At 52.0% G+C, this 121,896-nt stretch overlaps 2 protein-coding genes, 1 long non-coding RNA gene and 1 other non-coding gene across 4 annotated transcripts; 2 read left to right on the plus strand and 2 right to left on the minus strand.

Annotated features, from left to right (window-relative positions):
- Positions 1-35,908: 35,908 nt before the first annotated feature.
- On the plus strand, positions 35,909-100,473 carry BAIAP2L1 (BAR/IMD domain containing adaptor protein 2 like 1). Its single transcript, XM_090288608.1, has 14 exons — positions 35,909-36,194; positions 52,736-52,811; positions 59,375-59,461; positions 78,863-78,924; positions 79,022-79,093; positions 79,825-79,962; positions 80,598-80,750; positions 82,889-83,056; positions 85,371-85,515; positions 87,171-87,381; positions 88,013-88,090; positions 88,808-88,994; positions 98,720-98,757; positions 99,251-100,473. The coding sequence occupies exons 1-14, from the start codon at positions 36,144-36,146 to the stop codon at positions 99,324-99,326; spliced, it is 1,542 nt and encodes a 513-aa protein (XP_090144734.1). The 5' UTR covers positions 35,909-36,143; the 3' UTR covers positions 99,327-100,473.
- On the plus strand, positions 61,534-61,696 carry LOC150001044 (U1 spliceosomal RNA). Its single transcript, XR_016513854.1, has one exon. It is a non-coding gene; the product is annotated as a U1 spliceosomal RNA (small nuclear RNA).
- Positions 100,474-101,237: 764 nt separating the features above from the next.
- On the minus strand, positions 101,238-109,013 carry BRI3 (brain protein I3). Its single transcript, XM_090288609.1, has 3 exons — positions 108,676-109,013; positions 108,052-108,154; positions 101,238-101,646 (listed from the first exon to the last, which is right to left on the minus strand). Exons 1-3 carry the CDS (start codon positions 108,815-108,817, stop codon positions 101,514-101,516), a joined length of 378 nt encoding a protein of 125 aa, XP_090144735.1. The 5' UTR covers positions 108,818-109,013; the 3' UTR covers positions 101,238-101,513.
- An 11,005-nt stretch (positions 109,014-120,018) lies between these two features.
- LOC150001046 (uncharacterized) lies at positions 120,019-120,936 on the minus strand. The gene is made up of 2 exons (XR_016513620.1): positions 120,849-120,936; positions 120,019-120,306 (listed from the first exon to the last, which is right to left on the minus strand). It is a non-coding gene; the product is annotated as an uncharacterized LOC150001046 (long non-coding RNA).
- Positions 120,937-121,896: the final 960 nt, after the last annotated feature.

The raw sequence follows: 121,896 nt of genomic DNA on the forward strand, positions 1-121,896 counted from the left end.
AATTTCTTGCTCTTCCTCTTCTCCTTCTGGCACCCCTATGGTTTGGATGTTGGCACGTTTAAAGATGTCCCAGAGGTTCCTAAGCCTCTCCTCATTTTTTTCAATTCTTGTTTCCTCATTCTTTACTGGCTGACTGTTTTTTTCTTCTTTATGTTCCCAATCATTGATTTGAAACCCAGTTTCCTTCTCTTCACCATTGGTTTTGTGTGGATTTTCCTTCGTTTCACTTAGCATAGCCTTCACTTCTTCCCTTATGCATCTGCCATACTTAAGCATATCTGTTAAGTCTGTGAGCATCTGTATCACCAGTGTTTTGAACTCTGCATCTGTTAGATTGGCTATCTCCTCATCCCTTAGTTCTCCCACTGGAAACTTGATCTGTTCCCTCTTTTGGGCCATACTTCTCTGTCTCCTCATCTTGATAGGCTCCTCTGTTTGCCTCTGTGTCTTAGGTAGAGCTGTCGCACCTGTTACATTTTAAGGGGCAGAGCCTTAGATACAGGGAAACCAGTTTCACAACTTTGTGGTGTTATGTGTCGGAGAGGGGTCTGAGAGGGAATAATGCCACTTGCTCAGCACTAGCCCCTTTTCCAGGCACTTCTTCCACTTCCATATGGGACTAGCACCTCTCTAGCTATTGTCCTGGCCATCGTTCCCAGAGTGGGTGGGTCTGCAGATGACCGTGGGGCCCTTTAAACAAGCAGACTCTGCTGAGAGACCAGCAGTTTCTGCCTCCGCCCAACCCCCACTGGTCTGCACAGTCAGAAGCAATGAGGCTTGATTTTCCCCGGCGCGGGGACCGTGAGCTGTGAGGTCTGGTGAGGAGCTGGGAGCGCTCCCCAGGTGTCCCTCCTGACTTTTATAATGTGTGACTGCACTTTCCACAGGCCTGTGGCTGCTGCCACTGCCGCTACCACTGCTCCTGCCACCACCACACCGCATCCTCTCTGCCCTGGCTCTGCCCCTCCTACCTGTCTGAGTGAGTATTTCTTCTTTATGTCTTTGTTTGCTGGACTTCCATGCAGCTCAGTTTTCTAGAACTTCTGGTTGTTTCTAGTTTTGAGGTAGTTGTTTTCCTTTTTAGTTGTGGAGGGAGACGCAGCGTGTCTGTCTAGGCCTCCATCTTGGCCAGAAGTAGAATAAGTTAGTTTTTAAACAATGATATTATGATGTTTCCACAAGGCACAGACTTCAACACCAGCCCATCTTTTAAGTTCAGTCCTGTTTGTTTATTTGTTTGTTTATTCTGGGGCCTTGGACAAGTCCCTGTGCCTGCTAGAGCCTCGGTTTTCCCATCTATAACACGGAGCGAATGACAGAGGCTGAACATGGATTTCTTCTATATGCAGTGGTAGCTGACAATTATTCAATTTTATACTCAATTAGCCCTAAAATTGCTGTCTCCCAAAAGGATATTTAAAGGGAGAAACTGGGATGCTCGTTCCTTTCATTCAAGCCTGAGCGTTGGTCGCGCGATGAACTGGACCCTTCCAGATGCATCCCTAAATGTTCTGGACATGATGCCCTTTGCTTCCCCGCCAGCCAGGACGCTGACCCGCAGCGCCCCGGAATGTGCAGCCCGTCCTCTCTCACAGCCAGGCATTCACCTTCACACTCCCTGGCTAGTGTATTATTTCCCAGAGACGAGAACTGAGCCTGTTTATCCACCTTCTGTTGTCCTCAGAGCGGCCCCACAGCAAGCGTGCCCCCCACACCTGGGAAAGGCACCCTGCACCTCGGTCATGGTCTCCCCGCAACGGCCGCTCTCTGGGTCTGGTCAGCCGACGGTTTTGACACTGTTAAGGAACTTGCCTTTTCAAATAGAGGAAACCGGGGGACTGTGGCAGGTTTCTTCTGGGTCAGTTCAGCCAGGGGTCTGGGGCCCCCCACAAGCTCCTGTCAGCGGATGGGAGTCTGGTGCCACCACCCCCCGCCAGGTCAGGCAGCTGTTCCTGGACCACGTCCAGGTGCCGAGCTTGGACTAGGTGGCTAAGCACCCCTCGCTCTGTGTCTCCCACATTCCTGAGGTGCCCGTCCAGGTCCAGGACGCCAACTCTCTGTCCAACCTCGAGGCCCCCTCCCCTCCTCCCCTTCTCATGTCCTGGCTCCAGAGACAGGCCTGCTTTCAGTCTGCCTCCCTCCCGGGGCCTCGGTTTCTGGGCCTTTAAACTGAAGCGAGAGAACATGCCAGCGCAGGGGGGTTCTGCTTTTGTTTCTAATGAGGGTCAGATCAGATAGCGCTGAGGAGAAAGCCCTTTGTAAATGACCTGGGGGTGAGCTGTCATTGTCACTGCCATTCCTCCGCTGCCAGAGGGCCACACTCCCCTCCGCCCAGCCGCAAGCCTGGAACAGCCTGCGGACTCTGTCTCCCTCCAAAGGAGCATTTACCCACGCAGGGCACGCCAGCCTCCCCCGAGGCATCTCCTGCTTCCTAAAGGGACATCCCCTGTCCCCCAAGAGTCTTGAAAATAATTTTAGTCTCTTTAATTCTGAAAACCCACAAGTGCAGAAGCAGAAGAAAGATGATGACCCGAATTACAGAACAAGGCAGAGAAGGACCATAGGTACTTTGGGGGAGCAGCGACCCCAGACTCTGCCAGCCAGGAGGAGCAAGCAAAGTGAGGGGCGGGGACTGGGGGGGTGGGGGCCCAGTGGGTGGGGGCGGGGAGGAGCTTGAGGGGACGGGGTCCACAGAAGTGGGAGGGGAAGGAAGGGGCGGGACCCACGCCCACAGATGGGGAGTAGAGGGAGGATGGAGCAGGACTGGGGCAGGGCAAGCCAGGATCGCCCTGATCCTCCCCTCCCCACCCCGTCCCCCACCCTATCTACACCCTCCAGGATGACTGAATTATGCACAAAAAGAAACAAGGGAAGGAACATGCCAGAGGGGGCAGCAGCATATTGAAGAGTTATGCAGTGAACTGTGCCCCCCCATATTTCATATGTTTAAGTCATAATTCTGCACCTTGGAACGTGATGGCACTTGGAAATAGGGTCCTTGCAGATGTAATTATTTAAGAGGAGGTCATTCACGTCGACCCTAATCCAGGCCGACCAGTGCCTTTCTGTGGGGAAAATGGGGACCCAAAGAGGAGCACACCCCGTGAAGAGACGCAGGGAGAAGACGGCCATACGAGGCGAGCGTTTTCTTGGGGACTCAGTACTGTCTGGGTCCTGCCCTCCCCTGCACGCTCAGAAATCTAATTTCCATTCACGCGGATGCTCTTTATCCAGCTGGCCCTGCACCAGACGTTGATCTTGTGGGCACCATGGGATGGCTCCATCGCTCTTGGGAGTGAACCAGCGTGAACCGAGTTCAAAGAAAGGGCTAGATAAAAACCGCGACGCCAGCGGAGTTATCTGCCCCGCGACGTACAGCCATCGGGCCTGCAAGCGGACAGGCCAGGACCCTCTCCTCAGACAGCCTCCAGGGAGAGCCACGGGGCCGCTGACTGCCCACTTTGGGTGGACAGACAAACCTTCTTGCAGGCTCACTCCACGCTCTTGTTCAGCAGGCAGGCCTTCTGGAGGATGACTGCGGGGCCCCAAATTCACCCCATTCGCCCGGAATCCAAACCAACAGTGAGGTAGACTTGGGCAGGGGCTCCGGGTCTGGGCAGCCTGAGGCCCCCTCCCCGACGCCAGTGATAAGCCCTGGCAAGACAACCGCGATGTCCCAGCCAAGACGCCTCCAGCCTGGCCCCAGCTGGGTGGCTCTGCCCACAGCTGTCACCAAGCCCTGGCTTACCAGCCCCCTTCTGTCTACATGTTCTATCTTCGAACAGGATATGATTCAACTGGCCAGATTTCACCAACTAAAATGGCAAACCCACATCAGGCTGCCTCCAGGCACCTGCCCCCCAAATCCTGGAGCAACAGGGGTTCTGGGTCTTTCCAAATCCACCAGCCGCACACCCCCTCACAGGCCCTGGATCCCACCAGAGGCAAATCCCAGGCGGGGCAGAGATGTGACTTTGCTGGGCAGCCTCGTTTCAGAGGCAGGGCTTTGGTAAAGCTCAGGAAGCCCCAGCGTTCGGCCCCCTCATCTGCTGGGGCTCCAGCGGGAAGACACGTCCCAGGTGGGGCGAGAAGCCAGGCTGCATGCGGCGAATGTGCCCACTGCATTGCCTCTAAGAAGATTCCAGAAGGAAAGGACCTGAATCCCCAGGGCTCCAGGACTTTGTGGCGATTTCCTTCCTCGTTCTCAACAGACACTGACCTTCATACCTAAGTTTACGCTGTGTTTATGTTTTCTTTTTCCCAAAGGGAACCCCTCAACTCGGCTGAGCTCGCAAACCCTGGAGCCGCTCCCGCCTGTTCCCCGGAAGTCTCATTCCTGTAGGTACTTGGGGCGCGGGGAGCGGGGGAGTGCCCCTCTAAGACAGGTGCATCCTTGCCTTCCAGACACACAGGGACACTGCCCAGGAGGCGGGTTGACAGGGGCCAGAGGAAGAACCTGGAAATTTCCAGCACACAAACCTTCAGCGCAGCAGACACTGACTTTGACCCCCACCCCGCAGTGAGGAGCGCCCACTGCCCCCTTGGACCTGCTGAAGGAGACCCCCACTGACCGGGAGACCCACTTGGCTGGCGCTGTCAAGCTTTTCTCTCATGTCATGGACGGGAGTGACTCCCCCTTTTAAATAACACATGTCTTCACGTTCCTTTCCAGGGACATTTTTAAGCCTAAAAAAAAAAAAAAAAGTTGAAAATTGCTTTAAAAGTTAAATCACGAATTTCTGTGCCTCCCCCTCAAAATCAAAATAATATATTTCTGCAAATGGCAGAAACATCAGCCGTCTTCCCTCAGTCGTCTGCCTGTCTGACTGACGCATTTGGAGGGACAGGCAATTGCGGGGCCTAATTTGGGTGTCTGCTTGTTTTCACGAGCTGCGTGCAATCGCTTTGACCTGGGTGTCGCCAGGGGGGTGAGGGTGGGGGCCTGCATTCCTCAATGGCCCCGTTGTTTCTGCTCTCCTCGCCTGTGAGGGGTTCCCCCCCACCCTGAGCCTGGTTTCCTAGCTGTTGCTTCGCACCCAGCACACCCCCTGTCAGCTGACTCCATATGGGGCTGTTTCAGGTGCCAGATCCTCCCAGCAGGATAAAGTCTGGCACATAGGGAGCGGGCAGGAGGGGCTGCAGCCGGGGCCCGTTGCCGCCGGAACTAGTGGCCAGGCTCTGGGCGGGCAGATGTGCGCCCCAGGAGCCCCCGTCCATCTCCCCATTGCAGGGTCTGCTTCCTCCTGCTCCCTGTCCCCATGCCCAGCCGCAGTCCCTGATCCTCTGCCTCCCACACGACACAATGCCTGCCCTCTCTTAGCAAGCACGGTCGCCTCTGGGAGCTGCAGCCGCGGGAGCTCATGCATGATTCATCGCAGGCCCTGGGCCTGGGAGCGAGGGCCGAAGGAGACAGGGCTGCGAGGCCCGCAGAAGCACTTCGGTTCAGAGAACAGCCATTCGCTGATGCCCATCTGTGCTGTCCGGGAAGTGCATTAAAGGAATCAGATGTGCCGCTGTTCCTAAAGCAGCTTTTGAATGTGCGAAGTGCCAGGGGAGGACAGGGAATGGCCAGAGCGGATGGGGAATGGGCAGCTCCAGCCTTGCTCCGGCTTTGTCCTTGGAGCACAAAGGGCCACGTGCCCTGTAGCGGCCCTCCTGGGAGCTGGGAGCTGGGAGCTGAGAGAGGCCTTCTCGGCAAGGGCGGGGCCTCGGCGCTCCGCTGTCACCAGGAAAGGCTCTTACAGCTCAGGGGCTGTTTCACAAGCGGGAGAGGCTCTGTCATCCTGGCCCGATGAGAACCCCCACCCCAGCCTCACCAGAGGACCAAATCCAGGCAGAGCAGCCAGAGGGCCAGACAACCTGGCTAGTCCCCACTCCGCCACCTACCACGTCAGGGCCTAGAGCAAGTAAGTCACCAAACCTGGAATGAGAAACAGTGCGCCCTCCTGACTCAAACCCTGCCAGGGGGCTTCTGATCTGTTTGTCTCTGTGCAAACCACAGACTGTGGAGGGACCTTCTGTCCTGGGGACCAGACCTCCAAAGCTGACGGCCAAGGAGCACCAGGTCGCAAAGGTGTGCAAAGACCAGGACTTGGACCGTAGCACGTGCAGTGCCCGTGATTTCCAGTGGCAAGTGACTGAAATCCCAACGCAACTAAGAGGGACCCGCTTGGTGCATATGGGTAGAGGCGGCTTCAGGCATAGCTGTATCCAGGCACAGAAACAACGCTGTCAAGACTGTGTTGTCCCCTTATTGGCTCCATTCTCAGGCAGGTCTGGTCCAAGTGGTGCCTTCACGGCCTCGCCAGGCCAGCAGAAGATGGTCGCTCTGGTCCCAGGTCCCAGCTAAAGTCTCAGGGCTACTCCCAGGAAGAGGGAGCCCATGATGAGCTCGGGGCTGAGAGGTGTCCGTGTTGCCCAGCCCAAAGGCAATGGCGGGACACATCCACGGAGGAAGCTCAGAGTCCTCAGAAAGACGCAGACAGTGTGCTAGGCGGAGAGGAACGCCAGGCACCCACTATGGCGTGGAGACGGGGACCCCAGCCTTGTCCCGTGATGTGCAGACAGACTGAGGCCCTCGTTGAGTGGGCACAGAGTTTCAAGTGTGCAAGAGGGAAAAGAATTCTGGAGGCGGGTGGGGGTGATGGTGACGGAACAGCGTGACCGTGCTTAACCCTGCTGACCTGCACACTCGAAATGTTTAAGACGGTACATTTTACGTGTGTTTGATCATAAATTTTTTATTTGGAGGGCAGGATAAAGAGGGAAGCTAGGGTCACCTCTTTCTGGGTGGCGTCACCAACGTGGCTCCTTCTCTTCCTAGGCTCTGGCGCCCACGACCCAGTCCCTGCCGCCATGGTCCCGGATGCCAACAGGGTCCATGGCCCTGCCAGGACTCCACCTTCCCGCGCGTGACTCCGGACCCTGGGCTCCAGGAAGACCGCTCGCTCCCTTGGTCTGGCCGATGCCAGGGCGCTTGCAGCTTCCTGCATGGGTGATCTCTGAGCGGCTTCATTTTACACTTCGGCTCCTCCACTCTCTAATCGCCTGGGTAACCAACAAATTCACTCTGCCTTAAATACCCTCGTGGCTTCTCTTTTCCTAATGAAGACTGTTCAGCACCTTAAAGAATGGCTCTCCTGTGCTCAGTGTAGGCAAGGGACTCCCCCGCAATCCCGGACTGGCTGGGGTGCCCTAGGGGCCACACAGAAGTTGGGGTGTTTGACTGCTGCTGGGGCAATCTGCCCCCCTTGAACCAAAATGCAGCCAGCCAGCCTCGAGTCTCTGCTTCCCCAGTAGGTGGGAGCATACCAGGCAGGCGCTCCAAGATGCAAAGGGGAAATCAAAGAGAATCTACAAGCACCCTTTGGGTGGGGCTTCTGTAAGTAGCTGCTGTACTGCATTATTTACACCTGCCTGCTGTAGACGCTCCTTGAGCCTGGGCTGGGCCCCCCACCTGGCCCCTCGTGCCCTGGGCTGGCTTTGGGGACTCCCCGGGAAGTTGGCCCGTGACCCCTCAAATCCTTCTACTTTTCCTCAAATCGGGCCCTGGTTCAATATCTACAGTTCTGAGCTCATCTGCCTCCTGCATCCAGGCCCGCACCGCCCCGTGGAGACAGCTCTTCTGCGAAGCCAGGAGAGAGAAAGGAAACGTGCTCCCCTCCCCACGGGGGCCAAGGCCCCCCTGAATCCTGATGCTCCTTATTGACAGACTCCAGCCTGCCTCCTGGACACAGACAGACAGCAGGGCGAAGCCACTGGCACACTGGCTAAACTCAGAGATGCAGAGGGCAGAGGTGGGGCGGGGGCTCCCCAAGGACCCCCGGCAGCAGCCCCCTGTGTCCAAGAGGAACGAGGCACAAAAGGGGGAGGTGATGTTCAAGGTCCCACAGCCAGCTGAGTGGTCAGGGCAGGTGCACCAGGAGCCCCAGCCTCCAGGGTCGACCGAGGGGTGAGCCTGATGTCAGGTCTGCGTTCACTGGGCCAGCCACCAGCCGCCACTGTCCGCCTTCACCGGGGGAACCCCGCCCCACCCCACCAGGAGGAGCTCCCCGGCTTCCTGCTTCTTCAGGTCAGAGCAGGAACTCCTGACTGGCCGGGCTTGAGTCACTTGCTCAGGCTGCAAGGCCTGCTGGGAAAGGAAGGTCCCGGTGTCCAGTTCTTGGTGAGAGGTAGCCCTGACTCCCTCCCAGAGACGTAGGAGTGCACAGGGCAGGACTTCAGGGGTCGGGCGGCAAAAGCAAAGGGCCTGTGTCCCCCAGCTTGGGATTCAGAGGCCGGGCTGCCCCTGACACCCACTCCCGCTCCCCATTCAGTCTGCACCCCTTCCACCCATGGCTCAGAAATCCAGGAGCACCCCCATTGCCGCTCCACATCAGGACCTTCTTGGGAAGCGCTGGCTGTCGCTGATGTGCTCCCGCAGCCCCCTCAGATGTTTAGTGGGGGCAGAGCCAGGAAACAGCCCCTCCAGGCACACCTGCTGTGGGGGCTGAGTCCTCTGGGCACCAAAGGCCGCAGGCCCTTTCTGGCCCCGACGGACCCAAACTCAGCAGGTGTCTGAACCTTGCTGGTCCCCACAGGAAGCGCAGCCCTGGCCACCCCAAGGAGGAGGCTGGGCCCCCCCCATCTGCGCTCGCCTTGGCACATGAGACAGGAACCGTTCTCCCACCCGCCTGGCTCTCCCTCCTCCATCCCTGTCATGGTGGGCAAATAACCACTGTGATTGTCAAGGCTGTGCTAGCAGGGTCTTGGGGATGGGGAGGAAGGACCGGTCCGTCCATCCTTCCTGCCTCTTGCTTGGGGGGACAACTTCCCTCCCCCAGGCCCCAGCCCTGTGACGATGCAGACCAGACTCCCCCCCAGACCTCACCAGAGTCAGACGCAGGGTGGGGAGTGGGGTGAGCAGGGCTAAATAACAAAAGTTCAACCAAGGGAACTGTAAAGATCTAACTGGCTTTATTTAACAGTTCAGGAATCAGGCAGCATCCCATCAAGCAACAGGAAGGAGCTGCGCTGAGCTGCCGTCAAGAAAAGGCTTTCCAAGGCGTAAAGGAGGTGGGAACGGTGGGGAAAGACAGAAGACGGGGAGTTTGTAAAACGGGGTCATTCCAACAAGCTGCTAAAATTGGTAACATTGTAGAGGTGGAGGCGCGAGGAGGACTCCACTCCTGTCCTCACTAACCTGGGCGCTGCCTGACTTCCCGGCCCCGCATCAGTGCCTATGTGCACCTCTAGACCTCCATGCTGTTCATCCTCTGCTCACCCACTGGAGCGCTCACATAAACGTCCCCTGACAGCCGTCCCCTGGGCCAGTGGACAGGACCAGGCCTCCTGGTGCCCATCTTCTGGACCACCTGACAGCCACCCGTCAGACGGACTGACAGCTCACCCATGATCACGCTGGACCAATCCAAAGGCTAAGAACACAGGACCAATAACTCTCAAGAGGGTACTTTTCATGATAAAAACTTGTCTTTCTGCTGGGGAACACTTCGGGGCTCTGCCTCGTTGTATTTGCTGCCAGTGTGCAAACTCCAAGACCCTTGAATGCATTCTTGTCATTTATTTTTAGCCGAAGGCTCCAGACTCCTTTTTAGTTCATTCAATAAAGGAAATTATTAGCACAGAATGAATTGTTTCAGGCAAGGCCTCCCTCCTCAGGAGCGTGAAAGCCAGCCATCGGGCAATTATCTCACTAGTGATTAAAGGTCACGTCTGCGGAAGATAGAAGCTGTAATTAGGTCAGGTATTAAGTCTTGGTTTGCTGACGTGGAACAGATCACAAGTGACTCCATTTTGGACCTGTTGTCTCTGTTTTTTTTTTAAAGCAACAGTAAAGGAGGCAGGGGCTTTGGGGGCCCACTTTGATTAGGGACAACAGTCAGGAATTTATAAATATTCTCTCCTCCCACAGAGGCAACATGGCCTCACTCCCACCCCAGCTCCACGGTGATAACTCTAACAGCGGGCCTCTTCTGGTCCCTTTGCTCTATCTACCAATGGATTGACATTTAAAAGGTGTAATGCGTTGAATAGCGTCCCCCCAAATTCATGTCCACCCAGAACCTCAGCATGCGACCTTATTTGGCATCAAGGTCTTTGCAGAGGTCATTACCAAGGTCAGATAGCGATCATACTGAACCAGGGTGAGCCCTGCAATCCACTGAGACCTGATTTTAACAAAAGGCAGAGGAAGGAGGACCGCGCCCCCTTTTTTTCTCAGGCTTCACTGCTGGTACTAGAATAGTTCACCTCACTCTGTCTTCTGTGCTCCCAGCCTTTCGGGGCCTCCAGCGTGCAGATGGCCGATGGCGGGGCTTCCCAGCCTCCACCATCGCGTGAGCCAATGTCTCGCACTAAATCTGTACCGTTCAGCACGGAGAACCCTGACTGACGAACAAACCTAACCCGGGTGTGAGAAGACATTTGGTTCTGTCTCCTCTGACGTCCAGCCGCCTGGTCGGTCACAGCAATACCTGTTGGCACAGTGATCTAAAAGTCAAGGCAATAAGGTAAATCATCTCATTTAGCGGGCGCTTCACGATGCCCTCGGATGAGCCATGAAGTGAGGCTCATCTCTTCCACTGTGACCGACGGAAGAATTGCAACTCAACCCAGTTGTGACCCGCTGGAAGCCCCGCAGCCAAGAGGTGACAGACCCCACCTCCATCCAGCCTGAGCCTTCTGACATGGAAACTGGGGTGTTTCCAGAATACCATGCTGAGACTTCCTGTAAATCCTGACCCAGAAACACCACGAGATCCTCAGTTATTCAAATAAAGGTGCAGCCGTATCTGTTCCACCCCACGTACCAAAAGGGGCTGTCGAGGGAAGGTTTTCAGCACAAATTTGCAAGTTGGAACCAAAGGGGCTTCAAAAGAACACTCACTTAATAAGAATTAGACACCCCCTGGCGACCCTCACCAGTCCCCCTGGATCTGCGGAGTAATTAGATTGCATTCCTGTTTCTAACCAGCTCTGTTTCCTGAATCTCTAAGCAGGCCCAGTGCTTTGGCATGAAGAGGATAAGCCGATGTGTCTGCCTGGTTTGATGATAAACTGAGTCCTCAGACATTTCTAAGTCCTTCTCCTCCACAATTTACCACCCCCAAAACAGACACAGTCACGGGGTTCCCTTTCCTGCCCAGGCTCCTCCTCGAACTGGCTTCTGATACTTTTTACAACATGTTTTTTTGCCTTTGAAAGGTGTCAACGCGCCTGCCTGGGGAGCCATGGTGTCCAGGCAGTAGCGAGAGTTCAAATCCCACCTCCACAACTTGGTGGGTCCCCTTGGACATGCTATTGGACTTGCCCGACTGTTTCTCTGCCCACAGACGGGGGGCAAAGGGGACTCCCTTGCTCAGGCCCACCCAGCACGGAGAGGGGGAGAGCTAGGGATGGAACAATACACACCACTCATTCCTCCTCCCCCGTTTGGAAGCTGAGCACGCAGTACGCCCAGCAAGACTGCCGGAACCCTGAGTGATGGGGGACATTTTGACCATACTCCCTGGGCTGCCACAGAGAGGCTGTGAGGAAGAGGAGGAGTTTGTCTCTGCCAGCGTGGTCTGAGCTGGGGACGGGGGCAATGGCCGCCAATGACATGGCCCGGTGGGGGCTGGCTGAGCAGAGGGTGACCTGCGGCTTCTAGGGTTGTCAGGGGCGTGGCAAGCTGCCATCCCTGGGGACGCGGCATCTGTCCCGAGGGGGACTTCTTGAGGAAAGGCGTCCTGAGTGGATTTGGAGGCACTCTGAAGAGAAACCAGACCCCGTCCTATGCCCGGCTGGGATCCGTGGCAGAACCACAGAGAATGACAAACCAGGAATGTCCTTTCGACTTGAAAATCAGCTTCGCGTGATGGTGCCCCTTTTTTCCACAAGAAAGGTCACACCTCGACACCATTGAGGTTTCAAGAGAGAGGAATCTCATGCTGAGTAGCATGGCCAGCCATGGCACAAGATCTGAAAATGTGCACCTTCTCTGTGGCAGCGGCCCCTGAGTCACGGAAAGGAAGCCCTGCCCCCCGGCCTGCGTGCCTCTCTGACAGTGCCGCCTCACACCAGCCACCTCCCAGGGACCCTGCACGTGGGATGCTGAGGGTGACGTGCTACAGTGTGCGCGGCCTGAGCTGGCACACAGGGGGTGCCAAATAAATGTTGGGTAAACAAATAGTGGCCGGGTTAGCCAATGGTCCGCTCACAGGCCGACGCTCACTGAAGCCCTGCCACGATGATCCAGGTGCGGAAGAGCTGGTTATGGAAACAGCAGACACCGAATTTGCAAACCCCTCTGTTGGCTTCACGATAATAATTCACGCTCATCTGCGTCTCATAAAATATGGAAGCAATTTTACGGGAACGTTTTGTGCTTTAGCGACTCATTTAACTATTCCCTCTAGGGGGCAGATCCTGTATTCCCCTCCAGATGTGTGGGGAGATCCATGAATAAATCTGCAACTATCGAGATGAGCTGCTCCCCCGCCCCCACCCCCGGGAGCTGAGTCCGGCAGTAAAGCTCGGACATGGGGACCAACCAAAGTCATTCTGGCCCCCACTACTGCTCACGGTCTCCGGGCCCAAAGCGCCCCGGGCCTGTCCTCCTGTTGAAATGACTTTGAAGCTGCCAGACAAGCTGGTGCCCAAGTCACTTTCCTCCAAGGACTTTCCTCTGTCAAGTTCAACCCGTCACTTAGCGGGCCTCGGGCGGTGAGCAGCGCTTCCCCCCAGCAGCCCCTAACTCAAGGACATGAGGAAGGACAGTCACAGCTGCCACCGCTGTCCCCTCAGACACCACACAAGGCCCCGTCCCTGGGCTGCGACCCCCTGGGTGAGCAGCCCCCAACCTCCTTGCACGTTTAAGAGCTGAGGAATACAGATGGGGAACGCCCTCCCGGAGCTGCCTGGCATGCCGCACGCATCTTGATTTTGTGGGTCACCAAGTTTTTTAATTAAACTTTTAATTTTGAGATCATTGTCGATTCACATGCAGTTGTATGGAATCATGTGGTGACATCCTGTGGACACTTTACTCAGTCCTCCCCTGCCTTGTTGCAGAACTCTGTCATACAATATCGAGTCTCTACTTTTAAATAATGCAGCATCCCATGTCTATTTGCTAACGCGTGAGAGGAAGTGTATTTTCACCAAACTGAGACTCCTGACTTCGCCCCTCCCACCCCATGGCCTACCTGACCCAGGGTTTCCCCTTCGGGGGCAGCCCCGACACTAGCTCTCAGCCCCAAACTCGGGATGTCTCTCTCTCTTCCCTGCCTCCTCCCAAATCCAAGCTCGGAACCAGTCCTACCCTCTCTGAGTTCACCCACTTGTCACACTCTCTACCACAATGACCCTGGCATTAGCCACTGCCGATGCTCTTCCGCAAAACCGGCTACAGAATTGGCGGGCCTGGCGGAAAATGAATGCCATTATGGTGGCAGCACCACATTCAACCCAATAGAGCTGCGGACGGCACAGGCTGCCCTTCAACCAGTGACCCCCAGGGACACACACTCAATGGGGCAGCGGAGGGCATCTCAGCTGGGACCTGGTGCAGGACCGGGGCTTCAGTGGCATGAGGTGGGGAGGATCCAGGAAGCAAGGCCTTGCTCTGGATTGGATGCTCTCAGGTGTCAGGGCGGAGGCTGTGATGGGGCCTCTGAATAATTCTTATCGAGAAGGTGAAAAGGACAGGGCGAGAGCTGGGATTGATTTTTTTTTAAAAATAGGAGTCACATTAGCCAGGATGGAGGATGTCTGGTGAATGTTGTGGTCTGGACAACAGCCAGGTTTTGTTGGGGTTCAGACGTGATTTCAGAGGGGGCTTGTTGCTGTCTGGATCCATCGCGGTCACAGGGGGGCCTTGTCTGAGGCTGGTGGTCCGTGAGATTGTGCCCAGCAGGGGAGTGCCTTTGCGTTCTCACCCCCATCTCAGGCCCAGCTGCCTGCAAGAGCTGCCTCTCCGCCTCAGGCCTGTTCTCCAGAGAGTCGCCAGCATGGTCCTGTGGAATCACAAATCAGATCGTGCCACCACCCCGTTCAAACTCCCTGTGGCCTCTGCAGAGAGTGGGACTGTGTTCTCCCCAAAAGATAGGTGCAAGTCCTAACCCCCAGTACTTGTGAGTGCTACCTTATTTGGAAATACAGTCTTGGCAATGGGATCACATTAGGGATCTCAAGGTGCTCACCCTGGTGTCCTTATAAGACCAGCAGAAGACACAGACAGACAGACACACGGAGAGAAGACCGCGCGAAGACAGACGGAGATGGGCGTGATGCAGCCACAGGCCACGGAGACCTGGGGCCTCCAGGAGCAGGACGAGGCAAGGGAAGGTCTCCCCCAGAGCCTTTGCAGGGGCAGTGGCACTGACGGTGCCATGACTTTGAACTTCTGCCCTCCAGAACTCTGAGAGAATCCTTTCTCTTTTAAGTCACCAACTGTGTGGTACTTTGTTTCCACAGCCCTACAGCCCTAGGAAACTAATGCAGCCTCTTCTGGCACTTACAAAAGAACCTGGATTCCTTCCAGGGACCTGCCGGACCCCGCGGGGCCTGGGCCTGCTCTCCATCCTCAGTCACCCACAATTTCTCCCATTGCTCCCCATGCTCCAGCCTCCCCTGCCTTTCTTTTCCTTCAACACACCGGCCCTTTGCACATCCTGTTCCTGCGACCTGGAATCCAGTCCTCTGATCTCTCCCTGACTGAGCCTTATGATCATTTAGGTCTCCATGACAGTACCCCCTTCCCTGGAAGAGCTTCCTTCATTTCCTCGGTTAAAATCACGCTCCGCTGCCCCTACCGCCCCCCCCCCAACTACTTACCCTCCATCCTGTTGCTGGCTTAATTTTCCCCGTGACACTGAAATTGTATCATTTATGTGTTCCCATGTTTATTGTTGGTCTCCACCTCCCACCCGAGGGTTCCGTGGTGTAACAAAGCAATACAAACGGAGCCACTCTGACGTGGAGCTGAGGCTGCCATCCCAGAGGTAGGCTTTGTCCACCTTAGGCCTCAAACCTTTGGAATTTTGAAACAATAAGATGCCCTTTGGGCTCAGCCTGAAGCAGCATTGTGTCCCAAACAACGGTCTGCAAAGACACAAGAAAGCAGATATGAGGACTACCAGACCGATGACGAAGGCCCAGTGGGAAATTAAAGTCACTGTTTAGACCGTTAGTTCGTGGGCCTGTTAGTTTGTGGCACCTGTAGACATGCCTTCCTCCCACTGATGCATTTGCTCCCGCTTTTCTCATACGTGCCCCGGCCTTTGCCTCCCTCTAGGGACACTATTTGCGTTTCCGCCTGAATCGACGCTGCCCGAATACCTGTTCTTTCCGCTCATAAATACATGCTTATTGCTTTGCACTTTGAGCTTTGGTTTTTAGGTTAACAATGGGGTCAGGAACATCTCTGTATTCCCAGCATCTAGAAGAGATGATTTTTATTGAACAAACACACATGCAATGTTTGCCACATGCCAGGCGCTCTGCTTGACAAACATTACCTCATTTAACCTTTGTGAATAAGCTTTTTGACTGAGGAGGAAACCAAGAGTTTAAGTAACTTTCCCAGAGTCACAGAGCTTGTAAGTGGTGGAGGTAGGATTCGAACTCCAAATGATGAGTGAACTTCCCTTGACAAGTGAGCACTAACCCCTCGAAAGTAACGTATCAGGTGGAGGGGAAAAGGGATCCAGGAAGTTTCTCCCATGTCCGCCTCTCCCTACTCAGCCGCCCCGAGGCTCTGGGCAAGTGAGGGAGAAAAGAACAGCGGCTTCTAGAACAGCTCCAAGCCCCCAGGCATAGGCTGTCTTCCCAGGGTGTTCAGCCCATTCTCCCAAGCCCTCTCTCACTCACTCACTGTCTGCCCACCTCCTGACCCCCTGAGCCCTGAACTCCAAGGGAAGGGGGCCAGGGTTAACCAGTGCCCTCCCACGGCACCCCTGGGCTCTCTCTGGACTCCTGCTCTGTGGACCTCACCTCCCGCTGAGCAAGCAGCTGCCCTGCCACCCAGGCACCCGGGCCTTGCTGGACTTGACCCATCTGCTTCCAGCCACAGCTGCTGGGACCGCAGAGGTGCGGTAGGAGTATCCTTCTCTGTGTACTGGCACTGCCTGGCAGGTTCTATACAATATCAGCATTTTGCAGCGTTGGTAAACAATCCCAGGCAGAAGAAACAAAGTGGGTGGATAGAGAAATGATTTTTTGAAGAAGGAAAGGGAGCGGTGTGAGTGAAGGATAATCTGAAACGAAAGTGTAAGTGATGCCGGGGAAGAAACGAGAGGTGGGCAAGGCCAGAAATGTGCAAGAGACGAAATCTGGGAAAAGAAAACGAGGCTTTCACACCCCGCAAGCCGCAGTCCCGGCCAGGAGGAGAAACTGGCCCTGAGGGCCCGCCACCCCCGCGGCCTCAGCAATCCTTCTGGCCTCGTGGGCAGCGCCGGGGATGATTCATCTGCCCGCGGTGATTTTTTTCTATCCACGTTAAAAAACAAATAGAGTAACTCTTTGATTCCTTTGGCAACCTCTGTTCCCTCAGCGGTTCCCCCAGCCCCTAGGATGCTGTAAACAGAGGTTACAACCGACCCCAGTTTCTTTTAACAAACGTCTGCAGGGTCTCGGTTTCCTGTTGGTAGCAAGTTAGGATGGAAGGTGAGCTCTGGGCCCCAGACACGTGCGATGTAGCTGAGGTGATGCTAACAGGGGACAATTTGAGGTAAATATCCCACCTGCTTCCATCTCCCTGGTCCACAGGGACACTTAGTTCTGGGTGTGAAGGAAGGTATTTCCCGCGTCTCATAAGCAGCGCCCTCCGCGGGCAGTCGGTACCCAGGAAGGAGAGTCTGGTTGCCCTGGGGCTGTGGCGGCGCTTGGAGAGGCCCCACGGGTGACGGCAGCGAGGCCCCCGCTGGGTCTCCCGGGCGCTGAGCAAGAACCGCGCAGCTGAGTCCACGCAACCCTGGTATCTCTGAGCAAAAGAAGATGATCGGTTTCTGTTTTCAGCCACTGTTTTGCTGTGATTTGTTACACAAAACTAGGTAATCAGAATCTCACGCGGCTGGTTCTCGTCCACAGCACGCAAAGGGCAGTGAGGTGTCATTTCCAGGTCAAGGTGGTTCTGCCCCCTGTCACACGCAGGCCCACAGCAGCCCGGCTGCAGGCGAGGCCCCGCGCCAGCCTGTGTCCCGTTACCCTCATTTCCCTCGCCCCCGTGGGTAACCGTCCTGACGCGTTTCTGCATACACGGCTCTTAAACACCTACGTTGTTGTTTCTGTGACGGTCCTTTCACGTGCACAGCGGCAACGGGCTCTGGCCTCCCAGTGATTCTTCCTGTTCCCGGGCAGCTCTGGGCTTTAAAAAGACGGGTGTGCACCCCTAGCCCGCGGCCCCTGACCAGCAGTCCTACCTCCACCTTCCGGGCCCACTGATGGGGGCGCATCCTCGGACGTGCTGTGTTACCGGCCCGGGTGGGACCGTCCCAGGAGAGCCAGCGTCTTCCGAGTGCCAGGCGCTCTGCTGCGTTAGCTCAGCGTGGCCTCTGTGGACACGGCTGCGTCCTTTTCCTCATCTGACAGTGATGGCGGTGACCGCACCAGCAGGAGGTCAGACGACACGGCTGGGAGAACCGAGAGAAGTTGGTGTGAATCAGAACTCATTCATTGCAGGAAGCCACCCCGAGGAAGACACGCATGGGCCCAAGACCAGGGGTCACCTGAAAGACCAGAGGAGCCCCCACCCACACGCTCATCCTTAGGCTGCTGGCAACTAGGAAAATTCCTCCTTAGAGAAAGCTTTGTGGCATCTGGGTCCCCAACTGAAAAGCCAGTTCTCTGCCCTCTGGTGAAAGCTTCCCATTGACAAGAATGTGCAGATCCATGTGAGAGTGTCAAGCTCGGGTAAGCCAGGAGGGGTGGGACCCAGGGCTCAGAGACCCTGACGCTGGGGAGGGACGTGCAGACAGCAGGAGGAAGCCGCGGGAGCTCACGCTGCCGGCTTCTAGTTTCTGGATGGAGTGAGAGGCGTGGGCTTCCGCGGAGCAGGGGAACCGCGGGGCCTGGAGGGGAGAAGACGCATGAAGCCGTTGCCACAGAGAGTGGGAGGGCGGGCCTCCGGGAGAGCCGCACGCTGGCTGGGCAGCAGGGCCGCCCACACACGTGACGTCCTTACCATGAATTCAGAGTGAAGGGAGTCCAGCTGAGGGTGCCGCTTTCCCGGGGGTGCTCGGCCGCCCGGGTGTGGGAAGAGAAGAGCTGGCCACTGTGTGTCATCCCTGCGGGGGTTTGCTCAGCGGGGGACGATGGCAGGAGAGAGAGGCAAGGGAGCTGATTAAATCAGGGACAGTGAGTAAGGAGGGGGGTCACCCAGGGAGGAGATGATGAGGCCAGGGAGCAAGGGGGGGGGGGTGTTTGAATCTCTGTTTTAGAAGATGGCAGGGTCCCGGGTGTGACCGCAGGAAGAGGCGTCTGGGTCGGAGTGCTAGAAATCTCACTGGAGGTGACGAGGTCAAGGTAATGAGAGACCAGGGGGTAGGACGGCCGTCCACGTGGGTCACTGAAATACGACAGGAGGATGGAGAACACAGTTGTCCAGGAGTGGAACTCTTCAGTGAGTGACCAGGCCACAGACAGCAGTCACCGAGAGGGACAACAGGGGGTGTGGCTGGGTTTTGAATGGGAAAGCAAGGGGACTGTCGTGGAGGCAGCATGACAAGCACGGGTTTTGAATGGGAAAGCAAGGGGACTGTCGTGGAGGCAGTCATGACAAGCAGCTCTGATTCTGCGGGTTGGGGTGTAAGAGAAGGAAGGGTCCCCTTGGGAGAGGGCACCAGACGAGGCAGTGAGCCAGGTAAGAAGGAGCAGAACCTGCCTTGAAGGGGACAGCGCTGGAGGGGGGCTTGCTGGCCACAGATCTAGTGGCGCCTTGAGTCCAGTCTGAGAAGGTGAGAAGGATGGGGGGTGGACTTAATCAAAGTAGAGAACACGCAAATCTAGAAAGAGGGTCCATGTGCATGAGGCTTGATCCTTGGGGTGGGGGTGGGGGTGAATGAATTACCAGGAAAGCAAAGCATGGCCCTCAAAGGGCAACACCGTAATTTCCAGCGGCCGGGTTTGGAGCGTGGGAGCTTTGGGCGACTGCTGGAGGAACAGCTCCCCCTGGTGGCGAGGCAAGTGGAAGTGCCGCAAACTCGCACCTGGAGAACAGGTGGCAGTCCAGGCCCCACGTGCCTGCAGCGAAGGGGTTGGAGCGGCCCTAACAACCATCGCCATGACAACGAAGCCCTGGTGCACAACGCATTGCCTTTCCCATTATTGTTACCTGTGGGAAGATTTCAGCCCAATAAGTTCATGGTCAGGAATAAAAACCAACAATCTCCCCACATGTCATTTCTCCCCAGTCTATCTGTACATGAACAGCTTAACACCTGTTACCCTGGAGAAAGAAGTGTACCTCCCTCCTGCGGTAGAGTGTTTAATTTAGCAAAGATTGATTTAATAAATGTGGGCATAGGGTGCCAGCATCAGAAGTTCCCTCCAACATTTCATTATAAAACTTTGTAACCTTAATTCTTTTTAATTGAAAAAATTTTGTAGTAAGTTTCCATGTGCCTGCCACCTGGATTCTCCAATTAACATTTTATTATACTCACTTTATCACATATCTGTCCAGCTCTCCCTCCCTCTATCCACCCACCAAGCCATCTGTTATTTTTATGCATTTCAAAATGACCTGTGACATCAGTGGGTTTCACCCCTAAACGCTTCAGCGCAAATATTAACTAGGGTCCACTATTTGTTTGTAGTCTTTTTTTTCTTTTGAGGTAAAGATGCATGCAATGAGATGCACAAATCTTAAATGCTCCATTCCGTAGGGTCTGACAAAGGCGCATACTTACGTAGCCCATATTCGCATCCAGACAGAACGGCACCATCACCGAAGAAAGGGCCTTCCTGGCTCTTCCCAGCCACTCCCCCCACCCCCACACCCAGGCCACCACTGCTCTGGATGTTCCCATCCTGGACTTGTTTTCACCTGTTCTAGAGCTTAAAGGAACCGGAATTATAAAGCGTGCCCCCTTTGGTGGAGCAGCACCTGACTTTGAGACGCTGTTGGCAGAGCTGCGATCTGCTCAGGCTCAGGTGTTTCTCACATCACAGGTGAGGAAACTGAGGCTCAGAGCGATCTGGCCTTAGGTCTGGAGCAGAGCTCAGGTGTCCCTGCTAAGAGCCCTTGTTTACGGCACAACAGCGAGGCTTCTGGGACAGTGGTTCTCAGCTGTTAGCATCACTGGAGTCCCCAGAGGGCTGGAGGGCTGAGGCGGGGCCTGAGAATCTGCATTTCTCACACATTCTCAGGTGATGCTAATGCTGCCGGTCCAGGGACCGTGACTGAGAACTACTGGGAGAAGCCAGGTGTAAGATTTACTGTTGGAAACCAGCCACGTCATTCTACAGCTGGCCCAGGTGGGTGAGCGTCGTAACAGGTAAGAACTGGAGGGGAAGAGAGGCAGACGGCGGCCACATGGCAGCGGGGTGTCCCCACCCCTGCCCCAAGCTGGCTCTCTGAAGACCTTTCTCAGGGTCTCTATTCAGCAATCCCTCTACAGGGCTTGGTGGGGTGTGTTGCAGCAAGTGTCCCCACTTGACCGCACATTCCTGTTAGCTGGGAGAGTCTTCCTCTCTCTGCTGAATCATTTACATAGGTGTCTCACTGATGCCAGGCCCCCCCTCCCTTCTGCCTCATTTTTCTAGGTCTTGAAAAGACCCACGAACCACTTCCAAAGGCTGAGAGACCTGTACAGAGCTACCCTGCAGACGGGACCCCTTGTGGGCACCATGGGGTATGAGAGGTGCTTCCTGGGGACCGTGCTATACCACTTTTATTGTGATACTTATGAATTGATTTTAATGTGCATTAAGAAAATAGCAAACCTATGAATTCATGTCTACTATGTATTACTTGAACTGTTTCCTCTTAAAATAAATTTAAGTTTAAAGAGGAATTGACTGGAAGAACCAATATTGACAGAAAAATGAAGCAGGTAGCAAATTAAAGGCCTGCAAGGCTGGCCGAGTGTAAGAAATGTGGCTCCCGTGGATCCCCGGAAAACGTGGGCTTCGGAGTCTCGCAGACCAGCATGTCCCGGTAAGCACACTCACATTTTCCCCCCTGCAACTTTATATTCATTGTGCTAAACATAAAAACTGTATCTATTTTGCATTTGTATTCAGTGACAATTTACGTATTATTCTCAGGATCTTATAACTTATGTCTTGAAAATATGTGAATTTACATATTCGTTGCAATTTGAAAGTGGGATTTTTATAACATTTTGGGAGTAGAATTCATTGTCCTTGAGGAACACATTTTCAATATTATAATGAAAATCAGTTGGAAGATAAGACTCTGCATACAGAGAATTACTTTAGAGACAAATTTTCAATGTCTTTTTTACTTAAAAAATGAGCTGTGTTGTTATTATAAAAGCAACTTTATTCAGTTATGTTTATTCCTTTCTTTATTTTACACTCTTTATCATTCCGCATAGACCTGAGATGACTCCAGAAAGAAGACATATGATAAAATAAAAATTAAGAAACTAAAACTAAGTATTAAAAGGAGGAAGGCAAAGGAAAGTAAAAACCCAAAGAGCGAGGCTCTGCAGACCCAAGTGGTTAATGTATTATAGTAGAGTTTCGAATTTGGTTCTGAGCTCCCTGGCAGCTCAGGGGAAAAGAGACACCATCTTTTCATGATTTTCATTTTGAGGAAAGAGGCAGCATGTCAGTTCCTCAGGGAGAGCAGAGCTTTTCCCAGGACTTAACCAAAAATGAAATCAATTACAACAGAGGGAGCATCGCATGATGTCATGGGCCATGACCTTGACGTTCCTAAAGCAGAAAGAACAGAGTCACTTCCCTGACACCACACCGGTTTCCATAATGCTCATCTGAAGTCCTCTGTGTAATGCTGCACTCAAAAGTGTCTCTCTATAACCGACCGAAGTCTTTTAAGATGTTTAATTGTTGACACCATCTTTCCACCAGTGACTCCCAAATTTATATTCTCCCAACTCCAGGCTCATACATCCAGTGCTTCCCGCTCATCCCATCTTGAGCTCTGACCTCAAAGGCCAAGGCTCCTGCTCTTCCCCTGAAAACCTCCCCCACCCTCAGTTGAGACAGTCCCATGTCTCTGTTTCGTGAGGAAAAAAGCCTTGACCCCTCCCATCCCCCATCTACTCTATCAGAAAGTTTCATTGTTCCATCTTCACACCATATCCAGGCAGGATCCAACCATCTGCCTGACCATTGCTCACCACCTCTGCTGTCCCCACCCCATGTGAGCCACCAACAGCGGTCACCTGAAATACCCAGTAGCCTCTTCACAGGCCTCCCCACATCCATCTTGTCCCCTACCCCACTCACTGCCTAGTCTCAGCCCAGGTGCCAGACTGATCCTTTGAAAACATAAATGATTTCATGATCTGGACTGAAATCCCTAAGAGGGCTCCCTCTTTCGCTCCGAGAACATGGCAAAGTCCCTACCTTGGGACAAGGCTCCCCCTGACAAGGCCCTGTAACGTCTCTGATGTCACCTGCACTTGGCTTCAGTCACATCACTCCTTTGTTGCTCCTTGAACCCAGGAGACAGGCCTCCAGGCTTTGTCCTGGCTGTTCCCTCGCCTGGGACACTCTTCCCCAGACAGCTACATGGTTTCCTTCCTTCTTGAAGACCACTTTCTCCCCCTACCTCACTCGTCCTGTCTAAAGTTCCACCTTCCTTCTCCTGTGCCACCCATCCCCTTCCAGTATCACCTGTCCTGGTCACCTTTCTCTTCTTGTGGCTCTCGTCTCCTTCTGGCAGTGTATATAGTCACATTGTATAACATACTTCTTTATTATTGTATCAGTCAGAATAGGCCAGGTTATGCTGCAGTAACAAACACCCCAAAATCTCAGTGACTATTATAAAAACGTTGGTTTTCAGTCATACTCCACGTTTCAGGAACCTAGGCTGACCGTACGGCCTCAGACGGAAATGTTTCCAGCCTCCACGTCCGCGGGCAGAGGGGAAGCTCTGGAGGGTCTCACTCCAACTCCTAAATGCTCTGGCCCAGAAGTAATGCATCACTTCTCACAATTCACTGTCCAGAATTGGCCAACAGTTCACCCAACCACAAGAAGACCAGGAAGTGAAGTCCTACCACCTGCCCGGAGGGGAGAACTGGAACTATTTAGAGAACTAATGACGCTGGACACTGATGACTACTACGATTGTGCCAGTTTTATCGTGTGTCTTCTGCGTCTAGAACACAAAAGGCAAGTATCTCTAGCACTTAGAACAGTGCCTGGCACATAGTAGGTGCTCAATAAATATCTTTTGAGTCAATGGATAGATTACATGGTTACATTCACATCTGGGACCGAAAGTTAGGAGTGAAGTCTAAACCCCAAATCAAACACATACTACAAGCAGGTAGGAAGGGGGTTCTTAATCTATTTCCGTGCTATCCTTGAGACTCATGAAATTATTTTCAAAGCTTCTCCAGGAAGGGTCCTATAGCTTTCACCAGGTTGTAAAAGCTACCTTTAAAATAGATCAAGAACTGATCCAGGAAGATGGGGATTTGGGGTATGTCAGGTATAATGCCAGCGTGCACAGCCAATGCTAATTAGGGACTAAAGGCTAGTCAGTGAGTCACTTCACCGCTCCATGCCTCAGTCTCCCCACCTTGGAACTGGCTGCCCATGGGGGTCAAATGAACAGGTGCTCTCCACACTGGCAAGTTGACTCAAAAGCTGGAATCTCCAGAGGCAGGTGTGCCAAACTCACCCGTGCAGCCAGTGCGCCACCTGGTGGGCACAGAGGGCAGTGAGAGAGGCCGGCACACACCTGGCCTGCCCTGAGCCCCAGGTGGCAGCTGTCGCTCAGGAAGGCTTCAGGGGTTCCCAGTCTATGCAGAGCAGAGAGCAGGACAGGCCTTTTGGTGGAACTCCAGGGCTGGGCTGCCTGGGACCATGGTCTCCCCTGTCCATCTACACCTCTCAGATTCTCGGACAGCAACCGGGGCTCGTTCAGAAGAGACAAGACTGTTCGGAAATTTCATGGACTTGCAAAAAGAAGAAAGACAGGACAAATGAGGGGAGGGAGGCAGCTGACTCAGCACAAAACAGAAGAAGGCCCCGAATGACTCCGCCATCAAGATATCTTCATGCCACATTTTAGAGAGATCAAAATAGTGGCAAAAAAGATCATGGTAAACAAAATTTCAAATGTTTGAATGAAGACCAGCTCAGTGGTCCTGATTTTTCCATCTGCTTCAGGCTCTGATACGGCTCACAGGGCAGGTGACAGGTCCTGTGTCTTATCCCGCTGGCCCTAGAGAGGCCCTGGAGCTGGGCCAGAGCCTGGGACCCTGCAGCGTACCATAACCAAGGATTACAGGACCCTGCAGGACCTCCAGTCTCTGTGGGGACTCTTAGTTTACGGGGGGAGAAGACTGCTTCAAGCTCTCTCCGCAGCGATGTGGCAGGAACGAAGGAGGGGCCGGCCCTGCCCTCCCAGGCCCAGCATCTTTTTTCTGAGACTTGTGGACAGGAGCAGAAAGTATGAGGGGCCTCGCTGGCAGGGCTTTAAAAAACAGCAACCTGGGGAAGACAGAGCCCAGACTCAAGTAGCAAACTAGCCCAGAGGGACAGCTAGCTGCCGCCTGGCGTCCTTTCCCTGCGGCAGCCAAGGACCCACCGCCCCCATCCCCAATTACTGTAGCAAAGTCCCTGGGACTCTCGGGTCCCTTCACAGACGCGTCATTGTGCAAAGCTAACACACACAGGCTCGGGACCTTTTTGTTCCTGGCAGAGGCCCAGCCAGGGGGTGGCGTTTATCTCCCAGGCAAACAGAGCTGCTCCATACCCATGACTGCTCATGTTTACTGATGGTATCACACCCATAGGGCTTCCTGATCCCTGTGACTCAAGCCACTGGTCAAGGTGACTCATGCCCTGACCCACCCACACCGGCTCCTGGGAGGGACCCAGTCGCTGGAGAACTAAGCTGGAGTGAAGCCCTGACCACAGCCTCCGTCCACGCCCCGTGTGCAAAGCTCACAGCACGGCTCGACCACTTCTCAAGGGATAAAAAGGGCCCCATATGGGGAAGTGTCTTGTCCAAAGACACACAGCACGTGACAGAAGGGTTTGCTTACTGTCTGGTGACACAGGCAGCAAAATCGGGCCGGGAGCAATGATGGCAAAGGGCTAAGACGGGGGAGGTGAGCATCACGGAGAGATGTGCAAAACCAGGTTGAGAAAAATCTAGCGGGTAACCGAGATCTCTGAAGTGTGGGCTCAGGTTCCAACACCACGTCCGTGGCTTCCTCCAAAGCCACCTTCTTCCAATGGTGGCCTGGGAGCCCTTGGTGGCCCGGGAACAGGGTCTTTCAGCTTGGTCGCTTAGCCCAACTATGACTGTCCCCTTGTCTACCGTCACAACTGCTAAAGGTCAGTGATTCAGGTTGGGTGGGTCACCAGAAAAATACTGAGTTAAGAAGTGTTACGGAGGGTGGAAAAGGTGAGGGAATGAAGTACAGACTGGTGGTTACAGAAGGGTCATGAGGATATAAAGGACAGCACAGGGGACAGTCACTAACATTCCAGTAACGTGCGGTCTCGGGCGGGTACTAGATTTACTGGGATGACCCCTTAGTAAGTTATATAATGTCTAATCCCTGGGGTGTACACTTGAAACTATTATCATATTGTGTGTCAACTGTAATTGAGAAATGTTTAAATGATTTAAATTTTTAAAAAGAAAGAAGTGTTATAGAGAATAAGTTGATGGTTGCCAGAAGGAAGGAGTTAGGGGGGGATGGGAAATAAATAAATATCTTATGAAAAAAAAGAATGGCTTCAGGAATGGCTAGATCCAGGTGAGTCAGAAAAAAAGAGAGAGAGTCTTGGCTGGTGTGGCTCAGTTGGCTGGGCATTTTTCTGCAAACAAAAAGGTCGTAGTTCAATTCTCAATCAGGGCACATGCCTGGGGTGCAGGTTCAGTCCCAATCAAGGTGCGTACGGAAGGCACCCAACTGATATTTCTCACATCGAGGTTTCTCTCCCTCTCTTCCTCCCACTCTCCCCCGCTCTCTAAAATCAATGGGCATGTTTTTGGGTGGGGATAGAAACATTTAATAATAAAACAGAAAAAGAGAAGGGTTAACTCTGCAAAAAGTAATGATAATGGTGGTGATGATGATGATGGTGATAACAACATGACATGCAGCTACACGGTAGTTGCACAACCTGTGAGAAGTGTGGGAATTCCATGTGGCTTAACCACCCGGGCTGGGAGCCCACAGGGGGCGGGGGTGAAAGAGCAGGCCAACCAATCCCAGCGTGAGCGGCAATCTCTGCTGACAGTGGAATGGAGATATCCAGAGATCAAAAACAGACTCAAAAGGGGAGAGGTGGGGAGCAGGCTGCAGCCTCAGAACGTGGACCCATGACCCACTAAGGCAGCCCAACCACCCTAGGGCCCCTCCTGGCCAGCAGCCCCGGGAGCGGGGTGACCACACCATCCTGCACAGCTGCTTCCCACTCCTGTGTATTCCGAGGGGGGGCCTGGCTGGGTAGCTGCATCTCACGACAGGGGAAAGCAGTCCCCTCACTGCCTTCAGGGTCACCTGGAGTACTGTCCCCCCCCCCATTCCTATCAATCAGGACGTAGAGGCCCAGGGACATGATGTGACTTGCTCCAAGTCACCCAGGAATCCTTATCGCTGAGGTAGAAATGAAGTTTACATACCTATGCCCTTCCCACTATGTCAGGCACCCTGTCCTCGTGCCCTATCTCATTCCAATGGCAGAGGAGACCCCTGTCCCCAAGTCACAAAGGGAACAGACCCTGGACCATAGGGCTACTCTGATACCCACATCAGGCTTACAACAGCCTGGAAACATCACAAGCACAAATATGTGTTCCTCCCAGCTGCTGTGTCCACACCGAGGAAGAATCACTGAGTCCTCACACCAGAGTCTGCTCAATAACCCAACGTCTAGCTCCGTCGGAAGGAGAGGAGATGCAGACGCACAAATATTTTGTCTGCTTAGCATCGAAGCTCCAGACGTTTCCCAACCCACGGAGCTCTGAGCGACATGGTGTCGTAAAAATCTCATCTCCTGTTGTGTTTGGAGGAAAGCCGCTGCCCTAGGAGGAATCTTCCAAGAATTACGAACTCAATTACAGGCCCAGAGATGGGGTCATCACTTTAGCTAATAATAGCGCGGGAATACTTCCGATTCGGTGTCCTGGGGGTATTGTCATTGCTGCTCTTCTTTTGTGGGAACAATAACTGACTCCAAAGCAAAGCGGATGATTAGTCTTTACAAGGTTTTTATTTGCCAACTTTGAAAAGTGATGCAAAAATATTTTTCTTGGAAAATCAGGGGCAAAATTATGTTCTTCAATGAAAGTCAAATAAAGTGCTTTTTACGAAGTCGCCTAAGGATATAAATTCACAGATAATAGGGGATGTTCCCCAGAAAGACCCAATTTTAATATTATACCCCCCACACACACTTTGCATAATCCTATTCTTATCTGGCAGTCCATGGGTCTTTTTGTTTTATCTTCAAAAAATGATCATCCCCCAAGTAAAGACGTTTCAATGTATTAAAATTTCAAAAAGCCCTTTCTCACCACTTGGGTTTTTCATTTGGCCACTCAGTACCTTTGTGTATGTGGGCTTAAACACAATCTCAAATCCCTCCCAGTTTAATAACAATACATGCCACTTGGGAAGGCCTTCCGCTGCAAAGGACACAAAGCTCAGTTCTCTCTGGTCATCCGGTCCCGGTCTCTCCCTCTCCACCTGCCAGTCTCAATCTGTTGGGTCCAGCCTTGTTCGCTGTTTGCAACTTGCAAGATGGTGGCTCCTTCTTGCACAGCTATCACGTCTGCTTTTCTAGGAAATGATCAGGGATTGCCTGGACTTTAACTGTTTCACTTTCTACCCTCTAAGCAGATCATTGTTTGCTTTATCTCTTTGGCAGGAAGTGTGTCTACTGTGACTTCCAACCGCAAGGGAGACCAGGAAGATCAAGTTTTCTGTTCTCCAGCCCCTGTACTAGGAAAGCGGGGTTAAGTATCTGCAATCATATGTCTGCTTGTTGCCTTACCAAGACTACAACAACTATAAACTTTCAATACCTCTATATACAGCAAATAATGAACGGAATGTCTGCTTTTCATTGGTCAGTGCACCCCACTGAAGACCATTAAAATAGTGAAGCACTTTCTGTTAGCAGGGGCGTTAGACCTTGGTCGTTGAGTTTGGCTAAGAAAGAATTCATAGTCAAGAACTCTAGGGAAAGAGAAAGTTTATTTGGAAAGTCACAGAGGTAAAAGTGAGCAGCTGGGCTTCGTGGACTCAGGAAACAAGTTACAGAGGCTAAAGGAGGGTCCTTGGAGCTTAGGAGAAAGAAAGCAAGAGATACATGCCTAAGGGAAAGGCACAGGTGTGAGAGAGAGAGAGAGAGAGAGAGAGAGAGAGAGAGAGAGAGAGCGCACACGCGTACCTGTTGGGTCCTTTGCCTTAAGGGAGGTCTCAGGGGAGGATCTCAATAGAATATTCATCAGCTTTCCAGGTGTGTTGGTTCAGGGTTGTGGTCTCTACTGATTGGTCGACGCTAGGGTAGGGGGTTGTTGGTCATTACATCTGGTCCAGACGTCACTTCCTCTGGTTTTGCTGCTTCTCTGGGCTTGGTGCTAAAACACAACTGAGGCCTAGGTCTCATCTCTAGTTTGACCAAAACTCGGTCTCTGTGGTCAGCAGACCCAAAACTTTGTCCCTAAGGCTATTCGATGTGGGTCAGAACCTCATTGTCCTGAGGGATTACTGCTTAGGGAGTGGCCGTGCAAGGGAGAAGGAGACAGAGGAGTCGGGGTGCTGAATGGGGCCATTTTAACTCAGCTCTCTGTCTCAGTTTTCCCATTCCACTTGCCAAGGAATTTTCCTGGCTTCTTACTATCCTGCCTCATTTCCACCATGAATTTGTGATTCCTGCTCCTGGGCCCAAAGTACTGCCTAACATCATAGCCAAATGCGCACTAAAGGTTTTATAGCAACTGGATACTAATGGGACGTCATAACGGCCTTAAGTGGTGAAGTCTGCCTTCGGGACTCAGCAAAGTTTCCATTGATTCTTAAGCTTTCTTGTGCTTCCTGGTCAATGTCGATATGTTGGGGACATTTTTAAAGAAACACATAAGTTACTACTCCAGGTTTTTGCTTAATTATTTATAATTGCATGCATTTGCCTAATGGAAATTTTCATTTTATGCTGAATTTCAAGATCCACGGAGCTAATACTTCCTCTTTTAGACAAACAGTCGCACTCCCTCGCCATGGATTGCCCTCTCAGATCCACGGAGATTCAGAGCCAGCGCGGAGGTGCAGCTACAGGCACAGGGAAAGGTTACAGAAGGTCTGAGCTGTTCTGGAAAGAACGCACTGGCAATGCCAGAGCCGCGTGGTGAGGTGGCACCTGCTAGGCGCGTGGACAGAAACACGGGTGTATGATAAGGTGGGGGTTTCAGGCAAAAACGTTCATCAGAGGCAGGCCTTTGCGCTCCCTGAAAGAGGGAAGTGGTGAAAGTCAAAATCGTCCTAGTAGACAAAACCTGTTCCCTCCTAGTCCACGCGTAGCACCCCCTGCTGTTCACTTTGGGGAACTGCGTGACTGTCCCGCGGCGCTCTGCCCTGGCTGCGAAGCGAGAACAGAGGGAATCGGGAAGGGAACGAGAGCTGTTTATCTGGCTGGATACGTTTCCGTAAGAGCACTTCAGAGTGTCTTTTCCCAGTCCTCCCTCTCAAAAAAAAACAAACCTCAAATGAAGGTAAAAGTGTTCCAGAACTCGCTGAGCTTGGGGACCAAGGAAAACTACTGGGTGCGCTCTGCATGGATTTAAGTCTGATGAAGAGGAAATGTGTAGACGTGGTCGATGTTTGAAATTTGCTAAATAAAGAAAATAAATCTGCTGAGGCGAAGCAAGTCTGGAACTTTCTCTGCTGAGGTTTTCCCATGGAAAAATCAAGACGGGGCCAGTGAGGACTGGCCAGATCTGGCCAGATCCTCTCCTCCAAGTGGACTGTTTCCCCCATGAAGACAACAGCCCAGTGTGTCTCTCTCCCTTCCTGCCCTTGGAAAAGTAAAGAATGTCCAGGTTATCTTGGCCTCTGGCAGACAGCCTCTCTTCACAGAGGCCAGCCTGCACCTAGAGATAAAAAGATACTTAAGAATCAATGCTATGAATAGAAGTTTTAAAAAATTTTTTTCAGACAATTTTAGAACTAAAAAGTAACTTGAAGACCAACGACCCCTGTTCAGAGGTGAAAAAATTGAGACCAAGAAGTGAAAAATGCCTCGCCCGGACCTACATACGGAGAGAGGCCAACGGGAACATGAAGCTGGCCCTTATCACTCCATACGCAGTCTCGAATGGAAACTACAAAGGCCCTTTCAGGCTTCTGGTAGACTGAAGACCCGGAATGCCTCCAATTACCAACACTTAAAGTTATGGGTAAAATGTAACAAAACTATTTTAACACATAGCTGAGTTTGCAAGAAAAAAGCAAACAGCTCCGGTCCCAAAAACACCAAGAGAAGAAAACCAAGCCCTGGAACAGACGCTATGGCAGCCTTGGGGGTGTGGATGGGAGGACTGGAGCTGGGAATGGGCCAGAATGGTCAAGTGTTTCAAATGTTCTGTGTTTCACCTGTGTAAGGACTTGAGCTCTGTGCAAGATGGGGGCAGACGCTAAGGCCCATTCATGCGGGTGGGGCCCTCGGAAGATCGCAAGCCAGTAAGAGGGGCCTGAGCGGAAGGACAGAGGAGTTTGACTTAACTGAGGTCTTTGGTAGAAGAAAATAATGTCCTAAGAGAAATTAACCCACTGGGCCTGTGTCACGCAGCAGGTGCAGAGTCTGAATTTTACACCCTCCCGTGGAATGCCTACCAGGAACAAATGCAAAACTTTTTCTGGAGAAATACTTCAGAACCCAGGCCCAGGGTTCTTACAGACAGAATGGATCGCCACTGAAGATGACTTCGTGATTAAAAAAAAAAATGAAAGGATGTGATTCACCATGGTAGAGAATCAGCAGGCACAACTGTGGCTGAAATGCACAGTAAACAACCACATAAAATAAAACAAACAGAAACCACACAGAGAGGTCTGGTAGAGACTACAGAAGAATATTGTAAATTATTAAAGAGAGGAAGGAATAGAAACCATAAGGAAATAACACTCTGAAAAAAAAAAACAACAACTAAAGCCCTATAACAAGAGATTGGATTAGGGATTTTAAAGCTTTTCTTAATGCAAAGTTCAAACCTAAATGGCTACACTGGTGACTTCTACCAAACATTTAAAGAAAAATAAATATCAATTCTTCATAAACTCTTCCCAAAAATAGAGAATGAGGGAACACTTCCCAAGCCCTTCTATAGAGCCAGTAAGTATTATCCTCATATCGAAACCAAAGACATCACAAGAGAACAACAGACTAATATCCCCTATGAATGTAGACACAAGTGTCATCAACAAAATATTAGCAAACTGAATCCAGCAATAATATGAAGGATTATACACTATGACTAAGTGGATTTTAATCCAGAAATGCAAGGTTGATTCAACATACAAAAAACAGTCATTGTAATATACCAAAAGAACAGACTAGAGGACAAAAACCACATGACCACCTCAATAGATACAGAAAAAGCATCTGAAAAAATCCAACACCATTTCATGAGAACAATAAACTAAGAATTGAAGGGAATTACCTCAGTCTGGTAGCTATTAGAACTAATAAACAAGTTTAGCAATATTGAAGGTTACAGGATCAATATACACAAATCAATTCTATATCCATGCACTCACAATGAACAGTCTGAAAATGAAAATAAGAAAACAATTCCATTTACAATAGCATAAAAGAATACTTAGGAATAAATTGGACAAAAGAAGTGTAAAGGCCATACTCTAAAAACTACAAAACATTGTTTGAAAACGTGTAAGAAAACCTAAAGAAACGGAAGGACATTGGTGTTCATGGGTCAGAAGACTTTTGATAAGGATTTTATTGAATCTGAGTGGTGAAGGGAGGCCTCCCTGGGGCTGTGCTCGGCTGAAGTCTAAACGCTGCGGGGCCAGGGGGATGGCGTTCTAGGAAGAAGCAGCAGCTGAGTGAAAAACTGTGCAGCAGAAGTGAAGCGGGCAAGCCAGAGAAGTCAATGCTCTCTGGGTTGGAAGAAAGTTCCAGAAAAGTAAATGAGTTTTCAATTCACATTTGCTTTTTCAGAATAAAAAACGCTCCTTCCTGACTGATAGGTTAGCTGTGTCTAGAAATCATAAATCTCTTTCACATCCCCTCTCTTGGTATTTTATATGGGAATTTGGCCGAAACTGCTGTTATCAGCAGGACCTCTTTTGCCACAGAACAGAATTCTCAGGGGCATCCCAGAGCACCCACCGAGACAGAGAGCCCTTCAGCAGGCCCCATGGTTAAGTTCAAAAGAAGACATCAACCTCAAAATCAGAGCCTGTTTGGAGCATGGCTTGCAGAATCTTAGTGACATTAATTATCACCAGCAATTGCGTCTTACAGCTTTGGTTACCCTAAAGAGGATTTCTGGTTATTTAAACTCAAGCAGGAGCTACCAGAGTGTGGTACTGATTTCCAGTAGCTCTTCTTCAGGCCTGTGTTCTGGGCAGTTGGCTGCCGGGCTTTCTCAGCAGGTGGAGAATGCTGGCTGTTTGTTTGTTTTCCCCTGGTCCACGCAGCTTAGGCCCGGCGGAGAAAGTGCAGAAAGAGTGAGACGTCCCCACGCGGATCTAGAGAACTGTTAAAGCCAGGGCTGCTCCTCACCTTCTCCAAGTCATTCCTTTCTGTTGATTCACTTCTGTTTGCTCTGAGCCTCGTGAAGTCTCAGCACGACCAAGACCTTCGGTTTTCATGTTTACACGAAACTCACAATCATACTGAAGAACCTGATACAAATGGCCTTTTGAGAGCACGCCCACCTTTTGACACCTATAGTATGTTTGACTGTACCTCTCCTACAGCGGTCATTGTCTTGCTCCTGAAATTCTACCTCCTACATGTGTATTAAAGGCTTAGGTCAAGCCCAGGTCAGTCTGCATTCCTGCAGATAATCAATACTCACTTGCTCTTTGTTCAGCCAACACCTACCAGGCACCCATGTGCCAAGCATTGAGCTGGCTTGCGCTGAATGGCACTATTCTTAGCATCGGTTCCAACCAAGAACTGAACTGACCATTCTTGAAGACGTCTAAAGGAGCAGAACGGTCCCAACCAGGAAATTACTTCTGTAAAGGAGAGTTTCACATGGCTGACTATCTGTTTGAAGGTTTGCATACCGTGATGAACCTGGTCCTTAGATCAAATTCCGACTTCGGCAATGAAATCAATCAGGCCATCTGAGACACTTACTGGTTTTATGGTGGTTTGTTAATCTGTCTCTTCTGGGTCTAAATCACACTGCTGAGCGGTAGGGTGTTAAAGGTTAAGCCTCTGCTCTCTTTCCAGCTCCTCAGCTGACTGCCTTGCAGCTGAGGTCAAATGACCCGGTTCATCAGAAGGCACAGAGGGAAGGTCTACAAGGTGATCTTCAAAGTCAACTCAGTGATTTTCAAGTTCAAAGGAAAACTAACATACATTCTTGAGGAGTCTAATATGTACCAGTGGTCATTACGAGGCCATGAGCACATCTCAGTTCGGCAAAGGAAACCCAATGGGCAAATCTAGGGAGCCCAAAGCTAGAAACCTTTTCAAAAAGGAGGCAGCTGCTTTCAATGCCTAAAACCCAGAATTGCTGTGTGATTTCCCCCAACAGCCCAAAACACGTACCCTTTTAGTTCCTAAGCATGATTGTTTTATAGGCTGCAAATCCCATAACATTGTCCCAGCGTCCCAGCGTCTGCTTCTGGTCTAAGTCCAGCAGGAACTCATACACTTGAGAGTTCCCACCTGGGCCACACAGTGCTGTCTTTGTGAGCATTTCCCGGTGAACTTTATCACAAGAGAAGTTGAGAAGCCTCCTATCTTAAGAGTCCATAAAAGATGCAATTGCACCCAGAAGTTTAAAAAAAAAAATCAGACTATCACCTCCCGCCCAGCTTGTTGGGTGAATGTCTCAGATGCTAAGTGGCGGTTCCCGCTGGGAGAAGCCTGTTCTGGATGCTCAGAATCTAGGCTGGGCTGGGACTGCGCTGGGGGTGCGGCTGGGGGAGGGGCTGGGGCTGGGGGTGGAGATGCGGATGGGGTGGGGGTGGGTCTGGGGCTGGGGGTGGAGATGCGGATGGGGTGGGGGTGGGTCCGGGGGAGGGGCTGGGGCTGGGGGTGGAGATGCGGATGGGGTGGGGGTGGGTCTGGGGCTGGGGGTGGAGATGCGGATGGGGTGGGGGTGGGTCCGGGGGAGGGGCTGGGGCTGGGGGTGGAGATGCGGATGGGGTGGGGGTGGGGCTGGGGCTGGGGTCGGGGTGGGGGTGGGTCTGGGGGAGGGGCTGGGGCTGGGGGTGGAGATGCGGATGGGGTGGGGATGGGGCTGGGGTTGGGGGTGGAGATGTGGATGGGGTGGGGGTGGGGCTGGGGGAGGGGCTGGGGCTGGGGGTGGAGATGCGGATGGGGTGGGGCTGGGGCTGGGGTCGGGGTGGGGGTGGGTCTGGGGGAGGGGCTGGGGCTGGGGGTAGAGATGCGGATGGGGTGGGGGTGGGGCTGGGGGAGGGGCTGGGGCTGGGGGTGGAGATGCGGATGGGGTGGGGGTGGGGCTGGGGCTGGAGTGGGGGTGGGGGTGGGTCTGGGGGAGGGGCTGGGGCTGGGGGTAGAGATGCGGATGGGGTGGGGGTGGGGCTGGGGGAGGGGCATAGGGTGGGGCTGGAGTGAGGACGGAACAGGAAGTGTCAGGAGTCTGGACCTGCTCAGGCTCCGGGCTCCGAAAGAAAGGTGCCTCCACACTTCAGCTCAGCACGGATCTCTCAGTCTTGTGAACAGCATGGTGAAATTGCATCGAGTTACATGTCGTTCTCCATGTAAAGTGTAAACACGTAACCAGACCTTGGCATTTATTAACTTTTGATCTATGAGGAATTTCCCCAAACTGCAAGTGGCAGGCCCCCTTTCTTCATCTATGAAGCCCCTGCCATGGGGTCCCTCAGGTCTTTGGGGTCAGCAAGAGGGGTGCGCGGGAAGGTGTGAAGCGGGGAAATCAAATTAACTGGAGGACGTGGACCCTCTCCCCGCGCTCCGCAAAAGGCAGGGCTCGGGGTAGCGGGAGGAGGGGGCGCCTGCGGAGAGCGCGGGTCTCGGGGCCTCGGAGACGAGTTCCGTGCGGGACACGAAAGGGCTCCAGGAACAGATACCTGGCCGCCCGCGGTGCAGGTCCCGTCCAAGCAGAAGAGAAACCCGAGCTACCGACGCCTCGCGGGGACCCTGCGTCAGCGGGAGTTCCCCGCCGGAAGCAGAGGGGCACAGGGCGGCCGCCCAGCCCGGGGCGCCACAGGTGGGCACACCCCGCCCACTCGGCCCTGCTCGCCTTCGCCCCGCCTACCCGGGCCTCTGTGACCCGCCCACCAGGCCCGGCCCGCCTCCTCCCCGCCCCCGGCCGCTAGGCCACGCCCACCGCTGCCCGCCTCGGGTGGGGACGCCCCGCCCACCAGGCCCGGCCCGCCTCCTTCCCGCCCCCGGCCCCTAGGCCACGCCCACCGCTGCCCGCCTCAGGTGGGGAGGCCCCGCCCGCCTGGGCCGCGCTCCCCCGTGGCCGCCCCGCCCACTCGCCCCGCCCGCCCCGCCGCCTCAGGTGGGGCAACCCCGCCCGGCCCGCTCGTCCAGCTGGCGTCAGGCCGCGTCTCCTCAGCTCCTCGCGGCGTTCCGCGGCGGAGGCGGCGACACTGCAAGTTTTGACATTTCGGCGGCGGAGACGCGCGCCGGCACTTGCGGGCCCGCGGCTGTGGCGGCGGCCGACGCTCGAGGGCCCCTCGGTCGCGCCCCGGCGCTCCCCCCGCCCCGGGTCGGGCGGCCACGAGGCCCGGCCGCGTCCTCCCGCGCTGGCCCGTCCGGCGGCTGCAGCCATGTCGAAGGGGCCGGAGGAGGTGAACCGGCTCACCGAGAGCACCTACCGGGTACGCGGGCCCGGGGCGGGGGCGAGGGTGGCGGCGCGCGCCGCGGCCCGGGACTCGGGGCTCGGGCCGGGCAGGCGGGGGGGCCCGGCCGGCCGAGGGTCCGGCTTCTGCACCTCGGGGCGAGGAGGGGACTTTCCGCGGGAAGAGCCGCCCCTCCCCCTCCGCGCGCTGCGGGCGCAGGAGACGCCCGCGGAGCTCCTTCGTCTCCAGACCGACGGGCGCGGGGCACTTGGAGAGGCGGGGGGCGCTCTCCGCCGTTCCGGGGCCGCGTCCCGCTCCCAGCGGCCCCGGGGCGCCGCGGCGGCGCCGGAGCCCCCGAGGCCGGAGCCAGGCTCGTCCCCGCGAAGGGCGGGCAGCGCGGGGCCGGGCCGGGAGCGAGTCGCGGGCGCGCCAGGTGAGCCGCGCGGCGGGGCCCGGGACGCGGCGGTGGCGGGGCGCTCGGGGCGGCGCCACGCCCGGCCTCCGACCCTCCCCCTCGCGCGGCTCGGGGTTCCGCTCGGCCTCCCCGGAGCCCGGCCGCGCCCGGGGTGCTCGGGACGCGGACGGGCCGTCTCTCAACCCGCGGTCTTTCCGCGGCGCCTTTTCCAGGAACGGACTTGCGCTCGGGGCCGGGCCTTGTCCGCGAACGCGCGTGGGGCACGGCTCGTGCTAATCGGCCGCTGGGAGCGGGACCCGGGGCGGCGCGAGTTTCCCGAAGTCCCGTGGAGTCGGTTTTTGGGCCCACGGGGCGGTCGTTTTTAGACGTCGTGTTTGGTTTTTTTTTTTTTTTTTTTTTTTTTGGCCGTGGATTTTCGCCCCTAGACCGGCGAGGGCTGCGTGACCCCCCGCCGTCGGAGGGCTTTCCGGCGCCCGTCGGAGGAGAACGTTAAAGCGGCCCGACGCTCCTTCTCGTCTGCTCTCCTCCCTCCGAGTCCACGCGCGCTGCCACGTGTGGCCGTGACGTGCGGCCGCCCCTTAGTCACGTGTGTCCTTCCTGGGGGGCGTTTGGAGGCCCCAGGACGGTGACCCGACGCTGAGGCTTTGCGTTAGTCCGCGGACTGCTGGTGTTTCCACGCTGCCGAAGGCGGCCGTGGGTCGGGACGCGCGGGGTCGGTTCCAGGCGCGCCCGCGAAGCCTTCCCGCTCGCGGACCTGGGGAGCGGGGCTGCTCCGACGGCCGTCCCTCGGGGACAGGCGGGCGGGGCCCGAGGAGCGCGGGCCCGGGTCACGGCCCAGGGGCGGCAGGGCCCGCGAGAATCGGCCACGGCACCGGGGCCAGGCAGTCAGGTGCTCGGAGTCCCCTGGCTTTGCCGTCCCGCCGCTGGTTCCTGATTGTCGCCCACGGCGGCGGCGGCTCCGTGAGGGGCCGGGGACCTCGTGGTCGTGGTTCCGGGTCCTCGCAGCCCGCAGGCAGGGCAGTAACTCCCGTGGTTTGAGAGGCGGTGGCCGCGCGCTGCTTGCCGTGCCCCGTGTTTTAAACGCCCGGAAAGCTCCCGGGGTTGTCGCTGGACTGTCATCAGCGGTTCCTCGTCCTGCTTCCGGGTCGGGGTGTTCTGCTGCGACGGGAGTAAGCAGGACAGTTGCTGCCTCCGCCGTGGGTGCGTGCTGTGGGCACGGGCCGGCCCGTGGGGCGTCCGGGGTCCACCCGGAGCCTGCGGTTCCTGCCGCTCCCGCTCCCCGGGCCTCCGCCCAGCCGCCGGGGCCCAAAGCCCTGCGGCCTAGCGTGGCGAAAGCGCCGCGGGGCGTCCAGTGAGTAGCCGGTTCTTTTAGGGGACCCCCTTCCTGCTACCAACGGTCCGCAGTGTTTCTCTGATGCGACCGGAGCAGAGCCACCTGCCAGTGGGGTTTTATGACTCGCCTGCGTGGGGGTGAGGTTGTTTTATTAATACTCAGGTTTCTCCCACTTTGAAATAAAGGACTGAGTTCGTTAGAGAAAATGGGGATTTTAAAGGAGCGTGATCCTCTGTGTGCGGGATCAGACCTCTCTAAGTATGCACACATTTGCAGCTCTCTAAATATACACGCTTAGACAAATGATGGCTGGGGATCCGTGCTGAGTCCCGCGAGGGTGTGCGTTTCACGGCCTCACAAACAAATGGCAGGATAACGAGCTCCGGAATGTCGAGTAATGTTACTGTTGACTAATTAAGAATTGGACCCAAGGTCCCTCCCCTTCCCCACACGTCAGTCCATAGTATGCCCATAATTTGCAGCTGGCTTGTGACTTTGCATGGTTTTCTGATGAGCATACACTTTGGTGGTACGAGGAAGAAGTAAAGTTTTAAAAGAAACAGCCCTTAATTAAGAGTTACCACAACCTTCCTGGAAGTTAGAACTGTCCCAGTCTTGGGAAGCTGGGGAGGAGTAGGCATGACGTCATGCAGGGGAGTCACACTGGCATTGGTCTTGCTAAAGCAGCAGTGAAGGGGGAAATGACACGGAAATGAGAAGGGAAAGGGGTCACACAGTCCTCAGAGAGGCCTGCTCGAACAACTCTTGAAAACTGCCGACAGCACCGTCCATCTTGCAGTCCTACCTGCCTGCCTTAAGGTATAATGTATTTATTTGGCATACGTATCTCTCTCCCCGTGCCAATGAGAATGTGCGCTCCCGAAGGAAAGGAGCTTTGTTCTGTTGCATCTGAGCACTTAGAACGGATCCTGGCACATAGTAGGTGTGCGTGTGAGTTGAATAAACGGGCATTCCGTAAACACCTGACTTACGCCAGTGTCCCGCCCGTAACACTTCCATAGAGCGTTTGTTTCGTTCTAAATATACATCAGCGCTCAAGGTGGATGTGGATTTTGTTTCTTTACCATTAGGATATAAAGTTCCAAAGCCTCTGGGTGACCAACGCACCCATGCCATTTACTACACCAGCCTCCAGCCCTCCCATTTTTGTGTAGTAGTTTAGTGTTTAGTGACTAACAAATGCCCAAACCAAATACCTTTTAAAAATTTGGTGATCTGAGATGTCAGCACCATTTTCTGTCATTCTGGTAATTTGTCATCATTGGCATGTTTTGAACCATTTTTTTTTTTTTAAATAAGAAAATGAAGTTCTTTTGTTTCACTGTGTAAAGCAAGCAGTCTAGGCATGTATTCTAGGTTTTTTTTTGTTTGTTTAATGGCTTTTTATTTTCTCCACCTGGGATTAATTGGGGATGTGTAAGTGAAAGTCCCTGTCTGGTTGGTTTCCAGTGTGGACTCTGGTACACAGGTCTAGCTTTTGAAGCTTTAAACTGCCTTTTATGTTTATTGCTGTAGTTTTACACAACGTTTGATATCTTCATCTGTTCCCATCACCCCACTTTCTTCAGGTATGCTAAAGATAAAGTGGGATTTGCAGAAGCCCAGACAACTTGCTCTCGGCTCCATGGTGACTAAAGAAAGGGGACAGTAAGGGTCATGTGCCAGACAGTGGCAGAAGGGTTGCCAAGTATCGATATTAAACTGAACAGCCCAGTATCATAGCTTTTTGTCTGGGGAAAATGAAAATACAAACCCAAACAAGAGATGTCTTTTTCTGTCATGACATTTTTTCTTGATTAGAAAGAGGTTGTAGAACTATGATAACATGATTGCTTGGCAGACAGAGCAGCAACCTGTATTCTGAGCCTGGGAGACTGGGACCACTTGGACAGGTGACACTATTCACAAGTTTCAGGTTGCTTTCAAGTTTACATTTGTGACATTATTCCAGTATTGGGCATTAATTCTTGCCTTGCACTTCTGCTGTAAGGAGCCACAGACCGACTCGCAAGGGAACCCTAATGTGCGTGGAATTGCAGCGGATTGGATTTTAGTTTCCTTGACATTCCACACAGCTATTTCTTCTGCAGTTCCCAAGTACATGGGGTTCTAAAAGCAGCAGACATTTAGTTTAACTTTTGCTGGCATGTGCAAATATATTTTTAATTTATTTCTAAAACTTTTTATTGAGCTATAATATACACACAGAAAGGTGTGCTTATGTGTGTGTAGCTCACTAAATTGTCACAAACTGAACACACCAGTGTAACCAGCACCCAGATCAAGAAGCAGACTATGACCCCAAAGTCCCTCAATACCCTGTTCCAGTTGCCACACCCCCTCCCAGATAGCTGCCCTCCTGACTTCTAACAGCACTAAAACTCAGTGGGCCAATTTCATCTGCCTTCTTTCACTCGATGTGTGTTTTAGATTCATGCATGTTACTGGAGTAATGGCAGTTTATTCTTTTTGCTGTACGGTGCTCCACTGTCTGGTTGTATCATGCGTTACCTCGTCTCTGAGAGGCATTCAGATCGTCTTCAGACTACTCCAGGGTATGAATAGTGCTGCTGTGAACATTCTAGTACATGGCTGATGAGCATAGGCACTCCTTTCTCTTGGGTATATGCTGAGGTGTGGATTTGCTGGGTTGTAAGGTATTTGAATAATTAGCTCTGGTGGAAACTGCCAGGCAGTTTTGAAAAGTGATTGCACCAATTTACATTCCCACTAGCACTGGATCGGAGTTCCTGTAGCTCTACATCCTCAACAGAAGTTGACATTTTCCTTCCTTTTTATTTTGGCCACTCTGATGGTTAGAAGCAAATAAAATTTTTAATTAAAAACAAAGCAAAACTGTTTGCCCCAGGGTTCGTGGCTGGACATCTGTGCCCTCGGCAAGAGCCTCCTGTCCATAGGCATTACCCAGTGTCGGAAGGCGGAGCCAGGACGGGGAAAGTGGGTCTGAGAGAGGCCTTACAGTTGTGGTGTTCGGTAGAATAATACAAAAATTTAACTTTCCAACGGTCATTCATATTATTATGTGTTTGTTTTGGTTTTAATCTCAGTTTTTTTAAACTACATTTTCCAAAATTTCTATGAATATTTTTACTGCAAGTAAAAGTCACCTGAAAACCTACAACCCAGAGGTGACAGTATTAACCCTTGTTGTTCCGCTTCCCAGTACTTCGCAGTACATCTTTCCAGGTCAGTCAGTATTCTGTGCCTTGTTTTGGTGACTGCACGGAACGCCATTCTTTATCTTAATTGATTGATCCAGTCCTCTGTCGTTAGACATAAGATCGTGGCCAGTACTTTGCTGTTAAAGCCCTGCAGTGAGCATCATTGCAGGTAAGGCTTTGCACAGATCCGTGGTGTCTTCCTTAAGCAAAACCCCCAGGAGGGAATGTGTGTCAGAGGGTAGGTACATCCTACAGCATATTTGCTACACATTGTAAAAGTCCCTCCAGAAAACATGCCCCAAATTATGCTATAATCTGGTTGTGTGTGAATGCACCTTTCCGGAACCCCAACCAATGGAATAGGTCTTTTCAACCCACTTCTTTTTCTATAACCCATAGAGGACATTTTTTTTTAACAGTAGTAAAACATGCATACTTATAATATATAGCAGCTTATGGACATTGGCCAGGAAAACACCCAAGGTTTCATGTCTACCAGTATTGGGTATAATTTCCTCCATAAACTTGGTGCTTGTGGGTGCATACGGAGTGATTACAGCTCTGTGACCTTTCAGGCCTATGTACTTTTGTGATTGTCCTCAGCCTTGGTATTATACTTCTATTTATGTTTTCCAAACCTTGAGTGTCTTTCTCATTTATCACTGTTTTAGGGACTGTGTTCTGGTTGTAACAGCTGCCTTAAATCTTTATGGATAGAGCTGAGACTTGTGTAAGTGAGATAAAATGTCACCAGCTTCTCTCATTCAAAACAAAATGAAAAATATTACCAGACCGTATTTCCCAACCCAGGGAACAAACTCGATGAGCACCCCATTGAGACCTAACCCGCAGTCTGCAGCCTTCTGTAGAGTTTTACCTGTGCTTTAAAGAGGACAGCAGGCAGCAAAGATGTCCTCGGTTTGTTGCTTTTATTTATGTGGCACTTGAGAGGTTTAAAGGTCCCTAAACAATAGCAATTCCTTCACTAAAAATATCAAAGGACAGTGGTGGTTAACTCTTCATAGGACTGAAGGGAACGTTACTTCTCACCTGCAGTCCCCCTTCCGGAGTGTTCACAGTTGCTTTTGTGAGTGGATGACTTTCATAAATGTTTAAGTAAGCTATTAAACAAAAACAAATATAAAACCCAGAAATTGATATCTCTTTCATTTTAATGGATAAAACATTTTAAAAACTAAAATGTGCTATTTTCTTTCTTTGTTTTGAAAATTAGCATTTCAAAGATAAACCTAATTTAAAATCTTACCATTTTCTCTCACTTTTTACTTGTGGGAGTACATGTTTAACATTTACTCACCTGAGACTATGAATGGAACAGAAAAAGAATTCTAAACTGAGAACACCCTAATTCCAGTTCTTACAATTACCTTTTAAAGGGCTTATTCCTGCTCTTACAAGCAGATACGTCCTTGAAAGATGCAAAAGTGGTAATAACCACAAGAAAAGGTACAACGTAGTAATAACAGCCTGTCAAAAGTAAGGAAGGATTGAAGTTCAGGTGGTTAGAACACGTAACCTAGAATAAACATGAAAAGGATTGGGGTGAGGGGTCAGAACAGATCTCAGCGATGAGTCAACTGCCAGGCCCCTAGGTGCTGCCCCTCGTTCCCCTGCTGCACTGAGTTAGAAGGGCAGCCCCTGCTTGTAGGGGCAGGGGAGGGGCGTGCATGAGGTGACTCTGGTCACTGTCATGTGTCTGTCAGTACAGATGCCTGGAACCTAAGCTGACAGACCAGTTCAGTTCTGGTCACAGAAACTCAAGTGGCAAAAGAAAACTAGGAAAATCACAATCATTTCTATACTTGAGTGCTGTGATTTTTTTTTTTAAATAAAACTTCAATGGTTTTAATAGACTAAATGGTATATTTTATCACAGCATGGGCTTCATCATATACTTGGGCAGCTTAGGTGCCAGACACAGCTGTGTCTGACTGCGCTGTAGGTTGCAGTGTGAAGGCCACTTTGAACATGCACAGCGTTGTCCTTATTTGACACTCAGTTCAGTGGTGCCCTTTGAGAAAACATCTTCTTCATCTAACCAGTGCGTCCTTTCTGTGTGCACTTGATACGTCGTATTCCTTCATTTGACTTCGGGCTTCAGCTTTCTCGTCCATAGGAAGGTAACAGGACCCATCTTCTGTGGTCACGGGGAAGACTAAACAGGATAACACCGGAAGCACCTAGACTGGTGTGCCGGCCGTTGTCAGCAGCGGCGTGTGTCTGCTGGGCTGGAGCCACCGCCGGAGCATTGCTTTGTCTCTGTTTACTGCTCGTCCCTAGTGCCTTATGCCCAGCTGCAGCGGAGCAGATACTAGGTAAAGGGACGGCGCTCAGCAGTTACGGGCACAGATTTTTCTCTCTGTCAAGGCAGGAGCGCTGAGGATCACTATTAGTCGTGCATCACTTAACCACAGGGTTAAGTGAGGAAGGCATCACCTGTCCGGTAACAGTGAGGCAGTTCTGTCGTCGTGCGGACATCCACGTCACAGGCCCCGCAGCCTACCGCTCACCTAGGTTATAGGGCACAGCCCGTTGCTCCTGGGCTACAAACCTGTGCGGCCTGTGACTGCTGAATACTGTAGGCATTTGTAACACAGTGGTAAGCGTGTTTGTATCGAAATATAGAAAAAGGTAACGTAAAAAATGTGATATAAAACATAAAAAAGGATACACCTATACAGGGCACTTACCGTGAATGGAGCTTGCAGGGCTGAGGATTATTCTGGGCGAGCTGGTGAGGTGTGTGAAGGCCATTCCGTCCACTACTGTAGACTGCACCTTACGCTGAGGCTACGCTAAATTTGTGTTTAAGATAGGTTTTCTCTTTTTTTTTAAAGATTTTATTTATTTATTTTTAGAGAGGGGAAGAGAGAGAGAACATCGATTGGTTGCCTCTCACATGCCCCCAACTGGGGACCTGGCCCACAACCCAGGTACATACCCTGACTGGGAATCAAACCAATGACCTTTGGGTTTGTGGAACGATGCCCAACCCACCAGTCAGGGCAAAAATAGTCTTTTTTTCCTTCAATAATAAATTAACGTTAGCTTAATGTAACTGTTTTACTTTACAAACTTTTAAAACTTTTTGACTTAATGACACTTGGCTTAAAACACAAATACACTGTACAGCTGTAGAAAAATAATTTTCCTTTCTATGTTCTATAAGCCTTATTTCTATCTAAAAAAATGTTTTTAAGCTTTTTAAAACTTATTAAAAACTAAGATACAACCTGGCCTGTGAACCAGGGGTTGGCTGGATCGATTCCCCATCGGGGCCCATGACTGGGTTCTGGGCCAGGCCTTGCGAGAGGCAACCAGTCGATGTTTCTCTCGCACTTTAGTGTTTCGCCCCCTCCCTCCCTCCTTCCCTCCCCCTCTCTCTAGAAATAAAAAAATAAATAAAATCTTTTTAAAAATACCAAGACACACACGTTAGCCTAGGCCTGCAAAGGGTCAGGGTCATCAGTGTCACTGTCTCCCTCCTCCACATCTTGTCCTGCAGGAAGGGCTTCAGGGCAGTAACGGGCGTGGGGCTGTCATCTGCTCTGGGAACCCTCCCGAAGGGCCTGCCTGAGGCTCTTCTGGAGGAGATGGTGTCACTCTTTGCAGAAATGTGTCTGTGGTGGTCGGTTTGTTTCTTTCTCATCGTGGATTTGCTTATAAGCAGGTAATCAGTGCACATTCCTATTAATGAAAACCTGTTCGCATTGAGGTCCGTGTTTGAGACTTTAAGGAGTTGTGGCCTATAAAAGCTTCCGCTAAACTCGTCACTGGGAAACCTCTTGGGGGTTCTTTTTCTTCTGCAGGTTCTGGGATAGTGTACAGAAGGCACATGGGAGCTCTGTCAGAATGTTCCAAGGTGGACGGGTCTCAGAGGCGTAATGCTAAATTTTAAAAGTTGGAAAAGTGAAATGTATTATATGATACCATTTATTTTATTAGCTGCAGAAAGCAAAAATACGTAAATCACGACTGACAGCATGTGTATATAAAATACTTTTTAGGGAGGTAGAAAGTTAACAGCGGTCTTAACTAGCAGTCCCCTCTGGGGAGACAGAAGGGGAGATGGACTTCGACGAGGTGGTTAAAGCATCGTGTGGTTTTTTTAATGCAGTTCTGTGATGTTTTAATTCCTTTTCGGCAAAGGAAATCAGTGTGACAGTGTTAACCATTTTCAATTCTTGTGAGATCGTTGTGGAATCTCTTTTCTTTTCTTAAAGGAAATACTTGTTTGCCTGGGCTGCATTGGTCCGTCATGTTGTGATGTTATTAGATCAATTACACCCATCAAAAAATGAGGAGCAAGATTACAAGAAAGCTTCTAAAAAGAAAAATTGTAGACACACATGACTTCTCACACTAAAGTGGTGGCTCATCATAAAAGCACTTTCATCTCCTTCATTGCACAACTCACTTCCAGGAACGGGTAGTGAGGCCCGAGGGCGAGAGCAGAGGTCAGCGGGCAGGTGGCCCGCCCTGGCGCCACACCTTGCTGCCTGGGGGCACCTCCGCAAGGCTTTTAAATTTAACCTTTCAAAGATCTGTTGTCTCATCTGTACAATGGGGATAGTAATAATGTCGTTAGGATCTAATGAGACAACCCATGTGAAATACTAGGCACAGAGCCTGAAACAGCAGCATTCCATAAACGTCCGAAGGTAAGGCAGATGGGAAAAGGACTAAAATGTTCTCGCCCGAATAAAGCAGGTAACAGCACTTTCAATTTCCTTTGCACCGCACACTTCTCTCGAGGCTCTTGGATTCCTGGGCTCCCTCATCCTGACGTGGCACTTTGAGCAGGAGGGCCAGCATCACTTGTTTGCATGTGACAGAGCGGAAGTGAGGTAACTGAGACGTCTGTGGACCTAGGAATGCCCAGCCATTTGAAGAGTTGACAATATTTTAAAGCTTTTGTCTTGCAATGTTAATTACTACCACTGATTTGGTGTGCAGTAAGTACCAAGTGCTTGGAAGAGCACATAGTAAATATTAATTACTATTTTGTTGAATTTTCATACCCCTCCCATTTTCTAAAGGAGGAGACAGGCTCAATGGCGTGGTGGTATAATTTGCCCAAGGACTCGAGACCCAAGGTCTTTTGTTTTTTGTTTTTCATTTATTTAAAAATCACACTTTATTGATTATGCTATTACAGTTATCCCAATTTTTTCCCCTTTGCCCCCCTCCACCCAGTACCCCCAACTCCCTTAAACAGTCCCCACACCTTTGTTCATGTCCATGGGTCACACGTATAAGTTCTCTGGCTCCTCCATTTCCTATACTCTGCTTTGCATCCCTGTGGCTGTTGTGTGAGTACCAATTTGTACCTCTTAACCCCCTTCCCTCTGCACCCATTTCCCCCCAACCCCCACTCCATCTATTTCTTAAGTAAGTCCCTTTAACATTTCATATACTAATGGCTTGGTGCTGATGAACTCCTTTAGTTTTTTCTTGTCTGGGAAGCCCTTTATCTGCCCTTCGATTATAAATGATAGCTTTGCTGGGTACAGCATCTTGGCTGTAGGTCCCTGCTTTTCATGACTGAATATTTTTTGCCAGTCCCTTCTTGCCTGCAAAGTTTCTTTTGAGAAATCAGTTGATAGTCTTATGGGAACTCCTTTGAGGATAACTCTCTTTTCAGTTGAGAAAAATAAAGCACTCAAATACCAAATAATTTGTCCTTGGTCTTGGGGAGGGAAGTGGAGACTGGAAAAAAAACAAAAGGAGAAACCAACTCTTAGAAATTTAAAGTCAGCTCAGTTTAACTAGCTAGTCATAATTGTATTAATTTATGTTCATAGTCTATAGTTCCAGTTTAGTAAAGGTAATAACTTTTCAAAACCGAAAGAAAAATCTTAATGGAGAGGAAGTTAAGCCATTATAAGATTGTATAATTCATTTTCAAATTATGATCTGTAACTCCATAGGAGCAGAGGAAATACGTGAGATAAATGAAGCAGCTAGGAATCTGGTAAAAAGTGCCTGTGTGTTCCGAGTGGCCTGTTCCCCAGCTTTTATGTGGCATAGCTGGGTGCAGACTCCCCAGGGCTGGGGAGCGCGTGCAGACGCATCAGCCCCTTTTCACAGGGGACTCGGCACAGTTCGGACAGTGGTGTTGCCAGTCATTTTATTTCAGCCTGGACTCTCCATATTCTTCTCTGAACGGACATGAAACTCATTCTGGTTGAAACTAGTTTGGCAAATTATCCTCCTTGTCAGGCAGTAACTGGTGGAATACATACTCGTCGTCGTCGGCAGCCGTCCGTCTCGAGAGACGATGGTGTAGCTTCTTAAGAGTCTATCTGCACTGCCGAGAATGGCTGTGCAGTCCGACTCGGGAGTGACACGGTATCTGTCTCCTCCCGTGTTGAATCGACATCTTGCGATGACGCTGGAGTGTCCTCTCCAGTGGAGCTGAAGCTACAGAGCCTGGGCAGGGTGATATGGAGGGTCTGCTGTTGCCCATGCAGCAGACCCCCCCTCTCTTCGCAGCTGAAGGGTCCAAGGGAAAGACGGAGTCAATACAGCTTGGCTTCAGGTGCGCTGCAGGAGTTGCCGGTGTTGACCACAACGTCAAACCGCCTTAGGGACTCCGGCTCCGGATTTTCTGTCGGGGTTTACTCCCTTAGCCTTTCCCCTGAAGAGGTATGCCGCAAGGCAGCGGAGGTTTTTTGGAGTCAGAGTTTTCCTTCTCTGACTGTAACAACAGGAATACATACTAAGCTTTTGTTATTGATTATAATAAAATAGTGCTTCTTGGCCTGTTAATACCTTTTATAACTTATTCTGTGTTTATACTTAGTATCTTAAATGCAGGTCTTAAGCCTTGACACAGCATGACCTTTGACCCAACTGCTGTCCTTCCCCCAAAATATGGAACCCATCCAATTTACAGGGACTCCCACTGCTACTATAAAGTTTTATAGGTTGTGGAACTCAAAGACAGCACTGCTTTTTTCTTCCTGGGTTTAAAAATACATGTACTTCAGTTAAAATAACTAAATTAATGGCCAAGAGCCAGTATAGAAGTGGATTTTCCACTGTTCAAAGAGGCCAGAATTTACAGGGGAAAAATTTCTGTAGCTAAGCTAAATAATAAAGAATTTAAGTATATGTTAAACTTTCAAGCTTAAGAACTCTTGTATTTTCTGTGAAGCTGATTGTCCTCTCAAGCCTTAAACCCTTTTTTATCCAGTAGAACTCTCTCAGTTTCCTTACCATCCAGACTCAGCCTCGTAAGATTATTATAAGAATTTTAAATGATATTTTAAACTTAGCTTTATCTTTTTATTAGAACTTATATTCTTACCATCCAGACCTGGCCTCATAAGATCAGAATTTTAAGTGAGATATTTGAATAATAGTTTTATCTTTTTATTAGACACTAACCATTTTCTGCCAAAGTCAATAGATTTTTAAAATTATTGAAATCTCATACTTTGCTGATGGGCATGTAAAGTGGTACAGCTACTCTCGAAAATAGTTTGGTGGTTTCTTACAAAGTTAAGCACACACCTGCCATATAATGCAGCAGTTGAACTTCCAAGTGTTTATCTTACTGATGGGAACACTTATATTTACACAAAAACCTATATGTGAATGTCCATATGTGCTGTATTCGAAATTGTCAAAAACTGGACACCAGCCCAAATGTTTAGTGGGTAAATGGATAAACAAATCATGATACTTCCATACTATTAATACACTAGCAAAAGAAAAGGAATAAACTGATACATTCAACAAAATGGATGATACTTAATGGCTCTGTGCTCGGTGAAAAAGCCTATCTCAGCTCATATGATTCCATTTATATAACATTTTCACAGTGACAATATCAGTGGTTGCCAGGGGTTAGGACTGGTGGGGAGGGTGTGGCTGGAAAGGGGTAGCGTGAGAGAGATCTTCGTGTTACTGGGACAGTTCTGTGTTATCATTGTGATGGTTATACAAATCTGTGCATGTGATAAAATTTCATAGAAATACACACCCCTTCAGAAAGAATGATACAATAACTGGTAAATCCAAATAAGGTCTGCAGTTTAGGTAGTGTGTTCCAGAGTCAGATTCCTGGTTTTGATAACATGCTGTGGTTATGTAAGTCATCCTTGGGAAAAGCATACATGAAAACTGTACAATTTTTATATCTTCTTGTGAATCTTAAGCTATTCCAAAATGAAAAGCTTAAAAACAAAGCAAGGAAATTGAGGAAAGAAATAGGAGCAGCAGCTGTGGCTACAGGGCCCGTGTGCAGGAACTGGGGCTCCCCGTCTTGCACAGGCCGGGGAGGGAGTCAGCGCTGTGTTTGGGCTTTGGGGCCACTCGTTTTGAATGAGGCTTAAGCAGCTGACTGGCTCCAGGAATTCAGGATGAGTGTCAGTTAAACATGGCAGATGGGCCTTGTGTGTTTTTCTACTCTTTTTTTTTTTTTTTTTTCTGAGAATATGTTAAAGTGGTGGCAAAAGAACTTTTTTAAAAAAATCCTTGAAATCCGTAGTGTAGAGATCTGAACATAGTAAAACCTGTTGACAAAAGGCCTAAAGAAACTTGGATGATAGAAAATGGACCTCTTTTCTTAAGAGAAGCTGAAGAACTGCAGAGAGGATGCTGATGAGAACGAGCCTTTCACTCCAACACCCTGCAGGCTGAGGGGCGGGCTCCTCAGAAGGTGGGGACAGAGGGACACACAGGACGCTAACAGGAGTTCTGCCAAGTGGCGAACGGCCAGTTCCCTTGCCTGCTCCAGCCACCTAACAGCAGTGCCCTCCGCCTGGCAGCCTGGGGACTTAACCTCAGAACACAGTCACTGGGAAACACCAGCCGGGGGCCGGGAGGATGAAACTCAGCTGAAAACGGGAATTCAGTAAAAATCAGCTCAGTGAGCTGTGGGTTCCCAACCCCCTCCCTGACTGGGAAGGCCTGCCTCCTGCTGTGTGCCCCTCCACCACCCAATGACAGGGAATTAGAAACATCTCTGGAATGACCCAGTGGCCTCTGGCTACTGTTCCATGTCCAGTTTGTCTACAGTTGACCTGCTGTAAGTCACTTCACGTGAAGTCCACTGGTCTACAGCCTGCCTGCATTCATAGGCATGCCCACAGGCTTCCGGCCAGCATTTCAGGGTTCACTCTTAAACATGAGCTGATCAAGGATCACTGGACAGTTGAGGAAACCCTTCAACACAGAAGACAGATGGATACCCAACAATGAGGAAAAATAATCAGGAGATAATGTGAGGAACTGGAAGAAAATACCCCCAAATTAAAGCTTATTCAAATAAGAAACTATATTGTATCCCTAAAACAATAGGATGCTTTTAAAAAGGAATAATTAAAAACTTGACATAACCCAAATTGAAAATATATCAAGTTCTGTTTTAAAAAAAAAAAATAGTAGTAGAATTGGAATAAAAAGCTGAGGATATCTGTGAGAGATATAGAACAAATAGTGAAAATCAGAGAAAAAAGGAAAAACTCTTGGAGAATAACTCCAGGTTGTATAAAGTCTTCATTAGAGTTCCATAGAGCACGAAGAGACAAGAAACAAAATGGGAACATTTTTCAGACCAAATGACATAATTTTCTCTATAGATTAGATAGGCTCTTTTGAGTGTTTAGTAAAATAAATTTTAAAAGTAGCTGCACTGAGACAGACCATTATGTAGTTTCAGAACACAGGGATAAAGAGAAGGCTTCCAGAAATAAACTGCCTCACAAACCCCCCCCCCAAAAAAAAAGTCATAAAGAAGAAGAAACGATGATAGCAAACCCGGATATTAAAGATAGAGCAGTATCTTAAAATTTTTAAGGGAAAATCGCTTTCCATCTGTAATACTCTAGCTGGCAAAATACCAATCAAATGTCAAGATAAAGATAATTTCAGATACATGGGTACTCAAATTGACCTCTCACACATCAGTTCTTAGGTCATTCTTGGAGAATGCTCTCCGGTAAGCAGGAGTAAATGAAGAGGACAGTGTGGACTCCAGTTAGTGAGAGCTGTAGCACAGGGGACCAGAAAGGGACTTGCAAGGGCCACAGCGCCAGGGTCACCCCGGCCAGACCGAGCCAGAGGACGGAGCGTCCTTGGGGGAAGTCCTGGGGAGAAATGGAGCGGGAGATCAGCTGACAACTTGGTGCGTTTGAAAAATAATGTTGATAGGCTCCTGCTAGGTCTGACGGAACATGTGGGGAAACGTAAAGTAGAGACATAGGAAAGTAGCACAGGCATGGGGGGCGGCGAGTTGGTTGTTAATCCCAGCAGAAATAAAAAGGCTGTACCAAGAAGGGACTGGAACCCTTAGTACATTTCTTGCTTTGTGGTGACAAATATTTACAAAGTAATAATAAACCCTGGCTATTGACTTACCAGGAAATAGCCATTTAACTCTGTAGGGAGGACTGGGGAAAGGGAGGTGGGGTGATGTGGAGAGCCAGTCCTCGGCAGGTGTTGCCCAATATTGAGAAATTAAGGCTACTCAAAACTATGGCAATAAATACAAGCATAACAGCAGAGTGAAGAGTGCTCTTGGGAGTGACGCCAGGAATGGGGAGAGGTGAGGCAGAGGTGGTTTTTCCTAATAAGCTTTTATTACTGCTTACGATAAAAGGAAAGTTATGTTTTCTCTCTGCTAACTCATAGCAGAGAGCCTTTATATCCCGAAGAGCATGTGTCAAGTATCTGGCCCCTTGACTGTTGCTGAGTTTTTTCATTCTTTTTACGGCCTGGTTCTCTGCAAATGTTACACACTTTGGGGTAGGCGCTAAAGAGACCTGAGTGTTCTGTTTGGAATGATGACTATTGTGAAGCTCACTGTTTGGGGTGGAATAAATATATTCAGTCACTGTGAGTTCCGAGTCAAGCCAGAGTCCCCTGGGAATGGTTTCTTGTCTGTGCATCAGATTTAGGCTATTTCAAGTTTAGAGTAACATCCTAAATAATTGCAGTCTTACACTTGCCATAGCATTGGTCCCTAAGTTTATGAAAAAGCTGACATCTGCAGAGATGTGGAATCATGACATCCACGAGGGGGGACCATGTCTCCCCGTCTGCTACTGAGCACAAGACCTTGCATACGGTAGTTGCTCCGTAAGTGCCTAATAAATAAACTGATCACTCAGGGGAAAAGAGAAAGTGTCTTAAGCTGTCAGCGACACTCACCTCATACCCTCCCCTGGTAATGGGGCACAGTCAAAACAAAATCCCTTGGAAGTTTCTGTCTAACTGGTGGCCAAAACACTGTCCACACGGTTAAATGCCAGTCACTGCAATGACAGCCATTGAGCCATCAGCTTCTGGGCTCACAGCACCTGCAGGGCACACTTTGTAGAGACAACCTGTCCGCTACTTGCTCCTATACAGGAGGTCCCCGGCAGCCCCTGGGCATCTGCAGACCTCCAGGGTTGCAGACCTCTTACCAGTGCAAGCACCCTGTTCCATCCGTAAGGAACCGTGTGCTCTTCATTATCTGCAGGTCAGCACTCGTGACCTGTCATCTGTGCTGTCCAGCACGCACAGGTGTCCCCGGCTGTGTAGTGACAAAACCTAAAGATTGCTCGGGGTCCTCTTCGCTTATTTTACTAATTCATTCGTTTTGTTTCTTTATCAGAATGTTATGGAACAGTTCAATCCGCGGCTACGAAATTTAATAAACCTAGGAAAAAATTATGAAAAAGCTGTTAATGGTAAGTCTTTCTATTTTATAATTTTTTAAATATAGAGCACATATAAAAGCTATTCAGTAAATATTTTACTTAGTTATTTTTAAATGCTTGATATTGAAGTTTTAAAAATATCTTTAAATTGATAGAAATTATTTACGAATAATTACACAACTGCGATAATAAGATATTAGCATATTTGAAATGAGTAAATTGAATAATAAGCTATTATAAGTTTTGTATTTTAATTATCAAATCATACTTTTTGACATGGTTCAGTCTTCTATATCATTGCCATAAACATGTTTTCTACTTTTTCAACCAAATTATTTATGAACTAACAACATATTTAAAATGTATACTTAAAATATTTATGTTAGTATCCTGCCGCATAGGAATTATTCTCCTTTTATTTATATAGAATTTCTTGCCTTAGAGTGTATAATTTTTGATAGTAATGTGAGAAGTAAAACTTCTAGCCTGAATGGAAAAACATCTAAATTAAAGATTGAGCTTAGATTCTCATTTCAAAATGAGTGTTTGCTTTAAAATGAGTATGAGCATTGGCTGTTGTCTCTTTCTGAGAACCAGAGTTGTTTGCTAGATTGAAGAGGTTTCATTTGAAGACACTGGCCTGCACCTACACATGAATTTTCCTACTGAAAGGTGAATGTTGTCACTGATCACCTTAAAAACTTGAGATGCAGCAATCACCAAATTCTAACATGGCCAAAACAATTTTCCCTTGGTAGAAGTCATCACCCACAAAATATTCAGACCTGATTTCACCCCCTACCCTAATTCATTAAGACCACCAAGGAACATAAGTAGAATACTTAGTTTCCAACAGTGAGATTGGAAAAAGGCTTCAGATCCAGTTTTGTGTCTTTTCTGTAGCTCTTACGTTTCTCTGTGACCATACCCCACCTTCAGGTGCTCCCTGTTGGTATTTTGAAAATAAACCTGTGGCCTCACACACCTTCCGCATGAGCATGCCCCAGGTCAGAGGGCATGCTGCCTAGACTTCTGATTGATGGCTGCCCCAGTGCTGTGGTCACTGGGAAAGTAAACAGCGTGTTTACTTCTGCACCTCTGTGCTGTTTGCCAGACGTTCCCAGCGTCAGGAAAGGCGGCAGGCCTGGGGCTGGCCCTGCTCACCCTCCAGCAGTATCAGTGACTGGGGACTCCTGCGGGCGGCCCCCCTCTCCTTCCGAGAGCAGGAGTCTTGCACAGCTGCCTCCCTTGGTGGGTGCTCAGTCACAGGGCTGCAAAGTCATTGCTTTAGATGCCCCTGGGAAGGAAATCACCAGTGACCTGCAAAGATTTTTTCTTTCTTTCTAGCATTTGCTGCCTCTCTGAGGCTGAGTTTTACAAGGTGACTCAGTGAGTAGCCCGCAACTTAGCCTCCTGCTAAAAAGGCTTCTTCCCCAAAGGGCTCTTATCGCTTGAATACTTTCTGGGGACTATTCACTTGGTAAGGTATTTCCAGAATTTCTGCAGGCCATCTGGTTTTTGTTGGAACCATTGAGAAATTTAGATACATTTGTAAAGTCCTTGGTAAGAATTTTTAGTATAGTTAGGATGTCAGGTTAGGTTGTAACTCAGGATAACATGCGCAGCTGACGAAGAGCATGGGATGAGCAGCATCTCTGGAGTCTGAGCAGTGGGGGCGGGGAGATGAGCAGGCGGGAGGCCTTGTAGAAGCTCAGCTACCTGGCAGTTGTTAGATTTTAGGAGGCAGACGGCTGCATATGAGTATCTCAGGCAGGAAAGACAGTATCCAAGCCGAGACCTGGGGTCCACCCTGGCCTGGTGAGAAACTGTTGGGGAGCACTAATACCCATGGTGGAATAGGGTCGATTATTAATGCCTTCCAACACAGTGTCATTGATCTACTGCTACATGGCAAGCTGCCCTTAGGACAGCAGGAGTTTGTAACTGCTCTCGGTCCTGCAAAGGCAGTGCAGTTCTCCGGACCCCTCCGTCTCTCTCCTGCAGCTGCAGTCACTTGTGACCTGGGCTAGGCTTGGCGCTGGGCACACACCCTCCTGCAGGCGTAACAGGCTGTTTTAAGAGTGCAAGCCTTTGTGGGAGTTACACTTGCTGCTACGCCATTGACCAAAGCAAGTCTCATGACCAAGCCACTCATCTGTGTACAGGGGACTACACAGGATGGGACTTCTGGGAGGTGTGATTCAGTGAAGGCCCTTACATAAAAACCGATCATGAACTCTGTGGAGTGTGGGCTTACTCTTTGAGCAGTGGGAGGCCCTTGAAGGTTTTTCTAACAAAATTGTTACATAATGAAGTCATATTTTAAGGAAAAATGATCTGGTAGAAGTGTGTAAGTTAGATTGATGAAGTAGCCAGTCAGCCACTAAAATTGCACTAACACGGGGGTGATGTCAGCTTTGTGGTAGAGTAAGAAGACTCCATTGTTCCTCCCCTTAAATTTACAAGTCAGACAGCTGTAACTCAACAAAGGATCCCCTGCTCAGCACACAGCACACCTGAAAGATCCACGCACTGGAACACCTGAAGGTGGACACGGTGGGAGGTGTGACAAGAGGAAGGTCAGGGGCACAACTGGGCACCCACCACTGCTCCAGCCAGCGTGGTAGTGGGGGAGGAGCTGAGCTGCAGTTTTCCTCCCTGAAAAGGCAGCTCCCTTCACTCTTCCCCATCACAGCGAAACCAGGTAGAAGTGGCCGGGAAGCTCTAAATAACACAGGGAATGGTGTGGTCGCAGACTTGCCTCCTCTCCCCTACATACCCTGGCAGAGCCCCGTAAAACCACAAACAGCAGAAAAAGAAGGTAGCTTTCGGAGTTCACAAATCCATTCTCCTACCACTGAGGTGCTGCCCCATAACCAAAGTGAGCTGGCCACAGGCAGGACACCCGAGATCCCAGAGGTGCGAATAGTGCTCGGAAGAGAAAACAAAAACTTGAAATACGGCACCATCTACTGGAAAACAAAAGAAAGTACCCATCAACCTAATGAATTATTGAGAGCAAAACAGTATCTAAACAGAAGAGCACTGCCTCAAATACACAGGCAGAGAAACAATCCATCGAATAGCATAAACAACCAAGGTAACTTGGGAGCATAGAAAGAAGGCGAAGTCTCCAGAAACCAAATCAGTCATGGAAGACGATGATTTAAATTACAGAGAATTCAAGATTGCAGTTATGAAGAAACTCAAGGATATACAAGAAAACTCAGGTAGTTTACTGAACTAAAGAATAAAAGTAATGAATAAAAAGCACTTACCAAAGACATTGAAACTATAAAAAACAAAACAAAACCAAGCAAATTCTGGAACTGAGAAACTCGATAAATGAAATGAGGAATACATTAGAGGGTATTGGAAATAGAGCAGACCAGATGGAAGAGAGAAGTAGCTAACTCAGAGATGGAAGCCTGAAAAGGACCCAGGAGGAGAGGAGAAAACTAAGTTTGAGAACTCCGAGGACCATCTGACCACACGGGAAAGGACAATCTAAGGATAACAGGTGTATCAGGAGAAGAGGGGAAGAAGGGGACAGAGAGTTGCTCAGAGAAATAATTGGGGAGAACTTCTCTAGCCCATGGAAAGAACTGTACTTCAGAATAGAGGAAGCTAATAGAACATCTAGTTATCAACACAAAAAGACCTTCTCCAAGATAAAAATTACTCAAACTGTCCAAAACTAATGACAAAGAAAGAGTTCTCAAGGCAGCAAAGGGAAAAAAGTAAACCTTGCTAGATTATGATTAGATTTCTCATCTGATCATTACATTACAAAGCAGGATAGAGTGGAAGGAAATACTCAAAATATTGAAAGCAGCCCTGGCTGGTGTCACTCAGTGGACTCAGTGCCGGCCTGCGAACCAAAAGGCCAGCCGCTGGTTCAATTCCTAGTCCAGAGCACAGGCCTGGGTTGCAGGCCAGGCCCCCAACTGGGGCTGTGCAAGAGGCAGGTAATTGATGTATCTCTCACATATCGGTTGCTCTCTCCCTCTCTTTCCTCCTTTCCCCTCTCTAAATAAATTTTTAAAATCTTTTTAAAAAATACTGAAAGCAGAACCATCAGCCAAGGATAATATACCCAGCAAAACTATCCTTTAGATAATAAAGGAGAAATCAAGTTTTTCCCAACCAAAGCTGAGAGAATTTGCCACCACAAGACCTGCATTACAATAAACATTGAAAGGAACTCATCTGCTGGGGGGGCAGGGGGTATGTAAAGCTTTGAATAAGGTGATTAACAGACAGAAGCAGAAAACTGTAAATCTACTTCAGAATAGGTTATTTAAAAATTATAACATAAAGAGGAAGGGGACATTAAAATAACTAATTTGGTAATGTATGTACACATAAAAAGGGAAATTTTGTGATAAAATCATCAAAAGGAGGGAGGAAAAGGATTGAATGGGTACTGGTGAATGAAGATAAGAGGCAATTAGAAGGAAAAGACTATTGTATGTATGAGATATTTTACAACCACAAAACAACAATCCGGAGTTGAACATGACACATAAAAAAGGATAAAGGGAAAAAAACATAGGAAACCACCAAATTAAATAGCAGATAATCACAAAGGAAAAGAAACAGTGAAGATACAGAGCAACCAGAAATCAAAAACTAAAGTGGATACCAATCAAAAAGTACAGAGCAGTGGGATGGATTAAAAAAATAAGACCCAACTCATGTTGCTGCAGGACACTCATCTCAGCTCCAAAGAACATAGGCTGAAAGCAAACGGGTGGAAGATGAAGATACTTCAAGCAAATGATCTCACTAGAAAAAAGAAAAAGACTCAAAATCAAAAATGAAACAGAAGTTACAATGGGCACCACAGCAATACTAAGGATCATACAAGAATACCATGAAAGGCTCTATGCCACCAAATTTGATAACCTAGAAGAAATGGACAAAGCCTTCGGAATATATAACCTTCCTAGACTGAACCATGAAGAATTGGAAAAGCTAAGTAGACCGGTCACTGGTAAGGAAATTGAATCAGTAAGCAAGAACCTCCTAAAAAACGAAAGTCCTGAACCAGATGGCTTCCCTGGTGAATTCTACCCGTCAGTCATTCAAAGAACATTTAATACCTTTTCAAGCTTTCAAAAAAATCGAAGTGGCAGTACTTCCTAACTCATTAAATCAATGAGGCCAACATTACCAGAGGGGACGAGGGGTAGGGGAGAGCAGAGAGCCTCTGTGAAGGGGTTCAAATACGTGGTGACCGAGGGGGGACTAGGCTGGGCGGCGAGCACACAGTAGAAGACACAGATGTCGTATTTTGAAGTTACATACTGCAGTTTATATGATGTCGTTAACCAGTGTTACCCTCCAGGTTTAAATAAATAAAATGGAACTAATATGCTTCGTTCCTTAAAATAAGAAATGGTAGAAAATCTCTCAATGTGTCACAGAGAGGACCAAAATTATGAAACTATTCCTTTTAAAAGATAAAAAAGATATTATATATTTATTTTTAGAGAGAAGGGAAAAGGAGGGAGAAAGAGAGAGAGAGACACATCAATCAGCTGCCTCTCACACGTCCGCACCCGGGACCTGGCCCTCAACCCAGGCCTGTGTCCTGACTGAGAATCAAACCAGCCACCCTTTGGTTCACAGGTCAGCACTCAGTCTACTGAGCCACACCGACCAAGGCTGAAAATATTCTTTATTTTGGATAAATCATATAATTTTTAAAGTTAATTCAACTTTATCATGAAAACAAGGATATTTTACTACACTAAGAAAGTTAAATAGTTTAAACATAAGTCAACAGATAATGAAAAATTTCACTTGGATATGTGGATTCAAACCAAGAATTTTGTTTAAATATTGTGTAATCCTGTATATTATTCTCCCACACATTTGCTTTTCAGTTTATCAGCACCTTGCAATTTAAAATCTTCTTACTAAAATATTGCATATATTAACTTGACGGTTTCCTGGCTATGAGCTTGTTTTTAGGTGGGGTCATCTCTTTTTCAGTTCTAAGGCCAAAGGGTCAAAAATCACCATGATTTAGAGCTGAGGGAGTGGAGTACCTTAGCTGGAGTTGTGTGCACGTCCTCTGACTTGCCATTGACCGTGGGAATGTCCCAGAGTATCTCCACTCCCCTCCCCTTCATGGAACAGGCGGTAACATCCCTGACCCATGTCTTAATGTTGGCAGCTAGAACAATTTAGGGAATGACTTGGCACATCTACATAAATGCTACGTATTATTGCTCTGTTTTAGGGTTATGCTTTAAGGTTATCCCCGGTCTACTGCAATAGCTATAGAAGAACATCACATTTCCTAAGCTTGAATACGTATATAGTAAAAGCCGTAACTTCTGGGCCAGGAGCACGTCTGTTCTGGACCTGGCATCAGGCGCGGGCAGGGCCTTCTCTGGACCCCAGTGCTTGCTTCTGGGCAGCCCAGCTGTCAGGCACAGGCCCGCCTTCTGAGCGCCATCCTTGTCCCGGCCCATCCTTCCCTGCTGCCTAAGGGACTGGGGGATGCTTGGAAGAAAACCTCTGTGTCCCTTCCTCCTTTCCTTGTCTAAGTGATGATTTTGTGTCTCACCTTCCCTGTCTAGCCATGATCCTGGCGGGAAAAGCCTACTACGATGGAGTGGCCAAGATTGGTGAGATTGCCACTGGGTCCCCTGTGTCAACGGAGCTGGGTGAGCTGACCCTCCCTGTATGCAAACCCACGTGAGCCGCGGTTTCAGGGCCTTTCATCCCGTGAGTGCCGATAAGAATACATGAAGTGTGGCCCAAATCTGACTGCAAAGGGGAGCGAGCCCAGCACTGCAGTCTGTTAGCCCCGCACCCCACTGTGTTCCCCTGGGACGAGGGAGCTAACTGGTGTGCTGAAAGCGGGGGCTTAGTCAGAGTCTCCCTGCTCCCTAGGAATTGGGCCCCTGCCCCTGCGTCGTGGGCACAGCCCTTCTCCCCGAAGCACCAAGCCCAGGGAGCTCTGACCCACATTCTTAACTGAAGGAGATGGGGCCGAGCCTCCTGGCTCTGGCAGGAGCATTTCCTGTGACTCACTGGCAGAAAGGCAGGGTCCGTGGCGCTCGGCTCCTGGCTCTCGCTGCTCCCGCGGTTGCTCTCAGCCGTAATGTTTCCAGTCCTGCCGGTGTGAATCGGCCTGCTGTGCGGGCGCGGGGGCAGCCACGCCCTCGGCTGTGCCTGCTGCCGGGGCCGGGCTGCTGTTTCCAGAGCCAGGTCGCCCGTACTGTCTCTGGGCGGGGGCAGGCCGATTTGTTTTAATAGCCCCGCACATATGTTTTAGTTTACAAAGGGTAAAATATCTGTCTCCAGAATGTTTGTTCAAATTTAGAAGGTTCAGAAAACCAGAGGAAGAGATTGGTGAAGTGTGTGCGTGACTAAAGAAAAGTGGGTCTGTCTCCAGCTCAAAGGTGGAAAGGGACGCAGAGGACAGGCATAGGAGCATACACTTAAGTTCAAATAATTCACACCATTTCTAGGGGGCTTGAGGATTTGCACATTGCTTGGGAAGCTCCTCACTGACCCATAGAAGTGGAGGAGCGAGTCTGAGGCGCGGTGGCAGCGCCGTGGTCAGAGGCCGGGCTGCCGGCGTGAAGGGGAGCTGGGTGCTCGTTCACGCTCTCTGACAGATTTTGTCCTTGGAGTGCTCCTAGCCTTGAAACCTATAGACGAAGCCTGAGCCTGAAGCGGTGCCGTGTGATCCGTAAGTCAGTATCCCTGCGTTCAACAGCCCCGGTGCATGCAGAGAAGGTTCACACCCTCCCTGACCTGGGTCTGTTGGTGCCAGAGGTCCGGCATGTTCTGGTGAGGCCTGAGCGAGAGTAACTCTGTCCTAAGCAGCGTCGGTTTAATGCAGGACATACCTGGGCATTCGAGGGATGATCGACATGATTATAGGGTTCCAAACTACAGGACTGAGTGGAAAAGAAACACCCTATTTGTGTCAGGCATGGGGGGAAGTGTATGGCCCTCACATGAAAATGTATGGCGCTCTGACTCACCGGCATTTGGTTTGCCTTTTGTTTTATGGTTCTTGCCACTGTAAATAAGACTTCCCTTCCACACCTTACTCGGCTATGAGTTCATAGTGTTGAATCAGCTATTTCCACAGCAACCGTGTTGTTCTGACCATGGGCTTAAAACTTCAGTTCCAACACGGAAGCTCTTGCAGTGGTGAAGTTTCGTGTGGGTGTGTATTTTATTCAGAGGGAGTGGAAATAACTTCCGTGGTATTTTATTTTTGGTTCAGGTTGCCCTGCTTGTATTTGGTATCTCATATAGTTACTAATTCTCTACTCATTTGTATCAACTCCATGATAAAATTCTGTCCTAGTAAGAGCTGCTTTTGGAGGCCTAATATTGACTTCTTTTGATTTGCTTCATTTTTAAATTTTTTCATTACAGTTTAGACTAAAATACTACTGTATATCCATTTAAATTCCCTGTATAGAAGTGGTGGATGATTCATAGAAAAGAAAGACAGACCTAAGGCAGACTGTATTTTTCTCATTTATCACGGAGGTTTTATTGAGTTACTGGCTCTTGTTATTGGTATCCATAACTTTATTATGGAACAGGTTATAAATTCCCTTTGATAAAACTGAAGGGATAGTACATATGTAAAGATCATGAATCATTTCAAAACTGTCATTCCTTAAGTCTGTTGCCTCTGAAAAAACTTCCTTTCCCCACACAAGATCCTATAGTTTAAATTTTTTTTTCAATTTAAAAGTATTGTTCTATGCTTACCTGGCAGGGGAGGTACCATGATCGCGAAGGCGGTTTTCCCAGGGCGAGGCCTGTCCATCGCCCTCCGGATGCGCTGACCCCTGCGGTCTCCCCGGTGTGGGGAACGCGACCGCATCGTGTGTGGTCATGGGGGGCTGCGTTCCTGTGCTCCCCTAAAATAATATACATACACATATATTGCTCTAGAAGGAAGGAATGCTGAAGAATTATTACCATTTCTAGAACTTTAATTGTAAAAGTTTTTATTTTAATGTGAATTAAAGTACTTCTAATGTTGCTATAGAACACATAACGTATTTCCTTTTAAACAGATTTTTGCATGAAACTTCTCTTGAATTCTGATACTTTTGTACCTTGGGAGACAGGTAATGAAAATACGCCCTGAGTAAAATATTTACTTAATTCCTAGAAGTTTGTAGAGAAGATTCAGCTTGGAGAACAGCCAAACACATTGTACATTGTGAACGTTAATCGAGGTGGCAAAGCTGAGCATTTGCCTCCTCTCACTTGGGGGTGGGTGTTTGCTCAGAGCTGGAGGAGAGCGTCACTTAGGCTCTTCCTTTGCGTCTGCCCTGGTCAGCCTCCTGGAGGAAGACCGGGCTGCGGGCGGCGGCAGCACCTTGTCAGGTTTCTAGCCCTGGGTCGTTACCTTTAGGTACCCAGCTTTCTGCATCAGCGCACCAGTGATGTGTGAATAACTTAAGACATTTTTTTACCCAAAAGTAACAAAATACCCAGCTAATAGGGGTTTGAGCAGTAATGATGTTTTCAGTATCCCACACAATGAGGCTGTTGTTAATCAACAGCTTTCTTGAGATAATTAACATACAATTCACCTGTTTAAGGCGTACAGGTCAGTGATTTTTGTTATAGTTACAAGACTTAAATTACCACCGAAATCAACTTTAAACTATTTTCATCATCCCCGAAAGAAAACCCCTTTTGTCTCTAGACTTGGTTATGCTGGACAACCAAATGGAATCATACAATATGTGATCTTTTCCGACTGGCTTCTTCCACTTAGTATAATGGTTTCCAGGGTTCGCTCCTGCTGTGGCATGTATCAGTTCCTTCTGCTTATGGGCGGGGAATACTCCGTTGTATAGATACACCACATTGGGTTTACCTGTTTATCAGTTGATGGAAAGTTGGGTTGTTTGCCCCTTTAGCCATTAAACAGAATGCTGCTATCAACATTCCTGTACAGATTTTGCTGGCTCATGCGGTAACTAAATTTAACCTTTTGAGGAACTGCCCGACTTTTTCAAAATGAGCACACCGCTGTACATTCCCACGACAGTGTGAGGGCCCGAGTCCTCTACGTCCTTGTCGTCCCTTGCTGTCGTCTGCCTCTTTCATGACGGCTGTCTCCGTGAGTGTGAAGTAATACCTCGTTTGGGCTTCGGTTTACGTTCCCCAGTGACTGATGGTCTTGAGCATCTTTTCACGTCCTTACTGGCCATTGCACATCTTCTTTAGAGAAATGTCTGTTTAAATCCTTTGCCCATTTTTTATTGGGTTGTCTTTTTGTTATTGAATTTGCAAGTTAATAAAGTTTTGTTTTTATGTTTTGATTCCTTTTGTCATTTATACAGTAGTTCCATTCTTGGACGTTCTCAAAGGTCTAATTCTTCTAATGCTGTCTGTTAATAGCGCCTCTTACTCTCATGCTTGAAGGACTCTTCCTGCCAGACTTTTACTGTCACCTTACTGGGTTTTCCATGCTGGGGTCACCTGTGGAGGTGTTAAAAGTTTTGCCATCAGAAGTTACCAAGAAATGAAAAGGAGAAATGCCAGCCAATGGTGGGGCTTCTTTGATTAAATACTATAGTTTTCTTCTTAGGAAACACAAATTATTGATGTAATATGACCTGTCGTTTGATAAAATGCTTGTAAATTACTTAGTATTTGCAAAGCAATAGAAATGCCCCCTTTATTTTCTGTTTTATCCATATGAACAAAGATATTCCACAAGATTTTTAAGGGAAGTGGCTCAGACTTTATGAAAAATAATGTAAATATCCAAAATTTATAAGTCATTCTAATTACCTAAAAGTTAAGAAATAATGGAAGATTTTAATTTTCTATAAACCTTCCAGATACATGTGCTTCAAAAAAAGTCATTTTCTGATCATTTCCTCTTGAAAATAAAAGGTCCTTTAAGAGTAATGCCTATTCTGTTTTATAGAGAAAATTCAGAAAATGTATCATTGCTTTTTTTCAACTATAATTGGAAGTGAGAGGAAAAAATATTAATGATTCAAGAGAAATACCAAATTGTAGTCAGTTTTACGCTGAATGCCCTCAGCCACTTGAAGGCCACAAGAACGGGCACACAGTTTGAAGTCCTGCAGATGCGTTCGGCGGAAGCGTCCCCTTTTATGAGTTGCGCCTTAACTGCAGGGGTGCACACGCTTGAGCAGGGAGCGGGCCAGCACCTGTTTGCATATAAAGCGTGGTGCCTGGAGCGTGGCTATTTGTCCGTGTGCTGTCTACAGCTGCACTCAGACTGCAGCGGCAGGGCTGGGTGGTCGCAGAGAGGTCCGGTCCCGAGACCTGAGCCGTTCCAGACCCGGCCCTGCAAAGCCCCTTACCGCGGCGGCAGGAGACCTACGTTTAGTGTCACACAGTTACTTAAATGTGAGAACGGAGGGACCTTGTGAGGGATTTGATACCCTTTTTTTCCATGAAAAAGCAGTTCCTTACCACCGGCTCTCAAGTGCGTGTGTTCCGTATACGTGAACAGCGGATCCTAACAGCCGCAGCGGTGCAAGAAGCCCAGAAGCATAACCACTTCGCCTTGTTGAGAGCAATGAACAAACAGCAAAAAGCCAAAAACCAGAGGTCTGTAGTTAGGATTTGGCAGGAAAAATATTTTAATCCACTGTGTTTAATAAATAAGTTGTATGAATAATAATTCCTGTGATTCAGATTGTCAGCGTGTGTGCCTGTAGTTACACACATAAATCTTTATCACATGGACACGGTTCAACTCAAGGAACTGGACTCATTTAAAACAGGAAACTGAAATTTGTGCAAAACTTCCAGTTTTGTCCCTAAATCCAACAACATTTATTTTTGAAAACTTAGAAAATATTGAAAAGTTGAAAAGGAAAAACACATGGTTGGGGGGAAATGTTTGGGCAAAATATATTTAAAAGAAACTTAGGACCTGTTTTAATATCTTTAAAGCGTAGAAAAATCAAGCTTGTTCTCACTTATTTCTCAAGGAATAGCAGGTGACTTTCTTTGGGGAGTTGACGATTTGCTTTGAGATCTTTGCAGCTCACCACCACGTACATGTGGGCTCTTATTTTGTTCCCGATGAGTCTGCTGTTCCATTATTTCAAGTTACTTATTGAATTGTTTGGGCCAGAACAGAAGATTTTCATCCCCTCACCCCCAGGGAACATAGAAAAACATAGATTTTCCTTTGTTACTGATAGAATGTTTATAGGTTATGCAATTTAAAAATATATTTATTAGTTTTGCCTTATTGATACTCAAAATTCAACTTAACAGTCTTGAAAATAAGAGCAGGAAAAAAATTGAAATATTTTAAAAGAAGTTTTGTGAATTCACAAAAATACTACAAATATATTCCTAAGGTCTAGATAAAATAAAGGAATTCCTACCAGAGTGGATGGGAGAGCTAAGTTGGGCCAAAGCAGTTATTGTTGACCAAAACCACTGATCTTTTAGTTGCAAGTCTGACTCACTTTAAAGTGATTAAAATCCATTCCACAAAAAGAGAAATCAATAGGGAATTTATTTTACCTGCTATGGGCACCTTACAGATATTGACTCCTGTACTCGTCATCGTAGCCCTCGGAGGCACCCGCTGTGATTTCCACTTTACAGATGAGGGGACGGGCTCAGAGTCAGTGGCTGCTGAGGCCACCCAGCCGGTTAATGGCTAGTTCATTCGATCCAGGCAGCGTGCCAGCTGTGTGGCCTATTATTGCCGGTTTAATTGTCTGTATGTCAAAAAGAGGTGCTCTTTCTGACGTACTTTATTTTCAGGCAGTCGGGATAATCCTGCCCGTTGCGGCTTTGCAGATAAAAGATGGTGTTAAATGGCGGGCTAGCGTACAGTCTGAAACTGACTCAACGCGGGTAAATGTACTTTGTGTTTCCTTCACACGCAGCCAGGGGTTGTTACCAGGAAGGCGTTCCTTCTCTCAGGTTTGAAGAAACTAAATGTGGAAATGATGTACTATAATTAGTTTTTACAAAACTACAGGGGTAAAAGCTAAGTTGTCAAATCAGGACCAGTCAGTTTAACATTTAATGCTCCTGATTGCATAACGGCACATCCCAGGTGTAACCTGCTGCCTCGTTGCCTGTTTTCCATTGCACTTTATTGAACTTGCCCATTCTCTTAACTCTTTGAATGTATTTATTTATTTGTTGTACTCTCACCTGAGGGCATGCTTACTGATTTTAAAGAGAGGGGAAAGGTGGGGGAGAGAGAGGGAGAGAAACATCAATTGGTTGTCTCTCGCACATGCCTGAACTGGGGACCGAACCTGAGACCTAGGCACATGCCTTGACCAGAAACCAAACCCAGACCTTCTGCTGCACCCAGCTGAGCCATACCAGCCAGGGCTTAACTCTTTGAATTTTGAAGCGTGTGAAGAACAAATTATCTTGTTAAACCAAATTTTCACAATTATTGGCCTTTTTCCTCTTGGAGGATATGGTGTGTTGTATCGACTCAAGATGGGGAGAAGGCAGGCGTCCCTGGTCTCATGCCCTCAGCCACAGCAGGAGCAGCGGCCAGGGGCTTCACCACATGCCGAGAAAGAGGGGCTCCGGTGAGCTACCAGGCAGCTGCAGAGCGGTGTGGCCTCTGTGCCAGGCTGAGGAAGGAGGACAACTGAGTAAACGGGAGAGGGGCGCTCCAAAGACAGGTGTAGCTGGAGTCCTGAGGTGGTGGTGAGGCCTGGCTTCACATGTGTTCCCAAGCGTGTGGCGAGGTCACAGGGGAGGGTGACAGCCTTGCTTGGGGTTAGGTAGGCTCCCTGTCAGTGCAGGTGAAGTTCGGGAAGTTGGTGGATGAATGCACCTGCTCTTTCTGGTAGCACTATTAAAGTAAATATGCCAAGAAGCACATGAAAAGATGCTCAGCGTCATCAGCCATTAAGGAAATGCGACTGTGACCACAGGGAGATACCACTTCCACCCAGCAGTGACTATAATTTAAAAGACAGACAATAACCCTGGCTGCTGTGGCTCAGTGGATTGAGCGTCAGCCTATGAGCCAAGGGTCGCTGGTTCAATTCCCAGTCAGGGCACATGACTAGGTTGCACGTCAGGTCCCCAGTTGGGACACGTGTGAGAGGCACCACACAGTGATGTTTCTCTCCCTCTCTTTCTCCTTTCCCCTCTCTAAAAACAAATAAATAATAGTAAAAAAAAAAAACAGACCGACATTAACAAGTGCTGACACGAGGGAGAGACTGGAAGCCTCCCACACTGCTGGGAGGGGTGTCAAATGGAGCAGCTGCGTTGGAAGAGAACCTGCTAGTAGGCACCATGTGGCCCAGAAATGTCTTTTCTTAGAAACTATTCAAGAGACACGACATACATGCCCACACAGAATCTTAGCACGATGCACCACAGCCGAAAGGTGGCGACCACCCACGTGTCCAGCAGCTGAAGAATGGAAGCCACAGTATATGCACACCTGGGAATATTATTCAGCAGTAGAGAAATGACGTACTGATACACTCTACGGCCTGCTCAGTGAAGGAAGCCAGTTCCAAAGGCCACAGACTGTATGATCCCGTTGATACAACACGTCCCCGGTCACCAAACCCTTAAGAGACAGGAGGCAGAGCCGACTGCTTAGTGGGTACAGGTTTTCCTTCCCAGGTCGCGGAAGGTTTCTGAGCCGGACTAGGTGTCACTGTTGGTAGGTGGCGTGATGTGTGTTCTGCCCCACATACAAAGAGGAAGAAGCAGCAGCCATGGAAAACCTAAGCGCGCCACTTCTGAGAAGCTCCCAGCACGGGGGCTCTCACGTTAATCACACGACAGGCAGTAGAGGTTGTGGCGATTCGGAAGGCCGGCGGCAGGCGTCTCTCAGCCCCTAGAAAGCGCGGGCAGAGCAGCAGCAGCGTGAGCCATGACCGTACTCTCCTCCGCCTCTCACCAGAGGAGACGTCCGGAAACCTGGATCGGAACCCAGCTGGTCAGAAGTCTCTGGGACAGTTTGCTCCGTGCGGTGTTGACAGCATGTCCCACACGTGCTGCCTCGGAACCTCAGCATAACCGTGGCGCGGTGTCGTTGGGCCTGGCGCAGGATGAATAATGCAGGAAGTGGGTCTGGTGGGCATTCCTGGAAATAGAGAGTTCAGGAATCTGAGGCGGGGTGGAGGGGTGATCCTTGAGCGGTGTCTGTTGTAGGGACGTTCCGGAGGGGGAGGTGGCAGCAGTTACACCAGATGTGCCATTCCTGGCCCTCAGCGGAACTTTCAGCAAGGCCGGGGGGTGGTGAGGAGACATGCTCTAGGGTGCGCTGGGACATGTGTTGCTCAGCTGAGTGTCTCTGATGAGGGTCGTGGGCGCTTCCATTCTGTAGGCTCTCTGAAACCATGGCCGTCATTTACAGCGGCAGTAAACTTGGTCCCCACCTTCGAGACACCTGCGACATAGTAAGGGACGTTATGAGAACAGGTACATGTGTAGCTTTACCACAGGACCAAGTGCAAGGTCAAAGGCCACAGGCTTTCACGGCAGGAGCTGACCACGCCCGCCGGGAGGGAAGCTGAGTGTCGGGGGAGGCCAGGTGCCATCATCTCCCGGGGTCCGCGCTGCAGGCGGAAAGGATGGTGGCTGCTGGGGGGGAGCAGATAAAGAGGATGGGACATTCTGGTTTGCCCGAGAGTCAGGACTCTCAGAGAGGGTCGTGGGAGAGCACGAGCGCGAATTAAAGCCAGCGCCTCGTTGTCGTGAGTGCTGGGCTGCGGGTTCTGTTCGCATGTCTCACTTCAAGTAAGAATTTGTATTATTAGGACTGGAAGGTTGTGCGTTATTAAAAGATGACTATTTTAGGAGCACGGCTCATACATAACATAAAAATTATAAGGTGACTGAAGAGACAGATTACGTGAGAAGCTCTTTACAGCTGCAGCTGGGCTCCCAGAGTCCGGAATAAGCCCATTCCTGTAACTCGTGAGTGCGGTGAAGCTGGATTAAATATTTTTATCTCAGCTCACTTTTATTCTTCACCTAATCCCGCCCACCGTCCCATTTCATATATGTATTTTAAAATAACTTATGGGTCCTTTAAGAAGTTTAGAACTATACTTTCATTTTATAATGAGTATGAAAACATACTTTGAAGGTTCTTTTTTAAATTAGCTTAATTAAAAAAAGAAAAAACCTAATAAGCAATTTTTATCTCTTATTTTAAAATTGTACATAATTAAAACCTATGGCGATATAAAATTTTTTGTGCACTGCTTTTTTAAATTTAGCATTCCATACGTATTTCTTTGAATTCATGACTAATTCATTTACTCATCATTTTTGATAGGTGCCTACATTTCCCTTCTTTAAACTTTCCTCTGTTGGTACCGAGGTGGAGTCCCTGTTCTGGTGAAGAGGGTGAGCACTGCGGTATCGGGATGAATACAGGGTTGTTTCTTACTGGTTTTTTTGAAAAAATGTTTCTTAACGGGCATGGTATTCAGTAATCAAGGGATTATAGTAGCTTTTCTTGCCTCATTTAAATTACACTGCTCGTTCCAATGAGCATCTTCTCTCTGGGAGGCATTGTTCTAGTCACTGGGGATAAATCAAAACATCAGAGTCCCTGCTCTATAAGGTGTGGAGCGGGGCCTGTGGAGGTAGAGCGGTCAGGAACATGCCCTCGGGAGGGAGCCGTGTCTGGGGCAGACCGTGCAAAGGCCCTGAGGCCGTGTCAGCTTGGGACATGGTGGGAGCCAGTCTGGTTGAGGTGCGGTTCAGAATGGAAGAGTGGGAGGAAGAGAGCGGCCTCGAGGCTGGAACAGGTCTGGTAGGCTCCATGGGTCCTGGTAAGAATGTTGCCGGAGGTGGGGGTAGTGAGCCTCTGATGGTTTTGAACTCAGGAATGTTGCGGTTTGACTTCCGTCTTACAGGGTTCTGCCTGCTCCTGGGGGAAACGGAGGCTGGTTGGGAGGCGGCTGCTCCAGTCCAGGTGGGAAGGAAGGATGGTTGGCCTGGGACGGGCGGGAGAGGCAGCGGGGCTGGCTGTGCCTTGAGGTCACGAGTGGCGGAGGGCTGCGGTGTTGGTGGTTAGGCCCTACTTCGGTGTGTTAGCCTCGGGACACCTGTCAGACCGAGTGGGAACGCTGGCCCGGCGGCTGGAAGTGTGCGTCTGAGGCTCACTATGTGGCTGTGTCGTCCTGTGTCCCTGTGAACAAGACGGGCCCTGTGTCGCGTGCCCAGTGACATTGACACTTCACTCCCTGTGCCCCGTGGCTTCCCTCAGCCCCAAACCAACAATTACTGAGGGTCACAGCATGCCTGATGCTTCACTTCTGTGTGCTCATGGGCTGTTTATTTACAGAACCATGTTACAGGTGTGCGTGAGAGGCAGGGTGGAAAGGGGGCCGGGACCCGGCTTCCCCACCCTGCCCGTCGCATGTCAGCCCAGCAGCCCCGTCCTTTTCCTTGCGCCCCTTCTCCAGAGTGCGTTGTCTGTATGGCAGGCCGGAGTCGGGGGGGGGGGGGGGGGTTCCCCTGCTGTTTGTAATGGATAAACATCTTCTTATGCCTCTTTAGTTCCTTCGGTGTGCTAGTGTTTCATCAGGTTCATGCAGCCAGACCGCCACTGAGCGCTGTGTTTGACTTGGAGTTAGTTGCTCTCCTTGTGTCATTGGGCCGTGACAGGTGGGCCACAGGGGGCTGGTCTTCGTGGGTCTGCTGAGTTGGGGAATCAGCCCCACCGCTTTGGGTTCACTTCCTGCCTGACCCAAACCCTGAGCTGAAACGGCTTAGTGACCAGGCGAGCCCTCAGCCCCAGCAGTCGTGCCTCCGTGGCGCTGCCCAGCCCCCGAGGCAGCCTGTTCCATTTGCAAGCAGCGCTAATAACTGCTGTGTTCTGGCCGGCGGCGTGGAGTAGACGTTCCTTCCCTGTAGCTCACAGCTGCTGGGCGTCCTTCCGTCCTCGGTGCCCAGTAGAGAAAACCTCATGCCTCCTTTGCAAGATTTCTCCTCATACGTGTGAGCGAGGGTGCAGAGCAGGCGGAAGTGCAGGCTCAGGGTCAGACAGGAGTTCAAATCCTGGCCCCCCCCCCCCCCCCCGCCTTTACTGTGTTACCTGGGGCAGACCCACCCCCCGGGCTCTCAGAGCCGTGGTTTCCCCCTCTGCGCGTGGAGGGTGGGGCGGTCCTGCCTGGTAGGCGGTGGGGGCCGCCTGAGGCCGTCTCTGTGAGGCAGTTGGCACAGCGCTGGGCACAGGGGAAGGGCTCTTGCTGCCCCGGCGGGTCCTGCAGTGGGTGCTGGGCTCGCCTTCCCCCCGAGCTGCGGTGGTGCAGGTTCTTCTCTCTGTCCTGTGTTTCGGCCGGCCGTGTGCAGTAGGCAATTTAATAGCACGGGCACTAAATTGTGTGGCAGCCCCTCAAGTTCACATCCTAATGAGACCACCCAGGATGTGCACGCAGCGTGTGGTTCTAGATCAAAGGAAAACAGGGCTTTCTGCATGGATGTTGGGACCTGTAGCCCTGATTTAGTTTGTGTTTTTAAACTTATTCAGTTAAAAGTGATTGCTTTAAAACAGGACAGCTCAGTTCTCGTGAAGAAATTCTTCACCTAAAATGTGGAAGATGGCTTTCCTCAGAGATGCGGAGCTGACAGTGCCCCTTAGCGCCCCTCTGCCTGTGCACTCTCTGCACCCTTGTGATTTGGGGTCCTGGTCTGACATGGCCGAAGAACTTTTAAAGCTTTCTGATGCAGTGTTTTTTAAGCTTGAATGGAAATGCGTGTAGTTCATTGGTGATACCATAAGGAATAAGTAGCTGTCAGTTTCATTTATTATTGATACTACCCCTGCTTTCATTTTCGTTAGTATCAAAATGGTTGTGGTTTAGCCTTTGTCTACTAATCAGTGAAAAACGAAGATGAATAATTGATGTTTGTACCTCATTTGATACAATAGCTTGTAGAAAACTTTTAATCTTTTAATGCTGTGTTTTACATTCAGTTGTAAATAAAACAACCACTTGTAATCTGTATATGGATGTAGAATTGATCAATTATTTCTGTGTGATATATAATTGATAAACTTGAATAAATTGACATTGTCTTTTTAGCTAAAATAAGAACGTACATTAAAATCCTACTCGGGAAATAATTCTCTGCTGCAAATCCTGTGCTGCATCTAACTGGGCGGCACCGTGTACAGCAGGCAGGCGAGAGTAGCTCTCTAGCGCCAGAAATGCCACGGTGAGGAACGCTGTTTGCTCCCTGAGTCAGTTTACCGCTCTGAGCTACAGGATGGTCACCCAAGCCCTTGACCTCATACCAAGTTATTATTTTCAGGGACACCTCGCCAAGGTGGTCGCCGCGGGTGCGGAAAGACGGCTCTCTGACACCTGAGCCTGCGTGAGCGCTCCACCTCGCTGAAAAGCCTTCACTTAGAAATACCGAGAGTGTTGTATTTTAGTGCATTTCTTACGTACAAGTTAAGAATTCATGTGTCAGTCGTACAGGGTTTACTGGTTTCCATTTATTCTTCCTTCAAACCTGAAGTCGTCTCCTTTCTTTAAAAAAAAGGTTTCCTCTTGTACCTCCAGCGACCTTCTTCTGTCCCTTTCCTTTTAGTGCCAGACTCCCTAAGTAAAGGGTTCCTGCGAGCTCTCTCCTTCCTGCATCGCCTCTCCTTCCCTCCCCACTTTTTACCGGGAGTCAGGAAGCAGAAATGAACCAGCGCTGAGTGTTTGGTGCGTGTCCTGCCCGTGGTGCATGTTTCTTGTTGGGACACCTTGGGTTGCCAGGTGTCTAGCATGAACCAGCGTAGCCCAGTGCCGGAGCTTCTTGTTTGGCAAAATGAAAATTTTCTAAACAAAAATGTCCCTCATTTTTTAAAAATTACCTTGTTTGTAGCTCCGGAGCCTCTGAGACCGGACCTCTGTGTTCCTAAACCTTGGTTAAGTAAGAGCTGCCAGGAATTGGCTCCTGAAGCCCCTGAGGAGGGAAGCAGCTCCGTGCAGGTGCCGGTCCTGCCCGCGAGGCTCGCTCTGCAGGGGCTCGGGGTCACGCGGGCAGACCGTGGGCCCTCACTCCAGGGTGCCTCACAGAAGCCTCTCTGCCTCTGGACATGGGGGTCCGAGGAGGGAGGAAAGGATGGCACAGTGGCGGCTAGGCATTCAGGTTCAACGGAGGTGGTTTTTCCTGTAGGAATGTCTGTAATGAATACACTACAGAGATATAGAAATATAGAAACATGCTATAGAAATAAGATGCAGGACTGCTGACGTCACCGTCCGGCGGGCCAGGGTTTGCTGGAGGTCTCTTCTCTCTGTCTCTGTGCCGTGTGTGCCTTCTCACAGCAGGTGCCCTTTCATTCTTGCGAGCAGTGTGTTCATTTACTGACCACACTTTCAAGGCCTCTTGTGTGCCAGACAGGCCCGAGTGGCGCGCAGGTCGCTGAGAATCAGATCAAGTTCTTGTCCACATGGAGCTTCCAGAAAACTCCAGGCCCTGCGTGTGCTTTCCCCACTGGAGGGCACTGGTTCCTGGTGACGGCTAGTTTCAGGCGGCTGCCGTGATGTTTGTTTTTTGTTGGTAATCAGTCAGACTTTAATTAATAGACTATTTTAGAGCAGTCACAGCTGATCTTACTTGGTTCCCACACACTCCTTTCGTCCCACTCCCGCTTCCCATTTTGAGTATCGCGCACTGGTGGGTACATTTGCTGCAAGCGAGGAGCCAATACTGACGCACGTTCTCGTCCAGTGTCCGTAGTGGCATTAGGGTTACTCTTCCTGTTCTGAGTTTTGACACATGTTCAGTGACATACATCTGCCATTATGATGCCCACTTCCCACCTGCCCCACACACCCTTGGCAACTGCCGACCTCTCGACTGTGTCCAGTCTCACCTTTTCCAGAACGTCACTTAGTTGGACTTGCATAGCATGTAGCGTAGCCTTTTTGGACTGGCTTCACCCACTGAGCACTGCGCACCCAAGCTTCCTCCCTGCCTTCTGTGGCTTCCTCGTGTGCCTCCTTGTTCATCCCTGAGGAGTACCAGGTGTGCCGGGGCACCACAGGGTGGTTTTCCATTCACCTGGGTTGCTTCCAGTTTGGGGCAGTATGGATAAAGCTGTTATACAGGTTTTTCTGTGGACATAGATTTCGGGTGTTTTAGGTGACGGTTAGACTGTTCACCTTTGTATAAACAAACTGCCAAACTGTCTTGCGAAGTGGCTGTACCATTTTGGGTTCCCGTTCGCAGTGAACATGAGTCCCTACTGCTCCACATCCTCACCAGCACTTGGTGTTTCCTAGTTGCTGGGTTTTAGCCGTTGTGATAGGTGAGTAGTGGCATTTCATTGTTTTCATTTCCAGTTCTAGTGGCGTCTGATGTGGGACATCTTTCCATATGCTTATTTACCATCTGCACGTCTTCTTTGGTGAGTTATCTGTTCAGGGCTTTTGCTCTTCTTAATTGAGTTGTTTGGTTTCTTTTTCTTTTCTTCTTTTAAAGATTTTATTTATTTTATTTATTTACTTTACAGTGGGCGAAGGGAGGGAGAAAGAGAGGGACAGAACCAGCCATGTGCGAGAGACACATCGATCGTTGATCATTGATCATTTGCCTCTTGCACACCCCCAACTGGGGGTCTGGCCTGCAATCTAAGCATGTGCCCTGGCTGGGAAACAAACTGACAGCCTCTCGGTTCACAGGCCGATGCCTGATGCACTGAGCCACACCAGCTAGCGCAAGTTGTTTGGTTTCTTATTGTTGACTTTTAAGAGTCCTTTATATATTTTGGACCGGTCCTTTATTAGATATGTTGTAGACATTTTCTCCCAGTCTGTGACCTGTCTGCCGTACCGTATCTCACTCTGTTCTTCCGCTTTCAGCCCTTCCCATGTCCCTGTATTTAAGGTCTCCTGTAAGCAGAATAGGGCTGGGCGTTGCTGCTTTTTTAACCCTCACAATCTCCATCTTCTCATGGACTACATAGTCTGTTGACTTACATTTTTGCTTTCTACTTTCTGTTCTATGTTCATTTCTTCTCATCGTCTTTTTGAATTTTTTCCCCCATTAGCTTGGTAGTTATTTATTCTTTTAGGAACTACCCTGGCGATATCAACATGCGTCCTTTCTTGTCAACGTCAGATGTTAGTGGTACTGTACTTGACTTTTATTTCAGGCTGTGAAAAAGCTTTAGAACTCTAAACGTAATTCTATTATGTAACTCCTGTTTGTCCCACTGGTTTCCATAAGATGGGATACGCCATGACCGATGGCAGAATAATACACTCTCTGTGCAGGACACTGATTAGAACTGTGGTACTGTGGTTGGTTAAGCTGGACTTCGGGAGGCACGTTCAATGGTGTCACCTGTCACTTCCTTGGTGGTGTCCCTGCATGCGCATTGTCCACTGTACAGTGTCAACACGGGTCAGAGGAGAGCCCCCCCCCCCCCCAGGTGCATCAGGGGCTGAGTTTAAGTGGCCGCCAGGAGCTGTTCTTAGGTGCTGGCCAAGCCTTTCCAGTTTGGTCATGTGTTCATGACATGATCTGCCTCTCTGCCCAGTTCCAGGTCGGTGACTCTACTCCACACTTGTGTGTTTAACAGACCTATGTGTAGTTTGCTTTTACTTCCATTATGTTTTCTCCTCATCACATTTGGTATTTGGAAAATTGTCAGAAAAAGTATCTCCTTTTTCCAGTTACAGTTTCGGTCATTATTGCTTCATTCCATACAATATAACTGTCATTTTATTGTCTGATCCCACTTGAAGCAGCATGAAGGGAGTAGTGTGAGACGCAGCCAGTGCCCTCTGCTGTCTTGAAATAATAAGTGATCAAATGTAAATGAGAACAAATATTTATGCCTGAATGTTCAGCACCTGTTCTGTGCCGCTCAGACCCATTGGTGGTCTCCATTGGTGCTTCTAAATTTATACTGTGAATTGGTGAAGAATTAGCTAGTCGGAGGTATATTAATATTCCAATAACTAATTTGTATTTCAGATGACAACTTGCGTTTACACCAGTACTCTTGATTTCTGCTTCACTTTAAGTCCACGCTGCCTGTTATCTGAGTATATGCCTTTATACAGCGCTGTCCAAAATGTTGGACGTATTTGTTCGTAGTTCCTAAAATTAGCTGTTATTTGTATGAATTTTAGGGAAAAACTGATGGTAGACATTGACTTCTAATTACATCAAGTTCATTATTTTAAAAGGTATATATTTAAATTCCTTCACTATTGCAATTTTAGAATTTATTCATACTGAATCACGTTACTGTCCATACTATGACTTTCTTCTCAAAATGTTGACTTCAAAACCTAAAAAGAAAAAGGAAATGGTTGATTCAGTATATGCGGTGCTGTGATTTCTGGGACCAACATGTTACTTCCTGTTTGGGTGTGTGTTTAGTTCTGTTCCATTAGAATCTGGGCTGGACTTGCTCAACTCTGCCCTCTTTAAAGAAACAATTTTTTTTTCTTAAATGTAATTTATGTAGGTTACAGGGATAAAAGTAAACAAACATGCATGATACCATGTTTCAGACATCAAGTAACACATGGTATTTAAGAATAAACTTCTATAGATTAAACAAAGGCCGTTTTCATTTTCTGTTTCAAGATATACTTTTGGCAGCTTGCATAATCACAGTAAAGATGTTTTTAAATCCTTTTTATGACCAAGGACTCCGTGGCTCCTGCCATGAGGTTGGCATTTGAATTCCATGAGCTGTGAGGGACAAGAATAACAAGGGCAGGGTCAGGTGTTCCGTGCCTGCCCACACAGTGAATGGGCTTTTCATTGAGCCCTTTGAGCCTTTCCACCGAGCTGCCTGCCAGGAGAAACCGTGGGCAGGAGGGCTGCGAGTGCCCGGGGGGTGCGGGGGGCTGGGGCCTCAGGCCGGAGCGCTGAGTTCAGCCCTGCCCACAGGAGCACACCCTTCTGCCAACATGCTTCTCAGAGGGGCCACGTTATATACGGCGGTAGAAGTAAAGTTTGTGATAGCGTGAAAAAATGTGAGTGCCTTGATTCTAGCTGGAATCACTCTGATTTAAGCAAAGTTATTTTTAGACTTTTTTTTTTTAAGTAGATCTGACTTGCCAAGAATAGAATGCTTGATTTCCAAATAATCATCTCCAACCAGGAGTTATTTATGGTTTAAAAGAGATGAGGAAGTAACTTGGATTATTTCAATATCTGAAATGACTAAATAATATAAAGTGGCATTCATGTAATTACATTCTTGGTCATGTGAGGACTTCCTTTATGAATGTATAATTCTCTTTCACGTTGAGCTTTAGGAGAACTTCATTGTGCATAAATGAAGTCGGTACCATTAAGGATGTTGGCGGGTGTTCTGATAACTTGGCGTGGCAGAGCCATGAGTGCTCGGGAGGAGTCTGCCCTCGCACTCATACTTACTGCCCCACAGGCTGTTCTGTCAGGGCTTCCTAGGAGAACAGGACGCTCAGGCACTTCAGGTTACGTGCCTACAGCCTTATAAGGTTGTATCTTTACCGGAGACTTTCTGCCCCCACCCCCCGTGGTTATGCCGTGTGGTTTTAAGCAGCACTGTTCACAGTGGGCTTTGTGCTGAGGGGTTGGTTTATCTGGGACACCGCGGGGAGGGATATGGGGAGTGACATGTTATATTTGCATTTGGAAAGATCCCTGAGATCTCTGAGGAAGAAGGGCCAGAAAAGAACTGGGAGTCAAGAGAAATGATAAGAGCACAGAGGGGGAGGTAAGCTCCTTAGAGCTCCAACTAGTGGGTTTCAGTGTGCTGGAGGGGGTCTGACTGGGGAGACGCTTCCTGCACCTCCAGTGGGTCAGGTTATTGGAGGAGCATAGACTCTGTGTGTCATTCCCACGGGCCTTTTCTCCTGGGCAGGCAAGAGCTGGCACGTTTGTCACCCAAGGTAGCAGGGTGAGTAGGGAGCATAGGGAGCATGGACCCACCTAGACGTGGCCAGAGTGATGGCACCATCCACACCAGGGAGCGAGTCTGTGTTGTTAGTACCACACGGGCCTGGCTGGCTGGCTGGCTGGGATTAGAGAATGGGGCTGAGTCCACGTTAGACACATTGAATATGAAGTGCCTCATAGCACATCCAAGTGCCCATGTTCAGAAAGGAGTTGAATTTCTGAGTCTGAGGATGAGGGAAAGACTGGCTAGCCATTTGAAAGTCAGACGTCTTAAAATGTCTTGAGAACGGACATGGAGTCACTGTACGGAGGTGATAGCTGGAGTCATAGTCCAGGTGGTGTTCTTTTTCTCTTTCCCCATATCCTACTCCAGTCATAACTGTAATCCACCCTCACCTACAGCCTTTCATTTCCCCCAGAGAACCCCTTCTTACCTATCCACTAAACAGTGGGGTGACCCGCCCAGCACGTGTTATTGTTTGGGACGGTCTAGTGGTTGTCCCATTTGATCCTTTGGTTCTCCCAGTTCTTAGGTATCAGACCTGTTTGGTTCCTATAGATAAGTTGGCACAGAGAGGCTCTCATTCACTTCTATCAGAGTTTAGTAGCAGAGGTGTGCACACTGCTGTGGTCGTCTTGCTACTTCTTGGAGTGAGGCTCCTTTGTCCTGGAACATTCTCTTCTGGCATGTGAGATGCTTCCGAGAATTGGCGTAGTCCCAGGGGATACGAGGCAGAGTACTGTCCCTGCTGTGGTTTTCCATGATATTAATATTTTCTAGAATGATACAAAAACTAAAATGAGAAAAAGAAAATAATTCTTATCTTTTATGCCTGACAGATAATCAGATTACTCTAGGGCTTAGATTCTTTTTTAAGTCATTTGTTCCATAGTTAGTTATTATAAGGACCAACAGAATCTTTTGTACGACAATTTAAAAATTGAACCCCATAAATATATGAGTAAGTAGAGAAAGAGCATGTGAGTCTTAAGACAAAGCCGTTGTAGAAGGCGTCAGCTGTCGGCTGCACCCTCAGGTGTCCGCCCTCACCATGGGGACACGGTCAGTGTGGCTGAGCCTCGGGGCCTGGCGCTCACAGGCTCGGAGGGCAGTGGGGCACGTTACCCCCTTAACCCCCTTTATAAAAACCACACGACAGCTTTTCCCCTAATGCACCTGGTTTTCTTCTCAGGCCATGTTCTCATGGAGATTTCAAGTACCCACCAGAAACTTGATGAGAGTTTTAAAGAAAATGTATGTGAACTCTTTTTATATTTACAAGATGTATTTATTTTTAAGTTTTATTTTGCTTAGTCTCAAATCTGGTATGAATTGTTTCCTTTGTTAACAGTTCAAAACATTCCATAAAGAGATTATCCACGAGCTGGAGAAGAAGACAGAACTTGATGTAAAATACATGAATGTGAGTACGCGGTGGGGCCCCACCTCCATGGGTGGAGACAGGCGGGGAGCACAGGGCCGGGCTCTCCAGGAGGCTGCACCTGCCTGACCTCTGAGCCCGAGGTATGGGTGTCCGCAGGGGTGTGTACACGGATGCAAAGGGCTGGAGTGGGCTCATTGTTGCTAACATTTGGGATCTTCATTGTAAAGCATAGAGATCTACTGCAAGGAGTCACACTTTTTTTGGAAGGCGTTGTTCTCAAAAAGCGCACTTGCTGGTGACAGCTGTGTCGGTGCTGGTGCAGCTGGTGCTCTCAGAAGCCGGGGCTGTAGGCCGGCAGGTGCGCGTGGGAGAACACCATCCGGGGCTCCCAGGTCTGAGGGTCAGAGGCCGCTCCCGTGTGGGGCCCCCGGTGCTGTCAGTTCCGGCGGTTTTCTTCCTCCGCACGGAGGCTCTTCCCATTCCCCTGACTGCTGCCCAGAGAGCCCTTTCTTCTCGCCAAGACCCCCGTGTGGCCCTAAGCCATGCCCTGCGGGCACTGCTCTGCATGTCTCTGAGGAAGGCTGCAGGACCGCCTGGGACTGCTGGGGGTGGAGGGGTGACGCCAGGCACCCCACATCCACTGCCAGACTTTTATCCCCGAGGGCGTGCGGGACGGGGCAGTGGGCACTGCCTGCGGAAATGTTAGCGAAGCAGCTGCCTGAGGGTTGGTTTGGTGCTGCGGTGACTTAAGTGCAACCTTGACCTTGCAGGCCACTCTGAAAAGATACCAGACAGAACACAGGAGTAAATTAGATTCTTTGGAGAAATCTCAAGCCGAATTGAAGAAGCTCAGAAGGAAAAGTCAAGGAGGACGAAATACACTCAAATACGAACACAAAGAGATTGAGGTGAACTCTTCGGCACAACCTTGTTTTGTCGGTGGTGATTTGTACAGTCTGCGGGGATGTGCGTTTGCCGCAGGCGGCCCCCACGTTATCCGCTTAGTGCTGAGCTGCTGTTGAAGTGAAAAGTTAGCGTTGTGACTCAGGAGGAGCTGCGGTCATTTCCCAGGGTTAAGGAGAGTCAGTCAGCGGCCTCCTAAAATCACTGCATGTTTTCGTCACGGAGGGGAAGCATGGCTGTCCCCACTTTACGGAGCAGGGAATGGGGCTGAGGGGAAGGCTTGTGGTTCACACTTGGAACTGGGGTTTCCACTTGAACTTTCTCGTTCCAAAGCCCATGATTTTCCAGTGAAACACGATCTTACCCCTAGAGTATAAAGTAATATTTTATGCAGTGGCCCCTTGGAATGGAAGGCCTTTGGCAACTTCTCTCTGCATGAGGCAGGGCAGGGATCTTAATGAGACAGATGGTATCTGCCTGGGTCAGTTTTCAGCTTTGTTATGTTGTCTAATGCTTATCTTCATTTGGTAGTTGCTCCATTATCAAAATAAACCAGGTGTGAAGATGGCAGGAGATAGGTGTCAGGCTGTGTCACTCTTTGATTCCTCCTGTCGTAACTGTATAATTATTATTCTCCTAGTATGTAGAAACCATTACTTCTCGCCAGAATGAAATCCAGAAGTTCATTGCCGATGGCTGCAGAGAAGCTCTCCTGGAAGAGAAGAGGCGCTTCTGCTTCCTGGTTGACAAACACTGCAGCTTCTCAAACCACGTGCACTACTACCACTTACAGGTGGGCGCGCCTGCCGGTCGTGCTGGCGTACTCATTTTGTGTCCTGCTTCAGTGCTTCCCCTGCCGTACGTGCCCCGACCCCCGACATAAAGCAGCTGGCCCATCTTGTCAATAGGACTTCAGACTTTTAGAAATATAGAGAGAGTGCTCAGATGTCAGCTTATAATAGTTAATTAGTTTAGTAATGCATTCATATTTTAAATCTTCCATGAGAGAATGTTCAATCATTGAGAAATGGCACTTTTCCTTTTCTTACCTTGGAGTCAGCTCCCCTCAGGCTCTCAGTGGTGTCCCTTGGGCGTCAGTGTCTCTTCAGGGCCCCGGAGTGCGTCCCCACAGGGACTGCCCACAGGCCTCAGGTCCTCTCTGCCCGGATGTCCCAGGTGCTCGCCTTGAGGGTCGGGTGGGTGTGGAGACGGGGTCCAGGCCACAGGCCCCACTCAGAGCGTTGCGACCGCTGGTTGGAGCTGCTTTCAAGGCGGCGCCGCGCTCATCAGCGGGATCGCTTGGCTTCCCCGCGCATTCACATCCCCAGAAGTCGCTGCAAAACGTGCTACATCTCCTCCCTTCTTTTTTTTAAATTATGGATTCTTTTGGGCCTATGTAAGCACCCAAAAGCAGCACTGACTGACGTCAGTCATTTGTTGTTATTCACAGCAAAGTAACTTGGAGTCGGGTCTCAGCGTAGGAGCCTGAGTATAAGGCAGCTTCCTCTTTTTTTTCAGGTGAAAAAAAGGCCTTGCATGTATGCACATGTCACATGTTACATGTTCTATAAAGTTTTTGCAACTTAAGGAATATTCAAATCTAAATACCTAAGCTTTGAACGTGCTGCAGGAAAGAACTGCTGTCTTAGGTGACCCCTTCTGGCCATAGTGCTCAGTGCTCGTTTCAGCAGCGTCCATTTCCATGGTGAGGGTCCTACGGGGGCAGAGTCACAGGCTGGAGAGGGACAGAAGCCACCTTGAACCTCCCTTCCTCTGGCGACACCCTGCTAGTGACGGGGCCCTTCCAATGTCGTGCGGCAGCCTCGCCGATTTCTTGAGAGCTCTAGTTGACAGTCTTTCTTCACACTTAACCTGGGCTCTCAGTTAGGCTCTTTAGAGTGACATAAACCAAATCCTCTTCTTTCTATGCACAAGTCTCTTCGACTCTCTGAAAATCCCTTTGTACCTTCTCTTTCCCCAGCTATAGTGACCCAGTCCTTTCAGTGGCTCCTGGAGGAATCAGGACAAGCAATTGCTGTGTCAGGGTTACAGTCGGGACAGAGGTGCTTTGGGGGAGGTGCTTTGCCCTCTCTTAGGATTTCCATCAGCGCCTCAGCCCACCCCTGGTGCATCTAAGTAGAAACAGTGTGGTTGCTATGAAAAGAGCTTCAAGAAACATCCTCTGCTTCCCTTTTCCAATCAGATTGCTGCCCTGGAAAACAGGGTTCACCGAAAGGCTTTCAGGGAACCTCCAGTTGTAAGAAGGAGAGCCAGGCTTGTGGGAGCCTATGGGACTTACCTTTGTCGTTCTGCACCGCTTTGGTCTACAGCCCAGCTTCTCCGCAAAGCCAATAGTCTGCCAGCCCGGAGGACCACAGCGCTGCCTCAGCACGGCCTCCGACTCTGAGCAGCCCACCGCACTTGGCCGCTAGGCCCTCAGGCCTGTGGGCCAATCTGATTCGCTGCTCTAGCATGTAGACCCAACTCCCCTAGGCTCTGAGTCTGCTCCTGGTCCCGTCGCCTGTCATGGAGGTGCTTTTTGTGGGAGTGGAAAGGAGAAGGCGATGGTTGGCATGTCTTGGGCCACAGCGGAAACAGTGGCGATTAATACAGATTGCTCAACCCTTCCCTTTCAGTTTTTTAACTTTTTCTTAATCATTTACAGTCCTTGTATTTGGTCTCAAACTCTGTATTCACAAGGATGGGGAAGATCAGTTCTTCTAGAAGAGAAGCCTGCATCCTTCTCAGCCAGTAAGGCAGCAGATACTCATAGGGGCTGAAACGTCTCGCTGGGTTTAACGCACAGCTCCCGTACTTCTGGTGATAAGCCAGTGATATGTTACCAGTGATACCGTTTGATGTAATTTTTCTCAGCTCTTGAAACGATACAGCACACAATTATGCTCAGTTTTGTTTCCTTTGGGTTTACAGTCTGCAGAATTACTTAATTCCAAGCTGCCTCGGTGGCAGAAGACCTGTTGTGATGCCACCAAAGTACCAGAGGATATCATCAGTATGATAGAAGAGATTAAGACACCTCTCTCCACGCCCATGTCCTGGACGCCTCAGCCTTCACCCATGGTCGAGAGAAGCAACGTGGTAGGAACTGGTGATCTCTGGGGTTCCATTTGTGTGTTTACTCATGTGATCTGCATGAGGACCAAGGCCGCCATTGTTAGTGGGAATCAGGGGTCCCTCCTTTAAGGACAACTTCCCTCACTTAGCTTTCGTCAGCATTAGCTGTGCAAATGTTTTATACTATGTTTAGCTCTGTTCTCTTTGTTTTAGAAATTTTATTGCTACTGTTTTGAGTTGTAATGATTCCAACATCATAAGTTTATCCTCAATGAAGGACATATAGGTGTCTTAGAGAATAGATGAGCAGAACTCTGATGCCACTCATCACAATCTAAGGCACTTCAGGGGGAAAAACACTGTCGCCAAAGCAATGAATGTGAGCATTGTAGTTTGCTGCTCTTGAACCTGGGCCGTATTACTTTCCATCAGCACATGGAGATTTGGATCCAGCCTATAGTTAGAACACAAGTTCACCCCCCTCCCCACCTACAACTCTGAAGTAGCAGCAAGGACCCTAGAGACCAGCTGGCAGCCTACAGAAGAGACCCGCAGCTGCACGGGGGACAGAAAAGGGGCTGCCAGTGGACCCGACATGCCGGAGGGGTCCGCAGAATTGGTGCGCAGAGATCAGAATGGGAGGCAGCCTCAGCCCCAAGGCGTGCCGAGGGAAAGGTTCTCCAGGGGGCGGAGCAGCGAGCTCAGAGGCAGCGGGTACAAGCCGTGGGAGAACCCGGGACCTTTCTCCCTGCGCTGGTTGGGGACCTGATTCAGACCATCTTGGTTGGTGCATCCCTTCCCCTTGTCCAATTCCTGCTGAGCCGCAGGCGGCAGGGGCTTTTGTCCACTGGCCGAAACAGACGGCACAGGGCACCATCCTTGAAGTGTCTTCCCTCTCCCCACATCACAGCGGGCACTCTGTGACCGTGAGAACAGGCAAAACACAGGCTCTCCCATACAGTACAAAGAAGGGGGACGGCCATACGTGCAGAGGTGCACAGACATCCAGGGGTCACTGAGCAGGTGAAGAAACCACTGTCATAAAAAGACACCAACACGACTGGTACTGGAGGCAACAGAGCCAGCTGGGCAGAGGAGAGCTCCTTCGAAAGAGATGAAAGAATATTATATCCACAGAGAAGAATCAGCCAGTTCTTGGAGACTGGAAACTGGATGATTACTTAGAGTTGAAATGCTGTGTCTAGGATTTGCTTCAGAGCAATCCAGGCTCAGGGCGGAGGTGGGTGGCTAGCAATGGAAACTGCTGGAGCTAGGTGTTGGGTGCGTGGAGATTTGCTGGGCCATTCTCTCTACTTTTGCACCTGTTTGAACATTTTCCAAAATAAGAGCTTTTTGTTTTTCATTTCTCCCCCAACCCTCAAAAACAAAGCACACAGTAACAATAGATGGGCTCATTAGAAGACTGGAACTGCTTGGTAAATTAAGCCAAAAGTCCCTTCCAAAACGCAATGCAGAAACAGAAAGGGGACTTTTTAAAAAATCAGAAAGAGGATAAGCATCATGTTAGACCAGCTGAAACACAGGAGATATATTCAGCTGCCTAGCCAGCGTCCCCACCGTCTCTCTGATGGGGGTCCCAGGTTCAATGTGTCCAAGACCAGAGAACAGATTTTCTTGCCTCGACACCTGCCTCTCCACTTCTTCCCCTGCAGTAACTGACAGTGTCAGGCACAGGATGGCAGCTCCGCTCGCCCGTTATCTCACGCCGCTGTCAGCCTCTGGGCCGGCCCCACTGTGTCCGCTTTCCAAGCATGTCCTGAGTCCGGCCTCCCCGCGGCCTGGTCTCTCGCACGGCATCCAGAATGATCCTGGGCGCGTGGAAAAGACCAAAACAGTAGATTACAGGAGGTTAGGGATACGGAGAAAAATCTGACAGCTTGCTTACAAAGAAAAGAGAAACTATGCATACCAGGTTTCTGTGAGCGAAAATGATGTTAGGGATTACCGGAGCAGTACGCTCAAAGTTCTGCGGGAGAAGTATTTCAAATGTAGACTCCCCCGGCCCAGTGGTACTCCAGAGGAAGCCTAAAATCCACAGAAACAAGGTGGATTAGTGGGTGCCAGGGTGAGAGGGTATGGGGAGTAACGGCTTTGCTTTATTTGTTTTTGTTTTTAAAGATAACTGCTTTTTTTGTTTTTTTAAGACAAAATGAAAAAATACAGTATTCTTGAAATAATTCAAAACGGGGTACTGACCTACAACTAAGAGAACTTTGGGAAAAATTGGAATTTAAAGCATGCAATCCAGAACAGCCCTGGGAACCTATAATTTCATTGCTGCGTTATACTAATATTAACTAATAAACACTTCTCCCAGGTCAGGAAGGATTACGACACTCTTTCTAAATACTCACCAAAGGTGCCCCCCGCTCCTTCAGGCAGAGCGAATACCAGTCCTTTGATTGATATGTTCAATAACCCAGCAACAGTCACACAGAATTCAGGTAAGATCCTTCTTTTAAATTACTTTTCTAAACTTTTAACATAGATAGTTTAGATAAGTGTATCATGAGGCAGATGTAAGTATGTGTGTAGCACACGCCTCAGAACAAATAAAGGCCTGAGTTCATGATAAAACCAGAAGACACTGACACATACTAATTCTACTAATTGGTGTTTGTAAGAGTAAATACTATACTTACTGAAAGGTGTTATTTTTAAATAGAATATAATGCAGTGTGGTGATTGCGGGGGTGGGGTAAGGGGACTAAAGGGTGACGGGGAAACAATACAATACAAGTACATGTTTAAAATTTTTCTAAATTAAATAAAATAGAACAGAATGCACAGAGATCCTCCCACCGTGTCTCAGATTTGGTAGCAATTATAATAAGTTCCTTTTTTCAGTAAAACGAACTTAACAGTTCATGTGACAAAATTATGGTTCTTAATCTTACCAGTAGGCTCAGTTTGAATTATAATCAGTGATTTTCATCATCTCTCACAGCACATTATACTTTATGGAGACTTAAGACCAACTGCTTAAATTTCTGAACTCTGTTGATTGTATTTCAATAATCAGGGCCAGTTATTATTTGCAGACATTTCAGGGGGCTTTGGTTAGACTCGGCTCTGCCTCCAGCAGAGTCTTTGGCACCCAAGGCCCTGGAGACTCGTGGAGGCCAGCCCCTGTCTCTGCCTGGGTGTGTCCCAGGCCCCTGGGTGTGGGAGCCATGGCAACCAAGCCACGTGCTGGAGAGACCCGGGTTTCCACACGCAGCTGTTGGGGAAGGGATGAGACTTTCAGAATGGCAGCTGGGAAAATAATAGTCAGTAGTCGTCTGCCTTCGAAGGCAGGACTGCAAGTTATGGACAATATCAAGTTAAAACAGGTAGTGTTGCGTGCATCCCAGTCATTCAAACGATTCTTCCCGGTAAAAGCAAAATAAGGTTGCTGGTGGATTCAGCACCGCCAAGGTCATTAGAGAGCAGTGTGGTAAGAGGCTAGAGAAGTTTATATTTTAATTAGTAAGACTGTGCAAGAATAAAACAGAAAGAGGTCTTACATCGTTTTTAATTCTAAGCTAGCAGTATTTGACTGGAAAAATCTGAAAAAATTTCATTCCAGTTTTTTTTGGAGTGGTGAATATCAGGCTGTGTTTGACGAGGGACCGAAAGTGCGCGGCACACCGCTGCTTCGGGTCGTGCGGGACGGGCTGTGGCGCCAGGCCGCCCCGGGAGGCCTGAGAGCACCGCTGGTCAGTGGGGAGGGCTCAGCAGCGGCGCGCACCCTCGCAGCGCGTTTCCAGCTTTCTCCTTTTCTCTGTGGCCCAGGTCATGGGCAGTTGGGTTTGAGCAGAGGCCTCACACGGCCTCTGAGTCGTATTGAGGGAGCAGGGGAAGGACAACCGGGAGCACATTCGCTGGAGGAGCAGTCTGCCTCCCCAACAGAGCGGCCCTGGTTAAGGCCAAGGGCAGGGGAACCTTGGCAGACGCTGCTTTATCCTCTCGGTCTGCAAAAGGGATCCTGAGGGACAGACCTGGGGCCAGGGCTCGGCCTGTGCCCCCTGCAGTCCCTGTCCGTCCACACAGGTGAGGGTGTGGCCAGGGAACACGACTGGGGTTTGTGTGTTGGCAGTGACCTTTGAAAAGCCGTCACTGCTGTGTTCGTTTTCACCAGCTGCTTCAGAGGATCCCAGTTTACAGCGATCAGTTTCTGTTGCAACCGGACTGAACATGATGAAAAAGCAGAAAGTCAAAACCATCTTCCCGCACACCGCTGGCAGCAACCAGACCCTCCTCAGCTTCGCGCAGGGAGACGTCATCACACTGCTCATCCCTGAGGAGAAGGACGGCTGGCTTTACGGGGAGCATGACACCTCCAAAGCGTAAGGGCCCGCTCAGAAGGCGGGGCCGCTGGCTCTCCAGACAGCGGCCGTCTGTCCTGTCAGTGGCGGGTTGTCTTTGCGGACGTCCTAGCACATTAGCCAAGCGTTAAGGCCATAGTTCAGATCTAGGTCTGGTTTAGTTGACTGGACTTTGTCCCAGACTATTTCCTGCATGTGTGTGCCTGTATAGATAAATTTGATGCATAGATCATCAGATCGTATAAAGTCACCTCTGAAAGTAGGTTTAAGCATTCTCTTGTTTTGGGGGATTTTTGCTGTTGTTTTAAAACCGTGACTTGATTTCTCAAGGATGGTCTGCGTGTCAGATGTACTCTGAGACTCAGCACATAAATAGTTTAGATGCCAGCATCATCAATTCACCATGAGTATGTGCACAAGCCTTACTGCAAGGACATTTGGGTTTTCTGTGTAGATTATTCACCTATTAAATAAAACCAATACAGGGGAGAAGATAAAAAGGGAATCCAAATAAAATTAACACTGTATGTAAAATACATATTGTGCAATGTAGCGGAAGTGGCCCATCTGTCCCAGGTTGTCGTCAGTGTGTGTGTTGCTGACGTGTCTGCTGCCACCACCACAGCCAACTCTTTTCTCTCCTCACGTGTAGGAGGGGCTGGTTCCCGTCATCGTACACTAAGTTGCTGGAAGAAAACACAAAGGAGACAGTGAGCTTGCCCTCACCAAGGTAGGACTTGACTGGCTCATGTTCTCAGTGACGGAAAACTTGGCCTGCTGTGCTCAGGCGTGTCAGGAGTCCCTGCGTGTGTGAGAAGCCCGAGACCGTGGGGAGAAAGCAGGACCTGGCTGCTCCACACTCATTTCCTAGTGATTTCCATTTCCACGGGCTTCACTGACTGCTGTGAAGAGTCACCCCCAGACCCACCCCGCCAGCCCTCTGGCCCTGCTCCCAACGTCCCCACCACCCACAGTGGCTGCACCCAAGGCCCACCTGTCCCTGTTGACCCTCCTGAGTGGCCTGGAACACTGGGGCACAGGTTTTCTGATATGCTCTCCTGCCCAGGTTTCTTGGCCTTGCCCCTTGTTTACTTTCCTTCCACGTCCCCAGCCGTCCCTCTCGGCCTCCTGACAGGACACCTTCTGCCCACTGTTTAAACGTAGGCCTTCCTCGGGCTCCGTCCTCAGCCCTGGTCCCTTCTCTACTTCCCGGCTGTCCTGTCCACCCTCTGGTGTGGCCTTCCCCTGCCACCTCTGCCGCAGTGACCCCTGAGCCTGTCCCCAGGACTGGGTAATGACCATCGTCATCGTGTTGTTTCCGTGCTGGCATGTCCTCCCGCGCCCTTTGTGATCCATCTGCTGTCGTTCGGACCGTGGGGTGTTCTGGGTGTTTGGGCCCCCAGTGGCGGGGTCTTACCTAACCTGCGTTCTCCGACTTGGCCACCAGCCCAGCGCCGGTGAGAAGCATGAGCACGGTGGACCTGTCTGAGAAGGGCGGCGCTGCCGTCCCCATCCCCGCGCCGGACTACCTGGGCCGCCTGTCCGCGGGGGCGGCTGCCGAGAGGAGAGCGGAGGGCTCCAGGCCTCCTTCTGCCTTCAGAGCCCCGGAGCCCAGGCCGGACACCCCGTCTTCTGTGAGTAGAGCTGCTGCCTAACGTTCCGTGGACCCTGGGCCTGCGTGGCAGTGTCCGGAGGCGTGGGGTCGTCCCTGCCGGAGTGCGGGGCGGGGCCTCCTGCCCCTCCGCAGTCCCTCTCCGTCACCCACCCTCCCCCTCCTGCCTGCAGGCCTTCGGGTTTTATTTTGCCTGTAGGTGACGATTTACATGCAGTCCCTAGCGGGCTAGATTGTGTCAGGCGCTAACCTCTCCTTGCTCTCGGTCACAGCTGCCGTTGTTCAGTCACTTGGTCACCCTTTCTGTTTGCATTCCTGCCGTGTTCATGCTGTTTCCTAAAGAAAAGTTCAAGGTAGAAAGCAGTAACGTGATCCCTGCGCCTTCCGGAAGCGTTCACTTGGTACTGCGCGCCGTGCAAACGCCGTGTGTGCGTCCTCTCTGATCCTGAGCAGCCCTGTCAGAACGTCAAACGACCCCTATCACTCCTTTGACAACAGTGTCTGCTGAGTGCCAGGCCCAGGGGACAGGGCTCTGGACGTGTGACCAGAGGGCCAGGTGCCAACAGCATCCCTGCAGCCCGGCATCAGCCCCTCAGACCCGAAAGGGGGACCTAGGTGGCACATGGCTGTTTATAGCTGACTCCTGAGTGGCAAGGAGCCCGCCATCGGGGGTCGCGAGGCGCTTCCCAGATGGAAGGAGCAAGTTTAAAACTCCTGAGGAGGGCACACGCTGGGCGTCCCTGAGGAACAGAGAAAGCAGGCAATGGTTCCAGGACACCAGAGAGTCGGGGGGCCCCTGTCCCCCCTGTTCTTCAGGCCAGATCATGTGGGGGCGGGCGGCCGGGGCGCCTGACGGCCTGTCCGGCACTTGGCTGCGCGGTGTGGCCGGCAGGGGCGGGGGGGGGGGGGTGCAGGGGCAGAGAGCGGTGAGTGTGGCTGAGAGAGGAAACCCGTGAAGTCGGTGTTTGGGAGGGGAAGAACGTGAGTGCTTCAAAGAGCAATAGGAACGCAGCGCCAATGCCAGATGCTCGTTTAGGATTTGGGATCCAGATTTACCACGAACCCCGTCAGTGTGGGGTTCGCCCAGCAGCATGCAGCTGCCCCGCGGGAAGGCAGAGCACGGAGAGGGGGCTGCACTTCACGCCCCAGGTGCACACGGCTCGGAGCCCCCGCAGGGCGCTGTCGGCTGTCCACACACGGTCGTGCAGTAGCTGCCGTTTCATTATCCGCCAGTTCCTGCGCGGTCCTTTCTGCAGGGCACGCGGAAGCCCTCTCCCTGCTCCTCCCGGCCGCAGCTCCGTCCCATCCACACCGCAGCTGGGGGTCCTTGCTCAGGTGTGAGCGACGCACGGGCGGACCCTCTGAAATGGGAGCCCTCCAAAAAATGGGCCCTGTGTTTTCCCATGAGCCTTAGGCATTGTGGAACACGCCTGCCTGTCACAGGCTGCCGTGGTGGCGTGTGTAGCCCAGGAAGTGCAAGGCTTTGCAGTCCCATTCAAGTGTGTCTTTGGCCTCCCAGATAAGTTCACCACACAATATTTCATTTGCAGCTTTATCGTTGCAAATGACCACAAATATCAAACTCCAAAAATTACTTTCAAAGAAGGATATGTGGCTGTTGGAAGCGGAGCTTTTCCATCCTGTCATCCTGGAGGTAGATGCAGCAGCTGGAGGAACTGCTGGGAAGGGCAGGGATATCAAATGCTGCTTTATTAAAGGCCATACTACATGTTAAAACAATATTCAAACTATTTGGAAGTGATCTTAAGGCATTTCTAAAAGCATAAAAATTCCTTTTATTTAAAAAAAAACTTATACAACTTCATGCTATAAAACCCAGGGTCCAAGCTGTGCAGGCATGACCTGTCAGTCTACAGAGCCTTCCCATTTCTGTTTGATTTTCAGCTTTTCCTCATGGAAAAATTCGAACATACATATAAGTGAAAAGAGTAACCTAATGATCTAATAACCTAAGAACAGTCATCAATTCATTTACCTATCTTGTTTTTATCTCTCCACCACCCACTCCCCGACCAATTTGAAGCTAATGCCAGACTTCATATCGTTTGTAAATATCTTAAAGTTCCTTTTTTATGTGACCACAGTACCAATGAGCATATCTTTAAAAGTTGACAGTAATTCCTGAGTATCATCAGCTGGTTGGGTCAAGTTTTTGATTGTCTCATTAAAAATTCCTGGAGAGTATAGCTGTTTGAATCTGGGTCCAGGTCAGCTCCATACACTGGGGTTGGTTGCTGAGGCTCCTGACAAGTCCTTGTCTGTCTGCAGGTCTCCTCTGTCTCTTCTTCCTTGTTAGTCACCTGAAGGAGAACCTTCAGGGTGTGTGTTCCCAGTCTGGGTTTTGCTGGTCACAGCCACGTGGTGTGTCCTTTCCTATGTCCTCTTTCTTTATTTCCAGCCTTGATTGTGGTCTCTTGTTGTTTGTTAGCCTGTTTTGTTTTGCTAGAGCATTTCATTGGCCATGGCTAGTCCATCAGGGGGCACACGAGTCCCATGTCCCTCTTTCTGTGATATTAGCGGCCATTGATAATGACCACTGAGCCCCATTACCTGATTAAGATTGTATAATGCCTTTTAAGGTAAAAGGAGTCTTGCCTCCAAATCATAGCCAGCACTGAAATGATAAATGGACACACTGACCTTCTAGCCATCACAGCCGTCCATGTTAGACCAGGGTAACGTGTCTTACCATGTAGATGACGCTGACGGAGCAAAGCACTGATGCAGTTCTTACTGCACTGAATTGGGTAAACTGAATGATCCTGTTTTTAAATATCCACAGAGTCAATAATGATATTCATTATTTAGCATTTAAACTTGAAATGCGGTCTGACCTAATTTTTAAACCTCTTTGGTGGCTGGGTCGAAACAGACTGTCGATGTAGGAAGGCTGCCTTGAAAAGGGCTGAGTGTCCAGTAAACTGTTCCTGCCGCTTCCTTGAGCAGCGGAGCTTTCTTCCAAGGGCTGCGGGAGGCGCCCCGCTGTGTGCTCTGTGGCCACCTCCCCTCCTCTGTGGCAGGCCCCCTGGCAGCCTCTGCCCTTCCCACCCGGACCCCAGTGCAGGAGGCCTGGGCTCGCACTCCCAGCCTGCTCCCAGACCTTCGCGTCCCCCGAAGCCCCCCTGCCTCCCACACACCACCTCCACCCGATCTGTAACCTGAAGTCTCCCAGCGAAACCCTGGACCTGCTGGCTTCCTTGGTGATTCTGCCATGCAGGTGAGGAAGAGCCAACAGCAGCCCTTCGCGCACTCCGCCGGGAGCTGAAGAGGAGGAAGCACTTCCTCCCCGGCTCCGTGAGGCTGGCGTTGCCCTGACTTCTGTCTTGCAGGCTGGAAGTCCTTTTTCAGTCTCACGTTTTCACAGCCTTTAGCCTTTGGTTTCATTTAAGAACATTTACGAGCCCCAAGTACCTAATGAAAATGCCCTGCTTGTGTGAGTTCCAGTGGTGATTTCAGTTGTCATTGATTTTACAAGTGTTAGAATAATTAATGTTGTTGAACTCTTAATAACTGAAACCGTCCATAAAATGGCATGTTTATACTGCAAGCAGGTATAGAGTTGATTCCTACAGTGAGGTCACAATTGGTAACTTTGGCAACAAAAATTTCTGTGACATCCGACTACTGTGCCCAACCAGACTTCTTCCTAAACACAATCAGGGCGGCGTGTATCAGCGTACTGCGGCGGGGCTCTGGGTCGTGGAGGGACCTTCACCCTGGGGTTCGTCCCTGGGCGTTACTGGCGGCTTACGGTCTAGGCCTGGGCTGGGCCGTGGGGAACTACCAGGAGTAAGACCAACCCAGGAGTTGAGTGCAGTGAACAGCGTGTTTATTGTGTGTGTAAACAGGGCAGCTGGGCTCCGGCCCCTGGAAGCGTCAGAGGCAGCTTCGTGGGGGCAGATGCATTGGAGCTGAGTTCGAAAGGAGGAGCTCTGACCAATTGCATGGCCTCCAGGCGTGCACTCTAGGCACTCGGGTAGCTGGCTGCTGTCTGGGGCTGTTGTCTGAGAAGCGGCGGGACAGGCCCGGAGTCGGGCACCGAGCGGGCAGGACCTGCAGGCGGCCGAGGGTGGGCGCTGGGGCTGGGAGGTGGGCCGGCCTTGCCGTCCCGGGGAAGACGGCGGTCGGTGTAAATGGGAGGGGTTCAGGTGCGAGCTGACAGCTGGTGACTCACTGGTGTGGCCGACACGGGAGAAGCCTCTGTCCCGTCAGACCTCGGGGAGCGGGTCTGGGTTACTCACGTTTGCGTATTTTGTAGGCTTTAAAAATAATAATAATTTATGTAATTTTGAGCCCCATTTTTTTAATATACTAACATTATAAAGGAAAAACATTCTTATCTGAAATTAAGTTACACATTTAACTACTAGAAAAATATAATTGTTTTGGATCAAATTTCTAAATAATTAAAAATAATCAGGGTCCCATAAGTATGATTGTATTCATGAAAGGCAAAGCTACTTATAGTTTTTCTTTTTGTTTTGTTTTACATTTTATTTATTTTTAGAGAGAGGGGAAGGGAGTGAGAAAGACAGGGAGAGAAACATCAGTGAGTGGTTGCCTCTCATGCACCCACAACTGGGGGCCTGGCCCACAATCCAGGCAAGTGCCCTGACTGGGAATCAAACCAGCGACCCTCTGGTTCACAGGCCGGTGCTCAGTCCGCTGAGCCACACCAGCCAGGGCTACTTACGGTTTTTTAAAGTTCGTACAAGTTGATAGGCGCCCCACACCCACCCCCGCTCCCCAGTGTTAATAAACGAATTAAAAGTTATCTCTACGATTTGACATACTCTGTTAAACATAGAAAGAAATGGCTTTTTGGTTAAAATTTTGTGTAAAATTCTACTATGAAGTAATCAAATTGATATTTTATCCCACCCTTGAGACGGATATAAGGATGAACTCTTGAATTAACATTTTTCAAGTCCGTGCTACTTGAAGTAAACATACGTTTTAATATTTTTTTTCCTCCTCAAATGTTGCCATTTGCTAGATACATTAAACCCGCTGAAATGAGGTTTCCTTTTAAATCCTGGCAGGCACAGCTATAGGTTTTGGCTACAGAGCAAAGTACAAGTTTGGTCAACAGTCCCTTTGTAAAAATTAAAAGTACTAACATTTTTCTACTTATAAATAACCCAGAGAGTTTCTATTTTGGTAGAAATTTTGGAAAACAGACCAAGCATTGAAAAGAAAATTTTAGTTACCTATAATTTCACTTCCAGGGTGACTGCACACTTCATTCAGTTTCCTTTGAGGGGGACACAGGTAGATACATTCAGAGACGTAAGGGCTGCCTCTCCCTCCCGCACCAAGGCCCGCACAGTGGCCGCCACTCCTCTCCTCGGATCTTAGCGCCTCAGGGGACACAGGAGCCCCGGGCGCTCTGCCCGGCTCCGAGGACCTGCTGGGCCACGGAGGGACCGCTCCGGCCATGGGCAGCGCCTTCATGCCCTCACGGCGCCTCCTGAGCTGCGCCCAAAGGCGACAGCAGCTGAGGTCCCAGCTCTGGAATCTCGGCCGGCTGCTGGTCGGTGTCCCTCAAGGAGAGCACCGTCGGTGAGGGGCGCCATCCGTGCGGGGCTGGCAGGTGGCTGTATTACTTTTCTCATCTGGAGGATATTGGAAAACTCCGATTAATAAAGGTCACAAGAAAAGATTCACCGACGTTTAAAAGTCAGCAAGGGCAGTAAGGTCTGAGGCACTGCTAGCCCTGGTTCCAGGACGCTCACTTTTCCTGATCCATGACACGAAGTGCATCTGACCTTGGGATGACGAGGGTAATGATCAAGAATTAAGTGGGGCATGTGTCGCAGGGGCGCGGCGAAGGTAGGTGACTGGCCTGTGGTTCTGTCACTAGCATCTTCTGAGGTATGTTTCAAGATCCTGTGCAGACTGCAGAAGAGAAAATGCAGCTGTCCCCAAACTACACCCTTGTGTGCCCCCTCTGCCGACCTTCCTCGGCCAGTCAGACAGGCTTCCCCGTTTCGTAACTGCCGCGTTCCAGGAGCGCGCTGGGGGGGACGAGCAGGCCCGCTGCAGGGCGGACGGGAGAACCGGTTCTGCTCCAGAGAGTAGCCTCAGGGGAGGCGGAAATTCCTGTCCGCGAGAGCCTCTCCCAGCGCCAGCAGGAGGCACGGACCCCGTCTTCTGCGTGTCAGGGGGCAGCAGCGACAGGTGTTCTTCCAGAAAGCACCCCGGAGGATCGGGGCTCAGAGAGGAACGCCCAGAACTACATCCAGGACAGCTGCCACCAGACCCAGGGGCAGCTGAGCACTGGGAAGTGGATAGTGCGACTAAGGAGTTGAGTTTTTATTTAAAGTTTTTATTTCATTTTAATCTGGTCCTACACGGCTAGGGGCCACCGTGCTGGGCAGTCAAGTGTCGGTCACACAAGGCAGAGTACATTCCACTTCAAACCTGACCGAGCCCTGCCCCGGCCCCTCGAGGGCAGGGACCCAGTCCTGGGACTGCACAGCTCCAAGTCCTTACGCTTTCCTCAGCTGAAATGTCGGGGGGAAGTATGCTCTCCCTCAGCCAAAGGCGGGGGTTCTTGGAGCTGGCAAAGCATTTTTCTGTGCAGTTTTTACATATAAGCAGCCATCAGTCACTGTCAGTGATGCGTCGTTTTGTTTCAGCACCGGGACACTTGGGCTTAAGTACACTGCACACCTAATACCGGGGGGCGGAACGTCTCTGAACCCACTAACCACGACAGCTCCTGCGGCTGCCCTGTGACCAGGGTCCAGCCTTCTCCCTCAGGCAGGGGCGCAGGTGTGGGGCTGAAGCACGCCCTTCCCTACTGCAGTGGCAGCGGAGCTTTAAGTCATCAGAGAATAGGCTGTAAAGGCCACCGGAGGACCACGCCCACCTTCACATCAAAGTGGGGGCCTCGGTGCGGCCTCCGTGTGGGCCGTGGGCCAGGGGAGTTGGGTTTCCCCCGGCCAGGCTTGTGTGTCCCCGGTTTAAGATAGATCGGAGGTTGTGAATTGGGAGGTAAGTCTGGCCCGCGGCTGAGAACTGGCATCCACTGTAACGTGTAAAACAAGCATCAGAGCTGCTTATGCTGCAGGGCACAGGGCTGACCTCGGCTGGCTTCAGAGGTGCAGGGAGGCTGTGTTTGCAGGAGGTGGCGGGCCAGAGAGGGCAGGCACCAAAGATGCACTCAGGGCCACCTCTCGCCACCAGCCCTGCCTTCTGCGGTGTGGGTGTGGGGACCTGCGTCATCCCGACGGGGCCACAGAGGTCCCTTCCTCTGAGTGTCTGTGGGCCACCTGGGAAACGGGCTGAGCTGACCAGGACTGCCTGGAAGCCGGGACCCACTGGTCTTCTTCGAGGCAAGTGGGCCTGTGGTGGGCGCCCAGGCAGGGACCTGGGTGGGAGGAGTGCCATGTGTGTCAGCGGTGCCCACTCAAGTGGACTGGGGTCCGGGTTTTCTGTGGTGAGGTCACGTTCCTCAGTCTGCCTGTTCCCACTTGGCCACGGTTGGCGGGTGCGGGCTGTCCCGCCGCACAGCGCCCTCGCTGCCCTGACGACACGCCCGCCTCCGTGTGCGCCCGGCTCCGAGCCCTGTGACCCTGTCCTGCAGGGGGTGCTCCGGCCCAGGCCGTGGGCGCCAGGAGGGGGCCCGGAACACGCTACAGCAGCCCAGCCGGAGGGGCCAGCCCAGCGGGAGGGGCCAGGGCCACAGAGCCCGGCTTTGCCGTGTCCCCTGAGCCCAGCAGGAGCCATACTGAGGTCAGGTCCAGGACAGGGGACCCCAAGCCCTACCGCATGGCCTGAGGGAAGCGGTGGAGGCAGCAGGCAGGACAGCCACCACTCACAGGGCTCCCAGAGCCCGCCGACGAGAGGGAGGGGGCTGTCGGGGGGGGGGGTCCGTGGCGGGGCGGGGGTCTGAAGACCCCCGGGGCTGGGGTGCGCTTCCTCACTGGACGGACAGCGGCGCCGGGTCCAGCCTGGGGGCCCTTCGTCATGACCACGGCAGGGGGCTGGGTGGGAGGCGTTGGAGGGGAACCTTTCTGAAAACACGTTTGTCATGGTAAACATAGAAAAGTGCACGGCAACGTCACAAAGCGCCGTGTGTGACCCGCCCCCACGTGAGAACGGGCACCTGACCCACCCCCCGCGTCAGCCCCAGCACTGAGTGCTGCAGGCTGCCGTCGTCGGGTCTCTGGGCTCCTTCTCTGCACAGGTGGCTGCTTCCTGTCACTGTCCTCTCCAGGATGGATGGCGGCACCTCTCCTCCACCTCTGTCTCTCTCACGTTGCGGGCTGGGCACCCAGGTGACACAAGGCAGCCAACTCGTTCTGGAGCTCTGGGGGCGGGAGGCCCCCTGGGAACAAGCGCCGAGGCTTTGCCTTGACAGTCGGGGTGCTCCCAGGTGGGGTGTTTCTCGTTGCCAGGTCAGGGCAGAGCCTCCTCAGACGTGGCTTACGTGGTACAGACACTGTCCCGCCCTGGGGAAGGCAGGCGGGAGGACGTGGTTGCCACTGTGCAAGTGGAGGCCGAGCTGGGACTCCAGTTTGGCAGGAAGTGCGCTTCCCAGGCCAACAGGACTCAGCTGCCCTTCCTCCTGACCTGGGGCCTCAGGGACCTCCCCGGCACCAGGGCCCCCATTCTAGGCTGTCTGCTCAGGGTGCTACTGGCAGCCTGGTGTGTTTCCATCCCTAAGTCGCTCTGTGATGTGAGTGCCACAGCAGGAATGCTCGCCCTGGGCCTGCCAGGGACGCGCCGCATGCCCTGCTGGGCACTTGGAACCTTGTTGGGATGCACTGCGCAGGGCAGCTGCTTTGTGCTTGAGTAAGAAAAGCAGGCACTGCTCTGCCTCCTGGTGCTGGGGCGCCCCATCAGGATAACTGCTGCGCTTGGGGTTCAAGGTCAAGATGTGTGGTTCTCAGAGACAGCAGGCGCAGGCCTGGAGTAGCCCCAGTATCCCTAGCCCTCCGCCTTGAGTCGGTACGTCCAAAACCCAGTTGAGGCCCCCCAAGGGGCCCTGGTCCAGGTCTCTCCCCATGTGGCCTTCCACCACCGCGGGGAGGGCGAGGAGCTGTCTGGTCGGTGCTCAGAGGCCTGCGCACCCAGACCACAGGGCTGCGGGGAGCTCTCAGCGCAGGCAGGTCCGACAGCGGCACACTGCCCTCTCCTGGGCGGCCCCGCGCTCTGACCAGCGCCTCTTCCAACAGCCTAAACAGAGTGAGAGCAATCTCACAGCTGCAGACTTTTTGTGATGAGGGCAGGAAGGCACACACCTGGTCCCGGGCCACAGTAGGGGACCCCCAAGCCCCCCGAAGGCAGCAACAGTGTTCACACATTCATCTTCTCTTCTCCTTACCTTGTGGGACTCCCTGCGAGGTCGCTGGCTGTGGGCACCCAACCCGACAAGGTCTCTCTCCTGCTCATTGTGTTTTCACGGCTTCACTCAGGGTTGCGCCTCCAAAAAGCCAACGGCAGTCGCTTCGCGCCTGAAAGGCTGTGGGCAGGGGCCCTTTATTCCCCCTCGGCATCTGATGGTCCAGCCCTTGTGAGGGTCCCTCTCAATCTTTAAAGTGTGTTCTGGTTGTGCCTTTATTCTTTCAAGGTATCCAAATAGTCTCAAATGACTCGAGTCAGAACATCTGTAGCTTTAAACAGTCCCTTGTTTTAGATGCCTTTATCTGCAGGTCTTACTTAAAATGTCCCAATTTCACGAGCCTTCCATGAACTTCCTCTTTCTCTTTCTCACAGAATAATACAAACGGGACTGCAAAGCATCCTTTCCTCAGGTACGTAACTCTCCACTCTCCACACGCCCTTCCAAGCTGCCAGCTGCACTCCCCGTCAGTGAGCAGCCTATATGGCCCCCAGGAGGCCTGATCCTGAGCACGGCCTCAGGCCTGTGGGGTCAGGAAAATGCGGCCCCCTGGTTCCCATCACGGTCCGAGGAGGCATCTGCCCAGATGCAAGAGGTTGGCCTCCTGGTCACACACTGTGCTTGGCAACTTAATAATGCCTGGTCCTAGGTGGCTGTCCCACCTAGCCCCTACCATATAGGGCTGCAGAGAGCGGGGCTCTCCTGTGTCCAAAATGTTGGCTCTTTGGATAGTTCTGCACCAGGTGGCATGCAGAGAACACCACGATGAAACTTTCTATTGTCAGGAAAGGCTGTCTGGAATTTACATAAGGTATACAATTTACAGAGCAAGAACAACCTTTTAGCTCCTTTAAAATCAGATTCCCATCTTGTAGTATTTCCTGCATTTTTTTCTTCCCCCACAGTGGAGAAAACCCCTTTGCTACTGTGAAACTCCGACCCACGGTGACAAATGACAGATCAGCACCCATCATTCGATGAAAAGACGGCCGAGGAATCGTTCAGGATCTTCTAATGCTAAGTTCTCACTTGCAAAACGATCATTTGTTATGTGCTGTTAACTCCTAACGCTTCACTGAGGGCGCCTGATTTTAAATGTACACTTGAGCAAATCAATGCATTTTCGCAATTTCATAGTTGGGCCTGCACATTTCTGTCTTTTAAGAAGATAAATTAGTTCTGTGACCAACTCAGTCATTTAAAGTGTTTTCTTCGTATTCTGTTCAAAAACCAGTAAATTTGGCCCCACGCCTTCCTGTATCCCTCTTTGAATACTCTGATTACTTTTTCAACAGCCAGAATAAGGGGTAGTCTGCGCTTTCGTGACTGGTTTACTGCCCCGACCACAAATGAAACCACAGTTGTACTTTCTAAAAAGCACCTGCTCTTAAGCAGCGTTGTGTTTATCTAAAGAATAATCTTAAGCACTGTAATTATGAGAGTATTCTATAAAATTTAATTTTTAACTTAATTTTTAGTCAAATGCAGAGCTACCCAAGACGGAGAAATCCCAACGTTCCCCGTGATGTACACACAGCTGTGGAGTGCTGAGCCCTTCTGCCTGTGCCTAGCACAGCTTTGACACTTAGTACTTGAAAAATTCCCCAGGGCCCCTGCATCAGGTAGTTCTAAGCTGCCCCCGGGCATGACCGATGAAAGCCCGCCAGGCCAGGCCGCCAGCGGGCCCCGCTCCCAGGGAGACGCGTGCACTGAGGAGTCCACGTGCGGGAACCGCAGTGCTCTCGCTGAGCTGGCCGACCAAAGCTGCCCCGGTCACTCATTTCCTCTGCCACCTGCCATCAGGCACTGATGCACACAGTGCTCGTGAGCCGGGACCACCTCCGGGGGCCGGGAGGGGGTGTGTGTTCGCGGAGGCCTGCCGTCACGCAGCAGGAACCTGGGCTTCCCTGCGAGGGAACGCCGAACAAGCGGCCGAGTCGCTGCTGGCTGTCAGGGAGGAGCCCCCTTTTGGAGGCGTGGAGAGTCACGATTAAGTCACACCCGGGCCAGTCACTGTGTGGGCAGGGAAGGGAGGCTTATTGCTCACATACCTCCTTTGGTCTTACTTTCTATGAGTTTGAACTTGGCCAAGAACAACTGCAATAAAACCAGTGTGTGTGACACTTCAGGTTCATGGTCCTGTCCTCCTCCTGGCTGGGTCGGCGCAGGGGGGCTGATGACACAGGATTATGTGAGGGCTTCCCAGGACTGAGTCAGGCCAAGTGCGGATGTGGAGCAGCACCCCCGTCTTGAGAGAAGACACTCCATCCAGCCACGAAACCACAACCAAGTTCAGTTAAGTGGCCACTGCTCCTCTCACCATTTAGGTAAGAGCAGCATTCATAGGTAAGAGCAGCGTTCACAGAAGCCCATTATTTTCAGCAGTGGGGAGGGGACAGGGCAGGGGTTTTAGAGGCATGTTAATAAGGAGATGGGGTGGGTCTGTCAGCCAGGCCCCAGCCCCAAGAGCCCCATCCACTCTGGGATCTCCCGGCTTTGTTACAGGGACGCTTTAGGCCCTGGATTCTTAGATATGATTTGCAGGCCCACTTGACTTGCCCAGCCACACGCTCTGCCTTCACGGGGTGGATGACAGTGGTCACTTACCTGCCCACACAGGATGGGAGAGCTGGCCTTGTCCTTGGCACTGAGGTGCATGCTCTGTAAATGTCAAGATGTTGTGTTTCGTTATAATAATAAAAGAGAACCTGGAAACAAGAACATGTGCTTGAGCTGTAAATGCCTATCAAGAAATAACAGAATTGGCCAGTGTTCAAGCTGGATGATGGGCTAGCTTATTCTAGTCTCTATTTTGTGTGTGTTTGAAATGTTCCAAACAAAACTTCCGTAAGTGGCAGTGTTTGCACACTGAATAAGCAGAACCAGGTAAGCAATGGTATGAATCTCATTTATTTAAAACAGTACTTCTCACCTCTCTCCAATTGAAGACTGCAAAAAATAAAAGCAGTGCTTTATTGCGCTGTCGTTACCCTGGGAGCAGTGTGGCTGTGCGTCCACACGCTGGGACCAGGAACCGGCTGCACGCGCCAAGTCTACCCACCTCCCTGTACAAAACAGTCCTGAAGCTGAGTCAGATAAAGCTACTGTACACAACATTTACATTAGAAAAGACAGTGGGGTGCCGGAAAGCCAGGGGCGCTGTTCCCTTTAGGTGAAGTTTGCTCCACAGTTGGGACATCTTCGCTTCCTCAAGGCGAAACAGCAGATGAACCCAAAGGGGAACAAGACGATGGCCAAGAAGATGCCCAGGAAGGTGAAGGAGTCCTCCAGAACCCCAACTCTGCAGAGAGAGAGGGGGCTTGGGTTAGGGCCCTCGGCCTGCTGTCCCCCCAGACCTCTGGCGCCTCGGTGAGCACTGGCACAGGCGGCAGCAACCCCCCGGCCTGGAGAGCCACGTCCTCCCAGGCGCGGAGTGGATGGCAAACCGCTGTCAGCTGCTGCCCAGAAAGTTCCGAGAGGGAGGGAAACTACTGGCCCTGCAATCTGCCACGGTTCCTCTTGCAAAAGAAGAAGTGAGGCGCACACTGCTAGCTTTATAAAAGTGCCTGCATCTCTGAAAACGGTAAGGCCAAGAAACCAAGTCATGAGTATTTTTTCCCAATGTTGGAAAGTCAGTTTTCTATTCCCTGGAGGGAAATGACAGAAACAGGGACAGATACCTGGGCGTGCTGGCATGTCCTGTACACCGAAAGGTTGCAGGTTCAGGCCCCAGTCAGGGCACCAGGAGACAACCGATCCCTATTTTTCTGTCCCCACAACCCCCGTCCTTTCTAAAAGCAATAAACATATCCTCAGGTAAGGGTTTTAAAAAATAGGGATAGAGTTCCGAATTGTTTGATTTTTGTATCTGGGGGCAGGGGGCAGCAATTGCAGTAAAGGACTAAGATCAGCCTTGCTCACCCAATAGCTGAAAGGCCACTTATCTTGAGAAATCTCATCTCAAAGCTTCCTCTTCAGAAAAGAAGTCGTCTACCTTTAATACGCACAATATGTGACACCGCAGACACCCAGGGGACATCACCCACTTAGGTGCCTGTCAATGTAGGTCAGACACCTGAAGTCACCACTCAGATTCAAGCGTCATTTCCAAAGACCCCCAGAGTCAGAAGCAAGAGCTGTGTGCTCAGCTCCACCTTTACTCCTTAGGCTCGCCCGGGACGCCGCTGAGGCGAACGTGACAGCCACGGCGGCCAGCTCAGCCCGGCGAGAACGGCCCCCCTCCTGGCAGACAGTGCTGGGGCCGCGGGAAGCCAGCAGGAGCCAGCTGCTCCCTGGGGGCCTGGGCACCTCCAGCCCGTGTCTGCCACGCAGGGAGCCGAGGGGAGTCCCGCCCCCTCCGCTGCCCCCCGCTGTCCATCTCGGCTCCCTCGGTCCTGCTGAAGCCACGCCGCAGCACCCTCGTCCGCACACACAGCTAAGGGTCCTTGCGCCCACAACGTCTGGAAGCAGCCCCTGCTCCTTATTTTGCCACTTGGCGTGGAGAGGAGGAAGGTCCAGCTTAATAAACAAAAGAGCAACCAAGTGTCAAGGTGACCCAGGCCAAACAGGGCTGCCTCCCTCCACTCAAAACGCCGGCGCTGTGGCAGCAGCCCGTTCTCGGAAGTCACGAGCCCACGTGGGGGCCGCGCGGCATGAGGTCACGCTCCATGCCCGCCCCCCACCCACTCGGGGGGTAGCGCCTAAAACCACTGCAAGGATGCATACATTCATTCTGGACGCCGCTCCCCAGGGCTCACCCTGAAACACGAGCCCCTGACAAGCTCTGCAGGGACAGAAAGGGGGGCTCCTTGGTCAGTTTGGGGGAAGCGCCCCCCTGCCCCTCCTGGAGTCACACTGTGTGTTTAAGGAAGAGGAGGAGTCCTGCAGTAAAGACACCTGTTCACTGTTTCACCCCGTGTTTCCCGCTTCAGGGCGCCCCCCGTTCTGTGCGTGCGCTCCTGCAGGCCTGAACCTGTACTGACAGTTCCTGTTCCTCGCCTTCTAAGGACGACGAAGGTCAGGTCCTCGGCCCTCCCCTGGGAGTCCAGAGCCGCCACCCCCGGGCTGGGCGGAGCCCACACCACACCTGCCCCAGTTCCAGGGGCCTCTCAGACCACGGATCAGGGCAGGAGACATAAGATCCAGCTGAAAAGGCACCTGAGGCCTCGCTGCCAGAGCAGGGGGTGGGGCTTCAGGAAAGCCCTGGGCCACCAGCGGTGCCCCACACATGGGTGGACGTGACAGGCTTCCCTGGGCTGGGAACTCACCCACTCTGTCCGTGGTCACGACCCACAGCTCCTACAACTACAGACACTAATCAGGCCGCTTCCGGAGGAGCTGGAGGTGGCCGGCTGGCCTCGGACCGCTCGGCGCTCTGGCACCACGCGGACGCCACACTCCTGCTTCCTCCTGCGGCTGGAACCCCAAGAGCCACGTGGACCCGCACATCCCATTAAAAAAGAGCGTCCAGTGAAAAAGCAGAGTAAGCCAGGCCTCACACCTGTCACCTGCACCAACCAAGAACCTTCCAGGGGAGGCTACTCTGAAGGAGTCACCAGGGTTCTTGTCCAGCGTCCCCTCTGGGGACCAGTGAGGCCCAAAGGACAGTGACTGCCTGGCTGAGCACACGCCTGGGCTAGACAGTCCACATTACCACACTGGACAATCAAAGCTGTTAAAGCAGCAGAACCCTCCGTGCTCAGAGGCTCCAGGAGATGCCCAGGAGGCGGCTGGGGCAGGGGCGCCCCTGCCCTGCTGCCCCCAGTGCCCTTCAGTGCGGTGTGGTCTCCCCGTAGTGCTGCCAGAGAACCCCCCCATCTGGACTGTCCTGCCTGCTGACTGCTGCTGTCCTCTGGGGTCACTGTAAGGGGCCGCAGCCCCTGCCGGCCTTTCCCCGCACTCTCTACCCATCCCCCACCCCGGTCTGCCCTGTCTACGGCTGTAGGAAGCCCGGGGGGGGGGGGGCGGGACACTCACCAGGGCCCTCAGTGCCACCCCCCCCACCCCCCCCACCCCCCCCCACCCCCCCCCCGCTCCGGCCCCCGGAGAGCCTGGCCCTCACCGCCTGCAGCCGTCACGGCAGTCCCACCCAGGCAGCGTCACTGTGCCCGCCCGGGGGGCTGGAGCCCGAGGAGGGCGGGCCCTGATCCGGCATCGGCGGTGTGGCTGGGCACCCCGGGCAGTCGGTGCCCCTGCTCTGGCAACCCTCCCGCTCGCCCCCTAAAGAGTGGAAGGGACAGCTGCCTTGTCAAGGGGCAGTGCTCAGCATGTCCACAGGGCCGCTGTGAAGAAGCCTGACGACCAGGGCGCCTTGGGCTCAGAGCACAGAGCTGTAGGCCTGGCCAGCGCAGGGGCCCCGGGGCCTCCCAGCACTCGGACCCCCGAGGATGCCCAGGGGCAGCTCCGCCTGCAGTGGGGGCTGAGCCTGAGGTTATGGCCTCAGGAAGGCCCCCCAGGCAATGGGTCTGCCCTGGACTCCTGTGGGCCACCCAGGTTTGGTCCAGGAGCAGCGGACTAGAGACCCTGGGGGGGCTAACAGGTGGCAGCCAGCCCTGGACACCACCCCACTCACCCCCACCCCCGCCTGCACACTGTGCCTAATATACAGCCCAGGACACAAGTCCCAACTCCTGGGTCTGCTGCTCGCGCTCAGGCCAGGGAGAGCCCCAGGGCTGGGAGGTGCGCAGGGCCCTTCCTGGCGGCCCGTTCAGTCCTCTCACAAGCCCACCACACCGCACCTTGTCACCCCATGCCCCGTTCACACGCTCCAGGCCCGCCTCTGCCTTCAGACCTCTCCCCAGGTCACCAGCTTCGCCCACGCTGACCGCCCAGTGCCACATTCTGGACCCTGACAGCTGTCCCTTGAGCCTCTGTCTTGGCTCCCAAGGCCTCACTTGTTCCTGGATTCCCTCCTACCCCTCTGGTCACCGCGAAGACTAAATGCCCAACGAAGCCCAGCCAGTGTGGCGGGGGGCCCGGTACGGGCCAGGCCCTGCGCCTGCGGCTCTCCTCACATCCCAGCCTTCGACGCCTTCACTCGGGGCGCCTTTCAGCGGGCAGCCTCACCACGGCCCGGGGTGAACCCAGCCAGGCCCAGACCGCAGGCCCACAGCGGGGCAGCTAGCGCAGCCACCTCCACAGGAGGACCAGTTCAGAGAGGCCAAGGGCACAGACAGGGCGCAGTGAGGGGCACGCACTCACTGCCGGAGCCGAACGACGTGCTCCTGCAGTCAGCTGAAAAGGGACGATGGAGTCCGGCTGCCTAAGGGACGGCTAGCGATGGCCAAGTGACAAGTGACACAGACTCTTACACCAGACCTCACTCAGAAGGAATCGCAGCCATGTGACACCAGCAAATTCCTGCCAAGCTGCCAGAGAGGGGAAGCTTGGCAGGCTGGATGGAAAGGGAGGCAGCAGCGTGGTCACTGAGAAGTGGCCTGTCTCCCAGCCCTATGACACCAGACAGACGGCGGCTGCACTGGACGGCGCCCAGGGGAAGCCTCTCCGCCTTTCCCGGAGACGACCAGACCTGGGCCCCCGCGCCCATGCCCCAGACCACAGGGGCGCTTCCTCGGGAGGCGCCTGGCCTCTCCCTCCGTGGCGCTGCCCAGCCGCCCTGCCCACCCTAGCCCACGGGCCAGGGCCAGCCACGCCCACACCCCACACTGCAAAGGCAGGGACCGGTCTCGGGGGCTAAGGGGCCGTGCCTCTCCAGCAGGGAGGGCAGGGACACTCCCCTATGGGGTACCCAAGTTCAGGGTGGCCCTGACTGCTGGCAATGTCCTGCTCACCCCACAGAGCGGAGGGCCCACGGGAGGACATGCCTGGGAGGGAATCAGCGTGTTTGGTCCCACCCCAATCTTGTTTTCAGAGCACCCCCTCCTCACTGCCTGCCACCCACCACCCGGAGGCAGGAAGAAGGTGATCCCAAGATGGAAAAAGCCTGCCTGGTTCCAAGTGCAGGTGCCCTGCCCTCAGCCCAGCCAAAGTCCCTCCCCAGACTGCAGAGAATGCAGCCCGACCTTGGCGCAGATTCTGAATGGCTGGGGGGCTGTAAGGCAGAAGTCACAGGCCTCCAAAATGACACAGCTCCCACCGCAGGGAAAGGGGGTGTCTCGGGAAATGCTCCCCCACCTGGCACAGCGGCCTGGAAGCTCCACAGCCCTGCGGACATCTCAGCCTCCGCCCCCAGCTTCCACCACCACAAGGGCTGGTTGCTGGTGGCTTCTCCTCTGAACTCAGGGGCTCAGCCAGCAAGAGGCTCACAGACACCCCATCAGACATGCCCGGTTCCTGGCCGGGAGACACTGAAATTCCAGCCAGATCACCCGGCTCCGGGCGCCTTCCTGGTCTTCCTTGAATCTGCCAGCCTGACACCCTGTTTAAAATGGAGATGGCCTGAAGGCCCCTTGGGACCCTCCAGCTGGTCTGAGTAGGGACAGAGGGGCCACACGCACTCAAGGGCTGAGCACCCAGGGCCAGCCTCAGGCAGACAGGGCAGGTTTCCCGTCACCCACGACCGCCCAGGATCCCAGGTGGCTCTGTCCACACGGGGCCAAGCCTTGACCCTCGCCCTGCCCAACAGCACATGATCAGCCTCGGAGTCCACGCTCCCTTCAAAGCCACCCAGAACCTTCCAACCCCAACAGAGAGAGGGGCGCGCAGGGGGCCAGCTGCCTGCCCTCCCGGCTCTCCCCTCCCTCCCCTTCACATTTTCCAACGGCGTAATGTTCACCAGCTCTGTCAGAGGAGACGCCCTTTCTGGGTTTGCCAATGGGGTCCCCTGGCTGGCACCGAGCTCCAGGCGCTCTCCCCTGCCTACAGCCCCCCCTTATTAGGCCATGGACGGCTCTGGGGATCCAGTCTGTGGCTCCCACCTCTGCCGCGGCTCCCCCTCCCCCCGGGCTGGTCTCCCACCACTGCCCCTGTGACTCTGAAACCCTTCGCTTCCCTTCACCCCACGCCGGGGCTCCCACACACCCTTCCCAAACTGAGCCTAAGTGCACGCCGGGGCGTCTCAATCCCACCTCAGAGGCTTGGACCCCTCCTCCCGGGCAGGAACAAGGGTCCTCGCCAAGCCCACGCTGACTCTGAGCCGTCCTGGCACCCGACCGCACCACGGGCAGGGCGCACGTCTCGTCCGAATCTGACTGCCCAGCACCCGCAGAGAACAAGCACCCAGCCGGCGGCGGCGTCTCGGGCCTGAGTGAGGTCACGGGGAGGCTGTGGGCCCCCGGTCCGCGGATCTGAAGAACGGGCTTCTGCCCGCTTCCCTCCAGCTCGGTCCCAGCCCTGCTGTGCACGAAGCGGGGCGGCAGCTGGAGCCCTCCCGGCCCCTGGGCGTCCGGCCCCTCCGACACACTGGCCTCGGAGTCAGGCTCCCGGGCCCCCACACTCCAAGTAGCGCCTTCCCGAGAAAAGAATGCCTCCCACCGCGTTCCAGGAATGAGAGGCTGTCCGGCCGCCTGTGGACACCGCTGCCTCCAGTCCGGCGGCCCAAAGCTCTCCACGCTCCGGGACACCGGAGCCCAGCCCAGCCGCCCCGGAAACGTGTTCAGACCCAGGACCACTGAACTCACTCTCGGCTACCGCAGCTTGTCCCAGGTCCCAACTGACCGCCCCCTGCGCCTCTCCCCTCGCAGGGTTCTGGGGGGCATGTGTGTCCTCGGAGGCTTCCGGGGCGCCGGCCCCCCGTCCTGGGACATACCTGCAGACCGGGCATCCGCCGACGACCACGATGGAATTGGCCGGGTACCGCGTGACATTTCGACTGTGGATGTTGTAGACCCTCGGGTGGTGGGTGGGTATCCCTGCGGACAGGAGCGCACGTCAGAGGGGGCAGCTGGTGACCGCTTCTGCCCGGCCGCACAGGCACGCACGCACAAACACCCAGGACGACATCTGCCTTCACTGAGCGCCTCCGAGGGGCCGTGTCAGGTGCCAGGGTGCAGGCAGAGCCTCGTGAATCTGGTTCATTTGAACCGGGGCTGTGATGCTTCGTGGGAAGGGCAGGCCTCCTGCGCGCGCCCCAAGGGGGGCTGAGGGCGCTCGGGCGGCGCCCAGACGCAGGGGCCCGACAGCAGCTTCCTGGGGCGGGAGACTGCCCCAACCCCACCCCACGGGCCGCCCCGCACCCCCCAACGGCGCGCGGGCAGCGCCCGGAGAAAAGTTGGTATCGGGGTTAAAGGTCGTCGTAGGACTTGGCCCCAAGTTTGCTCCCGGGCGCCCCGCCCGCGCGGCCCGCCCCCGGCCCCGCCCCCGGCGCTCCACCCCGCAGCCCCCTCCCCGGGCCCGCGGGCGCCGCACCCCGGCCCCTGCGCGCCGAGCCCACCTGTGACGAGGTAGGGGTAGGGGGGCGGCGGGGGCGCGGTGGGGATGGCGCCGTAGCCGGGCGGGCCGCACGCGAAGTCGCCCTGGCCGGCCTCCAGGTTGTAGGCGGGAGGCCGCTCCTGCAGCAGGGGCTTGTGGTCCATGGCGGGTGGCGCCCACCGCGCCCGGCCCTGCTCCTTCCCCGGCTCCGGCTCGGCCTCGCGGGGACAGCGGACGGCGCGGCGGGGGGCCCCGCTCCTAGCGGGCGGCGGCGGCGGCGGCGGCGGCGGGGATGGCCCCTTTCGCGGGTGGCGGGTGGCGAGCGGGCTTCCCCTCCTCGCCCCCCCGCCGCCAGTCACAAGACCCGGGTCACGTGGCACGGCTCCCGGCGGGGGTGCGGCGCGGGGCGGGGCTGAACAACGTCTTAAAGGGGCCGCCGGGACCGCCCGGCTGGCACTTGGCGAGGGCGACCCCAGGTGCCTTACCGCCTGGCGTCCGTGGCGCCCGGACCTCCCACCGCGAGGGGGGCGCGCGCGCGCTCGGACACGCCCGCACACGCTGCACTCGAGTCGTGACCTTTATGGCCCGCAGACCCCCAGCCCAACGCTAGGGCCGGTCCACGCATCTCCGAGGACACGGAGACTCCCTGCCGGCCAGCAATCCGAGGGCCCGCGTCCGCGTCCACCCACGACGGGGCAGAGGCCGGGGGCCGGCACGGCCTGGAGGAGGGCCCTGGCGGCGGGAGTTCCCAGGCCGCCCCCTGGGCGTCTCAGCCCGTGGGCTGCGCATTTTGAGTGCCCGGGGATCCCAATCAGGGCGTGGCCAGGGTCAGTGGAAGCGCCAACTCCTGCAGGAAAAATGCCGCGCGTGTGTCAGAACCGGGCCTGCTGTCGCTCAGCTGGGGTGTCCTTCTTGACAAGTCAGATTAGGTGGTTTATAGTACTGATCACAAATAATACCCCCATTCGGAACCAAAGCTCCAAATACGGGGCACCTGCTGCGTGACAGGCACCGCCCCACCCTTGGCCCTCGGCTTTACTCATTGTCCCCGCAGCTCAGGAGGCACTGATCCCTAAGGGACCCACGGCAGCTGAGGCTCAGGACAGGGGAGGTGGCCTACACTTGGCGAACGGATCACTGTCAAGACTTCTTCACGGAAGCCTTTTTGGCGACACACCTAATACTTAATGGGTTCGTCACACAACACTTGGAAAAGAAAGGCCTGCAAGCCGGAGGCCCCTCACGCTCGCTGCTCCTCGGAGCTCCGGGCCCTTCTGCGGTCCCTGCTGTGCCCCGTGCTCAGGTGGCTTGCGTTTAGACCCAGCTCAGGGACCAACCACCGCAGCTCCTCTCAGGCCCCGGCCGATTTTCAGTTCTTCATAACAGACCACTGTCAACCGAAGGTTGCTGTGGCCAAGTCAGCTCTAGAGGAACGCTAATGGGACGTCAGAGCGAGTCCAGCCCGCGAAAGCCATCTCGTGTGAGTTGAAAGATGACTGATACTGAAAGGAGTACCAGCCCTTGGTCCCTGGTTGGTCCATTTCATGCAAATAAAGACTCCAAATGCTCAGATCAGTCCAAAGAGCACCGTCCTGATTTGTTGTAAGGGAACTATTCTTATTGCTGGGGGGATGCTAATGAGGACATAGTTCTGCACCTCTGGATGGGGGAGTCTCAGTCCGTTGGTCCCATTTTGATCCCAGGAGCTGTCTTATAAGGGTCCTGGCAGCCCCGTCTAGCTTGTCCCTGAAATGCAGTGTACATGAGGGGCCTCTGGAAATAATGGCTGCTAGACTCTGGCTGTTAATTTCAGCCCAGCTAACCACAGGAGTCCTTTTGGGCAGGTACGTTCTTCCCAGGGTCAACAGCATCCTAGTTCTCTCTCACAAGTTTAGCTCCGCAAAGCCCGTTCCCGTCATCCTGGGGGGAGGGACGAGAGCTGGGCCAGGTAAGGGCCAGGTCAGGAGTGGAGGCCGGCTGAGAGCCGCCGAGGCTGTGAGCGTCAGCCAAGGTCCTGGCCCGGAATGGCATGGCCGTGAGCTCCTCAGCAGCCGTAGGGTCAGAGCAGACGGAAGTGGGGGCCCCTGGCAGCGAAAACCGGAGTGCAGCCCCGCTTCACGCCTCACCCACCGGTCAGACCTCCGAACACCTGGACAGCTGTGGACCCCCTACGGGGCCCCCATCTTTCCCAGCCTTGCAAACGGCTAACAAGCAGCGTCAGCTAACTCGGGTTTCTTCCCTGTCAAATGAAATGTAAGTTGGCCGCTGTCCCTTCAATTTTATGGTTAATTTCCCTTCCTTGTAGGCCTGTTTGCAAATCATACTCCACAAAGTCTGTAGCCTCTGGATCCCTTCTCTTCTGAAAATTACCCCACCCCCGAACAGTGCCCCCCGCTCAGAAATCCGTGTTCGTGAAGGACCCAGCGTGGCTTGCAGATTTCCCAACGCTTCGATGAAGGCTGCTCACGGACTCCAAGCAGGTCCCTCCCCTTCATTCATCCAGCAAACCTAGTGTGACTTGCTATCCCAGGTTCTGCCATGTAAGGCCTGAGGGGACAAAGATGACTGATTGGGGACACAAAAAAGAAGCAGCCTGGTAGGGAGCCAGACAACGAACTCAGAGAGCAATGCAAGGAGAGGATCAGAGGTGCCCGTGGGCCCTGGGGGCCTGAAAGTACCAGGGAGGAGTGCCCGCCTGGAAGGCCAATGGTGACCTGGCCCGAGGGACCAGGGACAAGCATTCTCGGCAGTGAACTGCAGTCCCAAAAAGCGTGCCAAGACTCCAAGTCGCTTGGTGTGGCTGGAGCCCAGGGAGCATCTCCGGGAGGCCAGGGCAGGCGGGCCCAGCTATTGGCAGTGGGGCCTCCCGTAAGAGCTCACAGAGAGAAGGCGCATCCGACCTGCGGATCAGAACGACGACTGGCTGCCGTGGAAGACTAACGGAGCAGGGCGTCGGGGAGAAGGGGCAGCTGCAGAGGCGGAGAGGAAGGTGTGAAAGAGGGTAAGAGCCATGGAGGCTTGGTGACCTCCTGGGCGAACGTGGAAGGCTCGGGCTGCTCAGGTTCCCGGCTCAGGTGACGGTGGTGCCAGAGCCTGGATGGGGATCAGAAGAAGCCGCCCGGGGAAGGGCGGGGAGGCCCAGCCCGCATCAGCTTACTGCTGTGTGCGTATCCCGGAGGACACCTCACTGGAGGAGGGCACATGCAAGAAGGGGGCTGTGAGGCTCCACCCTGCGGTAGAAGGGCCGAGAACCTCAGTGGCTGACAGCAGCTCACCACCCAGACCAAGATTCTGGAGCGCACACTTTGCCTGGAATGCAGCAGAATGGGTGGTCGCTGCCTCGTGGGGCCCCCGCTCCAGCGGGGCGTACGATGGAGGCGGGAGGCGGGGAAAGCGAGCAGCGTGGGGCGAACAGTGAGGTGGACGAGGCGCTGCAGTGGCGGGTGATGCCCATCGGCGTCAGGGCGGGGAAGCAGAGGTGAGCGGCCGTGGGAGGCCAGAAGGCCCAGCTTGTGTGTGCTCGTTTGTCCTAAGGGGAGGGAAAGCCAGAGCATGTTGATAAGCTGGTGGGAACAATCTGATCCAGAAGAGGAAGGAGGAGGCAAAAGGGCGCAGAGCAGGGCCCGATTAGCGCCCGGAGGGGCCGTCACCCGCAGCAACTGGGAGGCGCGGAGAACTGGGCGCCAGAGGAGGTGGGCGGCTGCTCCCCCTCCTTGCGTGTTTACTGTATGAAACAGGAAGCAGGTCAGCAGCTGAGCCCGAGGACAGGCGAGGAAGAGCTGGGGTTGGAGAAGAGAAGAGGAGAGAGAGGTGTGAGAGTCACCGAGGAGCATGGCGACACTGGGCCAGGCTAGAGAGCCGCGCTCGGAGGTGGAAGAGCGGGGGGCGGGATGGTTACTTCGGAGGGAGACCTCAGCAGCCTCACCTACCACATACTGGATACCTCAGTTCTTCCTCCGGCCACCCCTTGTAAGGGACAAAGAAGCCAGTGACTCTCACACTAGTAGGAGATAATTAACAGACACATCATGGAAAAGGGGCGAGGACATGACTTTCCGCAGCTCCTCACACTATCTCTGGGATCAAAAGGAGGAAGATTGTCATCATCAAACACAGAGAAATGGGAAGAAGTAGCTAGAGAACTTTACAAATAAGTTGGAGATAGACCTATAACTAGATTACCCTTAGTTAGTCACGCCCTGAGTTAAGTACTTAATCGAGTTAGATTGTGAACCCAGATTAACCAGTAATGGGGAAATGGGGAGAAGGAGAGGGGAGGGGGAGCTAATCGTGTTAGGGAGGGGAGCTAATTACATTCGTGTAAAACCAGTTTTCTTTGTTTACTCGCACACACAGGTCCCTGGCTGGCTATGCACCCGACTCTGCAGACTCGTGAATAAACGCCTCACTTTGCTGCTCAGGTCCTGTGTCCCGGTGTTTTACTATGAGCGCTTCTCACACCCTGAAGTAGGCATCATGGACATCCCCAGCACCCTGAGGAGGAAACCAAGGCACAGAAAGGCCTCCTAACTTTCCTCAGGACTCCCAGCCAGGACAGGTGGCTCTTCAGATCCCAGAACCAGCGCACAGGGCCCTAATGATCACAGCGCACTGCCTCATGCCACGCCACGCACACAAGAAAAGCCAGCCACGGTTTGCCGATTCTAACAGAAACACGCCCTTAGGGAAGAAGTCTTGGAATATACCTTCCTCTGCATACTTTTCAGTTAGCCGGGATGTTGCTCTTAACCTGCTTCTACACCACGCCCACATTAAAACAAATTTGAGTATCGCCACTTCTATAAAAGTGAGTCAGTAGGATTTTAACTGCTACGTGTACATGGAACCTGGTGGGGCCGTGGAGCCAGGGGAAACCAAAACAAGTAGCGTGCCCTTCCTGGCAGGCTCGGAGGAGTGCTGATAACCCAACACATGAGCTGCTTGCATATTCAAGCTGGTCTCACACAGTTGGGATTGTGGCACCAAAAAAAAAAAGAAAAGCAAATACCATTTCAGAATCCAAGGCTGTGACCAATTAGAAGTGCCCAGCTCAGAGAAGGCCCTCGCCAAATATTTGCTGAATGTCCGCTAACTTGTTATCTTAGATAAACACGGAGTTTTACGTGTTACCGTGAGCAGATGGCAAGCCTTACAATTCTACTAGGCAAATATTCCTAAATAATTTATAAATTAAACACAAGCATTTCTACATGACATACAGCTTCTTGCCAAGGCACATGGGAAACCTTATCACAAGTAATATGTAATTACTATATTAAAATCCACACCACAGCCTCCACTCTCCTAAGAGGTGGTCCTCACTATAATTCTGCCCCACGGGCCACGTTTCCTTGTGCAGGGCCATCTAGAAAGCATCTCTAAGCCACCGTTTCCTAGCCACTGCCAGAAGAACAGAGTAAACCCCGAGGAAGCTCCGAGCCGCTGTGCTCAGAAGCCCGGGAAAGCCGCGCAGCACGCCCAGATGTGCCGACGTACAGACCAGGAAGAGGCGAGCGCAGGGACGTCGGCACAGCTGTGGCAGCCACACACCTGTTACCTGTCAGGCTCAGAGGAACAGTACAGGCTGCGACTGGAGGCAGCGGGAGTCCGAGAAAACTGCAAAGTGGGACGTGGAGGGAGGCACGAGGGGGAAGTGGGCTGTGACCGGAACGACACCTGGCTCTCATCCGGATTGTTCTGCAAACTCCGTGCGTGCCCTGAGCCCGTCACTTCTCCTCTAGGTGCCGGCCTCCCCACACCAGGACGGCTGCCTCCTTTCAGAATTATTGCTACAACCGCGTCCCCTCTGTGGCGGCGTTTGTACTTCAGCGCCTTCCAGAGTGACAGAATCCCCCTTTCCTGAATGGAGCGTCGAGGGAGAAGCCAGCGTCTGTCGTGCTGTTGTGCGTGGGGCACTGTGCAGTGACTCTCAGTCCGCACCAGAGCCACGGCGCTCGGACGCTACTGCCCGGACCTACGGAGGCCGTAAGAGCCGTCTCCCCGCTGAGCGAGGTCCGCCCGTGCCCTTGTGGGCAGAACAGTGTCCTGTCTGGATCCCCCATGCCTGGAACACGGTAAGTACTCAGTAACTGTTTAATTGAACTTCAGGTCACTTGCCCAGGACCATCTGGCTAATAAGATTCAAACCTAGATCCTCCTGCCTCCTGGACTGAGCTCTGGCCCATAGACTGGGAAGTACCTCTCTCCTTGGGCTAGAGATAGGTGTGGATCATTCCATAAGGCCATCCCTGGTTTTAAAAATTCTCGAGTGGCCCTGGCCGGCGTGGCTCGGGGGCTTGAGCACCGGCCCGCAAACCAAAGGGTCGCCCATTTGCTTCCCAGTCAGGGCACGTGCCTGGGTTGCGGGCCGGGTCCCTGGTTGGGAGCACGCGAGGCAGCCAGCTGCCGTTTCTCTCACATATTGTCTCTCTCCCTCTTTCTCTCTCCCTTCCCCTCTCTCTGAAAATAAATAAATAAATGAATAAAGTCTTTTAAAAATATATTTTAAAAACCTTGGGTGCCCAGATCATAGGGAAGCTGCCCATGAAGATGTCTAATGCTCAGTGTTTTTTGTGGTTATGGAGTGTCACTCAGGGAAAAAGACAACCCTCCGTCCATGGAAGTTACTCAGACTCAGAGAAGGTATTTCCCTATGAAATCTGTCACCACTGTTTACGATGATAGAAACCAAGATGAACTTGAAGTGAACTTGTTACCACTCACGGAGCACTGACTTGGGTGGTAACCAGGCATCTTTGGATGGGGGACGCAAACGACCACTGCCAAGCTGAGACAGAGCAGCCACTCCTGGGGTAAGACCTTACAGGGCCCTCGCAGGCGCGGAGGGTCTGGTCTCCTTCGCTACTTGGCAGCAGCAGCCAGAACTGCAGGCCACGGGGCCAAGCAAGCGGAGCGATGGAGCCCGGGGCCAGGGGGCTGCAGTGGGTAGGGTCCTCAGGAAGGAGAGGCCGCCCCTCTCCCCTTCACTGCCCCTTCTCCTCCTCGCCGCCGGCCAGGCCCACCCTTCCCCTCCCTCCTGGCCCTGTTCGCCGCTCCTACCTGCAGCTTGGACCGTGGACATGGTCCCCAGCTTCAGCGGGCCACCCCTGGGTGGTGAGAAGGGGCCTGAGGGCAGGGCTGGGGAAAGCCCCCTTACGTTCCAGCAGGAGACAGCGAGTGGCCCACGACATGAATGAGTGACGGAGGGGAAAGCCGCAGGGCAGGAGCCATCTCGGGTGGGGTGGCCCGCGGGGGGGACCTGGGCAGGGCTGGGCCTCCACAGGGGACAGAATGCAGCCTCACAATCCGGCCCTCCCTCCAAGATTCTCAGGTTCTGAGCCTGGGGTCCCAGCACCAGGAAGAGGCTCACGGCACCACCTACCAGATTTCACCCGGGAGCTGGAAAGGGAAATTGTCCATTTAACATCACTGCCAAGAGTGCCCTTGATTTTAAAAAAACCATAACCATGAGAGGCAGGGGCTGGAAGGCCAGCCAGGTGAGGACAAAATATGGCCGGTACCCAAGACAAAGTCGCAGTGAGGCTTTTCGCTATGGAAGTGTCAGCAAGGACAGGTGGGGTGAGGATGTAGCCTTACTCATGACTAAGCAAGAATGGCCCCCAGATTCCAGGAACCAACCCCCTCAAATGAGACCATCTTTCACTCGTTGGCTTTTGTGGGTCATCCTCCCCACTTCCCTAGGACAAGTTCCCTCTGTAATTCCAAAGCAGAGCTGAGAGAGAGGGAGATGCAGTTGTATTCCTCTGCCAGGAGAAGGGGGTACCCAGGCAGGCGCTGTGCATAAAGCCAGGGTGAGGTCCGGAAAAGCAGCAGCTGGCGGGAGGACCCCGCAGGGCCCACCCACTCTGTCCGGCCGCGCCCTGCACTCACTGACCAGCAGCCCGAAGGAGCTGGCTGCTGCAGGTTAGAAAGGGGGACGGGTGTGAAATGCAGAACAGTTCTTAACTGCACACCACGCACCACGCTGCCTGAGGAATCCACTTCCAAATCTGAGCTGGTCCCTGAAGGTCATGATTACAACAAGCAAAACCCACACGCTACGGATTGAGTCCTCGTTGGTTTCAGTGACAACATCCCCTTCCTGTATTTCTACCTGTGGGAGCCGGGACCTGCGGTCTGGTTTTCTCTTTTTCTTTTTCTGTTAAACAGCCTCACTGAGGTATAATAATGCGTCCTTTCCTTTAAAGGCTACACAGCCTTCCTCCCCGTCTCGTGCGTGTGGGTCCTGGTCCCTCTCACCCCTGGCCTCCCTGCAGCCCCTTCACACCAACTATCAGAGGAGCCATCCTGGGGAGCCATGCACTCGGCCCGCTGACCAGCACCCCCTGCTTAACCCTCCAATGGCTCTCCTCTGCCCGCAGCATGAAATCCAAGGTCTGGTGCCCCTGCAAGGAGCTCCCTCCACACAGGCCAGTTTCCCTTCCTCCTTGATTTCCTGTATCGCTCCCTCGGCACGTTTCCCTGGACATTTTGGTTTTGAGGCGGCAAGCGAGGAGGGCTCTCCCGCGGCTTTCTGATTCAGCACACGGGCTCCAGGCCAGGCTGGCCGGGTTCCAGTCCTCTACGTCCTCGACCTACTAACTAGGAGCCCACCTGGGACACAGTTTCCTCATCTATAAAACGGGGCAGGAACTACAGATCCTTCACTGGATTTTTGTCGGAGGCAAACAAGGCAGTGGGTGGCTACTGCCTCTGCCCGCTACGTGCTGCCTGGGACCTCGCCTGACGTGTCTGCACATCACGCAGCGCCATTACGTAAAACGTGAGAGTCCTGTCCCTCCACACATAGCATGGTGAAGAGTTTAGAGTAAAGCCTGTCACCTTTTCCATTAGTCACATGTATCTGTAATTTACCAGGGTGGACTTTTTCTCCACGTGGGACCACACGGTGCTTTGTTATGTGATTTGCTGAACACCTGGAGACCTCTGCAGACCCATCCAGATGACCTCTGTCCCCTGTCTTATTACAGCCTAACGGCTGTCCGTTTGCCAGAAGCCAGGTCCTCCACCCGGATTCTGGAACCCAGACCCCTTTTGCTTCCTTGACTAGGCTCCTACCTGTCGTAGCAGCGTCTGGTGCAGAGGGGACACCCACGACCCTGCACTCTGTTTAATGCTCAGTTGAAGCTCTCAGGCCTAACGAACCAAATTTTATAAATCTTTGCGGATTTTTTCTTTTTTGGTACATCTAAACAATTACAAATATACTAAAGTAACTCTCTTAAACAATATAACCTGCACTAATATAATAAACACAGCATGTTTGAGTCTTTTGAATATTGCAAACACCTTAGGTAGCAGAGAAACCATATGCTAATGTAATGATAACAAAACCAATTTCTTACTCTAAATATCAATATCGTGGCTTTAATGGACATGTTCATTATGTCCTTTACTTTTTAAAAAATATCTTTTTTTTTTTTTTGGTTACTGTGATATTTTTCCAGGGATGAAGGCCCCAAAGAAAAAGAACGGCATCCCTAACCAGCTGAGTTAACCCATCTGGTTCTAGATGGATGGATGCTTGTCTGGGGCTGTGTCTAGATGCACTTCCCAAGGCCATCAGATGGAAGTCACTTTAGGCTCAAACCCTGCACAGAGGTTTTAGTCCTCTGCAACCTTGCGTCTCCCCTAAAAAGCTGCGTGTTGGAAGTCTTGCTTGGCAGTATTACATACTGGGCTTTTATGACTGACTGCCCTTGTCTTGCTGTTCTGGAATAGTGGCTTGATCTGTCAGGATTATACAAAATCTACGTTTGCCTTCTTGGCATCGTACTAAGATTAGCGAGGCCATCTAGAACTCTACCGCCAAGAAGTGAAGGACAGCATCTTCACGGTCACGTCTTCTCCTGTGGACGCCTGGGTAGTGTGTGACCTGGGAACACACTGCGGAGCCTGCTCACTGCCTGGTTCTGTGTGGGAGCACTGGGCCGGGCACCCCCGGGTCTCAGGAGTAACCACCGGTGCGCTGACAGTCCCTGCTTGTCCGGGGGCCACCGGCTTTGCTCACTGGCCCCGCCCATGTCCCTGTTCGCACTCACACAGCCCAGAACCTGCACCCAGCCCCACTTTACAATCGGGGAGGACAACACACCCGTGCGTTAGCCATCTCCTATACGACAATCAGCACGGGCTTAGCAGCTTCAAACAACGCACATTTATTATCTCTCAGTTTCCGTGAGTCAGGAGCTGGCACGGCTTCCCTAACGGGTCTTCCGCTCAGGGTCTCACAAAGCCGTGATCAAGGGGTCCCCGGGCTGCATGCTCACCTGCAGGGCGAGGGGGGAAGGATCTGCTTCCAGCCGCACGGGAGCAGCTGGCGGGACCCCATCCCTGCGGCCCACACCTGCGCTCTCGCGCTCGGACGTCCACTCTCTGCCCTCACGCGCTCCGCTGTCACTGTTCCCCCAGCGGCCTTCCGGACCACGCTGTGAGGTCTCTGAGGGAGGGGCTCTCTTACCCCGACTGCAGTTTCCAGGGCTTACTGACCGCTTGACACATACTACTCAGTCTTTACCATCACAATGAATGTGCCTCCCTCAGTCCCCAAGTAACGGCTGAGCCACGCACTGATGGGAGAGGCCAAGAGGCTGGCGGTCCGCAGAGCTGGCGGCACACGTGTGGCCCTGTCTCCGTGCCGTCCTCCACCCACCAGCAATAAGACTGCAGCCTCGGGCCAGCCCTCTCCTAACACAGCTCCCAGGAGGCTCCCCACAGGTGAAATGGGGGTGGTCCGGTCGTTCTCGAGCTCTTTCTGATGGTGTGTCTTTGTTAACCACAGTTTAGCTTTCCCTGTAGGAACTATCATGCGCTGAGAGCAACCTCGTCATCCCAAGTGGTTCGTGGTGTCCTGACCTCGGTCCTGCTAACCGTCAGCCCTCCCTGAGCAGAGCCACCGCTCTTAGCACTCAGCCAGGAGGGCTGGGGTCCCAGGGAGGCCCACGCTGGACACAGCTCCCTCCTTGCGCTCTGCTAATAAAATTAATCTCCACACGGGTGTCTCCTTGTGATACTTAAGGTGGCAGATGAAGGAGGTAAAAATGGGATGCTCCATCCGCCTGGTTACACAAAGTCATGTGAACAGGACAGCGGCAAACGTCCCCGCGACAGAAACACTTGCGGAGCGCCTGCTGTGTGTTAGAGTCTACGCTAGCACCGCGGGGAATTCAAATTGGCCAAGAGACCCGTTCACCTGGAGCGGAAAAGGTTTAGTGGGGGAGACAGAGCGCTAGCGGGCAGGGAACACCGCCGCCCATTGGAGCTTATTTGAGTTGCGTGTGTAAAGATGGTTATTTGGGGTGAAGGGGGGTAAACTGATGTCAGTAGTGAGGTACAAGGGTGGAAGTAGATTCAAAAAGAAGCAGGTTACCTTGTTGACATATCCTACGTTCCAGGAAGCAGAATAGAACGTGCCCTTGTGCCTTTGCCCTAAGGCCTAGTCCTTCTGCGCCCGGAGGCCACGGGTCTCTGCTGACTGGGCCGCAGCCTCCCTGCGGGACCGCCATCCACCTGCTCCACCTCACTCTGCATGACACCACGTGGTGGCGGCGGCTGCTGGTCGCCCGCAGCTTGAGGAGCTTCTGCTGGCAGTAAACTTGAGCAGCACGTTAACCACAGAGAATCCATGTTTCATCTGTACATAAAAGGAACATACTCTGTTTTGACGCCAGAAATATAACCTGTCAAACAAACCAACTGTGCACACATGAGGCTTATCCCTCCCCTACTCCAAAGGGATGTTTCCGATCCCAACCCCCCAGTTCTTCCTCCAGCACAGGGGTGGGCCAGGTCCGGGTCTCAGCACCCCGAGCTCCCCAGGCTCCCGCAGGGCACAGGCCACCCAGGACGAGGCCGGACATGCCCGCACGACTCCCAAAGCCAACAACCTACAGCGGCCAGAACTACAACTGGCAAAGACCTGCGGAGAACTTTCCTCCTAGAAGAAAAGCGTCAGGAAGTTTTACGGACGCGTCTGAGAGCAAAGGGGGTTGATGCTAACTGGAAACCATGCTAGGACAAGAGGCATAAACCCAGGGGGACCCTGCCGCCCCTCTAATTACAGATCTGAGTGTGGAGACACAACAAACCTTCTAGAAGACAATGTAATACCCTTAAGGCCTTGTGATGAGGATTTACACACACACACACACACACACACATGTAAATAGCACCAACCTTGAAGGAAAGATACAACTCGATTTCTTGCAAATCAAGAGCTTCTCCTTATCGGGACACCGGTTCACGAAGAGCTTGGAAAGGCAAGGCGGCGCAGGAGAACCCCCACATCCAGAACACAGGAAGAGCTGCCGCTCTGGAAGAAAAGGAAACCTCTAAACTGGGGGTGTGGGGGGAGGAGGGCGAAAGACATGAAGAGGTGCTTATTAAAAACGAGGAACTACAGGTGGCCACTGAGCTCCCGAGAAGCGACCTCCGCAGGAAGCGGGGACACGCAGGTCAGGGCCACGCGGAGGCCCGCAGCCCGGCAACGCGCGGCCGGCCCACTACCCAGACAGCGCCTGGCGTTGCCCAGCGCAGGGGAGGGTAGGACAGTCCTGCGGGCATCGAGGCCGCAGCGAACGGGACCCCGGGGCACACGCAAGGCTTCTCGGCAGCACTTGCTCCCCGGTGACGCCCAGGTCGTGCACTTTCGGGACAATTTAGTTCGATGGCAACCGCGCGGACACCTGGCGCGGCCCCAGGCTCCCCTGCCGCCCGCAGGTCACCGCACCCGGGCAGGTTCCGGTGAGCAGTGGGTCGGGACCCGGGTGGGCTGATGGGTCGGGTCGGGACCCGGGTGGGCTGATGGGTCGGGACCCGGGTGGGCTGATGGGTCGGGCCGGGACCCGGGTGGGCGGGGTCGGGCCGGACCCGGGGGCGGGTGGGTCGGGACCCGGGTGGGCTGATGGGTCGGGCCGGGACCCGGGTGGGCGGGGTCGGGCCGGACCCGGGGGCGGGTGGGTCGGGACCCGGGTGGGCTGATGGGTCGGGCCGGGACCCGGGTGGGCGGGGTCGGGCCGGACCCGGGGGCGGGTGGGTCGGGACCCGGGTGGGCTGATGGGTCGGGACCCGGGTGGGCGGATGGGTCGGGACCCGGGTGGGCGGGGTCGGGTCGGACCCGAAGGGAGAAGGGCCAGAACCTTAGGGGGAGACGAGCCGGCTCCTGAGGGCGGACGGCCCGGTCCCGGGGGCGGAGGGCGATCTGCGGGGACGCTCTGCTTCCCCG

The sequence above is a fragment of the Furipterus horrens genome, unplaced genomic scaffold (assembly GCF_987537825.1).
Source record: "Furipterus horrens unplaced genomic scaffold, mFurHor1.1.pri manual_scaffold_10, whole genome shotgun sequence".
NCBI classification, from domain to species: domain Eukaryota; kingdom Metazoa; phylum Chordata; class Mammalia; order Chiroptera; family Furipteridae; genus Furipterus; species Furipterus horrens.

Bases quoted from the DNA above. Each gene is read 5' to 3' on its own strand.
- BRI3 (XM_090288609.1), bottom strand. From the start codon at position 108,817: ATGGACCACAAGCCCCTGCTGCAGGAGCGGCCTCCCGCCTACAACCTG. The intron at 108,155-108,675 runs GTGGGCTCGGCG...TCCTGTCCGCAG, and splicing joins CTACCCCTACCTCGTCACAG to GGATACCCACCCACCACCCG. The intron at 101,647-108,051 runs GTATGTCCCAGG...CTCTCTCTGCAG, and splicing joins GGCGGATGCCCGGTCTGCAG to AGTTGGGGTTCTGGAGGACT.
- BAIAP2L1 (XM_090288608.1), top strand. From the start codon at position 36,144: ATGTCGAAGGGGCCGGAGGAGGTGAACCGGCTCACCGAGAGCACCTAC. The intron at 78,925-79,021 runs GTATGTGAACTC...CTTTGTTAACAG, and splicing joins ATGAGAGTTTTAAAGAAAAT to TTCAAAACATTCCATAAAGA. The intron at 80,751-82,888 runs GTGGGCGCGCCT...TTGGGTTTACAG, and splicing joins TGCACTACTACCACTTACAG to TCTGCAGAATTACTTAATTC.